This window comes from Hypanus sabinus (genome assembly GCF_030144855.1).
Source record: "Hypanus sabinus isolate sHypSab1 chromosome X2 unlocalized genomic scaffold, sHypSab1.hap1 SUPER_X2_unloc_22, whole genome shotgun sequence".
NCBI lineage: Eukaryota > Metazoa > Chordata > Chondrichthyes > Myliobatiformes > Dasyatidae > Hypanus > Hypanus sabinus.
Window position 1 is genome coordinate 139,621 of NW_026778993.1, and position 122,181 is coordinate 261,801.

Below are 122,181 nucleotides of genomic sequence, written 5' to 3' on the forward strand. Positions count from 1 at the left end.
TACTTTGACAAAACACAAGATTGTTCCATTTTTGAATAATTTAATGATAAATGCACCTTGAACTTTGTTCTTGCTGTTAGTTTAAGGTGGAGGCCGCTAGTAACTGAACAGTTTGACATGATTATTGGTCTGAGATAATATTCCATGTATGTGGGGTGCTACTGGGTTGAGGAGTGCGCTCAGATTTGGAGATAAGCGCAGATTCGTGGTGTGTCAGCAAATATGGGAAATTTGGGGGTCTAGGTCGGTTCGGGGTGTGACGAATATCAAGGTTGTTTCATTCAAAGTTACTTTACTGATAAATACAGTCTGAATTCTGAACTTTGTTCTTGCTGTTTTTGTAAGGTGGAGGCAGGTATTTTGTAAACGGTTTGACATTGTTCTTGCTGGGGGTGTAATCTAATGTGCAGGTGGGCTGTCAGCGTGTTGGGGCTGCACACTGATTTGGGGGTGCAGATATATTTTGTTCACACAAGTTTAGGGGTGTACCTAAACAGGGGCTGCATACTGTATTGTGGGTGTCGGTGGATTTCGCTCTGCACAGTGACGTGTGGGGTGCATATGGATTTTGGTATGCACACATATGCAGGAGTGTGTCGGCCGGTTTGAGGGCACACACTGATATGGGATGTGTTATCAAATATGAGGTTGCACACGAATGTGGGAGAGCGCACAGATTTGGGTGCCTCGTTATATCTGCAGTGTACACACGGATTTGAGGGTGCAGGTCGATTTCGGATGTGATGACTCTCAATGTACTTTATGAATAAATAAATCTTGAAGTTGTACTTTGTTCTTTTTTTTGATATTTTTGTGAGGCGGAGGCAACTATTTTGTGAACTGTGTGAAATGATACCTGCTCTGGGATAATCTCATGTGCATTCGGGGCGTCACACTTCGCTATCAGGTGCGGGGAGAGAACCCGACGAGGTCACCTGTTGAAAGACAAACCGACGGACGGCAAGCCGCAACAGCAAAGAGTTTTATTTAGTGCCAGAGGGAAAAGTACAAAAGCCGCCGAAAAAGTTGTGTCGAGAAAAAAATATATTTATAAAGAAACAAATGAAAACAAACGCCCATGCACAAGAAGTACAAATATGCAGACGCTTTCTCAACGACAAACACTGTCTTTTAATTTTCCCTTATAAATATTTACCAACCGTCAAATCCAACCTCGCCACCTCTCCAGAACGAAAGACTGGGGGTTTAAATCTGCCTCCGCCTGGCTGAGATTCTAACATGCTAGCGTCTTATTTCACAATATATGCCACAGTTAAATCCATAGATCAGTGTACATATGCACAGATGAATATAAAGTAATAATGCCCTCCCCACCAGCGGTGTTACCAGTGCAGGGTGTGGGGCACGTGACACCACAAACCCAGGTGTTATTTCAGGACCCCGCAAACGGTTCTTCTGGTCTTTTGGAGTCGTTCTGCTGTCTACAAGCCCCTGTAACGGAGTGAGTGAAAATAAATGAAAGTGTTTGGAATTACTGTTTCTAGAATCCTTATTTTTATGAGTTTTAGACCAGCAGTGCAAGTTAAATGAAAGGATCGTTTTGATTGTCCAAGCCAGCCATTGTTTCACTGTGAGGTGTGCAAACGGTGAACTCGTAAGAGCTGTGGAACTTGAGGGGAAAGGGGCTGAAACACTGTGGAAAGTAGATCATGGACAGAACGAGGGGAAGATACTAACCGGGCAAAGGGTCATGGTTAGCGGAGAATTAGCATTATCAACCTGTTCAGGCACGTTCTGTTTCGTTGCTGTACTGTGTCTGTGTCTGATTCTACCGTGAAAGGAACAACAGGAAGATGGGCCGGAGAGTTTGTTTCCATGCCGTAGTGTCCGTGACTGACTCGAATGGAGGAGATGCAGCAGCAGGATGGGCCGAAATGTTTCTCTCTCTGCAATAGTTTCTTCTGATAATGGGATAGGATGGGTATCTTGATGGGCTGAAGCGTGTATGCCAGTGTTGCAGTGTCTGTGGACAAAGGGATAGAACGAGCAGGAAGATGGGCTGAAAGAGTGCTTCTGTGCTGTCGTGTCTGTGATTCACTGTAATGGGACAGAATCAGTAGGATGATGAGCCGAATGGCCTTTCATATCTCTCTCTCTCTCTCTCTCTCTCTCTCTCTCTCTCTCTCTCTCTCTCTCTCTCTCTCTCTCTCTCTCTCTCTCTCTTCTATATCGGACTCGAATGTGACATGAACAACAGGATAATGGGCCTAACGGTCTATGTGGTGTTGTGTCTGTAATTGACTCTCACAGCCAGGATGATGTACGAAGTGTCTGTTTCTGAGTACAGAGTCCGCACCTGTTAACAATATTCCTTATCACACACACACTCTGATAAGGGACACTGTGCAGTTTCTCATGCAACAAACACTTCCTTCTTCATACTTTATTCTCACAGCACGACTTGTCAGGCTGCCAATAACTCAGTTAGGTTTTAACCCTTTTAATTGTGCATATAATTTCCCAACGTTAGAGTCAGTCACAAACACGACAGTACAAGGCTACCCTCCGGCCCTTCACCCTGTTGTTCCTCTCACGCGAGAGACAGTCAAAGAAACCGCAGTGCAGAAACAAACGCTTTGACCCAACAGCGTGTCGTTCTTGTCCTGTGAGAGTAAGATATTACATTTATAGATACTTTAATAATAAATACACTTAGAAGTTTGAACATTGTTCTTGATATTTTTTCAGGTCGGTTAGGTATTTGGGAAATGTTTGAAATGATTCTTGCTCTGGTATAATCGAACGTGCATTTGGAAGGTGTCAGTGGGTTTGGGGAGCGTACGAATTTGGGAATGTACACAGATTTGGGGGATGCGCATAGTTAAGTGCGTGCACACCGATTCGGGGGTGCTCGCAGATTTGGGGTCGTGATTAAATAGAACGCTTTTCATTTTTCATTCCTTAATAACAAATGCACTTTGAACTTTGTTGTTGATGTTAGTTGAAGGCGGAGGCAGCTAATCACTGAGCAGTTTGAAATGATTCTTGCTGTGGGATAATCTAATGTGTATGTGGGATGTCAGTGGGTTTAGGAGTGCGCACAGGTTTGGGGAAGTCTACAGACATAGGGGTGTGGCAGCGCATGTAGGAGATTACGGGGTGCAGGTCGATTTGAGGTGTGATGAACCTCAGCGTTATTTCATTCATAGATACTTTACTGATAAATTCATTTTGGGCTGCACACGGATTTGAGTGTGCAGGTAAATTTGTGTTTGTATAGCCTCATAATTCTGTACACCTTTATCACATTTACACTCAATCTTGCACTTTGCAAGGATAAAGTTTTAAGCTATACAGTCAGATAATCCAGAGCTAGAAACAACCTTGTAAATTTTACCTGTACCCTTTCAACCTTATTTACAGTTTTCCTGTAGCTGGGTAGCGATAACTGGACACAGATCTCGTAGCAAGGCCTCATCAGTATCTCGCACTTTACATTCCATCTCCGACAATCGATACATTGATTTATGAAGGCCAATGTTCCAAACAATCTGTATCCTTTTGAAGCCTCTTTGAATGAATTATAGACCTTTATTGCCAGATCCCTTTGATCTTCTACACTCCTCAGTGCCCTTCCGTTCACTTGGTCAGACCGACCCGGTTTGGTTCTATGGAATAGCAACACCTCTCTCCCGTCTGCACTGAATTCGATCTGATATTTGTCAGCCCATTTTTCCAGCTTCTAGTGAAAACCTTCTTCACTGTCCACTACACCCACAATCCTGGTGGCATTCACAAATTTGCTGATGTACTGTATCATATTATCATCCAGATCGTTGATATAAATGGTAAACAACAACGGACCCAGCACCGATCGCTGCGGCACTCCACTGGTCACAGGCCTTTATTCAGAGAGGAGACCATCTAATACCAGACTCTGGCTTCTCACACAAAGCAAATTTGGCTGAGTCGGCGGATCTGAGGGTATGACGAATCTCAGGTTGTTACATTTATAGATACGTTAATAATGAATACACTTCGAAGTTTGAACTTTGTTCTTGCTATCTTTTAGGGTGGGGCAGCTACTTGTGAACTGTTTGAAATCATTCTTGCTCTGGGATAATCTAATGGGCATGTGGAGAGTGTCAGCGGGTTTGGGATGCACAAGTTTGGCAGTGCACATAGATTTGGAGGTGCACGCTGATATGTGGGTGCACACGGATTTGGCGTGTGCGGAATTGATACTTTGCCAAAACACAAGATTGTTTCATTTTTGAATAATTTAATGATAAATGCATCTTGAACTTTGTTCTTGCAGTTAGTTTGAGGTGTAGGCCGCTATTAACTGAACAGTTTGGCATGATTATTGCTCTGAGATAATATTCCATGTAGGAGGGGTGCTACTGGGCTGAGGAATGCGCTGAGATTTGGGGATAAGCGCAGGTTCAGAAGTGTGTCAGCAAACTTGGGGAATTGGGGGGTGTAAGTCCATTATGGGTGTGACGAATCTCAAGGTTGTTTCATTCAAAGATAGTTTACTGATTCAAACACACAGTTTGAATTCTGAACTTTTTTTCTTGCTGTTTTTGTAAGGTGGAGGCTCTGGGGTGTCAGCGTGATGGGGCTGCACACTGATTTAGGGGAACAGACCGCTTTTGTGCACACAGGTTTAGGGGTGTCCCTAAACAGGGGCTGCAAACTGTTTTGGGGGTGTCTGTGGATTTCACTCTGCACAGTGATGTGTGGTGCATTCGGATTTAAGGGTGCATATGCATTTTGGGATGCACGCAGATCTAGGAATGTGTCGGCCAGTTTGTGGGCACACACTGATATGGGGTGTGTTCTCAAAAGTGAGGGTGCACACGGATTTGGGAGAGCGCACAGATTTGAGTGCCTTGTTATATTTGGAGTGTACACACGGATTTGGGGATGTAGGTCGATTTCGGATGTGATGCCTCTCAAGGTACTTTATGAATAAATACAGTTTGAACTTGAGCTTTGCTTTTTTTGCTACTTTTGTAAGGCGGAGTCAGCTATTTTGTGAACTGTGTGAAATGACACCTGCTCTGGGATAATCTGATGTGCATTCGGGGCGTCACACTTCGCTATCAGGTGCGGGGAGAGAACCCGACGAGGTCACCTGTTGAAAGACAAACCGACGGACGGCAAGCCGCAACAGCAAGGAGTTTTATTTAGTGCCGGAGGGAAAAGTACTAAAGCTGCCGAGAAAAAAAAATATGGAGAAACAAATGAAAACAAACCCCTATGCACAAAAATTACAAATATACAGACGCTTTCTCAACGACAAACTTTGTCTTTTAACTTTCACCAACCGTCAAATCCAACCTCGCCACGAAAGACAGGGGGTTTAAATCTGCTTCCGCCTGGCTGAGATTCTAACATGCTAGCGTTTTATTTCACAATATATGCCACAGTTAAATCCATAGATCAGTGTACATATGCTCAGATGAATATAAAGTAATAATGCCCTCCCCACCAGTGGTGTTACCTGTGCAGGGTGTGGGGCACCTGACACCACTAACCCGGGTGTTATTTCAGGACTCCTCAAACAGTCCTTCTGGTCTTTTGGGGCCGTTCTGCTGTCTACAAGCCCCTGTAACGGTATGAGTGAAAACAAATAAAAGTGTTTGCAATGACTGTGTCTAGAATCCTTTTTTTATGAGTTATAGACCAGCAGTACAAGTTAAATGAAAGGATCTTTACGATTAGCCAAGCTAGCCATTGTTTCACTGTGGGCTGTGTAAACGGTGAACTCCCAAGAGCTGCGGACCGGGAAGGAAAAGGGCCTGAACCACTGGGGAAACTAAACCATGGACAGAACGAGGGAGAGTGACTAACCGGGCAAAGAGTCAAGGTTAGGGGAGAATTGTCATTACCAACCTGTTCCGTCATAGTCTGTGTCTTTGCTGTACTGTGTCTGTGACTGACACAAACTTGACAGGAACAACAGGAAGATGGGCCGGAGAGTTTGTTTCGATGCCGTTGTGTCCGTGACTGACTCGAATGGAGGAGTTGCGGCAGGAGGATGGGTCAAAATGCCTCTCCCTGTGCTATAGTTTCTACTGATAATGGGATAGAATGGGTACCTTGATGGGCTGAAGCATCTCTCCAAGTGCTACAGTGTCTGCAGACAGTGGTATAGAACGAGCAGGAAGATGGGCTGAAAGAGTGATTCTGTGCTGTCGTGTCTGTGATTCGCTGTAATGGGACAGAATCTGCATGATGATCGGCAGAATGGCATTTGCTTCGCTCTCTCACGTCTATGTCGGACTCTAATGTGACACGCACAGCAGGATAATGGGCCTAACGGTCTATGTGGTGCTGTGTCTGTAATTGACTCTCACAGCCAGGATGATGTACGAAGGGTCTGTTTCTGAGTACAGAGTCCGCAGCTGTTAAAAATATCCCTTATCACACACACACTCTGATAAGGGACACTGTGCAGCTTCTTATGCAACAAACACTTCTTTGTTCACACTTTATACTCACAGCACGGCTTGTCAGGCCACCAATAACTCAGTTAGGCTTTAACCCTTTTAATTCTGCGTCTAATTTCCCAACGTTAGAGTCAGTCACAAACACGACAGCACATAGACTACCCTTCGGCCCGTCACACTGTTGTTCCTCTCACGCGAGAGACAAAGAAACCGCAGTGCAGAAACAAACGCTTTGACCCATCAGCGTGTCGTTCCTGTCCCGTTAGAGTGAGGTTGTTATTCATAGATACTTATTTATAAATACTTTAATAATAAATACATTTCGAAGTTTGAACTTTGTTCTTGATTTTTTTTGAGGTGGGGAAGGTATTTGGGAAATGTTTGAAATGATTCTTGCTCTGGTATAATCTAACCTGCATTTGGAAGTTGTCGGTGTGTTTGGGGTGCGCACGGATTTGGGAATGTACACTGATTTCGGGGATTTGCATAGTTAAGTGGGTGCACACCGATTCGAGGGTGCTCACAGATTTGGGGTAGTGATGAAAAAGAACGCTTTTCATTTTTCATACTTTAATAACAAATCCACTTTGAACTTTGTTCTTAATGTTAGTTTAAGGCGGAGGCAGCTAATTACTGAACAGTTTCAATTGATTCTTGCTGTGGGATAATCTAATGTGTCTGTGGGCTGTTAGTGGGTTTAGGAGTGCGCACAGTTTTGGGGAAGTCTACAGGACTTAAGGGTGTGGCAGCGTATGTGGGGGATTACGGGGTGCAGGTCGATTTGAGGTGTGATGAATCTCAGCGTTGTTTCATTCACAGATACTTAACTGATAAATAAATTTTGAGCGTTGAACTTTGTTCTTGCTACTTTTGTAAGGTGTAGCCAGCTACTTTGTGAACTGTTTGATACTGTTCTTGCTCTGGGTAATCTAATTTTCAAGTGGGGGTGTCAGCGGGGTTGGGCTGCACACGGATTTGAGGGTGCAGATAGATTTGTGTTTGTGTTTGTGTTTGTGTTTGCACACAGATTTCGGGATGTCAGTGGATTTGACGGTGCACACTGATATGTGGGATGCATTGGGATTTCAAGCTGCACATGGATTTTGTGATGGGCACAGATCTAGGGATCTGTTGGCTGATATGGGGATATACACTGATATGGGGATGTGTGTAAATTTATGAGTGTATTATCGAATAAGCGCGTACACTCGAATTTAATTGTCCGGACAGATATGGTGTGTGGGTAGATTTAGGTGTGTGCCTGTAGATTTGGGTGAGTGGGTAGATTTGGGGTGTGTCTGTAGATTTGGGGTACACACTGATTGGGGTGTGATGAATCTCACGGTACTTTTCTAATAAATTCAGTTTGAATTTTGAATTTTGGTTTTGCTATTCTGTAAGGTGGAGACAGCTAATTTGTGAACTGTTTGAAATGGGTTTTGCTCTAGGAAAATCTAATGTGTATTTAGGGGTGTCACACCCTGCTATCAGGTGAGGGTAGTGTACACGACGAGGGTCACCAGTTGAAAATCAAACCGATGGCAGTCCGCACCAGCACGTTAGTGCAAGGGGTTTTATATAATGCAAGATGGAAAAAGTACAAAAGCTGCCAAAAGGTTGTACTGAAGAAAAGTAGTTTACAAAGAAACGAATGAAAACATTCTTATGTGGGAAAAATACAAATATACAGTGGCTTGCACCACAACAAAAGCTTGTTTTTTAACTTTCCGATACAACTTTCTCTAGGCAACAAAGGTGGTCACAGCCGAAGGGTGGTAGTGGGTACGAGTTCTTCATGGCGTGCATTTCATACAGCTTCTGACAACCAAATCCGACTCCTGGCCTTCACATGGCGGAGCTGCTCTCACTGACAGGAGAAGAGCCAAAGGTTGCTCATCTGGGAGAGGGAAATCTCCGATTTCGAAACTCTGCTTCCACTAGCGGTGTTACCTGTGCAAGGTGTGGGTCACCTGACCCACTAACCCAGGTATTATTTCAGGACACCCCAATCATTCTACTGTCTACAAACTGCGGTAACCGTGTGAGTGAAAATAAATGAAAGCATTAGAAATGACTGTGTCTGGAATCATATTTTTATCATTTATAGACCAGTAGAGCGGATTAACTGAAGGTCTGTATCTCTCATGTCCCTGCTGCGGTGTTTATACCGGGTCATGTCGCCTTCGGACCAGCCTCGGGCTTCTCAGCCGATTCAGCCTGAGAAGTATCGGAGGACAGTGTTGAAGTCACTTCCTGATGATTCTGGCCATTTGGTGGCTGAAAAGACCAATCGATTGCTCAGAGATTTGTTCTACTGGCCGCTAATGTAGCTGGAGGGCGAAGAATACAACAAGACGTGCATTCGATGCATACGGCGCAAGAGACTGTCTACACGGGCAGCTCCCTTGTCACATTTGTAGAGTGCGGGGCCTCTGGACCTGGTGTGCATGTATTTCCTGTTGATCGACCCCGACGCAGCAACGCGGCCAATGTCTCAAGTCATCACGGACCACGACACCAGATATGCACAGGCTTTCCCTACCAAGGATCAGAGGGCGTCCACGGTGGCCAAATTTTCATGGGAGCTGTATTTCATTTATTATGGCCTCCCCAGGCTGATCCACTGTGATCAGGTTGGAATTTTGAGAGAAGGTTTACGAGCATACACTGCTACAACTGTACAAGTAAAGAAGCTACCGGGACTCGCCATGTTATCTGATGTCGGGCATGACCAGGAACAGTCAACTTGGATTTGTGCGTGGAAGGTCATTTTTGACAAACCTTATTGAACTTTTTGAAGAGGTTACTAGGAAACTTGAAGATGGTAAAACAGTGGATGTTGGCTATCTGGACTTCAGTAAGACCTTTGACAAAGTTCCACATGGAAGGCCAGTTAGGAAGGTTCAATCTTTAGGTGTTAATATTGAAGTAGTAAAATGGATGGGAAGTGCCAGAGAGTAGCGGTGGATACTGTTTGTCATGTTGCAGGCCGGTGACTAGTGGTTTGCCTCAGGGATCTGTACTAGCTCAAATGTTGTTTGTCATATACGTTAATGATCTGGATGATGGGGTGGTAAATTGGATTAGTAAGCATACAGATGATGCCAAGATAGGCGGCGTTGTGGATAATGAAGTAGGTTTTCAAAGCTTGCAGAGAGATTTAGGCCAGTCGGCAAAGAGATCTGAAAGATGGCTGGTCATCTTTCTGAAATCTGAAATGTCATCTGAAAGATGTCATTGGAGAGAGTCCAGAGGAGGTTCACAAGGATGATTTTGGGAATGAAGGGGATAAAATATGAGGAGCATATAGCTGATGTGCTGGAAGTCAGCTGTAGCAATGATAGTATCACTGATGGAGAGATTTCTTTGTATGAATTTAAGAAGTCTATTAATAATGCAGCTCATGTGTCCCCAGGAAAGACTGATGTTTGAAATTGTAATTGTATATAATTCTCTTTTGTGAAAATATTAAATGTTTGAATTGAGCATCTAATTTCCTCACGGAAAATGGCAGCAGTTGTACCTATTCTAAAACCTGGCAGATCCCCATTTGATCCTTCCAGTTAAGGGCCTATATCGTGAATGTGCCATTTATGTAAACTTCTGGAATGTATGGTAATCAAGCACTTGAGTTATATTTTGAAAAGAGTGGAGATAAAGTGTTTTTTTTAGACTAGATTTTGGAAGGGTGAAATGACATTAGATTCAGTTTTAGGTTTGGAAGATGATATTCGGAAAGTACAATTAAATAAAGATGTTGTAATAGCAGTATTTCCTGATGCTGAAAAGGGAAATGATATGGAAGAAAGGACTTTTGATTAAATTAGGAGTGAGGGGAACATTGTATAATTTTTCTGTGTTTTTTATTTTGGATGGACTGTCCAAGAACTCGTCGGCATGTTATGTTTGTGTTTCTATGAGATAGAGAGCGGGATCCCACAAGGCAGTACTCGTAGCCCTTCATTATTTAATATTATGATTAATGATATTTTCTCTGAGATGGGAAAAAGGGATACCCTGGGTAAATCACAATATACACATGACGTAGCTTTATGGATTAATGAATGCTTTATGGATTAATTGCAATTTACAATTAATAGGTCAAACAGTGGACAGATCGTTGAGAATCTTAAGCTTTCAGCCGTTAAAACACATTACGTGGTTTATAAGCAGCATGAATAGACCTGCACTTGATTATAAGTTATATGATTAATATCTTGGAAAAACTGTCAGTGGTAAGATTTCTCAGCATGTGGATGGATAATAAGCTGAACGTGGAAGCACCTATCAGTAAAATAATTCATATATATGTAAAGGAGCTTTAAATTCCTCAGACATCGATGTGGGTATTCTTGGGTGCAACATGAAAATCTTTGTAGAGCAATTATATTTGTTTAATTTGATCTGTTCTTGAATATGTCTGTGTGGCTTATAGATCAGCTTCATCTTCAATTTAAAAATGTTTGTATATGATACAATTACAGACTGTAAGATTGTGTTCTGGTGCGGTAATATCGTCTCCTGTTTCGGCTTTGCGGTTTGCAATGGGACAATTGCCCTCAAAGTAACAGAGGTTCAAGTTGATGTCAACATACTGGATTAATTTGCGGGGGCAAGGAAATGATCATCCTGTTAAAGGTGTGCTGGAGAACGGTTGGGAACATCATAAGAAGAGTGTTTTTTTTTTGTTTTGGGTGGCTGGGTTCTTATCACTCTGGGAATATGGGTGTATTTGATGATACAATATGTCCCACTGTAGCTTTCTTGGTAACCCCACCTTGTTTTTTTCCAATGACTTCAGTTGATTTTAGGTTACACGATCGGATCCGGTTCTGCCTGAGAGTCTGTTGGTTCATCAGTATATTATTGAAAGTTATTATCATACAGTAACCATTTTTACAGATACATCAAAAGATAAGTTAACCGGGGATGTTGGTGTGGCTGTTTTTCTGTGCTTGAATTGCAGGTAATGATAAAGAAATGACTTATAGCCATTTATCAGCATAGGAAGCAGAATTCTTTCCCAACAGTATAGGCTGACAGTGGGTGGAGGAAATTGGTCCTTATAATTTGCTCAGAATACAGTTCGGTTTTGATGAGTCTTAAATAGGTCATTCTGTCAGTAGGTCAGATTGACTGTTGGAAACTTGTCAAACGGTATTTCATATATAAAGTTTAATTTATGTGTCTGCACATTATGGGCCGTGCACATCACACTGTTGAGGGAAATGATGATTTTGACTGTTTAGCACCAAAAGCTGTTAAATGTTAAGCTGTGGATATAGACCTTCCACTTAGCAAATTAGAAACTAAAGGGTTGGTGGTGTTAAGAATTAGGGGCTTATGGCAAGACGCAGGATAATGGACATAAGGACAGACACCTTTACAGAATACATAAACTTGTTGGGTTTCTCGAAGAAGGGCTTAAAACAAGGAATGGAATGATATTCACATGACATAGAAATGTCCACACTATGCTTACGTGTACAAGGCTGAAGAAAAATCAAATGCAGTCTTCAGTACAATCTATGCGAGGGTAGATAGTTTTGAGATAAAAACTATAAAATTATGGGACTGATTTTAAATCAATTCACAGCTTGAGCTGGAAAAGGCATGTAATAATTTTGTTAGAAATATGAAAATGGCATATAAGGTAGCAAAGGTGAGTGGGATTTTGGGTTATTGGGATGCTCTTAAAATCCAACAAAAGGCAACGAAAAAAGCCATAAGAATGGTCAAGAGGAAATATGAGGGCAAACTGGCCTATAATATAAATCAGGATACTAAAAGTTTAGTTTTCAGTCACATGAAGAGTGAAACAGAGATGGGAGTTGATACTGGACCACTGGAAAATGATGCTGGTGAACTAGTAATGGGGGACAAAGAAATGGCAGATGAACTTAATGAACAATCTTCACTGTCTTTTCCAGTCAGCACCGCCCGCACTTGTCCCATTTAACCTGTCTCATTATGGGTGGACTTTAGGACCCGGGGGAGCTCAGGACCCGCCGCCCGCAACTGCGGCTGAATCCCCGTTGTTTCTGTTCGGTTGACGGAAACTTTATTCCGCTCGTCCCAGTGACCTGAACCCAGTCCGTAACTCTCCAAACATCTCCCATCCATGTCCATTTTATTCTTAGAACTTAAGATGGCAGCTCGTTCCACACTCCCACCACTCTCTGAGTGAAGAAGTTCCTCCTAATGTTCCCCCTAAAGCTTTCCCCTTTCACCCTAAAACCATGTCCTCTCGTATTTATCATTCCCAATCTAAATGGAAAGAAACGACTCGCATTTTCTGTCTGTATACCCCATAATTTTGTAAACCTCTATCAAATCTCCCCTCATTCTTTCACCTTGTCAAAGGGCTTACTGAAGTTCATGTAGACAACATCCGCAGCCTTTCCTTCACCTACTTTGTTGGTAACCTCCTCGAAAAACTCTTCAACATTCATTAAACACGATCTACCATACACGAAGCCATACTGACTATCCTTAATCAGTCCTTGGCTGTCCAAATACTTGTATATCCGATCTCTCTGAACACCTTACAATAATTTACATACTACTGATGTCAGGCTCACCGGCCTGTAATTACCTAGTTTACTATTGGAGCCTTTTTTAAACAATGGAATAACAAGAGCTACCCTACAATCCTCCGGCACTGCACCCGTGGCTGAGGACATTTTAAATATTTCTGTCAGGGCCCCTGCAATTTCTACACTAGTCTCTCTCAAGGTGCTAGAAAATATCACGTCAGGCCCGGGGGATTTATCTACCTTTATTCGCTGTAAGGCAGAAATCACCTCCTCCTCTTTAAACTACAGATGTTCCATGACACTACTGCTTGTTTCCCTTCCTTCCGTATACACTATGGCAGTTTCCTGAGTAAATACTGATGCAATAAACTGTTTAAGATCTCCCTCATCTCGTAAGCCTCCACACATAGACGACCACTCTGATCTTCTTGGGGACCAACTTTGTCCCTTACTATCCGTTTACTCTTAATATACATGTAGAAACCCTTCAGGTTTTCCTTCACATTATCTGCCAATCCACCTCATGTCTTTTTTTCCTTCCTGATTTCCTTCTTTAGTATTTTATTATGTTTTCTATACTCTTTAAGTAACTCATTTTCTCTTTGTTGCTTCTTCCTACTATACACTTCTCTCCTTTTCTTAACCAGATCGCCAATATCCCTTGAAAACCAAGGTTCCTTCTGCCTGTTAACTTTGTCTTTAATCCTGGCAGGAAAATACAAACTCTGCACCCTCAAAATTTCGCATGTGGAGGCCTTCCACTTACTGAACACATCCTTGTCAGGAAAAAAAAACTTATCCCAATCCACTCTTTCTATATCTTTTCTCATTTCCACAAAATTAGCCCTTCTGCTATTGAGAACGTAAACTCGAGGACCAGACCCATCCTTATCCATAATTAACCTGAAACTGATGACATTATGGTCACTGGACCCAAAAAGTTCACCTACACATACTTCTGTCACCTGACTGTCTGGTTTCCTAACAGGAGATCAAGTATTTCATCCTCTCCCGTAGGTACCTCTATATATTGCTTTAGAAAACTTTCCTGAAAACATTTCACAAACTCCAAGCCATCTCGCCCTATTACAGTTTCGGAGTGCCAGTCAATATGTGGAAAGTTAGAATCCCCTACTATTACAACTTTCTGTTTTTTACAGCGGTCAACTATCTTTATACAGATTTGCTCCTCCAATTCTCTCTGAGTTTTGGGCGGTCTATAATACACCCCTGTTAGTGTGGTCACACCTTTCCCGTTCCTCAGCTCCACCCATATGGCCTCTGTAGACAAGCCCTCCGGGCTGTCCTGTCTACGGACAGCTGTGCTGTTTTCCCTGACTAGTAATGCCACTCCACCCCCTTTCCATCCCTCCCTCTCTATCATATCTGAAACAAGAAATATTTCTATCATGTATAAACCTTAGGTGGAATTGAGATATATATCTGACAGTACCACTATATATACCTGAAATATAATCACTATGTATTAGCTATTTACTATACTATGTAATCACTTCTAGGTACTGAATATTAGTACGTATTATTTTACTAGACACATTTTGTTATGTGTTGTTTTCACTGGAGACTTTGTACTCTCTTAGCTGCATATTATGGCATTTACTTACAGAACACCTGTTTGTTTTGCAGCACTATTAGCTGCGATGTATCCCATGTATTACAGTCAGCCTTTGTTTAGTACGAGATAACGGCGGCGGACAGGGTGGTGCGAGCAGGAATGTAATGTGAGGGAGGTTGTCTGGAAAACATAATCTTGGCCACGATTAAGGTCCCAATGCGAATGGGTGAAAAATAATGGTGACGCACCGAGAGCTCGGCAAGAGCGATTGCTTAGTTAATATATAGATGATATGCTATTATAAATTGATGGGTATGCTAATGAAACCGGAATGTAACTGAGATAAGAAATTACTATGAAGAATGCTGTACACCGGTGGGCTGTCGGTGACAAGTTCATTGATTGCCTCAGCCTTTGTTTGCAAATAAAGGTTTAAACTTCTCGATGAATTGTCTGTGTTTCCTGATCATTTCAAGTAACCACGACAGTGGGAGGTTATCTTCTTATATTAATGTATTAATAATAAATTATAAATTCTACCAATGGAACCTCACTAAAGAATTCATATTCAAAATAGTATCCAACAAATCAGATTCTTGCATATATGGAAACTTAGATAACTATTTTTGTAAAAAATGTCTAACCTGAAGATATTTCAGTAAGTGTGTATGAGGGAGAGAATATTTGCTAATTAACTCTTCAAAAGTCATCAATCGACCATTACTAAATAAATTATAATAAAAATAAATAAATCTGCAAAACAAAAAGATCCCCTTAATCACTAAAGATTAAACAAGTTTGGGAGAGATAACTTAATTTGACCTTTGTTATTGAAGATGGTCAATTCTTCTTTGATATGTGCCAATCAGTGTTTAATTCAATTTAAAATTGTTCACTGTTACTATTTAACAAAGGAGAGACGATCCAAAATATTTCCTAACATAGACAATTATTGCGATAGGTGTAAAACTGAAGTAGCCACTTTTTCACATATGTTCTTGTCATGTGCTTCATTATTTTCTTTTGGAAATCTTTGTTTTCTGCAATTTCTAAAGTTCTGAAAATCAATTTACAATCTAATGTATAAAGCTTTGATTTCTGTCTACACATGCAGTCCTCGCATGACATTAATCCTCCTCCACCTCACTATCTGCTCTAACACTCTGGTTCCCCTCCCTCTCCAAATTTAGGTTAAATTCCCTGGAGCAGCTGTAGTAAATCTACCCGCAAGAATGTTAGTCCCCGTCCAGTTTCGGCGCAATCCGTTCCGTCGGAACAGGCCCCATCTTCCCGGGAACAAAGCCCAAATGTCCAGAAACATGAAGCCCTCCCTCCTGCACCATTTCCATAGCCACGTATTTAGCTGCACTCCCCGCACATTTATATTTACAGGGATTTCACTCCTGCCGCCAGTCCCGGGACCCGATCTGTTTCCAGACCGGAGCGGAACCGGAGCAGATTCTCAGCCATTGGTTTTCATCCCCAGTCCGAAAGACAGGATAAAGTTTCCCCGTGAATTTATTCCCAGTGAAGGTGTGGAGATGGGACTTGGTCTCCGCGTTGTAAAATGAAACTGTCGCGGACTCGTAACTGAGATAAACTCCCATCCTTCCGGGGATGGGACCGGCAGCGAGACGGGACCAGGGGGAGGGGAGACCACGGAACACGTCATAATACCGATATAACACGTCATAATCCCGATGTAACACGTCACCAACCCGCCCGATGATCCAGAATCCAGTCTCCGGTCTCAGTATGGCCCGTCTCTTCCTCTCCACAGACTCTGCGGCGACTCCCAGCCACCAGCTCCGAATCCCCGTCACCTCCACCTCCCAGTAATGTCTCCCCGATGTGAATCCCTCCGACCCCAGCACACATTCCCAGTATGTGAATCTCTTCCCGGTGTCAGGGAGATTCCACCGGGTCCGGGTCCGTCTCACACTCTTCCGATCCTCAGACACCTCGAGATACGGATGCGCCGTTTCCACATCCAGGGTGACAGAGACTGGGGGGAGAAGCAGAGAGTTAGAGAGTCCCCGGGGATCGGGGGGTTTGGGGGACACGGGCAGCGCGGTCCCGGGGTTCGGGGGGAGACTCGGGCAGCGCGACCCCGGGGATCGGGGGGTGACGGGCTGAGCGGCCCCGCGGATCGGGGTGGGGGTAGACTCGGGCTGCGCAGCCCCGCGGATCGGGGGTGGGGGGAGTCCCGGGCGGCGCGGCCCCGGGAATCTGGGGGAGGCTCGGGCAGCGCGGCCCCGGGAAAAAGGGAAAGGCCCCAAGTGTTTTCCGCTGGACGGAGAGCAGAGAGACCCCTGGCCCTTGACTCTTCAGACAGGGGAAACATCCTGCCTCACTCCTGCCTGTTGACCCCTGAAAGAATTTTGCGTTTCCATGAGATCTCCTCTCATTCTTCGAAACTGGGAACAGAGAATATAGAGCAGTACAGCACAGGAACAGGCCCGCCATACAATGTTCACTGTTATTTGTGAGTGGGAAGTGGGGCAGTGTGATGGTTTGAAACAGTAAAGGAGGTGATAATGGGAACCTTTAGGCCAGAATTGAATGTCAGATTGAACCAGGTGTGGATAGCATGTGGGTGAACTGTGTGTGTAGACGTAATGAGAAGCTAGTGGGGGCAAAAATTGCAGATGAGAATGACTTTGTCCCCTTTACCACAACCCCATCCCCCGCAGCCCTTAGGACAGGGGATGAATTTGCAGGGACCCTTAAGCAACACAGGTCCTGATGAAGTGTTTCAGTCTGAACCGTCGACTGTTTGCTCTTTTCCATAGAAACTTCCCGGCCTGCTGTTCCCCCAACAATTTGTGTGTGTTACAATTTTCAAATACAGAAAGAAATAAAAACCCTTCCCCCCCCCCCGCCCAACATCCCAATAGAGAAAAAAAGAAGAGGAAATAAATAAATGAACAAATAATGCCTGGATTTCGGAAGATCCCTGAATGCTCCATGGAGTTCATATTAGTTTTAATATGTATGTTTATTTCTTTCCGCAGATAACCAATAATTTTATCTTTGGAGCACGTATATATTTAATCATATTTTTTGTAAATAACGGCGCCAAATTTTCAGAAATATTCCATATTTATCTCTTAAATTATATGTGATTTTTCCAAGTGGAATACAGCTAAAATTTTCATTCTTCTGACGATCTATACTCAAGTATGAATCCGATTTCCAAGTAACTGCAATAGCCTTTTTGGCTACTGCTAATGCAATTTTTATGATTTGTTCTAATGTTTATTCAATTTGGATTTTGATTTTATCCCTTCAATATCGCCAAGTAAAAACAATATTGGATTGTGTGGAAGTTGTATTCCAATAATTTGTTCAAGTAAAACTCTTAAATTTGTCCAGAAAGGTTGAATTTTAGAACAAGAACAAGTACAGTGTAAAAATTAACAATTTCTTGATTACATCGAAAACATTGATCAGATAAATTTGAGTTTAATCTATTTATTTTTGTGGTGTAATATCAATTTGATGTAAAATGTTATATTTTACTAATCTTAGTCGAACATTTATTGTATTTGTCATACTGTCAAGACATAATCTTGACCAACTTGTTTCATCAATTTTAATATTCAAATCAGTTTCCCTTTTGTCTTGACTTATGAATTCCTTGTTTAATTGCCTGTTTTTGAATCAAATTATACATACCAGAAATAATGCTGTAAATGTTTCCTTTATGAATTAAATTTACTATTTCATTAGGTTTCAGCAATAACATTGTTTGACCCAGTTTACCTCTTAAATAAGTCCTTAATTGGAAATAACAGAACAGAGTGTTATTTGATATTTTATATTTATTCTTTAATTGGTCAAATGACCTTAATATACCTCCTTCAAAACAGTCTCTTATATATCTAATCCCTTTGTGTAACCAGTTATATAAAAGCTGATTATCCATTGTAAAAGGGATAAGTTTATTTTGAATTAAAGCTGTCTTTGATAATAAAGATGTATTTATCTCATCATCAACATTTATCTAATTCCATAAATCAATCAAGTGTTTCAGTATAGGAGATTCTTTCTTTTCCCGTATCCATTTAGATTCCCATTTATATATAAAATCTTCTGCTCTATTTTCTCCTATTATGTCTAATTATATTCTAATCCATGCTGGTTTATCTTCATCAAGAAAGGGTGCAATAAATGTAAGTTGATTTGCTTTGTAATAATTCTTAACATTTGGTAATTGTAACCCTCCTAGGTCAAATTTCCATGTGAATTTTTCCAACGATATTCTTGACATCTTACCTTTGCAAAGGAAATTCCTCACACATTTAGGAGCTAGATAGATATATGATGGGTAGGGGAATCAAGGGATATGGGAACAAGGCAGGGACTAGGTATTGATAGTGAATGATCAGCCATGATCTCAGAATGGCTGTGCAGACTCGAGGGGCCGAATGGTCTACTTCTGCACCTATTGTCTATTGTTTATTGCCTATTTATTTAACTCCAGAAAAAAATTCTGTGATAATTGTATTGGTAATGTTTGGAATAAATATTGTAATCTAGGGAATATATTTATTTTTACAGCATTGACTCTACCTACTAATTTCATTGGTAGCATCAACCATTTATCAAGATCCTCTTGAATTTGTTTTCAATAATGGCAAATAATTTAATTTATATAAATTCTTTATATTATTATCAACATTTATACCTAAATATTTTATACCATTTATTGGCCATCTAAATAGAGTTATTAATCAACATTGACTATAATCTCCTTTAGTATGTGGTAGAATTTCACTTTTATCCCAATTTATTTTGTACCCTGATATTTTCCCATATTCTTCCAATCTAGAAGATAATTTACGGAACGAATGTAATTGGTTAGTTAGATAATTCAGAACATCATCAGCAAATAAGCTAATCTTATATTCCTCCAGATTAACTCTGAAACACATAATATCTGAGTCAGTTTTAATTAATTCAGCAATGGCTCTATCGCCAACACAAATAAAGCAGATGATAATGGACAACCTTGTCTATGTTGAAATTTGTCTGAAATTATGTTGAAATTTGGTCATTTGTCACCACTTTAGCTTTGGGGTTAGTATTTGTTTTAATCCATTTTATAAAAGATACCCCGAATCCATATTTTTCCAATACCTTAGATAAAAAAAATCCCATTCCAATCTATCAAATGCTTTTTCTGCATCCAAAGCAACTGCTACACTCATTTCTTCCGTCTTTTGTGCCAAATGAATTATGCTAATTAACCGAGTTATATTATCTGTCGATTGTCTATTTTTAATAAATCCTGTTTGGTCCATATGTATTAATTTTGATAAGTATTTAGATAATCTGTTAGATAAAATTTTTGCTATTATTTTATAATCCATGTTCAACAAAGAAATAGGTCTATATGATGTTGGTTTTAAAGGATCTCTGTCTTTTTTTGGCAATACTATTAAAATAGCTGTCGAAATAGGTTCTGGAAGCTTATGCGTTCTTTCCGCTTAGTGTATTAGCTCCATAAAAGGAGGAATTAATAAATCTTTAAACCTTTTGTAAAATTCAGGCCGAAAACCATCTTCTCCTGGAGACGTATTACTCTGAAGTGATCCGAGAGCTTCTTCGACCTCTTTTAATGTAAAAGGCACATCGAATCCGTTCTGTTCTTCCAAATTCAATTTTGGGAGAGTTATTTGTGATAAAAAGCTTTCTATCTCAACAATATCATTTTGTGATTGTGATTGATACGATTCAGAATGAAAAGTTTTAAAAGTTTATAAAGGTTTATAAATAATTTTATTTACACTTGTTCTAATTGCATTTATCGTTTGGGAAGCCTGGTCTGTTTTTAACTACCAAGCAAGAATCCTGTGTGATCTTCTACCTAGTTCATAAGATCTTTGTTTAGATCTCATAATTGCTTTTTTCTGTTCGGTATGTCTGAAGTGTATTATATTGCAGTTTCTTATTAACAAGTGGTCTTTGTTTTTCTTCTGTCATATATCTTTGAGATTCTTTTTCTAATTTTGTAATCTCTTTTAACAATTGATCTATTTCTACCATATATTCCTTCTTAATTTTAGAAGTATAACATTATCTGGCCTCTCAAATATGCCTTCATCGCTTCCCATAATATAAATTCATCATCAACTGAATGTGAGTTTGTATCTAAAAAAACTTGAATCTGTTTTTTCGTAAAATCACAAAAATCTTGACGTTTTAATAATATTGAATTAAATCTACATCTGTAAATCGATTTCTCTTTATCTATCATTATCATTGTCATTATCAAGAGGGAATGATCTGACAATATTCTTGCTTTATATTCCATATTTTTCACTCTGTCCTGACTATGCGCTGATAGTAAGAAAAAACTATCCTTGAATAAGTTTTATGTCTATTTGAATAAAATGAATAATCTCTTTCTCTTGGGTTAATTCTTCTGCATTTATCCATCTAATTTAAGTCTTTCATCAATGATAAAGTTAATTTTGCTTCTTTTGGTTTTGTAAAACGTACCTAAACCTATCTAAAACTGGGTCTAGACAAAAGTTGAATTCTCCACCTATTAATAATTATCGTGTGCTCCAGCCAAATTCAAAAAAGACTCCGGTATAAACTTTACGACGTTTTCATTTGGTGGATAAATATTCACAAGAGTCCATAGTTCTGAAAATATTTGACAATGTAAAATTACATATCCACCCACAGAATCAATTAATACATTTTGTATTTTAATTGGTAAAGTTTTGTAGACCAAAATTGCAACTCCCCTCGCTTTTGAATTAAATGAAGCTGCTATAACATTTCGGACCCAATCTCTCTTTAATTTCTGATGTTCTATCTCTGTTAAAGGCGTTTCTTGTATAAAAGCTTTATCTATTTTCATTTTCTTAATGTATGTTAACATTCTTTATCTTTTCACCGGTCCATTAAGCAATTAACATTAAAACTTTCAAAAGTCAGTAAATTAGTCATTATGTTTAACGTGGTTACTCCAGTCTATAATAATACATAATAATTCAACTCTCATAGTAGCTTGGGGAATTATTTTAAAATTCTCCATGTTGCTATGTGTCTCCCCTCCGATCATCCAGGCAAAGAAAGAAAGATAAAAGAAAAATAAATCCCCTGCTGATTTTGTGAATAAAAAAAACACCACATAACCCCCTCCGTTGTGCAAACGCCATGATTACATACGTGAATCCCGTAGCGATCGATCCGAAGTTCCCCCAGCACCCCGTAACGTGAAAAAAGTATATATGAGAAAAAATATTATCGCGACTTTCGATTAATATTTCTCAATTTTTTACCTGTATCATATAATTAAAAGTATATTTAAACATTCTTTTGACCTTAATGCCCATCAGCTCACTTCAGTGTCCCTGTCTTCATCTTTAATCTGTTTCACTTTTAATTCTTTACTGTGACTAGTGAATATTTGGGAGTTCTTGTGCAAACTCCTCTGCGTCCCGATGATCAGTAAAAAATCTTCTTTTTCCGTCATCGAAAAAAAATTATCAGTGTTGCTGGGTGGCGCAATATAAATTTATAATCCTTTTCCCATAAAACATTTTTCACTAGCTTAAATTTCTTCTTTCTCTTCAAAGGCCATAAATTATATCAGAATAGAAAAGAACTGCTTTCCCTTCTATCGTCAATGGCTCAATTTTCTTTCTGGCATATTGAGCAGCCGCCTTCAGGATCTTTTCTTTATCTTTATATCTTCAGCATTTTATTAAGATTGGTCGTGGGTTTTGACGTTAAAGCTCTGTGGACCCTTTCGAATTCAATCAACTGGGTTCCCTCTTCCATTTCCAAATTTTCCGGGATCGATTTCTCAAAAAAAAAATATTGGATCCTCTCCCTCTATCCCTTCTTTTAAGACCAAAAATTTTAATATTATTTTGTCCACTAAAATTTTCAAGCATGTCCATTTTTTCCAACTGTCTTTTTCTTTCTGATGTCCAAGCAAGAGTATTATCTCCCATTTTCTTCACACTCTCAATAGTCTTTCCCGTTATTTCTTCCAGGTTTTTAATTTTCTTCTCCATTTTCTACTGATTTTTCACCATTTTATCAAACATAGCCTTCATATTTTTAATATCTTCTTGTATTATTTTTTAATTTTATTAATTCTTTTAATTCATGCAATATTTGCCCCAAAGAAGGAACTCTTATGAGTCCAGAATATCTTCCAGCTGCAATCTCTTCCTGTTGTTCTTCTTTTACCTCCCCATCTTCATCTGTATGTTCCAGAGAATCCGATTCCACCGCGGGTTCATCGTCACTTCCGCTTCCAATGCTAGCTGGGATTTGTAGTTCAAAAGTTCATGTTGCGCACGGCCTTTCCTGCGCGCACGCGCAGTACCTGTTGTTCCTTCTTGGAGATTATTGACGCTGCGGACGATTTCTGTTCTGTATCGCCAGACTGAGATGCACTTGAGGTTTCTTTGTGGTGGCCGGCTCAACTTGTACTATCCTCAAAGTAATAGTTTTCTTCCTTGTCTGTTTAGGAGGCATCTCTAAGGAAATTCCTGAGCAGTTTAGACGTAGTTTTTAGGAAATATTTACTAAATTTTCTTCACTTAACCATTAATTAGTTAGTGTTTTTTTAGGGGAGAGCTGGATATCCGCGTCTCGATCCCACGTCATCACGTGACGTTCCCCCTCAAAACAATTTGTGTGTGTTACTCCGCTTTAAATATACTCAATTATTTGGCCTCCACAGTTGCCTGTGGCAGATTCACTGTCCCGTGGATAAAGGAATTCCTCATCTCTGTCCTGAATGGACATCCCTATAGTCAGACGTTGTGCTTACCGTTCTCGACCCACCCACATTCTCCCAACATCAGATCTTTCCAGACAGGTGTCAGAGAGATCTGGCGAGAGCCTTCATCAGGACCTGTGTAGCTTGAATTACCAGCATCTGTAGATTTTCTCCTGTTTGATTTTTAAAGCAGATGTTAATAAGTAAACATCTTGATTAGTAAGATTCTCAAAAGTTATGGGGAGGAGGCGGGAACATAGGGTTGAGGTGGATAATAATTTAGCTGTTCTTCTGAACTCCTGTGAGTACAGGCCCAGAACCATCAAACACTCCTCATATGTTAACTCTTTCATTCTCAGAATCATTCTTGTGAATCTTCTGGAACCCCTCCAATGCCAGTACTTGTTTTCAGATAGAAGGGACCCAAAACTGCTCACAATGCTCCAAGTGTGGTCTGACCAATGCCTTATAAAGCCTTAGAATTACATCCTTGCTCTTGTATTATAATCCTCTCGAAATTAAAGCAAACATTGAGTTTGCCAATCTTACCACTGAGAAAAACTGCATGTTGACCTTCAGGGAATCCTGCACAAGGACACCCATGTCCTTTTGCACCTCTGATGTTTGAATTTTGCCCTGTTTACAGAATTGTCTATGCTTATATTCCTTCAGCTAACGTCGTAACTGCCTATGTTTGTACCTGCCAAACTCTACCTGTGCTACAAGATCCTTATTCCGTATACTGGTGCTTTCAAATAAGACCATAAGACAAAGCAGCATAAGCTGGCCATTCGGTGTTTCGAATCTGCTTCACCATTTTATCATGAGCTGATCCGCTCTCCCATTTATTCCCACTCTCCCACCTTCTCACCGTGCCCTCTGATGCCCTGGCTACTCAGATACTGATCAATCTCTGTCTTAAATTCACCCAATGACCTGGACTCCACTGCCGCAAGAAATTCACAGATTCACCACCCTCTAGCTAAAAAAATTTCTTTGCATCTCCGTTCTGAATGGGCGCCCTTCAATCCTTAAGTCATGCTCTCTCGTTCTAGACACCCGCACCATGGGAAACAACTTTGCCACATCCATTGTGTCCATGCCTTTTAACATCCGACCATGTTTCTGGGAGGTTCCCTCTCATTCTTCTAAACTCCACGGAGTACAATTCAAGACAGGTCAACTGTTACTCATATGTTAACCCTCTCGTTCCCGGAATTATTCTAGTGAATTTGCTCTGAAACCTCTCCAATGTCAGAACATCCTTTATTAAATAAGTAGCACAAAACTGCACACAGTATTCCCAGTGAGGCCTTATAGAGCCTAAACATCACATCCCTGCTCCTATATTCTATTTCTCTAGAAATGAATGCCAACATTGCATTCACCTTCTTCACCACCGACTCAACCTGGAGGTTAACCTTAAGGGTATCCTGCACGAGCACTCCCAAGTCCCATTGCATCTCAGAACTTTGAGTTCTCTCTCCACTTAAATAATAGTCAGTCCGTTTATTTCCTCTAGCAACGTGCATGACCATACACTTTTCAACATTGTATTTCATTTGCCACTTCTTTGACCAGTCTCCCAATCTATCCAAGTCCCTCTGCAGACTCTCTGTTTCCTCAGCACTACCGTTCCCTCCGCTTATCTTTGAATCATCAGCAAACTTAGCCGCAAAGCCATTTATTGCATAATCAAAATCGTTCATATACAACGTAAAAAGTAGTGCTCCCAACACGGACCCCTGTGGAATACCACCGGTAACAGGCAGCCAACCAGAATGGGATCCTTTATTCCCACTCTCTGTTTCCTGCCAATCAGCCAACGCTCTATCCACATATGTAAATTTCAGTAATTGCATGGGCTTTTATCTTTTTTAGCTGCCTCATGTGAGGCATCTTGTCAAAGGCCTTCTGAAAATCCAAATACACAACATCCACTGCATCTCCCTTGTCTAGCCTACTTGTAATTTCCTCAAAAAATTTCAATGGGTTTGTCAGGCAGGATTTTCCTTTAAGGAAACCATGCTGAGTTTGGCCTATCTTGTCATATGCCTCCAGGTACTCCGTAACCTCATCCTTGACAATTGACTCAAACAACTTCACAACCACCGATGTCAAGCTAACAGGTCTATAATTTACTTTTTGCTTCCTTGCCCCCTTCTTAAATACCAGAGTGGCATTTAGACTTTTCTACTCCTCCGGAACCATACCAGAGTCTATTGACTTTTGAAAGATCATTGCTAATGCCTCCGCGATCTCCACAGTTACTTCCTTCAAAACACATGGGTGCATTCCATCTGGTCCTGGAGATTTCTCTACCCTTAGACTATTCAGCTTCCTGAGTACTTTCTCTGTCGTAATTGTGACTGCGCACTTCTCTTCCCTAACACCCTTGAGTGAGGACTGATGAAAATACTCGTTCAGTTCCTAGGCTATCTCCTTTTCTCCCATTACAATTTCTGTAGCATTATATTCTACCAGTCCTATATCCACTGTCACCTGTTTTGTACACAGTATATACTTGAAAAAGCTATTAGTATTTTCTTTGATATTATTTGCAAGCTTCCTTTCATATTTCATCTTTTCCCTCTTAATGGCCTTCTTAGTTTCCCTTTGTAAGCTTTTAAAAACTTCCCAATCCTCTGTCTACCCACTAATTTTTGTTTCCTTGGATGTCCTCTCCTTTGCTTTTACTTTGGCTTTCTCTTCTCTTGTCAGCCACGGTCGCATACTTTTTCCATTTGAAAATTTCTTCTTTTTTGGAATATATCTGCCTTGCACCTTCCTCACTTCTCGCATAAACTCCAGCCACTGTTGCTCTGCCGTCCTTTTCGCTAGTGTCCCCTACCAGTCAAATTTGGCCAGTTCCTCTCTCGTGCCACTGTAATTTCCTTTACTCCACTGCAATACCGACACATCGGATTTCAGCTTCTCTTTCTCAGATTTCACAGTGAACTCAATCATGTTACGATCACTGCCTCCTAACGGTTCCTTCACTTCAATCTCTCTAATCACCTCTGGTTCATTAGACAATATCCAATCCAGTACGTCTGATCTCCCTAGTTAGCTCAGCAACAAGCTGTTCTGAAAAGCCATCTCGCAGACACTCTACAAATTCTCTCTCTTGAGATCCAGTGTCGACCTGATTTTCCCAAACCACTCGCATGTTAAAATCCCCACAATTATCATAACACTGCCATTCTGGCAAGCCTTTTCTATTTCCTGTTGTAATCTGTTGTCCACATTACTACAGCTGTTAGGAGTCCTGTAGATAACTGCAATCAGGGTCCTTTTACCCCTGCGATTTCACAGCTCAACCCAGAAAGGTTCTGCACCTTCCAGTCCTATGTCACCTCTTTCTAATGATTTAATATTATTTCTTACCAATAAAGCCACGCCACCAACTCTGCCTACCTGCCTGTCTTTCCGCTACACCGTGTATCCTTGGACGTTCAGCTCTCGGAGACATGTATCCTTTAGCCACGACTCAGTGATGGCCACAAAATTATACCTGCCAATCAGTAGCTGTACGACAAGATCATCCACCTTATTCTTTATGTTGTGTATATTTAAGCATAACACCTTGAATACAGTATTTGATACTTTTTGTTTTGATTGCACTGCAACTTATCCCATTGGCTACAAATTTGCTCCATCACCTGTCTGTCCTTCCTGACATCTTTACTGTTCACTATCTTAGGTTTATTTCTGTTTTGCTCCTCCTCCGCTCTATCATTCAGGTTTCCCATTCCCCTGCCAAATTAGCTTAAACACTCCCTAACAGCTCTATTAAACATTCCGGCTATGATATTGATCCCCTTCCGGTTCCGGTGTAACGCGTCCTTTTCGAACAGGTAATACTTGCCCCTGAAGAGATGCCAATGATCCAAGAATCTGAAGCCCTGCCCTTGCAAAAGTCTGTCAGCCACACATTCATCTGCCTGATCCTACTATTCTTCCCCTCGCTAGCACGTGGAGCTTAAATAAAGTTTCTTTTTCCAAGAAATGGGAGTACAGAACCAGAGGCCTCTGATTGAAAGTGAGACAGGACTTTATTCTGAGTCGTCTATCGGGTAGCATTGTCATAGTTAGGGAGGTTGGTAAATGGAACTTGACCTGAAACGTTGCAGATCCCTTTACTCTCATTCGCTGTTTCCTACCAATCAGCCAATATTCTAACCATGTCTGTAACTTTTCTGTAATACATGGCCTCTGAATCTGGTTACCAACTTCATGAGTGGCACCTTGTCAAAGGCCTTCCGAGATTCCAAATGTACAACATTCACTGCATCCCCTTTATCTATCCTGCTTGTAATTTCCTCAAAGAATCCCAACAGGTTTGTCAGGCAGGATATTCCATTAACGAAGCCATGCTGACTTGTCCTATCTTGTCCAGTGTCACCAAGTATTCCATAGCCTCACATTTAACAATTGACTCCAATTTCTTCCCAACCACAGATATGAGGCGAACTGTTGTATAATTTCCTTTCTGTTGCCTTCCTCTTTACTTAAAGAGTTGTGATGTTTGCAATCTTCCAGTCCTCTGGCACCATGCCAGGGTCCAACGTTTCTTGAAAGATCATTTGAAACACCACCAAAATGTCTACCTCAACCTCTTTCAGAACACTAGGGTGCAGTTCATCTGGTCCGGGTGACTTGTGTACCTTGAGACCTTTCAGCTTTTTGAGCACCTTCTCCCTTGTAACAGTAACTGCACTCACTTCTCCTCCCTCGAACCCTTCAACACCGGGCACAGTGCTTGTGTCTTCCACGGTGAAGATGGGTGCAAAATATTTGGTATATCTGCCATCTCTTAATCCCGCGTTATTATACATCCGGCCTCATTTTCTAGTTGTCCTATATCCACTCTCATCTCTGCTTTAATTTTTTTACACTAGTTGAAAAACAATTTGATATTGTTTGTTAACTTGTTTTACAAAGACAGGTGTGTAAAAAGGGCCTGAAGGTTCATTGGATACCAGAGTCACCACAACCACAACCTGTACCAGTTGCTACCATCCGGGATACGGTACCGCAGCATAAAAGCCGGGAGCAACAGGCTCCGGGACAGCTTCTTCAACCAGGCCAGGAGACTGCTGAACTCATGCTGACACAACTGTATTTCTATGTTATATTGACCAGCATGTAATACATATAATTCATTATAAATTACTATAAATTTCACATTGCACATTTAGGTGGAAACACAACGTAAAGATTTTTAGTCCTCATGTATCTGAAGGATGTAAGTAATAAAGTCAATTCAATTCAAATAAGTCAATTTATTGTTTATTTTTTTCTTCCAATCATTCTTTTAGCTCCGCTCTGCAGATATTTAAAAACTTCCCAATCCTCTGTCTTCCTACTAATTTTTGATTAGTTGTATGCCCTCTCTTTTGCCGTTACAATAACCTGCCTTCCCTTGTCAGCCACGGTTTTACTATTTTGCCATTTGAGTATTTATTTATTTTTGGAATACATCTTTCCTTCACCTCTCTCATTCTCCCAGAAACTGACACCATTTCTGTTCTTCCCTATCCCTGCCAGCTTCTCCTTCCAATTTGCTTTGGCCAACTCCTCTCTCAGAGCACTGTAATTTCGTTTACTCCTCTGAAATACTACAATGTCAGACTTTACTGTCTCCTTATCAAATTTCAAGATGAACTCTGTCATGTTGTGAGCACTGCTTCCTAAGGTTTCTTTTAACTACTCACTTCTGGTTCAATACATAACACCCAATCCAGTAGAGCTGTTCCCCGAGTAGGCTCAACGACAAACTGCTCTAGAAAGCCATTACAATGCATTCAACAAACTCACTCTCTTGAGATCCTTTACCAAACTGATTTTCCCAAATGACCTGCATGTTGAAATCTCCCATGATTATCCTAACATTGTCCTTTTCATCAGCCTTTTCTATTTCCAGTTGTAATCAGTGGGCATCAGCCCACTGACTGTTGGGAGGCCTGTATATGACTGGTGTCATTTTTACTTTTGCAGTTCCTTACCTCACCCACAAGGATTCAACATCGTCCAATCCTATGTCACATCTTGCTGCTGATTTACCAGCAGAGCCACACCACTCCATCGGCCTTCCTTCCTTCCTCCAATACATTGTGTAACCTTGAACATTCAGCTCTCTGCTACAACCATCCTTCAGCCACAACATCATACCTGACAATCGGTAATAGTGCAACAAGATCATCCACCGCATTTCTCATACTCCATGTGTTGGGATAAAACACTTGGTGTACTGTATCTGCTCCCCTTTTTAATTCTGCATCCTCAATGCACTGATACTCATCCTGCTGGCTGCCATTTTGTCCTGGTATCTGTCCGCCCTATCTGACAGTCTGACTGCACGCTATCTTTGCATTTCACCATCAGTTCAGACCCTCCCCAACAGCTCCGTCAAACCTCGCTCACCGAGAATTTTGTTCTCCCTCGGGTCGAGGTGCGACCCATCCCTTTTGAGCAGGTCATTCCTCAACCAGAACAGATCCCAATGATCCAGGAATCTGAATCCCTGTCCCCAGCACCATCTTCTCAACCACGCTTTATTTGCCAAATTATCCTGTTTCTACCATCACCAGCAATCAAGAAATTACAACCCTGGAGGCTCTGCTTCTGAGATTTCTACCAAACTCTCCCAATTCTATATTCAGGACCTCTTTGCTTTTACTTCCAATGTCATTGTCACAAATTTACCAAGATATCTGGCTCTTTTCCCTCCCTCTCTAAAATGCTGCGGACACGATTCGAGGCATCCCTGACCCTGGCACCCAGGAGGCAACAAACCATTCGGGTGTCCCGTTCACATCAATAGATCCTCATGTCTGTTCCCCTGATGACACAGTCCCCGATCACGACCACTCCCCTCTTCTGCCTCTAACAACAGTGAGAGATGCTGATCCGGAAGGGGGAAGACCTGCGTCAATCAGAGTCTGCACTCACAGCGCACATGAAGGACTTGTGTATTTTCCTGACAATCCCTGTCACCACACTGATACCTGCTTTTATTCCCTACAATATTATCATCAGTATTAAATTCCCAGTTCTTCTGGTAGATCCAGACTCATGTCCTGGTGTGTTAGTGCATTTGCCTGGGATCAGGACACAGTGGTTCATCTGCCAGTCCCGTGTATTGGTTGTATTGTGACCCTGTGCTGGTGTGTTCAGGGGTCTGACATCTCCAGCTGACCATGTGACAGTGATGCCTACCAGTCGGTGGGGTTGATGTAAAATAAACTTCAGTTCCCCTTCAGCCCAGTATTACAATCTTTGCCTCAAATTGGAACTAAATTGAACTTCATAAACAAGGAAAAATTAATCTTTATAAGTTTTACCTCGATTAATAGCATCAAGCGTTTCTCTCAGCACTGTTTTCAACAAATAGAGGTGATCGAATTTTTCAACCGATAGGGTCTCATCAGTCACTGACAATTCCTGGAGATCGTCATTAATCCTGTAAATATTAAACTGCTGGTTATAAATTGCTATTCTGAACTATTTTGCAAATTCATTCAAGGTTTCAGTGAAGAGTCTGTTCTACCTCCTGTTCCGACGAGATTCCTCCTGAAATAAATAAAACACAGATCCGATTAGAATTGGACTTACTGTCCACATCCTGAATTTCATCCAAATTATTACAAGGTGTTGAAAATTCCCACTCCCACAGTCACTCATACACACGGACAATACAGAACCACGGGGTAAATGACAGGGAAACTTTCTGAATGTCAGACCATTACTGAGAAGATGGAACTTACAGGGAAGACAGGACAGGCTGTGCATTATCATCTGGATATGACGTCAGTGTGATAGGATTGAGGAATTTAAGTTCAGTGATGTATGTGATTGTGTGTGGGTAGAGGAAGTACCTCTATTTATGCGGAGACTTGTGGGGAGATGTAATTCCAGATGGATTTTAACCAATTCCACAAGAAATTTAGTGAAGAGGATGTGTAACTCAGTGCCACAGGAGTGGGTGAAATGGAACAGCAGAGATTGAATGTAATGGGGAGGCTGGATAAACACATGAGGGACCAGAGATTTCGGGGAACTGTTGCTGGGTGTGGTGAGTAGGTGGGTGGAGGATTGTGAAGCAGGGAAATTGAGAGGAGAAAATGGACCGAATGACCTGGTTATGTTTTGCTGATTGAATGTTATCTGTAAAAGTAAAGAGACAATAATAGTTTTCCTAATCTGATGGAAACCGGATACAGAAGATAAGTCTGATGTGTGGGTCAAATTCTTTGTTCTCACTGATTGACAGAGAGACCCTCACACCCACTCCACCAAACACATTCACAGCCTATGACTGGAAATGGGAGTTAATTGGAGTTTTAGAGGATATTTAATGTAGAATTAAGGACACTGTCAGCAGCTCTGTGTTGTGATCAGACTACATAATTTCAGAGAAATTTGCATTATGTCCTGGGATGTACAGAAGTTGTGCAAGTCCAGTTTTGGGACAATAGACAATAGGTGCAGGAGTAGGCCATTCGGGCCTTCTAGCCATCACCGCCACTCACTGTGATCATGGCTGACATACATAATCTGTATCCCGATCCTGTCCTCTCCCCATCTCGCTTGACCCTGCTATCTATAAGAACTCTATCTAACCCTGTCTTGAAGCACCCAGGGTCTTAGCCTTCACTGCCTTCTGGGGCAGAGCATTCCACATATCCACCACTCTCTGGGTGAAAAAGTTTCTCCGCATCACTGTTCTAAATGGCCTACCCTTTATTCTTAAACTGTGGCCTCTAGTTCTGGACTCACCCATCAGCGGAAACATGCTTCCTGCCTCCAGCGTGTCCAATCCCTTAATAATCTTATTATTATGGGACAACAACTACCCTGAATAGTTGTATAAGTTGTCTGGTGAGAAACAGTTTACTGCCATTTGTAAATACTGTGTGTAGGAGCAACACGTCTGTTTTCTGTCTGCATTGTATTCTGTGTTACGTGTTTATTATGGTAACTCGTCACGTGATTGGGGACGTGGTAAAAGCGAAGGGAAAAAGTTACGTATCTGTACTTTGTTCTGGGCAGTTTTGAGCTGGGGACGGGCGGATGTCATTCTGTTCTTGACCGCTGTGTTGCAGCTTACTTTACAATGAATTACCCTGAAGTTTCATCGCTTCAAGATTGTATTTTACTAATGAAGGACTGAAAGCGTATCTTGGACATTTTCAAATGTCATTATTGGAGTGATTGGAGGGCGCATCATGCAATTTTAACATCTGTGTGAGGTCGCCAGCAGCGGGAATTGATTTGTTAGAATAGGCCGCTGTGCTGTGTTTATTTCAAATATACCACTGTTTATTTAGTGCCCTTTGACAGAAACAAATTGAAATATAATCCCTCACCTTGAGAAATATCACGTTGTCTTTTTGATCCATTTGTTCCTTTAACTTAGTGATTTCCTCCTGAATAATCCTTATATTCTCTTGAAGAGCGAGATGATTTTTCTCCATTGGGTTGAGAATCCTCTTCTCTTCTTCCCTGAGATCCCTGAGTAAGATTTGCTCCTTCTCAGTGATAATCTGGCGCAGTTCAGCAAACTGTGCTGTGACGTGGGACAGAAGGCTGTGTGACTGTTCCTGTCCAATGAAAGTGAAGATTAATATACTGCATTGCTGTGCTCTGTTTCCTTTTGTCGTTCAGTTCGGTCTATTGGAGTTCATGCTACTTCTGAGTGCATTCCCAGCAACACAATTCCCTCATGTTTTCCTGAAACCTGTTCTCACTTATTGACCCATAAACTCCCATCTGATTCACACACACCCTCCCCACCTTTACAGGGTCAACGGTAATTAGCCATTCATCCGGCATGTCCTTGAGATGTGTCGGAATCTCTCGTGGTAATAGGGAGAGCATGCAAACTCCACACAGACAGCAGCAGAGGTTAGGATCGAACCCAGGTCACGGGAGCTGCGATACTCGGCTATTCTGCATTAAATGGAGCAAAACTCGACAATAATATCAGAAATTCCACTCAGGAAGCCTCACCTGAACTCCGGAAATTTTCTCTTTCTGTTGCTGCTCCTTTTCCTGGAAGTCTGATTTCTTTTTTGTGAGAGAGTCTAAGGAAGATTTTAGCTGATCCTAGAAGTCAGAGAGTGAAGGAAATAGAAACAAAGATGCATCAAAATAACAGGGATCAACCCCAATTATCACACAAAATGCCGGAGGAACTCAGTGAGTCAAGCAGAACAGAAAATAACATAAGAACATAAGAGATAGGAGCAGGAGATAGGAGATAGGAGCCAATGGGCCCCTCAAGCCTGCTCCACCATTCAGCAAGATCATGGCTGATCCAATCTTTACTCTAGTTATCACCGAATCCCACAAGGCAACAGTGGCAACCAACAGGGCACCATGCCGCCCATGTTATATTATTATTCAACCCGCCCAAGACATGAGATCACCCGGGGAAAAAAGATTTGCCAATTGAGGAGAAAAAATCTTGAAAATTCCTCTCCGACCCATCCAGGCTATCGAAAACTGGTCCAGGAGATCATTGGCTAATCTAAACCTAGCCTCATGTCCACTTACATGCTCACTCACCGTATCCCCTAATGCCAGATTTATCCAGGAAAATGTCTATCTCCGTTTTGAATTTATTGAGTGTAGTTGCTTCCACAGCTCTCTGGGGCAGTTAAATTCCACAGCCCCACTACCCTCTGAGTGAAGAAATTTCTCATCTCAGTCCTGGAACGGCATCCCCTTACTTTAAGATTATGCACCCTAATCCTATTTTCACCCATCATTGGGAACATTCTCCCCGCATCCACCCGATCAAGCCTCTTCACAATCTTATATGTTTCAATAAGATCGCCTCTCATTCTTCGGAACTCCAATGAGTAGAGTCCCAATCTACTCAACCTCTCATCATACATCAATCCACCCATCCCCGGAATTAACCTAGTGAACCTTCTCTGCACTGCCTCGAGAGCCAGTATGTTCTTTCCTAAATATGGACACCAGAACTGCATGCAGTACTCCAGGTGTGGTCTCACCAATACCCGGTACAACTGCAGTAAGACCTCCCTGTTCTTATACTCCATCCCCCTAGCAATAAACTGCTGCACTTGCATACTAACTTTTTGTGTTACCTGCAACAGGACCCCCAGATCCCTTTGCACAGAAGCACTTTCCAATTTCTCTCTATTTAGATAATAACTTGCTGCATTATTACCTCACAATTGCCAGCATCATATTTCATCTGCCAAATGTCTGCCCAATCACTCAGCCTATCTATGTCCCCCTGCAGGGTTTCAATGTCCTCCACACTCCCTCCCATCTTTGTGTCACCAGCAAACTTCGATACGTTGCACTTAGTCCCTTTCTCCAAATCATTAATATAGATTGTAAAGAGTTGGGGTCACAACACCAGGACCCCAACATCATGGGCAGCATTTATCCAGGGGAAATAAACAGTCGGTGTTTCTGGATGAGACCCTTCATTACGACTGCGAAAGAATGGGACAGAAGCCAGAATAAAAAGGTTGGTATGAGAACCAGCTGACAGGTGACGGGTGAGACAACGTGAGGGGGAACGTGGGGCAGGGGGATGAGGTGAGAAGCTGAGAGTGGATAGTTGGAAGAGGTAAAGGGCAGGGGAAGAAGGAATCTAATACGAGCGGACAATGGACCATGGAAGAAACGGGAGGAACTGGGCTGTTTGCGGCCCTGAATGGTAACGAGGGACGAGGTTAGGAGTCAGGTGTAGCACTTGTCCCGCCTGGAGGTGTCAGTGACAGGAGGGGGATTAGTGGGGAGGAGTGAATGAACAAGGGCGATACAGTACGTACAGCGCGATCCGAATTGAGAGCGGAGAGTTGTGGGGAGGGGAGGGTCTGGGCTGTTGGAGGGAGAGATGTATTTGGTGGTAGAATCCCGTTGGAGATGGTGAAAGTTGCGGGGCATGATGTGTTCGATGTGAAGGCTCCTGTGGTCCCCGGCAGAAGAATGGAGGATAGAGTGAAAATCAAATTCGGGTTAGTTTTACCTTGTAAATTTTAACAGCTTCTTTAATCGTCTTGAAGCGGTGCTCTCTGTGTTCCTGCGCAGCTGCACAGATCACACAGATCAGTGTCTTGTCCGTTTCACAAAACAGCTTCAGTTCTTCCTCATGTTCCTCACACTGACGTTTACTTTCCTTCCCTTTCTGGTTCAGGTTTAAATTCCGAAATTTTTGTGTCAGATTTGCTAAGGCCCGATTCACCCTAAGGGTGTCGTCAGCAATCATTTCTCCACATTCCGGGCAGGGGTTTCTTTGCTCCCTTTCCCAACATCGTGTGATACAAGAGCGACAGAAGTTGTGTTCGCACTCCAGTGATACCGGATCGGTGAAGAAATCCAGGCAGACGGGACAAATTACCTCCTCGCTCAAACTCTCGGTCTCTCCTTTGGTAGCCATGTTAACTCCGGGCACTTCCTGATTCAGAATGCTTTCACCTTCGGGGAGCTGCTGATCCCCTGCAGTACCGCGATTGTCCACTACGCGCACTGCAGTCTCAGGGAGTGAACATTATGTTGCTGTCTGGGGGAGGAATTGTATCTATATCAGGGAGGGATCAGAAACAGATTAAGCATGTCGGAACAGTCTCAGGGAATGAACATTCTGCTGCTGGATGTGTTCAATGGGAAGTAATAGTGGTAATTTCCATCGCAGAGTGAGATCAGCAACGCATTAAACAGATCAGAACAGAAATGAGTACTCGGCCGTGGACTGCCTGAACCCGGCTCCGAAAGGAGCGGCGTTGGGCCTGGGGTTTGCAACCTGGTCCCGAAAAGTGGCAGTGCACAGAAATGTCAAATTAATCTCCAAAGGCCTCATCCCTGAGATCGGACGGTCCATCCCCTGGAAGACGATTGAATCTGAGACGAGGGGAATCTGAGGAGCTGCTGTTGACGGCCTGTGTCCCGGTAGGCGTGATGGGCTAAAGAAGAAGCAGAACAGAAATGAGGCCGGAGAGAAGAGCCTGGTTCAGTCTGAGGCAGGACTGAAAGGGACAAGTTCTGAAAAGAGAGGCACAAGAGACTGCAGATGCTGGAATCTCGAGTAACAAACTCGAGGGACTGAGCGGGTCAGGCAGCATCTGTGGACAGAAATGTAAAATCGACTTTCAGGTCGAGATCCTTCAGCTAGACTGTCTCAACCCGAAATCTCGATTGCTATTTCCCTCATTCTAGGGGTAGATAAATCTCCCAGACCAGATGGAATGCACCCTCGTGTTCTGAAGGAAGTCGCTGTGGAGATCGCGGAGACATTAGCAATTTCCCTCTCCCCAGGTAAGTTTTGGCACAATGATCAAAGAAGTTCATCGCCCTCTTGATGAACAGACACAAGGTATTGGATTCGGCCCGGTACATCCCGGATGGATCCTCCCAACCACTGAGCACATCGACATGAAACGCTGTTGAAGTAGAGCAGTGTCCATCATCAGAGATGCTCACCACCCAGCCCAGGCACTTTTCTCGCAGCTGAAATCAGGGAGAAGGTACAAAAGTCTCAGGACTCGCAGCACCAGGTTCAGGAACAGTTACTACTCCTCAACCATCAGTTTCGGGAACAACACAGGATAACTACACTCACTTATCGTCCATTGAGATGCTCCCACAACCAATCATCGTAACAAAATGAGTGAAATCGGAGGTGGTCTGACTGAAACTGAGCGCATTGTGCCCGTCTCAGAATTAGATAAGTAAAAGGGACAGGCTCAATCTCACAGGATATTGACAGGATTGGGGCAGGAACAGCAGGACTTGTTCAAGTATATAAAAATACAGGTGAGTACAGATACAGGACAGATAGAAGATGATGCTAAAGAAATTGTAATGGGAGGAAAGGAGATGGCTGAGGAACTGAATGAGTATTTGCATCAGTCCTCACTGAGGAAGATATCAGCAGTATACCGGACACTCAAAGGTGTCAGGGAAGCGAAGTGTGCGCAGTCACAATTACGACAGAGAAAGTACTCAGGAAGCTGAGTAGTCTAAGGGTTGATAAATCTCCAGGACCAGATGGAATGCACCATTGTGTTTTGAATGAAGAAGCTGTGGAGATTGCGGAGGCATTAGCAAAGATCTTTTAAAAGTCACTAGATTCTGACCTGGTTTCGGAGGACTGGAAGATTGCAAATGTCACTCCGCTATTTAAGAAGGGGGCAAGGAAGCAAAAAGAAAATCATAGACTTGTTAGGTTGACATCGGTGGTTGGGAAGTTGTTGGAATCGATTGTCAAGGATGAGGTTACGGAGTATCTGGAGTGATAAGACAAGGTAGGCCTAACTCAGCATGGTTTCCTTGAAGGAAAATCCTGCCTGACAATCCTAGTGCAGTTTTTTGAGGAAATTACAAGTAGGCTAGACAAGGGATATGCAGTGGATGTTGTGTATTTGGATTTTCAGAAGGACTTTAACAAGGTGCCGCATATGAGGCTGCTAAACAAGATAAGAGCCCATGGCACTGCGGATACATCTGTCGATAGAGCGTTGGCTGATTGGCAGGAAACAAAGAGAGGGAATAAACGGATCCCATTCTGGTTGTCTGCCAGTTACCAGTGGTGTTCTACATGGGTCCGTGTTGGGGCTGCTTCTTTTTACGTTATATATCATCGATTTGGATTATGGAATAGATGGCTTTGTGGCTAAGTTTGCTGATGATACAAAGATAAGTGGAGGGGACGGTAGTACTGAGGAAACAGAGAGTCTGCAGAGAGACTTGGATAGATTAGTAGAATGGTCAAAGAAGTGGCAAATGGAATACAATGTTGAAAAGTGTATGGTCATGCACTTTGGTAGAAGAAATAAACGGGCAGATTATTATTTAAATGGAGAGAGAATTCAAAGTTCTGAGATGCAACGGGACTTGGGAGTTCTCGTGCAGGATACCTTTAAGGTTACCCTCCAGGTTGAGTCGGTGGTGAAGAAGGCGAATGCAATGTTGGCATTCATTTCTAGAGGAATGGAGTATAGGAGCAGGGATGTGATGTTGAGACTCGATGTTACTGGTAAGACCTCACTTGGAATAATGTGTTCAGTTTTGGGCTCCTTATTTCAGAAAGGATGTGCTGACGTTGAAGAAGTTTCAGAGAAGGGTCACTAGAATGATTCCGGGAATGAGAGTGTTAACATATGAGGAATATTTGACCGCTCTTGGACTGTACTCCTTGGAGTTTAGAAGAATGAGGGGGATCCTCACAGAAACATTTCGAATATTAAAAGGCATGGACAGAGTGGATGTGGCAAAGTTGTATCCCGTGGTGGGGGAGTCTAGTACGAGAGGACATGACTTGATGATTGAAGGGCGCCCATTCAGAATTGAGATGTGAAGAACTTTTATTAGCCTGAGGGTGGTGAATCTGTGGAATCTGTTGCACACCCTCAGGGTAGGGGGTCGCCCTTTCAAAACAGAGATGCGGAGAAATATCTATATAAGGCGTGGTGAATTTGTGGAATTCGTAGCCACACACAGCTCCGGAGGCTAGGTCGTTGGGTGTCATTAAGCCGGAGATGACATGTTCTTGATTGGACATGACAGCAGAGGCTACGGGGAGAAAGTGAGGAGGGAAAAAGAATCATCCATGATTGAATGGCGGAGCAGACTCGATGGACCAGGCGGCTTAATTCTGCTCCTGCGTCTTATGGTTTTATGTTCTGAGTGAAGGGCAGACCAGGCGCAATGGGCCGAATAACCACGCCTCCTCCTGTTTCTTATTTTATAAAACAGTAGTTCCGCTTAGCGCCTTGTCCTCCCTTGGCCTTCAGCCGGTGGATTGCACAGGGGAGCGGTGTGAGCTCCGGAGATCAGTCGGCAGCCGCTGCGGTTATTTCATGTTCCTGTTATTTATTGCTATTTATTTTTATTTTTATGTGCACAGTTTATTGTCTTCCGCACTCTGGCTGATCTTTCACTGATCCAGTTATAGTTACTATTCTGTCGATCTTCTCTGTGTCCGCAGCAAAATGCTTCTCGGGGTTGTATGTGGTGAGTTATCCGTACTCTGATCATAAAATTTACTCTGAAGTTTAAGTTTCGGGGAAATTCCTTCGATTCCGAGAACAAACTGTGACTGACATCTCCAGCTCCCGGTAGCAGCCCGTCAGTCACACTTACAGCCAATCAGCGACACCGCTGGGAGAGTGTTGCTCCCATTGGCTAACTACCAGTGGGCGGGAAGGTGAATGTTTGGAAGTGAGAGCGAGTGGACACTGGGAGAGGCCGGAGATTGGGAGCTAAATGTCGGGGAACGGATGCAACACCGGCCGGGTGAATCCTTCCCATGGCAGAGATTCCGTGAGATGATTCATCTGAACGGAGGGTGGCCGGTCTTTTCCTGCCGAGAATCAGGGGCCTTTTGTCGGGAGTTTCCTCCCAGACCTGTCTCCGGCTGCTGGGAGCCCGGATCTGACCCGCAACGGCAGCCGATGGATCTCCGGTGCTCTCAACCGGACGGGCTGAAACCCAAGGGAAAACAAGGCGCAATTTCATCCTTTAGAAAATAAGAAACTGCAGCAGGCGTGTCCATTCGGCCCCTTGCCCCTGTTCTGCCTTTCACTCCGATCATGGCTGATCTTTGACCTCAGCGAAAATTTCTTGCAACGTTCCCATCATCGCTGAGTCCTTCAATATTTCTTGTGCATTTAGAAACCTTGTGGGGAAAAATCCAAAGATTTGACGCACTCCTCATTTGAGTCCTGTCAGCTGACATCGGATTCTAAGTCTGTGACCTTATTCAACACTCATTGAAGAAAAACGCCATTTCTGCCCCACCCTTTCAATACCCGGTGAGACTGTGTCTGTCTCAGTTAGACCACCTCTTATTTCTCTAATTTTGAGACAGGCCCAGTCAGTGTAATCTCTCTGAGGACGCTACCGCACCCCCCAAATCAATCTCTGAAACCTTCACTTCATTCCCTTCATCCCACAAGCTGACTCCGGGAGGGAGACCAGACCTGTGCACAGTGTTCCATGTACGCTCTCTGAAGGACCCCATATACCTCCAGAGGAGATCTTTATTCTTCTATTCAAACCTTCCTTCCCATTCAATGCTCTTCATTTAATATCCAACTCAAACAGTGAACAGACACGACACAGCCTCAGCCATGAATTTAAAGGGCAGGTGTTGCAACAGTTTGAGCTTCATACCGGGGGCCACGGAGCAAGCAGGAGCAACAAAAGGAGGAATGTGGGAGTGTTCTATGTCTGAGCCCAGCTGAGTGTGCTTGTGTATCAGAATCGGAATCAGGTTTAATATCACCGGCATATGTGCTGAAATGTGTTGTTTTGTGACAGCCGTACATTGCAATACATAGTAATAAAAATTTTAAATCACAATAATTATTTATAAAAGTAAATTCAAAACGTAGTGCAAAACCGGAGGGAAAATACTGAGGAAATGTTCTTGAGTTCATTGTCCATTCAGAAATCTGATTGTGGGGAAGAAGCTGTTCCTGAACCGGTGAGTGTGAGTTCAGGGTCCTGTACATCCTCCTTGATGGTAGAAATGAGAAGAGGTCATGTCCTGGGTGATGGGGGTCCTTAATGATGGATGTCACCTTTTTGTGGCATCATCTTTTGAATGTGTCCTGGATGCTGTGGATTCCAGTGCCCATGAAGGAGCTGGCTGAGTTTACAACTTTCTGCAGCATTTTCCGATCCTGAGCAGATGTCCTTCGAGATGTTGACAGGCAGGAAATGGAAACTGCTCACCCTTTTCACTTCTGATCCCACGATGAGGACTGGTGTGTGTTCCCTCGACTTCCCTTTCCTGAATCCACAATCAATTCCTTTGTCTTCGTGATGTTGAGTGCAAGGTTGTTGCTGTGACACCACTGAACTTGCTGATCTATCTCACTCCTGTGCTCTTCCTCATCACCATCTGAAATTCCAGCAACAATAGTTGTGTCATCAGCAAGTTTATAGATGAGCCTAGACACAAAGACGTGGTGTAGAGAGAGTGGAGCAGTGGGCTGAGCACGCATCGTTGAGATGTGCCAGTGTTGATTGTCAGCAAGGAGGAGATGTTATTTCTGATCCACACAGACTGGGGTCTCCTGGTGAGGATCCAGTTGCAGAAGGAGGTACAGAGGCCCAGGTTTGGAGCTTGTTGATTACAACTGAGGGTCTGATTGTGTTGAACGCTGAGCTGTAATCATCAGCCTGACTTGTGTATTGCTATTGTCCAGGTGATCTAAGGCTGAGTGGAGAGTCAGTGAGATTGCATCTGCTGTAGACAGATTGTGGCGATCGGCAAATTGCAGTGGGTCCAGGTCCATGCACCGACAGGAGTTGATTCTAGTCGTGACCAACCCCTCAAAGCTCTTCAACACAGTAGATGTGAGCACCACCGGGGGTGATAGTCATGGAGGCAGTTCACCCTGTTCTTTTTTTTTTTGTGTGTGTGTGGGTGTGTGTGTGTGTGTGTGTGTGTGTGTGTGTGTGTGTGTGTGTGTGTGTGTGTGTGTGTGTGTGTGTGTGTGTGTGTGTGTGTGTGTGTGTTTCTGTCTCCCTTTAACTGTACAATTTAAAATCTACAAAGTAAATTTATTATCAAAGTTTCAGCATGTCATCATGCACAATCCTAGTTCCATTTTTTTGGGGAAAATTCAGGAAATCCAAGAGCCATAATAGAATCACTGACAGACCGACCCCAACAGGACGGACTAAATGCAAAAGACAATAAGCTGTGAATAGAAAGGAAATAGTAATAACAAATAAATGAGAAATAAAGATGAAGAACATGAGATGAATGTGAGTCCAGAGGTTGTGGGAACAGTTCAGTGAAGGGGTTACTGAATTTCGGTGAAGTTATGCCCTCTGATTTGAGAGCCTAATGATTCAGGGGTAGTCACTGTCTCTGACCTGTTTGTGTGGGCCTGAGGATCCTTCACCCTCTTCCAGATGGCAGCAGTGAGAACAGAGCATGTCCTTGTTGGTGGGGGTCCTTCGTAATGGATGCTGCTTTCCTGTGACAGCACTCCATAGAGATGTGCTCGGTGGAGGGGAGGGTTTTACCCGTGATGTACTGGGCCATATCCACCACTTTGTGTAGGATTTTCCTTTCAAAGGCTTTGGTGTTTCCATACCAGGCCACGATGCAGCTACTCTCCACCGCACATCTGTAGATGTTTGTCATAGTTTTTGATGTCATACTGAAGCTTTGCAAACTTCATAGGAAGTAGAGGCACTGCCATGCTTTCTTCGTAATTGCACTTAGATTAGATTATGAGGACACTCAGTCCTCGTTTATTGTCACCTTGGAAGTTTTCATCTTCTATTGTTTTACAACATTGAGACAGAGTGGATTCAGATTTGTTTTATTCACACTGATCAATATCCCTTCCTGCCCTGACTAATCAAGAATCCATCACCCTCTTCCATAAAATATACCCAATTACTTGGCCTCCAGAGCAACTCATAGAAACAAATTCCACAGATTCACCACACTCCAGTTAAAGAAATTCATCCTCATCTCCATTCTGAAAGAACAAAACTCGATTTTGAGGCTGTGTCCTCTGGTCTTAGACTCCCCCACTCTAGTAAACATACTCTCCACATTCACTCTATCGAGACTCTTTGATGTTCGATAGATTTCAATGAGGGCCCCTTCATTATTCTGAACTCCAGTGAATCGAGGCCCCAAACCATCAAATGTTCTTCATCTGACAAACCTTATGAATCCTGAAATATTTTTGTAAACTTCCTTTGAACGCTCTCCAATATAAGTATCTCTGTTCCAGATGAGGGCCCTGAATCTGCTCTCAACAGTCCAAGTGAGGCCACACTTTATAAATACTCAACAACACATCCTTCTTTTTATATTCTCCTACTCTTCAACATAATTTCCTCTCTATTGAGAAAACAGTCTGCACTCTCATTGCTTCTAACAAAGTAGATGATCATACACTTCTCTGAATGATGACTTTCATTCATTGATGTCTTTTGTAAATCTTTTGTACAGGTTAGAAAAGGCAACAAAATTGTGTACGGGAATTTTAAACAGAATATGTCAGTTTGCTATCTCTGCCCAGCTACTTAAGGATTTGCCAGATATTTAACAATATATCAGTGTTGATCCTTGGAGATTAAGAATTATGTCATCACAGCTGGAAACATTCTTTGTGTCTGAGATGAAGTTTTCTGTTGTAACTCAGTGAAATCCACTGGATCCAGGGAGCTCTGAACACACCAGCATTTTGTTCACTGGAGATCAGTTCTTCAACTCAGTGATTGTGCAAGGGATATACTACATCTGACACTTGCCTTATGAATTGACAAAGAAGTGTGCGAAGGGACACTTCACTCACTCATCTAACCTGCATGCACACCGGCGAGTTCACACTGATGAGATGTTGTTCACCTGCGCTGATTGTGGGAAGGGATTCACTCGGTCATCCAGCCTACTGACACACCGACGAGTCCACACAGGGGAGAGGCCATTCTCCTGCTCCCAATGTGGGAAGAGATTCTCTCATCATCCCACCTTGAGTCGCACAACCGAATTCGCACTGGGGAAACTGTTCAAACAGGCGACAGGCTATAGGCTGGATATTTCACCATCGCAGTTGCTGAATCAAGTTCAAAAGTGACTGTTGGTGCCAAACTCGGCAATCATTGCTGCTGTTTATCAAACCCAGTTCCGCACTCTGGTCACTGGGCGTGGGAGGTATTCCTCAGCTAATGTTCACGTTTAATGGGACTGGAATTTAATGGTTTGGATCTGTGACACAGAAATCAGTTCTAATTTAAATCCTGTCCACATCAACAGAATCTCCTTTCTCTCCCTTGACTATCATCTCCTATAACTGCCACAAACCCTAAATTTACACTTCCTTGTTAAGCTTCAGAGCGGACAGTGCTGCCGGCCTTTCTGTTGCTTCCAAGCCCCAATGGATTAACTCCCAACCCACCGAGCAGTATCCAACAAGGTGTTCTGCTGAGGAGAATGCCCACAGGACAGCCCTGCACTGTCTTCCTAATGACCCTTACCTCTGCTGGTGGTCACGCTTCTCCTGTCCGAAGTTGTACTCTGGGTGTGGCCATCTCTTCAGATGTTTCATTGATAGTATCTTCAGGCTTCCGAATGATCCTGAGTATATCCAACTCTCTGAACCAGTCAGTCCGGCGCTGTGATTGGGTGCACTTCCTGTAAATAGTCATCTGAAAACTGTCGGATGTCCAGAGTTCCCACATCTGACTGGAGGAGCATCCCACCCTGACTGCCCTGCACCTAAATACACCACTGTCTGAATGAATTAACATATGCAAGAAAACATCGAACGTGAATGGGTCAATGACAGTGGAAGTAGAGTGATCAATTGTCTGTGTTTTTGCCATGAGGTCAAAGGAATAGAGGCTGCCATTTTATGAAGCTGCTCTGTAACCCCCATTTTGTGAACTGATTGCTATGGGATAACCTGATCAGATCAACTGAACACAAGAAGTTACTGGTATTCCCATTGTAAGCCTGAAATCACTCTCACATAATCTGTCTATTATGTACACTGTCAGGTTTTCAGAAGTAATCTCGTTATCTCTGAACCTGAAGCCACTCTGAGATAAGGTGTGGATTACGTACACTGTCAGGTTTGCAGAAGTAATCTCGTTATCTCTGAACCTGAAGTCACTCTGAGATAAGGTGTGTATTACGTACAGTGGCAGTTCTGCAGAAGGAATCTCGATATTTCTGCTGAGAGTCTGCGCGACACAGTTTGTCTGTTTGGAACCATAGTGGAGGAGAACAAAATAAATTACCTTTGGCATGATGTTGTGTAGCCCTTGGACTACATCCAATGGAAATCTGTTAGTCATCAGCCTGATGGACCTCAGCCAACAAGAATGAGATGCGTCCTCTGAACTGATAAGAGTTGTTTCAAATGTTTCAAATCATGCTTGTTTCAAAACAAGTGAAGAGTTTCAAATACAAAGGTGTGATAACTCCTGAGACGAACTATCACAAGGAAGATCCCCCAAGGAAGGGATAGGAGAAGAAATGATCGATCATTTGGATACAGTGGGATCCCCTGTTTCAGTGTTGTGAATTTGAGAAGTGGTCAGGGTGTTTATTAATACAGAGGGAGCAGTGGAATTCATGTTTCAGTTGTTAGCCTGGGGTTTTCATTGTTACTTTGTTGTTTGTGCAAGAAAATTAGAGAGAGAGCTGTAACATTTACGAGTTTCCTGCTGAGGTACCAAACTGATCTCAGTTGATGAACGGTGAACATATTTTCGCGCCCTGGGTGCACTCGAAAAGAAGGAAAAGTGGTCTGGGACCCTGGTGTCGAGTTGACCCACACAGTAGGTTAGGATATTAAACTGTGAAAGGGAAAGGACAGGAGGAAGAAACCAGGGATTCAGAGGATTTCAGAGATTACTTTCATCGTTAATTATTAAGGAAATGGTCAAATTATGAGGCGTGGTTAGAAAAGTTTGACAGCCAAGGTTCCGGGACTGTGGAGGAAGAATTATGGAAAATAGTTAGTGAAAATAAGTTAAAGAAATTACCAGGGATTAAAAATGTTGTAATGTGATGTTTGTTGGATGATCTAATTGAAGTGAAGAGAGAAAAAACTGAAATTGGCAGAGGAATTGTGTAAGTGTAGGGAAGAGTTAGAAATTGTGACGGAGCAGGATCAGGTGAATTTGATCCACATGAGTCAGTTTCAGGCTCAGTGTGAAAGCGTTAACAAGAGAAAATGAGAAAACAGAAGAGGAGGATAAACAGGCAGATACAGAATTAGAGAAAGGAAAAGTCAGGGTCGAGATTTACGGCTGTTACGAATGTCATGAAGAAATTGGCAGCTGAGAAGAAAGGCTGCGCTGATCGCAAGTGTTTAAAACAGATGGAAAATCTGCAAATTGAACTCTCAGCTCGGAGAGGAGTGATATGTGCGAGGACGGACGATGATGGTGATGCAGATTGGGGTGATTTAACGTATGAAGAGACGCTTGTATCACACACCGGTCACCAGTCACCTGATGAGGTAATCGTAGCCTTTGTCCGGGGTCAGATATGGTCAGGTAGTGTCCAAATTTCATAGAGTGTTTCAACCGTTAACCACTACTCTTTCCAGTTGGTGGATCAGGAGTGAGGGCCAAGTCACTGCCCAACTGTTCCTGACCTCGAACTCAACCACTCTCTCCAGCTCCATACCCAGTCAGGGGCTCTTTCTGCTCCCTCCCCCATCCTGCCAGCTGCTTGCTTCTTGCTCTTTTCATCAAGGCCCAGCACAGACAGCTACCTCCATGCTGGCCGTGCCGGGAACCCACTACAGTCGATCTCCATGAGGTACAGCCACGTCTGCCATCCTTTGCCCCTGCACTCCGGGACTAACAGTGTCAGAGCCAGGATTATTGGGGAATTGGCCCGCCTCCCAGCAGGTTTTTCCGAGAGTGGGTGGAAGCTTCAACACCCAGTGCCCCAGTGGCGCCTGTAGTAATGGAGGGACTGCAGGACACACCAGAGTCGGGGGTGTAGGGCGTTTGTGACACGTTATTCTGTCCCCTTTGACGTGGCCCAATTGAGTGCTTGAGCTGTGAATGAGAGATGATTCTCGGAAATTTTCCCGGTGCATTCAGCAGATAGGATAACTCACGGTCTATATGAAACGGAGGAGGGGAAGCTAACCCTTCACTGTCTAACTTCAGCTTTCCCTTTAGCCCTGCCTGAGGAACAGGCACCCTCCCAGGGGACACGGGGTGATTTTCAGAAGGCACCATTAGAAGCTGCTGGACTAATAGAGGTGACAGTGGAGGTTTTGCATAACTGCAGACCGTGGAAAGGGAGGAACCTTCTTTATTTGTTACGAGGTTGTGGCCGGTTCTCTCGAGTATTTTGGGTCCTACTTTGGATACGCAGAATTTGACTCCGTGACAGAGTAGGAACTGGCCGAGGAACTTGGTATCGCACAGTACCGAGGAGAGCAGAAGGGTGTGTGAAATGATTGCTCCATTCAAACCCCACACATGCTGAAGCATGGGCTCTCAGAAGGATGATGCGAATGAGGGAAAGGGAGTGAGGGAGAAAGGTACTGAGGAGGATAAGGGGAAACAGGGTTCTAAAACGACCCTATCACAGAACAAAGTTTGCAGTGGCAGAATGAAGGGAGATGGGGGTGGGTGCGGCCGATCAGTACAAACTCCACAACGCCACCTAATGGCTGGGTAGTCAACGACGTGGTTGGAATATCTATGTTCCCCCTGTTATGAATACTGGATCCACAAAGAAATGATGCAATACTGGACACGAAGTTTATTTTGGCATTGATTGCCCACAACCCAGGTGGGTTGGGACTTGTCAGCATGTAACGATGGCCTATTGCCCCAAGAAGGTCAACTGTGTTACCTATAATATAATGCCCATGGTGCTGATGATAAGCCACGACTTGAATCCAGAGTTACCCAGGGGGTCTCCAAGATACATGTGCGTTCACCACATGGTCGGATGGTGCAGCTGGACCCCTTGTTGAAACTAAAGTAGGAATCCGCCCCATAAAATTTCTTGCAGATGATAATAAGGTAGATGGCGTCGTGGAAAGCTTGTTTCAAAGTTTGCAGAAAGTTAGATGAGTGGGCTGAACGATGGCAGATGGAGTTTAATGCTGATAAGTGTGAGGTCCTACATTTTGGTAGGAATAATCCAAATAGGACATAAATGATAAATGGCAGGACATTGAGGAATGCAGTAGAACCAGTAGAACCAAGGAATAATGGTGCATAGTTCGCTGAAGGTGGAGTCTCAAGTGGATAGGGTGGTGAAGAAAGCTTTTGGTATGCTAGCCTTTATAAATCAGAGCATTGAGTAATGTTAAAATTGTGCAATGCATTAGTAAGGCCGAATTTGGAGTATTGTGTACAGTTCTGGTCACCGAATTATAGGAAAGATATCAACAAAATAGACAGAGACAGAGAATATTTACTAGAATGTTACCTGGGTTTCAGCACCTAATTTACACGGAAAGGTTGAACAAATTACGTCTTTATTCTTTGGAGCATAAAGGTTTGAGTGGGGACTTGATAGAGGTATTTAAAATTATGAGGGGGATAGATAGAGGTGACGAGGATAGGCTTTATCCACTTAGAGTAGGGGAGATTAAAACAAGAGGACATGATTTGAGAGTTAGGGGACAAATGTTTAAGGGTAACACTAGGGGGTATTTCTTTACTCAGAGAGTGGTAACTGTGTGGAATGAGCTTCCAGTAGAAGTAGAAATAGTAGTGTATATATATATATGGTTCATAATGCAGGAGAGTCTCGAACCACCCTAAACATGGCTACATTCAATGTGTTGCTACATGGCAACACATTGGGAAACAGAAGATGCAGTTATTATGAATGAATTTACGTGACACTCACGTGTGGGAGTACCGTTGATATACATTCGAAACTTTGAGATTTTTTAATGTACTTAATCTTGTAATGTGCTCAATAGACCCTACATTATCCCAGATTGCTTTGCTGTATGCTAGCTGAGGACGTGGAAGGAGGCGTGTGACTTTGGCTTCGAAGGACAAAAAATAAGATGATCAAAGTAAATATGTTATTATGACCTGAATTCACTTTTGTGTTGAAAATGCATTTTTGTGTCAGTGTCCCACGCAGCTGTATCCACCCCCACCCCCACGTTTCTTTGTAACGTGTGAAAGTGCACTGTTTATTTTAAGTTTTGCAATTATTTTGTGGCACGAAACAGCTGTGGGATTGGGGACAATGTTTCTGTTGCGTTTTTATTTGTTTTTGTGCATTTCGTGCGGAAGAGGAGTTGTTGATGTTTTTTTCTTGGTTTCGAGGCTATATGGTGAAGAAGAATCACAGGATTGTGTACTGCATACATATTCTGATAATAAATATAATGAAATGAAGGAATGAAAGAATGATACAAACATGGATTTCTGTACTGTCTTGTGTGTGTGTGTGTGTGTGTGAGAGAGAGAGTGTGTGTGCGCGCGCGCGTGCGTGTGTGCTTCGTTGTGTTTCCTTATTTGTTTTCCATGTAATTGATATTAAGGACACCCGAATTCCACACTGGCAATGTGAAATCCTGGTTGAGCAGATGGAAATCCGTGCATCTGTATTCGGAGATAGATGCCTACATTTCAGGAGAAAGTTACTCATTGGTGTACCGTTACGTTTGGGAATTTGAAATTAACAATTTTGTTAAGACTGGAATAATTTGAGAGCAATCCTAAAAATTGCTTAACTAACAAGATATTTTTCTTTTCTAGAACAGAAAAGATGTTCAAGACTTTTGACAACTTGGTTAGAGTCCCCCAAACACAAACTAATCCAAAAGTTCATACTCTCGAGGAGAATGATAACAGTAGGTGATTCAATACAATTTGACAAGCTACAATGACATAATTTACTTCAGTATTATGTTTCTCAAATGGCTCCATTGAAGTACATATTTAGAGTGGGAGAATCTTGAATTGATAAGAAACCACTGAAGGTTCAGTCACCTTTGTTGGGACAAACTAATTCACACAAACAGTCCACACATTGCACTAGTTAATTATTCAATCGCAATCTGTCACCACGGAGATTGCATCTGCCTGACTTAATTGGTTTGTAAATAATTTTAAAACAGCTATTTTTAAATCTGTTAAAATGTGTCCCTGTGGAGTCACTAAATGGTATTAAAAACCGTAGGCATGGGCTCCCTTTACATTTCATTCCAAGAGATCGCCTGTAGCACAGTGGGGACAGGTTACTGGACAGAGAAAATGCCTGCAATGTTGGATAGGTACAGAAGTGTGGAGAAAATACTGTACGTGTTCATCGCCGTCATTGGAGTTCCTGGTGAGTGAGCAGAGCAATTCATGTTTGGTATTTCTGTGTGTTAACCATGTGAATCTGACAAGCTTCTAACTTGATGATCATTGTAGAAATATCCGTTAGAGATATTGATCCTGTCAGTTCAACACTCTGATTTTTCATATTTAAGGACAAGCGGAGCTAAACTCCTGTCTCTCATCAAACTCACGGGATCGACTCGAACGTTGTTCTTGCCTTCAATGACACCTTGTCCGGAGTTGTCCCATTGTGGGGACAGGCAGCTCTCCCGCAAGCTGTGACTGGGAGGGGATTACATTGTAAAGTTCACTGTTTCAGAGTTATTGATCAGAGAGAAACCCGGGTCCCGTGTCTCACGTCTCCCTGTGGAGTCTGTCACAGTCGGATCTCACTGCCTGTCGGTCAATAATTGGGTCTGATCATCTGAACCAGTGTCCACGGATCTGCTGACGAGAGTTATCGAATTGAACTGCGCTGTGGAATTAATCCATTAACGGAGCCGCTCAGCCTCAGGTTGCTCAGTTGTTCCTGCTTTCCCTCTGAGACGCGTCGTAACTTTTCTCCAGGACACCTCTTCGTCCTGGAGAAAAGTCTCGGCCCAATACCAAAGTTTGTTCAATTCCATGTACAGAATGCTGCCTGACCTGCTGAGTCCCTCCAGTGTTTTGTGTGTGTTCCTGTCCTCTGTATGCCTTATCGGCCCCATCAATTTCGAGTTTCCAGGGGCCAGGTCAGTCACGGTTAAATCAATGAAACCCGCCACGACAGGGACTGGAATCGGGTTCAGCACCGACCGATGTTGTTCATGAAGATCGCTTTTATCGACGACAATTGTCCACACATTGTCTAACCTCCACACTGAAGAAGGCAGGTCAGAGACAGTGTGACCAGTGTCCCATGTTAGGTTAGCAGCCGTGGACTGACTCCACAACGCCTGGTCTTCAGCTGAAACCCGATCCCTTGAGGAATGCGTTCAGTAATGCCTTCTGTGTGTTATCTCTCTCTCCCTCACTCTCTCTGCTCCCTCGCCCTCCCACCTCCCCTCTCCCTGTCTCCCTCCCCCTCTCCCTCCTCTTCTCCACCTTTCCCACACGCAGTGAATTTATTGGCAATTGTGATCCTGTCTCGGGGAAAGTGCGGCCTCTCTACCTGCACCACTCGCTACCTGGTGGCCATGGCAGCGGCGGATCTACTGACCATTGTCACCGCGGTCATTCTGTGGCGAATCAAATCCTATTACTTCCTGTGGAGTTTTCTGGACATCACCCCTGTGTGCCGGGTTATCGATGTACTGAGCTTCACAGCCACAAACTGTTCTGTCTGGTTCACCGTCACTTTCACCTTTGACCGGTTTGTCGCCATTTGCTGTCAGAAGCTGAAAACAAGATATTGCACCGGGAAAACTGCAGCTGTGGTTCTAACTACAATCGGCGCACTGTTCTGTCTGAAAAATGTTCCCCGATACTTCACACGGCAACCCAGGGTGATCATCGACAATGTACCGTGGTTCTGTGATCTCAGGGACAATTATTTCACTGACCCCGGGTGGGTAGGGTATGACTGGCTCGATACGGTTTTAACTCCGTTCCTCCCTTTCGCTGGGATCCTGCTGCTCAACGCTCTGACAGTCAGACACATTTTAGTGGCCAGTCGGGTCCGTAAGGGGCTGAAGGGTCAGGGCAAGGGGGAGAACTGCAGTGACCCGGAGATGGAGAGCAGGAGGAGGTCTGTGATTTTACTCTTCACCATCTCCGGCAGCTTCATCCTCCTGTGGATGACAATCGTTGTAAATTTCATATACTATCAGGTCTCAGGGAAAGGATTCAGTTTCAATGATTCTGAATGGATCTTTATCTACGTCGGGGTTTTGCTGAGTGATTTCAGCTGCTGCACCAACACGTTTATTTACGCGGTGACTCAGTCAAAATTCAGGGGACAGATAATTAGGTCGGTGAAATATTCTGTCCCCTTGGTGCTTCATTTTATTAATAAAGCTGCGTCCTGAGCACAAGCCGGACGCGGCCACAATTTCTCCAATCCGGAGGCCAACTCCTCACATTCACCGCCTGATCTCGCAGTTGTTATTCCGGGGCCGACTGTCCCATTGACCAGCAGGTCTTGGACATTAGGATAGTGTGTTTCTGGGGAGGGGCAAAGCGCTGTCCTGGACTCGCCAGATGTCAGTCAACGAACTACTCTGAAATGCCAGCTATCCATTGGTCTGGGAATATGTCCATCTACTCCTATTCCCACCCACCAACCTCACAGACCGACTTTCCCACAAGACAGCTGGTGTTCTAGTCTGATGCTGGTAGGATAATCAAATGTCAAACACACCAGTTTCCGCCTTCCGCTTGAATGATTGGCTAACGTGCATATAAATAGGGTGGGTTTTGGATACATGGTGGTTGGTATTCCAAATTAATGCACGTTCCCGCCACTAACTGGACTGGAATATGGTGTAGAGGATTGGGAAATAAAACCCTTGCTGCTTCTTTGTTTTAATGAAAACTGAATTACACTCCAAAAATCCTACAGATTGTATCACGTGAAGCCCAATAGAGTGAATCAAATTAAACTCATTCCCACGACTGAAATGAAAGATATCCGCCCCCAACGATTGGAATGAAATCTGTATTTCATTTCTGTCTACCTGATCACCTTCACCCTGAAATAGTGTGTGTTCAAGTGCTTCATAATGACAAAAACTACATGACCCAGTATGAAGTTTTCCAACACGACATAAGGAATAATTCAATATAATCGGGCTAATTCAGCTCGTATCAATATAATTCCTTCCCTTCTTGTTTTTACCCGGTTCTCCCATGAACCGAACACAGGGGTTCTCTAAAGGTGCCTCCCCTTGTGCCCAGTATCCCACGAAATGTATAATAAGCCCCTAATTCTTAACCTTGCAAAACCTGAAACTGCTTCTGATTTGCAAAGTTTAAGGTTTGAATCTACAGTTGAATTTTCAACAGCTTTTGCAGCTAAATAGTCAACCCGTTCATTCACACCCAATTCTGAATGGACCGGAGTCAATGACCGGAGTGACCCGGAGATGGAGAGCCGGAGGAGGTCTGTGGTTTTACTCTTCACGCTCTCCGGCAGCTTCATCCTCGTGTTGATGACGGCGGTTGTAAATTTCATATATTATCAGGTCTCAGGAAAAGGATTCGATTTCAATGTTTCCGAATGGATCTTTATGTACGTCGGGGTTTTGCTGAAGAATTTCAGCTGCTGCACGAACACATTTATTTACGCGGTGACTCAGTTGAAATTCAGGGAGCAGGTGATCAGCGCGGTGAAATATCCGGTCACCTCGGTGCTTCAGTTCATTAATAAAGCCGCGACCTGAGCACAAGCCGCAGGCGGCCGCAGTAGTCCGTGTCCAGCCCCTCACGTTCACCACCTGATTTCCCAGGTGTTATTCCCAGGCCGATTATCCCATCGTCCGGCAGCTGTGGGATATTAGCATAGTTTGTGTGTGGGGTGGGGCAAAGCACCGTCCCGGAGCGTCAGTATCTCATTGGACCGGGAAGATGTCAGTCGGAGAACTGCTCCGGAAGGCGCAAACCCATTGGTCAGTGGATATTTGCATCTATTTCCATTCCCTTCTACCATCCTCACTGTCCGACGTTCCACCATGTCGGCGGCGTATAGTACGATGCTAGTTGGCTATTCCAATATTATCAGAGCAGTCTACACTGTCCCTTGAATGATTGGCTAACGTGAAGGAATAGGGTGGGAGTTGCATAAACGACGGTCGACACTCCCACTTCAAGGCGCTGATGCCGCCGCCATCTGGACTGGAGTGTGGTGCGGAGAATTGGGAAATAAAACCCTGGCTGCTTTCATTGTTTTTCCATTTGAAAGGTAAATTACCCCAAAGTCCCAGAGATCGTATGCAATGAAACACAATATTATGAATTAAATTAAAGTCACTCCCATTACGTCAGAGAGCTTTTAAATAAAGTCTAACAACCCCCGAAGATTGTAATGAAGCCTCCATCTGATTTTTTTTCTTTCTGATACGCTTCGCACTGAATTAAAATGTGTTCAACTGTTTCATAATGACAAAACGTACACGAGCCAGAATGATGTTTACCAACACGACATGAGGAATAGTATTGTCAATTGGAAGACGATTCGTGTTTTAAGCCCTTTTCCCATAAATCCAACACTTCTATGTATTCTGTAATGGTATCTCCCATTGTGACCATTATCCCACCAGTATTACCATAAGCCCACAATTATTAGCACTAAAAAACCCTTACTTGCTGATTTCCTAGGTGGAAGCTCTTTACCGACAGTTAAACTTTTAACAGCTTTGGTAAGTATACAATCAACCCGCTCATTCCCCTAAACCCCTCTAATACCCCTCTAAACTGAAAGGCTAACTTCACATTCAGTTAGGCTTAACGAAGGTCTCGGCCTGAAATGTCGACAGTGCTTCTCCCTATAGATGCTGGCTTGCCTGCTGCGTTCCACCAGCATTTTGTCTGTGTTGCTTGAATTTCCAGCATCTGCAGATTTCCTCGTGTTTGACTTTGAATAGGAAATAATGTTTGATGAATTTCCAACAGTAAATCTGATCTATTACTGAAGTCACCTGTTTTAAGATTCATCAAAACCGAAAAGGAATCTGAACAAATTACAAATTTATCTGGGCAAATTTCTTTCACCCACTCTCAGTCGAAAACAGATGGCAACCAATTTTGCCGTATGTACTGATAAATGGTAGGTAAGTCATTTCTTTATCCTTTTCTGCAATTCAGTCAGAAAAAAAAGTGCTCCACCAACATTCCCAGTTAAATTATCTTTCGATCCGTCTGCAAAAAACGGTTAAAATGATTAACCTAGTTAATGATGACTGGTTCACATATCGTCATAATTTTCCTTAATATACTGATGAGCTAACAGATTCTCAAACATGACAGCATCCTTAAACATTATTAAACTGTCCAATCCAAAATGTATGTGCTGGTGGCGAAGGCTGTTGGGGTGGTGAAACCTATCCCGGGTAGGGTGGCGGGAGGATGGGGTCAGAGCAGACGTGCACGATATGTATGAGATGCGGTTGAGGGCAGCGTTGATGGTAGACGAAGGGAAGCCTCTTTCTTGAAAAAGGAAGACATCTCCTTCGCTCCAGAATGGAAAGCCTCATCCTGAGATCAGATGTGTTGGAGACGGGGGAACTGAGAGAAATGCATCGCGATTTTACAGATAACAGAATGGGAATATTTATAATCCTGGCAGCTTTGAGAGTCCGTGGGTTTGCAGTAGTCATCAGTGGATAAGCCGTCTCCTGAGACAGTGTCAGTAAAAACAAGGAAAGTACTGAAAGGTTGCGCCTCAATTTTGAGACTGCGCCCTCTAGTGCTGGATGCGCTCACCAGAGGAAACATCCCCTCCACATCAACCCGATCTCGTCCATTCAACACTCGGTAGGTTTCAATGAGATCGCCCCGCGTTCTTCTGAATTCCAGTCAGTACAGGCGCAATGCCGCCAAATGCTTCTCGTATGTTAACCCGTTAATTCCCGGAATCATCCTGGTGAAATTCCTCTGAAATCTCTCCGAGGACAACACTTCCTTTCTGAGATACGGGGCACAAAAATGTTGACGATACTCCACGTACAGCATGACTAGCACCTGATAAAGGCTCAACGCTATCCCTTTGCTTCTGTATTCATGGGCTAATCTACAGAGGGAATCCGAGTTCATATCTCCCAGATAGTGGTTCCAGTGTCAGGCAGTTATGTTGCATTTTAATACTGGAATAATGCAGAAGATTTGGATGGTAATTAGAAGACCCTTAACAAGATGCTGCCTGGATAAAACAAGACTGGACAATCCAGGGGAATTTGCTCTGTTCGGGAGAGGCTGTGGGAAGCCCTACAGAAGTTTATAGGTACCTGAGAAGCACAGACACACTGGCCGCCCGGTATTGTGTTTCGAAGTAGGAAATGTCTACTCGCAGACGAAACGCACTTCAGCAGAAACGGGGAACAGTACTTCACGGGTCCTTTTTGCGATGTTTGTGTATTTTGTAATTTAGTGCATTTTTCTCTCTTTTCATGACACTGCTGCTGTAATACAAACATCTTATATTAGACTGCAATGTTAAACTTGCCTCTGAATGTTTAAAGTAGATGTGTGTTGCAACTTTTGTTTTTTTTTGGACTCATAGTGATGGTGTCTGGAAGGAATTCCAGGGGTGGTGTTGGAGGCAGATGTGATAAAGGCTTTTAGATATCACGTGAATGGTTGGAGAATGGAGGGATGTGGACCTTGTGTAGGCAGAGGGGACTGGTTTACTGAGACATAAAGTGACCGGTTCAATTGGTTCAGAACAACACAGTGAGCAGAAGCGCCTGTTCCCCTACTGTCATTGTTTTATGTCGGTGAGACCACGGCTGGAGAACTGTGCATCTCTGGCCGGCCGCCTCGGAAAGGACGTGATTAATCTGGAATTCGCAGTGAAGATTCACGACTTTTGTTGCCGGCCGTGGAGAACGGGAGTCAAAAGGAGACTCGATTGTGACTGTGCACTGACCCCAAAACTGAGCGTGATGCACCACCGATTCTCCCCTCCGCCACCACAGGCCCCATTGTCACGATGTAATTGTCGGGTTACGTAAAGAGTGACAAATGACACAAATTGTTCAATGAAGAATAGTCACAAACGCTCTCTTTTCATAGGAACTTCAGCTTCAGCTGCCGAACATACGGGGCCGCGGAGCCTACTGGGTGTTGTAGTCCTAATGTCTCAGCTTCTCACTCGCTCCCTGCGTCAACACTATTCCTCAGCCATCACAAACATCTGTTGGAACAGATTCACCGTGATGTCGGAGGAGAACCACGCCTGTCGTTCTGGACGCAGAGGCCGGCATCTACCGACAGCAGGAATTAGGGCAATTAATGCCTCACATTCACCACCCCACTCTGAATAAATTCCTCCTCATCTCTGTTCTGAGGGAAATTTGGAACAAGTGGTGTACCGCAGGGTCGGAAGCTGGGACATTGGTTATTTGTATATTTCTCAGTGTGAGTTTGTGAGGCCTCCGTCGGAGAGCGTCGACCATGGATGTTGCGTCCGAACTGTCCAGATATGCACCACAGAAGCCTCAGATAAATACTCCGGACATGGTTTGACCAGAGTGTTATAAATTACAATATAACCTCCTGGATTTTGAACTCAGCGCTTCACGAATAAAAGCCGGTATTCTATAAGCCTCCTTCACCACCTAATCGACCTGTTTCGCCACATCCAACGAGCTGTGAACTTGCATCCCAAGAACTGTCTCTCTGCAACACTGTTCGGCATCTCGCCGTTGGCAGTGAACAAAATTTCTACACCACATTACAGGCCTTTCGGCCCACAATGATGTGCTGACCATGTCACATACTCTAGAAACTGTCAAGAACTTCCCTACCGCATAGCCCTCTATTTTTCTAAGCTCCATGTACCTAACTAAGAGTCTCTTAAAAGGCCCTGTTCTATCCACCTCTGCCACCTTCGCAATGCATTCCATGCACCACCACTTTCTGTGTGAAACACTTACCTCTGACACCCCCTCTGTACCTACTTCCAAGCACCTTAAAACTGTGCCCCCACGTGTTAGCCATTTCATCCCTGGGAAATAGCCTCTGGCAATCCACACGATCAGTGCCTCTTATCATTTGATACACGTGTATCAGGTCATCCCTCACCCTCCGGCGCTCCAAGGAGTAAAGGCCAAGTTCACTCTGCCTGTTTTCATAAGGCATGCTCTTCAATCCAGGCAACACCCTTGTAAATCTCCTCTGCACTCGCTGTATAGTATCCACATCCTTCCCGTAGTGAGGTAACCAGAATTGGACACAGTAATCCAGGTGTGGTCTAACTAAGGCGTTGTTCCTCTGTAACATCACCTCACAGCTCTTGAAATCAATCCCACAGTTGATGAAGCCCAGTACGCCATACGGCTTCTTAACAACACTCTCAACCGACGCAGCAGCTTCGAGTGTCCTGTGGACACAGACGCCACTATCTGGCTGATCTGGGTCATCGGACAGGGGTTATCGGACTTGAATTATGATTTGTTCAGTGTTGCCACCTCCCCTGAACCCCGACTCGCTGCCTGTCCCAACCCCGGGAGGGTGGGAGTTTATCTCAGTTACGAGTCCGGGACAGATTCATTTTACAACGCGGAGACCAACTCCCATCTCCACAACTTCACTCAGAATAAATTCACGAAAAAACGTTAAACTGTCTTCTGGATTTGCGATGAAAACAAGTGTCTAAGAATCTGCTCCAGTTCCGCTCCGGTTCTGTAAACAGGCTGGGTCTTGGGACCAATGTCAGGAGTAATGTCCCTGTAAATATAAATGTGCGGAGAGTGAAATAAACACGAGATGAGAATTATCGATCTATTAATGTTAACTCGCTCACCACGTCCATCAACAGAACAGAAACACGGCGGATTCGGTCCTGAGCTGCCCCGGGTCCTAAAGTCCACCCGCACTGAGTCAGTTTAACGGGGACAAGCCGGGGCGGTGCTGACTGGAAAAGGGAGGTCAAGTTGAATCTTGGAAAGACCGTAAGACATAAGAGCAGAATGTGGCCGTTCCGCCCATCGATTCTGCTCCGCCATTCTATCATTGCAGATCCCGGATCCCACTCAACCCCATACACCTGCCTTCTCGCCATGTCCTTTGATGGCCTGATCGATCAGGAAATGACCATTTCCGCCATAAATATACCCACAGACAGCTTCCACCGCAGCCCGTGGCAGTGTATTCGACCGGTTCACTACTCTCTGGCTAAAAATATTCCTGCTTACCTCTGTTCAAAAACATCTCCCCTCAATGTTGAGGCTGTGCCGTCTACTCTGGATGCCCCATCATATGAAACACATGCACCCTGTCTCGTCCCTTCAACACTCGGTAGGTTTCGATGAGATCCTGCTTCCTTTCTGAGATATGGGACCAAAAACATTGACAAAACTCCAAGTACGGCCTAACCTGTGTATTATAAAGGATCAGGATTATATACTTAATTAAATATTCCATTCCTCTTCAAAAAAGCCAACAATGTATTTTCTTTCTTTAAGACTTAACCTGTGAAATACCTTTCTGGGTCTCTTGCACGAGTCCCCCCGCAGCTCTGATATTTGAATTTTCTCCCCATTTAAACACTAGTCTGCACTATTATTCCTTTGACCAAAATGTATTATCATACATTTCCCAACACCGTATTCAATCTGCCACTTTTTTAACCAATCCTTCTGTTGTCTAAGTCCTGTTGCAATCACATTGTTTCCTCAGCACTACTTTCCCCTCCACCTATCATTGTATCATCCGCAAACTTTGCCACAAAGTCATCAATTCCATTATCTGAATCGTTGATACACAATGTGAAGAGTAGCGGTCCCAATACTGACCCCTGAGGAACACTGGTCACTGGCAGCCAGCCTGAAAAGGCCCATTTTATTCCCACCTGATGCCTCCTGCCTGTCAGACATTCCTCTGTCCATGCCAGTATCTTTCCTGTAACAACATGGGATTTTATCTTTCTCGGCAACCTCATGTGTGGTACCTTATCAAAGGCCTTCTGAAAATCGAAGTAAATGATATCAACTGCCTCTCATTTGTCCATCCTCCTTTTCACTTCCTCACTGACCTCTAACAGGTTTGTCAGGCACGATTTCCTTTTACAGAAACCATGCTGACATTGACTTGTTTTATCATCAGTCTCCAAGTACCTCGGAAACTCATCCTCCTTAAATGATTACAATACTTTCCCAACCACGGAACTCAGGCTGACTGGCCTAGAAATTCCTTTCTTTTGCCTTCTTCCCTTCGTAAAGAGTGCAATTTTCTACTTTCCGATCCGACGGGACCATGCCAGAATCAAGTGATCCTTGAAAGACCGTGACCAATGCATCTGTATCTCTTCAATAGCTTTTCTCAGGACTCTGGGTTGTTGTCCATCTGTTCCAGGGGACTTGTCCACCTTCAGACCTTTGAGTTAGTCACGCGCTTTTTCCTTTGTAATAGCAAAGGCACTCGCTCCTTCTGTGTCTGCCACAGTGAAGAATGATGCAAAGTATTCACTAAGTTTCTCTGCCATTTTTTGTTTCCCATTACTACCTCACCAGCATCATTTTCCAGTGCTCCAATATCAGCTCTCATCTCCCTTTCGCTCCTTATGTAGCTAAAATATAATAGCCTGTTTTATATTATTGGCGAGTTTGCTCTCGTGTTTCTCCTTTACCATTCTTATGGCTTCTTAGTTGCCTTTTGTTGAACTTTAAAAGCATCCCGATGATCCAACATCCCACTCAATTTTGCTACTTACATGCCATTTCCTCAGCTTTAACACAGGCCTTTTGATTAATTTTTGGAAGTTCGACTGTAAAGTTTTATGAGATTTTTTTATTTAGATTTCTTGTGCAAGTTATACGCAAGTTTCTGAGATACAAGAAAGCACAAGGCAGTATTTATCAATTCTTATTATAATTAAGAATATTTTCTTTGAGATAGGTGCAGGGGTGGGTAAATTACTATTTACAGATGATGGAGGTTTATGAATTTGAGATAGAAATGTCAATTTAACTGTATATAGGATGCCATTAGCAATTAATCAGTTGGCAAATAGATGGGACTTAAGCTTTCAGCGGCAAAAAACACAAGTCAAATGTTTTATAAACAGGATTAATAGACCTGTGCTTGATTTGAAATCATCTGATCAAACTCTTGAAGACGTGTAAGTGGTGAGATTTCCAGACAGGTGGATGCACAATGAGCTGACAGGGAAGCACCGTATCAGTAAAATAATTGATAAATATAAAGGAGCAATAAATATTCTCGGTGTCTCTGTGGATATTCTTCAGGTGCAACATGAAAATCTCTGCTGACCATTTACATTTGTTTCATTAGATCTTGTCTTGATTCTGTGGCTGATGGATCAGCTTCATCTCCAACTTTCAAATGTTTGGCTGTGAGACAAGATTCTGTTATGGTGCAGTAAAGTCGTCTGCTGTTTCAGGTTTACTGATTGATTTTTCGGAGGTTGAATTTAATGTTAACGTACTGGTTTAATTTGAAGTAGCAAAGAAATTATCATCCTGTTAGAGGTGTGTCGGAGGACTGTTGGGAACATCACAAGAAGAGTGTTATAGTTTAGGGTGCTTGGGTTCTTATTACGCTGGGAATGTGGGTTCGTTGAATTATGCAATATGTCCCACTGTGGCATTCCCGGCAACCCCAACTTGTTTTTGTAAATGCCTTTATTGATTTTGGGATACACGGTTTAATAAAGTCTCGGGACTTGTTACGCCTTGAAATCTGTTAGTTCATTGGTACATTAAGGAAATTTATTGTGATATGTTAATACAGAAGGATCAAAATATAATTTAACTGGGGTTGTTAGTGTGGCTGTTATTGTGCCCACATTATAGGTAACGATAAAGAAACGACATTGACCGATTTCTGGAGAACAACATTCTCGATACACTTTCAGATGAAGCACGTGACCCCATCGTGAACTTGGTCACATCCTCATCATGGAAGACAATCCAATTGATGTCATCCAAGCGGTCCTGCAGCATGAAGTCCGATTGGTCGGACCAACAGTGGACGGATCATCTATGGCCGCTTCTCGTTTGAGTTTTTGCCTGTACATCGGCAGAAGCCGGATCAGAGAGTGATCTGATTGTTGAAGTGAGGTCGGAGGAGCACTTTGTAAGCGTTATGGAGAGGTTGAGTGTGCCAGCTCCTCGAGAGCTCACCTGGATGTGCTGACAACACTTCGGAGGGATTCAGTCAGCGATGCTGGACTAAAGTCACGGCGACAATGAAGGCAGCCTCTGGGTGGGCAGTCTTCAGCGTGTTGAGGGTTTCGTACAGTTCCTTGAGAGCCAGGTCAGTATCAGCCTGGGGCAGAATGTACACTGCTGTGATGAAAACACCGTGAACTCCCTGGGCAGCCAGCAGGGTCTAAACAGCTGCTCCACATCTGGGCAACAAAGGATTGGAGCACATGCATATTCTGTGGGTTGCACCAAGCATTGTTGACCATGAAGCATACCCCACCTCCTTTACTCTTCCCCGTGAGTGGTTTCCACCTGTCCACAGGGAACAGGGAGAACCCAAAGGGTTCGATGGCATGGTCCGGTGTCTCCTCCGTCAACCAGGTCTCTGCAAAGCACAAAACATTACGTTCTTTTGTTTCCCGCTGGTGAGAGATTTCACTTATCAGTTCACACAGCTTGTTGTCCACGGACTGGGTTCTCATCATGCTGTGAATATGGGTTCGCTGGATTATGCAATATGTCCCACTGAAGCGTTCTTGGTAACCCCACATTGTTTTTCTCAATCCCTTTAGTTGATTTTAGCATACACAATTTAATGTCTCAGGATTCTGTTATGCTTGACAATCTTGATTTGTCAGTATATTGTGGAAAATTATAATGATGTGTTAAACATTGCTGCAGAAGAATCAAAAGATAACTTAACCGGGATGACAGTGTGGCTGTTTTTTGTTCATGAATTACAAGTAACAATAAAGAAACGATTTACCAACCATTTATCAGTATATACAGTAGAATGTGTTTCCATCATTTTAGGCTTACGGTGGGTGGTGGAAATTTGTTCATGTAAAGTTGTCATTTGTTCAGATGCCTGTTCGGTTTTGATGAGTCTTAAAACAGGTAGTTCTTGCAGTAGGACAGATTTACTGTTGGAAACTCATCAAACATTATTTCATAAGCAGAGTATTGGTTTATATTTCCACTTCTTATGGGTCCCTGCACACAGCGGATCAGTTACAAAAGCTGTTAAAATTTCAACTAGCACATCCAAAGCGAAGGGGTTGTTGGATTGATAATTAAATCAAGATTGATGAGATAAAGGGCATCAATGGAGACAACTTTACAGAATGTTGTATTTCCATGTGAACCCGCAAACCCGCTGATATCCCCACAAGCACATTAGATTATCCCAGAGAAAGAATCATTTCAAACAGTTCACAGAATAGTTGCCTCCATCTTAAAACATTGAAAAAGCAAACTGCATTCATTTTTAAAGAATTTCTGTCTGTTTGCATCTCTATGTGTTCCTTTGCGTCCTTGTATGTGTCTGTCCGTCTCTTTGTGTGTCTGTGTGTGTTTGTGTCAGAGACCAGGTCACAGACAGCGCTCGGTCTTTGTCGTGACGGCGTAGCTGCTGAGAACACATGGCTATCCCGTCTACTCCACACTCCGTGCCCCCACCTATTCTGTAGTGCACAGAAAGGGAACAGACCGGCCTCTCCCGGAAACCACAAGCCTTCATCTCTGAGAGAACATTGCTGCTTTCCAAACTATGAAGAATTACACAACATCTATAATTCACTGTGCGTGTCAACCGTCATCAAAGTGCGGGATGTGGGGACGGGTGGGTGGCGGGGAAAAAGGCGACAGAAAAGGGGGAAGATTAGGGAGGAATGTGTGGAGGAAAGAGTTGGGCAGTGTGGATGAGAACGGATGAAGAGAGGAGGACAGGGGTAAGAAATTGAGGCTGTAGGTATTTAGTCTCTCTCTCTCTCTCTCTCTCTCTCTCTCTCTCTCTCTCTCTCTCTCTCTCTCTCTCTCTCTCTCTCTCTCTCTCTCTCTCTCTCCTCTCTCCTCTCTCCTCTCTCCTCTCTCCTCCACACTCCCTAACCCGGCCTATTCTGTAGCACATAAAAAGGGAACAAACTGGCCTCTCCTGGAAACTACAAGCCTTCATCTTCCGAGAAAACATTGTCACTGTCCAAACAACGAAGAATTGTACAACATCAGACAATTCACTGTGCGAGTCAACCGTCATCACAGTACGGGTGGGGGATGTAGGGACGGGAGGGTGGCCCAGAAAACGAGCTGCAGTAAAGGAGGAATTGTGGTGAGGGTGAGAGGCAGGGGAAGCATTGAGTAGAAAGGGAGAAAGAGACAATAAGGGAGAGAAGAAGGGGATTGAGTGAGTGGGTAGAGTAGGGAGGAATGTGCGGAGAACAAGGGTGTGTCAGTGGGGAAGTGAACGGATGAAGAGAGGAGAGAGAGTGTGTGAAAAAGAGGGAAATAGGTGAGGCGAGAGGAGGAAGAGAAAGGATGAGGGATTGGGAGACATGAGATGGAGAGAAAGTGACGGTGAGGGAACGGGGAAGCAGAGGTGGCAAGAGAGGGAAGGGGTGAAAATGGGGGCAGGAGAGTTTGAGGTAAAGAGGAGAAACGGGCAATTTTTTGGAAGCGGGGTGAATGGCAATGGGGGGAGGGAGGGAGGGAGAGAGAGGGAGAGAGAGGGAGAGGGGAGAGAGAGGGGGGAGAGGGGGGGGAGAGAGAGGGGGGAGAGAGAGAGGGGGGAGAGAGGGGGAGAGAGAGAGGGGGAGAGAGAGAGGGGGAGAGAGAGAGAGAGGGAGAGAGGGAGAGAGGGAGAGAGAGAGAGAGAGAGAGAGAGAGAGAGAGAGAGAGAGAGAGAGAGAGAGAGAGAGCGCGCGCCACACCTTGACCATGGATATCTAGTATCAATTCACATCTGTCCCCAGCAGGAAATCCTGAAAGCTTCCCGACAACAGCCCCAACCAATTCCCCTTCATCGACACTTTATTTGGAGTCAGAGAGCACTATAACAAACAAACCCTTTTTCCCATTTAGTCCATACCGAATTGTTATTCTGCGGAGTCCCATAACCGCAGCTGGACCATGGTCCTCAATACCCCTCCCGTCCCTGTACTGATCCAAACTTTTCTACAATGAAATCCATAACTTCCACTGGCAGCTCTTCCCCGACGCTCACCACCTTCAGAGTGAAGGAAATCCCACTCAGATTCCTTATAATTATTTTACATTTCACCCTTAAACTGCGACCTCCAGTTCCCATCTCACCCAACCTCAGATGAAAAATCCTGCCTGCATTTTCCAACACTAAAGGGAATAAAGTCCTTAACTTTTTCTAAAGCTCGAGTCCTCAAGTCCCAGCAAACGTAAATTTCTCTGCACTCTCTCTATTTTGTTGATAATTTTCCTTTAGGCAGGTAACAAAAACTACACACAATACTCCAGATTAGGCTTGACCAACGACTTATACAACTTCAACATAACATCCCATCTGCTGTACTCAATACTTTGATTTATGAAGTCCAATGTGCCAAAAGCACTCATTTTGATGCTGTCTACCTGTGACGCCACTTTCAAGTCATTATGAACCTGTGTTCACAGATCCCTCTGATCTACCAACTCCTCAGGACCCGTGTCTTCATGCACCCCAAATCAGTGCACACCCCGAATTCAAACCTTTGAATATGAAACAATGTTGGATGAGTTTCCAGCAGTAAATCTGACCTGCTGCAAGAATGACCTTTTTAAGACTCTTGAAAACCGAAAGGGAATCTGAAAGAATTACAACTTTGCAGCAAAAAAATTCCTCACCCACTGTAAGCGTGAAATGATGACAAGCGATTCTGTTGCACCTGATAAATAGCTGGTAGGTCATTTTTTATTGTTACCAATAATTCACGCAGAACGCAGCAACATCAACAATCCCAGTTAAATTATATTTTGATCCTCTGGAAAATGGTTCAACTTTCTCAATAATTTCCTTAATATACACTGAACCAACAAATTCTCAGGCAGAACAGAATTGTTAGACTTCATTAAATTGAGTATCTTATAATCAAATAAAGGCATTGACAGAAACAAGGTGGGGTTACCGAGAACACAACTGTGGGACGATTTGCATAACCCAACAAACACATATTTCCAATGTGATCAGAACCCAGGCAACGAAAACTAAAAACACTCTTCTTGTGAAGTTCCCAAAAGTCCTCCAGCACACCTTTAACAGCATACTCATGTTTCCCCCTTAAATTAATCCAATATGTTAAGATTAAATTCAAACTCCATAATTTCAATCAGTAAAGCCGAAACAGGGGACGACCTGACTGCACCACAACACAGTCTCAAAGCCTGTGCTTGTATCACACACAAACATAATAAAGTTGAAGCTGATCTATAAACCACAACTATAATCAAGAATAGATCCAAATAAACAAATGAGATTGGTCATCAAATATTTTCATGTCACACCCAAGAATACTCACAGGGATAACGAAGAGTATTTAATGTTTCTTTATATTTATCAATTATTTTTGTCCGGTGCTTCCATGTCAGCTTATTATCCATCCACATGCCTGGAAATCTCACCACTGACACCTTTTAAGGAGTTTGACCATATCATTTCCAATCAAGTGCAGGTCCATTAATCCTGTCTGAAAAACACATAACTTGTCCCACCCATACCTGACACAAAATGTTCAATTAAAACAACTCAAAGTTAGATAATAGCCCCTCCATCCTCATTTCCACAATTTCATAAAAATTCTTTCCTTCCATAAATACTATTTCCCTTTTGAATAGTAAAAATACTACTGTTACAACATCTATATTTAACTGGCTTTACTAATACCATCTTCCAAATATAAAAATGAATTTAATGTCATACTTGCCCACCCATACCTTTACAAGACGTACAAATAGAAACAATCAGAAAAATTGTACAATAGCCCTCTCAATTGCATTTCCAAAAATTAATCAAAAGTCCGTCCTTCAATAAATATTATTTGCCTCTTCAATATCAAAAATATTGCTATTACAACATGTTTATTTAACTGTACTTTTCTAATATGATCTTCCAAACCCAAACTGATTCCAATGTTATTTAAGGCAGAGATTGCTAGGTATCTGAGTAGCCAGGGTATCAACGGTTATGGTGAGAAGGCGGGGGAGTGGGACTAAATGGGAGAATGGATCAGCTCATGATGAATTGGCAGAGCAGAGTCGATGGGCTGAATGACCGACTTCTGCTCCTTTGTCTTATGGTCTTATTCTACCGTTCCAAATTCCCCTCTGATAAAACGTGAATTTACCTCTTTTATCGAAAATATAATTCAAACACTCGATTATCATACATTCCACAAGTTTACATAAATGAGACTTTAATGATATTGGCCTACAAGAAGGAGGATCAGACGGGGAGATCCAGGTTTTAGAATGGGAACTACTACAACCATTTTCCATGAGAAAAGTAGATGGCCAAACCTCCAAATGTGATTCAGAAAGTTAAAATCAAGATTTTCTACAAGTTCATGATGCAGTCTATTCCCATTCACAACACTATACTCTGCCCCTTTTCCTTATAAAACTGACATCACCCCTCTACCAACTAACCTGTCAAGCCAAACGACAATATAATCCTGCACAGGAATAAAACTTAAAATGTGCAGGTTTCCTGAACAGATATAACATCGGAAGAATCTGACCAATCAGAAATAAACTGCTGAAAGTGTTGGCCATGTAAAATCAGGCTTCTTGCATTTCACTTCAATATTTCAATCCCATTACATATCTTCACAAGTAGACTGGGATGCAGAAACCCCCACAACTCAGAGCTTCATTTACAGCTTCCCACAAAACACCAGTTACACCAAGATACCTTTCTGCAGCTTTCACAATAATTTTAATTTCCTCAGTAGGATGAGATGTCTGATCAGTACAATTCACCCGATTGGTTATAAACATCACAAACTTCATTTTATCCAGCAGTGAAGTATCTTTGGTGAGAGAACTGTGATGCCGGCATATATCCACTGACGTCACAGTCTGTTCTCTGAGTGGGATCACTTTATCCAGTTTACCTGCTCTGCTTGCTGTACTTGTCCTTGAACAGGCCCTTCTGCTCACTGTGTTGTTCTGAACCAATTGTCACTTCATGCCTTACAAAACCAATCCCTTCTGACTACACAAGGAACACATCCCTCCATTCTCCTCACATCCACGTGGTACCTAATAGCCTCGTTTGCACCTGCCTCCACCACCACCCGAAATTCACTCCAGACACCCACCACTATGAGAATGAAAAGCAAAACTCGAAACGCAAATCTCCTTTAAACATTCGGAGTCAGGTTTTTAACATCATTGCCTTTTCAATTTGTTTTTCAACAGCAGCTATGCAGAGAAAAGAGACAAAATGCACTAAATTACAAAATACTTCAATAGTGAAAAAAGGTCCAATGAGGATGTGTTCCCCCTTTCTCCTGAAGTTCATGCCCTCTGGCATTGGACATTTCCTCCTTAGAGAAAAAATCCCGTCTCTCCACTCTGTCTGTGTCTCTCACATTCCTGTAAACGTCTGTCAGACCTCCCTCAGCCTCTGCCACTCCGGAGAAAATTCCCCGAGATTGTCCGGTCTCACTTTATCCAGGCAACATCCTGTAAAGCCTCTTCGGCTCACCATTCAAAACCTCCACATTATTCTTGCATTCGAATGCAATTCTCCAGATGTGGTTAAACAAGAGATTTATACAGCTGCAACATAACTGCCTGACAATGGAACCACTGTCTGGGAGTTATGAACTTGCATTCCAAGATCCCCCTGTAGACACAGTCCAATCTCGCCCCATGAATATAACAGCAACGAGATAATGCTGAGGCTTTATAAGACATGAGTCAGGCCACACTTGGAGAAGTGTCAACAGTGTTGGGCCCCACATCTCAGACAGGATGTGTTGTCATTGGAGAGAGTCCAGAGGAGGTTCAGAAGGATTATTTTGGGAATGAAGGGGTTAAAATGTGAGGAGGACTTTGCAGCTTTGACCCTGTGCTCACTGGAACTCAGAAAAATGCGGGGAATCTCAATGAAATCTACCGAATGTTGAAAGGACTGGATAAGGTGGATGTGGAGAAGGTATTTCCTGTGGTGGGGCACAGCCACAAAGTTGAGGGGCCACCTTTTCAAACAGAGGTAAGCAGCTTATTTTTTTTATTAGCCAAGGTGTATTGGATCTGTGGAATTCTCTGCCACAGACTGCGGTGGAGGCCGTGTGTGTGGGTATATTCAAGGTGGAAGTTGATCGTTTCCTGATCGGTCAGGGCATCAAAGGATATGGCGGGAGGTCAGATATCTGGAATTGAGTGCGATCTGGGATCAGCCATGATGGAAAGGTGGCTGACTCAATGGGCTGAATGGCCTAATTCTGTTCCTATGCCTTATGGACTTATGAACAGAAGCCCCCTCAATCATGATGAATCTCCTCTGCACTCTTCCAGCACAAAACATCCTTTGTACAGAATGCTAAGCGGAACTGAATGCAACGTTTCAAGAACGTTATCATGTCAGGCAGCATCTGTTGAGGGGATTAGAGTCGATGGTTGGGACAGAACCCGTCACTTACGGCACTAACACAGGCCTTTCGGCCCAACCTTTTCATGCTGTCCTCCTGTCCATTTAAACTAATCCCTCTGCCTGTCTTTGACACAGAACACAGAAATCTACAGCACATTACAGGCTCTTCAGCCCACAATGTTGTACCGACCATGTAACCTACTCTAGAGACTGCCTCGGATTTCCCAATCATATAGCCCTCTGTGTTTCTAACCTCCATGACGCTATCTAAGAGTCTATTAAAATATACTGTTGTATCCACCTCCACCATCGCTGCCGGCAGTGCATTCCACGCACCCAGCACTCTGTGTGTAAGAAACTTACCCCTGACATTCCCTCAGTACCGACTTCTAAGCAGCTAAAACTACGTCCCCACGTGTTAGGCACTTCAAGCCTTGGAAAATGCCTCTGGCTATCCACATGGTCAAAGCCTCTCACCATCTTATACACCTCTATCAGGTCACCTCTCATCCTCCGTCGCTCCAAGAAGGAAAGGCCAAGTTCACTCAATCTATTCTCATAAGGCATGCTCTCCAATCCAAGAGCAACATCCTTGTAAATCTACTCTACACTCTCTGTAGTATCCACATCCTTCCTGTAGTGAGGACACCAGAACTGAACACAGGACTCCCAAGTGGGGTCCAACTAAGCCCACAGCCCTGCCGCGTTGGGGTACAATTACTTTTGTACAGGTTAGGAGAAATATAGCTTCAACATCACCTCACAGCTCTTGAACTCAATCCCACGGTTGATGAAGCCCATCACACCAGACACCTTCCTAACAACACTGCCAACCTCCACAGCAGCTTTGAGTGTCGAATGGACATGGACCCCAAGATCTCTCTGACCGTCCACAATGCCAATAGTCTTACCATTAATATTATATTCTGTGTTCAAATTTGACCTGCAGAAATGAACCTCTTCATCTGTGTTGAACTCCATCTGCGCTTCCCAGTTCTGCATACGAGGCAAGGAAATAGATTGCTGAGCCTCTGGCGAAGATCATTATGTCCCCATTGTCCACGGGAATTGTACCGGAGTATTGGAGGGAGGCGAATGTTGTCCCCTTGTTCAAAAAGGGTAGTAGGGATAGTCCAGATAATTATAGACCATTGAGCCTTACATCTGTGGTGGGAAAGCTGTTGGAAAAGATTCAGAAAGATAGGATTTATTGGCATTTAAAGAATCATGGTCTGATCAGTGACAGTCAGCACGGCTTTCTGAAGGACAGATCATGTCTAAAAAGCCTGAAGGAGTTCTTTTAAGAGGTGACCAGACATATAGATGAGGGTAGTGCAGTGGATGTGATCTACATGGATTTTAGTAATGCATTTGATTAAGTTACACGCGGTGGGCTTATTCATAAAGTCAGAAGGCTTGGGAACCAGGGATGTTTGACCAGGTGGATTCAGAATTGGCTTGCCTGCAGAAAGCAGAGAGTTCTGGTGGAGGGAGTACATTTGGATTGGAGGGTTGTGACTAGTGGTATCCCACAAGAGTCAGTTCTGGGACCCCTACTTTTTGTGATTTTTATTAACGACCTGGACGTGGGGGTAGGAGAATGGGTTGGCAAGTTTGCATAAGACACAAAGATTGGTGGTGTTGTGGATAATGAAGAGGATTGTCTAAGATTGCAGAGAGACATTGAAAGGATGCAGGAGTGGGCTGAGAATTGGCAGATGGAGTTCAACCCAAAGAAGTGTGAGGTGGTACACTTTGGAAGGACAAACTCCAAGGCAGAGTACAAAGTAAATGGCAGGATACTTCGCAGTGCAGCGGAGCAGAGGGATCTGGGGCTACATGTACACAGATCCCTGAAAGTTGCCTCACAGGTAGACAAAGTAGTTACGAAAGCTTATGCGGTGTCAGCTTTCATAACTTGAGGGACAGAGTTTAAGAGTCGCGATGTAATGATGTAGCTCTATAAAACTCTGGTTGGGCCACAGGGAGTACTCTGTCCAGTTCCGGTCATCTCGCTATAAGAAGAATGTGGAAGCACTGGAAAGGGTACAGAGCAGATTTACCAGAATGCTGCTTGGTTTAGAGAGTATGGATTATGATCAGAGATCAAGGGAGCTAAGGCTTTACTCTCTGGAGAGAAGGAGGATGAGAGGAGAAATGATAGAGGTATAGTTGATATTAAGGGGAATAGATAGAGTGGACAGGCAGCGCCTCTTCCCCAGGGCACCACTGCTCAATACAAGAGGACATGGCTTTAAGGTAAGGGGAGGGAAGTTCAAGGGGGATATTAGAGGAAGATTTTATACTCAGAGAGTGGTTGGTGCGTGGAATGCACTGCTCGAGTCAGTGGTGGAGGCAGATACACTAGTGAAGACTACTAGACAGATGTATGGAGGAATTTAAGCTAAGGGAGGCAGAGTTTAAGGGTCAGCACAACATTGTGGGCCGAAGGGCCTGTACTGTGCTGTATAGTTCTGTGTTCTATCTATTTCTCGCTGGAATCTCTCTTTTAGTTTAATTGTTTATTGAAGGCACGACACAGTCCAGAAAACTTAATGCATTACATTTTCCTCCATTTTGCTTTGATACCTTACCCCGAAACAACACCACAACGTCATCAGTGGGGCCTTCTGGGAGTTGTAGTCATTGATCCTCGCTCGCTCCCTGTCAAAGCATGTTTCGTCAGCCACCACAGACGTCCCCGAAACAGACCCACCGAGGCGCGAAGGGGAATCACAACCGTCCTTGTGGGCGCCGAGGCCGGCGACACCGACAGAAGCGACTCGCTGATCTCCGCCATGGCGATGGAGCGGAAGAGGAGGGGCTGGTCATGGGCCGATTTCCTCCAGCCTATCGTAGCTCAGACGTAACACTGACCCCTGCTGTCATTGGCTGCAGTGCCTGTCGCTCAAATGGGAACTCGGAAGGTGATTAGTTTATGTGAACGTCAGTCAGTCTTCCAGTCTTTATGAGTTTGGATTTGGATTTATAACGGGACAGGAAGCAAATTGGGAGAAATGTGAGTTTTTATGTGATGGTGCATCAGTCTCCGAGTTACATTATTAACAATAAAAGGGCAAAGGCCGTGGTGAGGAAGTAGGTGATTTATTGGAGGTTATATGAAGGGATATCAAACTTGGAATTGTTTGGGATATGATTTAGAAAATGGGATTTGTGGGGATCATAATATTCCAGTGTTGATTATTGAGGGCAAAATGATTGTTACTGAAACAGGGAAGGTTGTGTTACTGGCTGGGTCATTTGATGAGATTAATTTAAGTGAAGAAGTTAAACAATAGAGGGATATGTTTTTCAGTGAATACCCTGATGTGCTGGAAGTCAGCTACAGCAATGATAGTATCACTGATGGAGAGATTTCTTTGTATGAATTTAAGAAGTCTATTAATAATGCAGGTCAGGTGTCTCCAGGAAAGAGTGATATTTGAAATTGTAATTGTATATAATTCGCATTTGTAAAATATTAAATATTTGAATTGTGCATCTACTTTCCTCATGGAAAATGGAAATAGTAGTGCCTGAAAACCTGGCAGATCCCCACTTGATCCTTCTAGTTAAGGGCCTATATCGTGAAAGTCTCATTTATGTAAACTTATGGAATGTATAGTAATCAAGCGCTTGAGTTATATTTTGGAAAGAGTGGTGATAAAGTGTTTTATTAGAGTGGATTTTGGAAGTGTGAAATGACATTAGATTCAGTTTTAGGTTTGGAAGATGATATTCGGAAAGCACAATTAAATAAAGATGTTGTAATAGCAATATTTCTTGAGACTGAAAAGGGAAATGATATGGAAGAAAGGACTTTTGATTAAATTAGGAGTAAGGGGGACATTGTATAATTTTTCTGAGTTTTTTTTTGTATGGACTGTCCAAGTAAAGGTCGGCATGTCTGTGTCTATGAGATAGAGAATGAGATCCCACAAGGCAGTATTTGTAGCCCTTCATTATTTAATATTATGATTAATGATATTTTCTCTGAGATGGGAAAACCACAATATACAGATGACTTAGCTTTATGGATTTGAGGTATTAACTGCAATTTACAATTAATGGATCAAACAGTGGGCAGATTGATGAGGATTGTAAGCTTTCAGTCGTTAAAACACATTACGTGGTTTACAAACAGCATTAATAGACTTGCAGTTGATTTTAATTTATAGGATTAATGTCTTGAGGAAGTGTCAGTGGTAAGATTTCTCATTATGTGGATGGATAATAAGCTGACGGGGAAGCAACTATCAGTAAAATAATTGATAAATGTAAAGGAGCTTTAAATCTCCTCAGACATCTATGTGGGTATTCTTGGGTGCAACATGAAAATCTTTGACCAATTATATTTGTTTAATTTGATCTGTTCTTGATTATGTCTGTGTGGCTTGTGGATCACCTTCATCTTCAAATTAAAAGTGTTTGTATGTGATACAATTACAGACTTTTAGATTGTGTTCTGGTGCGGTAATGTTGTCTCCTGTTTTGGCTTTACTGATTGCAATGGGACAATTGCCCTCAAAGATTCAAGTTGATGTCAACATACTGGATTAATTTGCGGGTCAAGGAAATGATCATCCTGTTAAAGGTGCGCTGGAGGACGGTTGGGGACATCACTAGAAGAGTGTTTTTTGTTTTGGGTGGCTGGGTTCTTACCACGCTGCGAATATGGGTGTGTTTGATGATACAGTATGTCCCACTGTAGCTTTCTCTGTAACCCCACATTGTTTTTTCCAATGACTTCAGGTGATTTTAGTTTTTACACGATCGGATTCAGTTCTGCCTGAGAGTCTGTTGGTCATCAGTATATTAATGAAAGTTATTATCATACAGTAACCATTTTTACAGATGAATCAAAAGATAATTTAATTGGGGATGTTGGTGTGGCTGTTTTTGTGTGCCTGAATTGCAGGTAATGATAAAGAAATGACTTATAGCCATTTATCAGCACAGAAGGCAGAATTCTTTGCCAACAGTTTAGGCTTACAGTGGATGGAAGAAATTGGTCCTTATAATTTGCTCAGAATACATTTCGGTTTTGATGAGTCTTAAACAGGTCATTCTGGCAGTAGGTCAGATTGACTGTTGGAAACTTGTCAAACGGTATTTCATATATAAAGTTTGATTTATATGTCTGCACATTATGGGGCCCTGCACATCACGCTGTTGAGGTAAATGATGATTTTGATTGTTTAGCTCCAAAAGCTGTTAAATGTTAAGCTGTGGATATAGACCCACTTAGCAAATTAGAAGCTAAAAGGTTGGTAGTGTTAAGAATTAGGGGCTTATGGCAAGACGTAGGATAATGGACGTAAAGACAGACACCTTTCCAGAATACATAAACCTGTTGGGTTTATAGAAGAAGGGCTTAAAACAAGTGAAGGAATGATATTCACATGACAGAAATATCCACACTATGCTTAATTACGCCTTGTAACTAATTGGAAAACTTCATTCTGTGTCGTGTACATTTTGTCATTATGAAACCGTCGAAACACATACTACTTCAATGTGAAGCGTACAAGGCTGAAGAAAAATCAAATGCAGTCTTAAGTACAATCTTTGCGAGGGTAGATAGTTTTCAAATAAAAGCTATTAAATTATGGGACTGACTATAAATCAATTCACAGTTTGAGCTGGAAAAGGCACGTAATAATTGTGTTAAACGTAAGGAAATGACATAAAGGGTAGCAAAGGTGAGTGGGCTGTTGGATTACTGGGATGCTCTTTTTATTTATTTATTAAATTTTTAGAAAATTACAAAGAATAAATGTAATGAAAAATTAGTAAGAAAAAGAAAAATAATATTAATCCTCCTCCCCCTCCCCACCTTAACCCTTATCTAAAGAAAGAAATAAGGAAGAAAAAGATTGCCTCGATATTGGAGGATACCCACATGCTCCATGGAGTTCAAAATAATATTTATATGTATTCTTACTTTCCCCAATTACATTATAATTTTATCTTCAAAGGACCTCTATATTTAATCCCATCTTTTGTAGGTATGGGAGCCAAATTTTGAAAAATATATGATATTCATTTCTCAGATTATATGTAATTTTTTCAAGTGGAATACAACAATATATTTCATTATTCCAATGATCCATAGTTAAATATAACTCAGATTTCCAAGTAATTGCGATAACTTTTTTAGCTACTTCCAATGCAATATTTTTAAATTTTTTCTGATACTTATTCAATTTAATTTTCGGTATTGTCCTTTCAATATCTCCTAATAAAAATAATATTGGACTATTTGGGAGTTGAACTCCAGTACTTTGTTCCAATAAAAGTCAGATATATCGAAAATGGTTGAATTTTAAAACAAGACCAAGTAGAATGTAAAAAAGTACCAATTTCTTGATTACATCGAAAGCATTGGTCAGACATATTTGAATTTAATCTCTTTATTTTCTGTGGTGTTATATATAATTGATGTAAGAATTATATTGTATTAATCTAATTTGAACATTTATTGTATTTATCATACTATCAGAACATAATCTTGACCAACTTTTTCCAACAATTTTAAAATTCAAATCAGTTTCCCATTTTTGTCTTGATTTATGAATTCCAGATTCAGTCTGTTTTTGAATCAAATTGTACATACAAGATGTATTTTTTTAAATTTTTCCTTTTTGAATTAATATTTCTATTTCACTAAGTTTTGGCATCAACATTGTTTGACCCAGCTTTTTTCGTAAATTGTCCTTTAATTGAAAATAAGAGAAAAGAGTGTTGTTTGATATTTTATATTTATTTTTTCATTGATCAAACGACATCAATATACCTCCTTCAAAACAATTACGTATATATTTAATCCCCTTTCGGAACCAATTATGTAAAAGTTTATTATCCATTGTAAAAGGAATAAGCCTATTTTGAATTAAAGTTTGCTAATAAAGATTTCTTTATCTTATCGTCCATATTTACCTTATTCCATAAATCAATCAAGAGTCTTAATATAGGAGATTCTTTTTTTTCCCGTATCAATTTGGATTCCCATTTGTATGTAAAATCTTCTGGTATGTTTTCTCCTATCTTATCTAATTTTATTCTAATCCATGCCGGGTTTTTTTTTCATCAAAAAAAGATGCAATAAATCTAAGTTGATTTCCTTTATCATAATTCTTAAAATTTGGAAGTTGTAACCCTCCTAAATCAAATTTACATCTCAATTTTTCCAATGATATTCTTGACATCTTTCCTTTCCAAAGAAATTTCCTTACATATTTATTTAGTTCTTGAAAAAACTTCTGCGGTAATTGTATTGGTAAAGTTTGGAATAAATATTGCAATCTATGGAATATATTCATTTTTACAGCATTAACTCTACCTATTAATGTTATTGGTAACATCATCCATTTATCAAGATCCTCTTTTATTTTTTTTAATAATGGCAAATAATTTTGTTTATATAAATTTTTACATCATTGTCAACTCTGATACCTAAATATTTTATCCCATTTATTGACCATCGAAATTGAGTTACTAATCGACATTGATTATAATTTCGTTTGGTAAGGGGTAAAATTTCACTTTTATCCCAATTTAATTTATACCCTGATACTTTCCCGTATTCTTCCAATTTAAAAGATAATCTTTGCAAAGATTGTAATGTGTTTGTTAAATAAATCAAAACATCATCAGCAAATAAATTAATCTTATATTCTTCTTGATTAACTCTAAAACCACCAAAATCTGAATCTGTTCTAATTAATTCAGCTAATGGTTCTTTTGCCAATACGAATAAAGCAGGTGATAACGGGCAGCCTTGTCCAGTTGACCTCGTTAAGCAAAATGGTGTTGAAATCTGAGCATTTGTAACTACTTTAGCTTGAGGATTAGTATTTAAGGTTTTAATCCATTGTATAAAAGATCTTCCTAGCTCATATTTTTCCAATACCTTAAACAAAAAATCCCATTCCAATCTATCAAATGCTTTTTCTGCATCCAAAGCAAATGCCACACTCATTTCCTCTCTTTTTTGTGCCAGATGAATTATACTAAGTAACCAGGTTAGATTATCCATTGATTGTCTGTTTTTAATAAAATCTGTTTGATCCATATGTATTAATTTTGGTAAATATTTAGATATTCTATTAGATAAAATTATTGCTATTATCTTATAATCTGTATTCAACAAAGAAATAGGCCTATATGATGTTGGTTTTAGAGGATCTCTTTTTTTGGCAATACCGTTATGATCGCTGTTAAAAAAGATTGTGGGAGTTTATGCATTCTTTCCACTTGGTATATTAATTCCATAAAGGGAGGAATTAATATATCTTTAAATTTTTTTATAAAATTCAGGAGGAAAACCATTTTCTTCTGGGGATTTATTACTCTGAAGTGATCCTAAAGCTTCTTCAACCTCTTTTAATGTAAAGGGCATATCTAATCCTTTCTGTTCTTCCAAATTAAATTTTGGAAGGGTTATTTGTGATAAAAAATTTATCTATCTCAGTAATCTTATTTTGTGATTCTGATTGATATAGTTCAGTATAAAAAAAAATAAAGTTTCATTAATTTCTAAAGGTTTATCAGCAACCTTATTTACACTTGTTCTAATTGCATTTATTGTTTTAAAAGCCTGTTCTGTTTTCAACTGCCAAGCAAGAATTTTATGTGATCTTTCAACTAATTCATAATATTTCTGTTTAGTTCTCATAATTACTTTTTCTGTACGATATGTCTGGAGTGTATTATATTGTAGTTTTTTTATTAACAAGTTGTCTTTATTTTTCTTCTGTCATATATCATTGAGATTCTTTTTCTAACTTTATGATATCTTTTCCCAATTTTCCTTCTTAATTTTAGATGTATAACTTACAATCTGACCCCTTAAAATATGCTTTCATCGCTTCCTATAATACAATTTTATCCTCAATTGAATGTAAATTTGTATCCAAAAAAAATTGAATCTGTTTTTTCATAAAATCACAAAAATCTTGACGTTTTAATAAAATTGTATTAAATCTCCATCTAAGTTTTATGTCTATTTGAATAAAATGAATAATCTCTTTCTCTTGGATTAATTTTTCTCCATATATCAATCAGGTTTAAATCTTCCATTAATGATAAAGTTAGTTTTATTACTTTTAATTTTGTAACAACTTTAGTTGACCTATCCAAAACTGGATCTAAACAAAAATTAAAATCTCTACTTATTAATATTTTATAATTTGCGTCAGCCAAGTTCAAAAAATCTTCTTGTATGAATTTTGCATCATTTTCATTTGGTGCATAAATGTTCATAAAAGTCCATAATTCTGAAAAAATTTGACAATGTATAATCACATATCTCTCCACAGAATCAATTATTACATTTTGTATTTTAATTGGTAAAGATTTATTAACCGAAATTGCAACTCCTCTCGATTTTGAATTAAATGAAGTTGCTATAACATTTCCAACCCAATCTCTATTTAATTTCTTATGCCTGTGACCTTACTGAACACATCCTTGCCAGAAAAAAAACTTATCCCAATCCACTCTTCCTGGATCCTTTTTCATTTCCACAAAATTGGCCGTTCTCCAATTTTACCAGAACATTGAGCTGCCAGTTCTGCCCCTCACTAATAGCAGTAATGACGTTATCCCACGTGTCAACCCAAGCCCTGAACTCATCTGTTTTACCGACAATACTCCGTGCATTGAAATAGATGTACCTGAGAATATGTATATCATCCGCTTTTTTTTCATTTCCGTTTATACATGCAGTCCTCTCATGTTCCTTATCCTCCTGCACCTCACTATCTGCTCTAACACTCTGGTTCCCCTCCCTCTGCAAATCTAGATTAAATTCCCCGGAGCAGCACTGGCAAATCTACCCGCAAGAATTTTATTCCCCCCCCCCCCCGCCCAGTTTAGGGGCAAACCGTCCCGTCTGAACAGGCCCCAACTTCCCGGGAACAAAGCCCAATTGTCCAGAAACATGAAGCCCTCCCTCCTGCACCATCCCCTTAGCCACGTATTTAGCTGCACTCTCCGCACATTTATATTTACAGGGACTTTACTCCTGACGCCGGTCCCGGGACCCGACCCGTTTACAGACCCGGAGCGGAACCGGAGCAGATTCTCAGCCACTGGTTTCCACCCAAGGTCCGGAAGAGAGGATAAAGTTTCCCCGTGAATTTATTCCCAGTGAAGGTGTGGAGATGGGACTTGGTCTCCGCTTTGTAAAATGAAACTGTCCCGGACTCGTAACTGAGATAAACTCCCACCCTCCCGGGGATGGGACCGGCAGCGAGACGGGTCTCGGGGGAGGGGAGATAACGGTCCACGTCACAATCCCGATGTAACACGTCACCATCCCGCCCGATGACCCAGAATCCGGTCTCCGGACTCAGTCTGACCCGTCTCTTCCTCTCCACAGATTCTGCGGCGACTCCCAGAAACCAGCCCCGATTCCCCGTCACCTCCACCTCCCAGTAATGTCTCCCCGATGTGAATCCCTCAGATCCCAGCACACAAATCCAGTCTGTGAATCTCTTCCCGGTGTCAGGGAGATCCCTCCAGGTCCAGGTCCGTCTCACACTCTTCAGATCCTCAGACATCTCGAGATCCGGATGCGCCGTTTCCACATCCAGAGTGACAGAGACTGGGGGGAGAAGCAGAGAATTAGAGAGTCCCCGGGGATCGGGGGGAGACTCGGGCAGCGCGGCCCCGGGGATCGGGGGGAGACTCGGACAGCGCGGCCCCGGGGATCGGGGGGAGACTCGGACAGCGCGGCCCCGGGGATCGGGGGGGAGAAGCAGAGAATTAGAGAGACCCCGGGGATCGGGGGGAGACTCGGACAGCGCGGCCCCGGGGATCGGGGGGAGACTCGGACAGCGCGGCCCCGGGGAACGGGGGGAGAAGCAGAGAATTAGAGAGACCCCGGGGATCGGGGGAGACTCGGACAGCGGGGCCCCGGGGATCGGGGGGAGACTCGGACAGCGCGGCCCCGGGGATCGGGGGGCGGACTCGGACAGCGCGGCCCCGGGGATCGGGGGGGAGACTCGGACAGCGCGGCCCCGGTGATCGGGGGGGAGACTCGGACGGCGCGGCCCCGGGGATCGGGGGGAGACTCGGACGGCGCGGCCCCGGGGATCGGGGGGGAGAAGCAGAGAATTAGAGAGACCCCGGGGATCGGGGGAGACTCGGACAGCGGGGCCCCGGGGATCGGGGGGAGACTCGGACAGCGCGGCCCCGGGGATCGGGGGGAGACTCGGACAGCGCGGCCCCGGGGATCGGGGGGGGGGGGAGACTCGGACAGCGCGGCCCCGGGGATCGGGGGGAGACTCGGACAGCGCGGCCCCGGGGAACGGGGGGAGAAGCAGAGAATTAGAGAGACCCCGGGGATCGGGGGAGACTCGGACAGCGGGGCCCCGGGGATCGGGGGGAGACTCGGACAGCGCGGCCCCGGGGATCGGGGGGCGGACTCGGACAGCGCGGCCCCGGGGATCGGGGGGGAGACTCGGACAGCGCGGCCCCGGTGATCGGGGGGGAGACTCGGACGGCGCGGCCCCGGGGATCGGGGGGAGACTCGGACGGCGCGGCCCCGGGGATCGGGGGGGACACTCGGACAGCGGGGCCCCGGGGATCGGGGGGGGGGGGGGGGAGACGCGGACAGCGCGGCCCCGGGGATCGGGGGGAGACTCGGACAGCGGGGTCCCGGGGATCGGGGGGGACACTCGGACAGCGGGGCCCCGGGGATCCGGGGGAGACTCGGACAGCGCGGCCCCGGGGATCGGGGGGGACACTCGGACAGCGGGGCCCCGGGGATCCGGGGGAGACTCGGACAGCGCGGCCCCGGGGATCGGGGCGGAGACTCGGACAGCGCGACCCCGGGGATCGGGGGGAGACTCGGACTGCGCGGCCCCGGGGATCGGGGGGCGGACTCGGACAGCGCGGCCCCGGGGATCGGGGGGAGACTCGGGCAGCGCGGCCCCGGGGATCGGGGGGAGACTCGGACAGCGCGGCCCCGGGGATCGGGGGGAGACTCGGACAGCGCGGCCCCGGGGATCGGGGGGAAACTCGGACAGCACGGCCCCGGGGATTGGGGGGAGACTCGGACAGCGCGGCCCCGGGGATTGGGGGGAGACTCGGACAGCGCGGCCCCGGGGATCGGGGGGAGACTCGGACAGCACGGCCCTGGGGATCGGGGGGAGACTCGGACAGCGCGGCCCCGGGGATCGGGGGGAGACTCGGACAGCGCGGCCCCGGGGATCGGGGGGAGACTCGGACAGCGCGGCCCCGGGGATCGGGGGGGAGAATCGGACAGCGCGGCCCCGGGGATCGGGGGGGGTAGACTCGGTCAGCGGGGCCCCGGTGATCGGGGGGAGACTCGGACAGCACGGCCCCGGGGATCGGGGGGAGACTCGGACAGCGCGGCCCCGGAGATCGGGGGGAGACTCGGACAGCGGGGACCGGGGATCGGGGGGAGACTCGGACGGCGCGGCCCCGGGGATCGGGGGGAGACTCGGACAGCGCGGCCCCGGGGATCGGGGGGAGACTCGGACGGCGCGGCCCCGGGGATCGGGGGGAGACTCGGACAGCGCGGCCCCGGGGATCGGGGGGAGACTCGGACAGCGGGGTCCCGGGGATCGGGGGGAGACTCGGACAGCGCGGCCCCGGGGATCGGGGGGAGACTCGGACGGCGCGGCCCCGGGGATCGGGGGGAGACTCGGGCAGCGGGGCCCCGGGGATCGCGGGGAGACTCGGACAGCGCGGCCCCGGGGATCGGGGGGAGACTCGGACAGCGCGGCCCCGGGGATCGGGGGGAGACTCGGACAGCGGGGCCACGGGGATCGGGGGGAGACTCGGACGGCGCGGCCCCGGGGATCGGGGGGAGACTCGGGCAGCGGGGCCCCGGGGATCGGGGGGAGACTCGGGCAGCGGGGCCCCTGGGATCGGGGGGAGACTCGGACAGCGCGGTCCCGGGGATCGGGGGGAGACTCGGACAGCGCGGCCCCGGGGATCGGGGGGAGACTCGGTCAGCGCGGCCCCGGGGATCGGGGGGGAGACTCGGACAGCGCGGCCCCGTGATGGGGGGGAGACTCGGACAGAGCGGCCCCGGGGATCGGGGGGAGACTCGGACAGCGCGGCCCCGGGGATCGGGGGAGACTCGGTCAGCGCGGCCCCGGGGATCGGGGGAGACTCGGTCAGCGCGGCCCCGGGGATCGGGGGGGAGACTCGGACAGCGCGGCCCCGGGGATCGGGGGGAGACTCGGTCAGCGCGGCCCCGGGGATCGGGGGGGAGACTCGGACAGCGCGGCCCCGTGATGGGGGGGAGACTCGGACAGAGCGGCCCCGGGTATCGGGGGGAGACTCGGACAGCGGGGTCCCGGGGATCGGGGGGAGACTCGGACAGCGGGGCCCCGGGTATCGGGGGGAGACTCGGACAGCGGGGTCCCGGGGATCGGGGGGAGACTCGGACAGCGGGGTCCCGGGGATCGGGGGGGAGACTCGGACAGCGGGGTCCCGGGGATCGGGGGGAGACTCGGACAGCGGGGCCCCGGGGATCGGGGGAGACTCGGACAGCGGGGCCCCGGGTATCTGGGTGAGACTCGGACAGCGGGGTCCCGGGGATCGGGGGGAGACTCGGGCAGTGGGACCCGGGGATCGGGGGGTGGTGGAGATCTCAGGCGCGGTCGGGTGGCCGACACGAACCTTTGATTCGACAAAAGCAGATGTCTCCACAAGGGTTTTCCGCTGAACAGGGGAAACATCCTCGCTCACTCCTGCCTGTTGACCCCTGAAAGAATTTTGTGTTTCCATGAGATCTCCTCTCATTCTCCGAAACTGGGAAAAGAGAACATAGAACAGTACAGCACAGGAACAGGCCCGTCATACAATGTTCACTTTCATTTGTGAGTGGGAAGTGGGGCAGTGTGATGGTTTGAAACAGTAAAGGAGGTGATGATGGGAACCGGTAGGGGAGAGATGAATGGCAGATTGAACCAGGAGGGGGTGGGGTGGAAACCCTGTGGGTGATCTGTGTGTGTAGACGTAATGAGAAGCTAGAGGGGGCAAAGATGGCAGATCAGGATGACTTTGTCCCCTTTCCCAGAGCCCCATCCCCCGCAGCCCCTCATTAGGACAGGGGATGAATTTACAGGAACCCTTAAGCAACACAGGTCTGGATGAAGTGTTTCAGTCTGAACCGTCGACTGTTTACTCTTTTCCATAGAAACTACCCGGCCTGCTGTTCCCCCAACAATTTGTTTGTGTTACTCTGCTTTAAATATATTCAATTATTTGGCCCCCACCGCTGCCTGTGGCAGATTCCCTATCCTGTGGATAAAGGAATTCCTCCGCATCTCTGTCCTAAATGGACATCCCTATAGTCGGAGGCTGTGCTCACCGTTCCCGACCCACCCACATCCTCCCAACATCAACTCTCTCCAGACAGGTGTCAGAGAGATCTGGCGAGACCCTTCATCAGGACCTGTGTAGCCTGAATTACCAGCATCTGCAGATTTTCTCCTGTTTGATTTTTAATGCAGGAGTTAATAAGTAAACTTCTTGATTGGCCAGAGTCTCAAAAGTTATGGGGAGGAGACTGGAGAATAGGGTTGAGAGGGATGATAAATCAGCCATTCTTCTAAACTCCGGTACAGGCCCAGAACCATCAAACACTCCTCATATGTTAACTCTTTCATTCCCGGAATTATTCTGGTGAATCATCTGCACCCCCTCCAATGCCAGCACATGATTTCCGATGGAAGGGACCCAAAACTGCTCACAGTACTCCAAGTGTGGTCTGACCAATGCCTTATAAATCCTCAGAATTACATCCTTGCTCTTGTACTCTAATCCTCTCGAAATGAAAGCAAACATTGAGTTTGCCAATCTTACCACTGACACAAACTGCAAGTTAACCTTCAGGGAATCCTGCACAAGGACACCCATGTCCGTTTGCACCTCTGATTTTTGAATTTCGCCCTGTTTACAGAATTGTCTATGCCTTTATTCCTTCGATCAAAGTCGTACCTGCCTAAGTTTGTACCTGTCAAACTCTACCTGTACTACAAGATCCCTATTCCGTATACTGGTGCATTCAAATAAGACCATAAGACAAAGCAGCAGAAGCCGGCCCTTCGGCCCTTCGAATCTGCTCCGCCATTTTATCATAAGCTGATCCATTCTCCCATTTAGTGCCACTCCCCCACCCTCTCACCATGACCTTTGATGCCCTGGCTACTCAGATACTTATCAATCTCTGCCTTAAATACACCCAATGACCTGGACTCCACTGCCGCAACAAATTTACAGATTCACCACCCTCTAGCTAAAAAAATTTCTTTGCATCTCCGTTCTGAGTGGGCGCCCTTCAATCCTTAAGTCATGCTCTCTCGTACTAGACTCCCCCACCATGGGAAACAACTTTGCCACATCCACTCTGTCCATGCCTTTTAACATTCGACATGTTTCTGTGAGGTTCCTCCTCATTCTTCTAAACTGCACGGAGTTCAGTCCAAGAGTGATCAAATGTTCCTCAGATGTTAACCCTCTCATTCCCGGAATCATTCTGGTGAATCTGCTCTGAACCCTCTCCAATGTCAGAACATCCTTTCTTAAATAAGGAGCCCAAAACTGCACACAGTATTCCAAGTGAGGTCTTACCACTGCCTTATAGAGCCTCAACATCACATCCCTGCTCTTATATTTTATTCCTCTAGAAATGAATGTCAACCTTCTTCACCACCGACTCAACCTGGAGACTAACCTTAAGGGTATCCTGCACGAGCACCCTCAAGTCCCGTTGCATCTCAGAACTTTGAATTCTCTCTCCACTTAAATAATAACCATACACTTTTCAACATTGTATTTCATTTGCCACTTCTTTGACCATTCTCCAAATCTATCCAAGTCTCTCTGCAGACTCTCTGTTTCCTCAGGTGGGGGAGTTTCCACCTACCTTTGTATCATCAGCAAACTTAGCCACAAAGCCATCTTTTCCATAATCCAAATCGTTGATATACAACGTAAAAAGAAGTGGCCCCAACACGGACCCCTCTGGAACACCACTTTTAACCGGCAGACAACCAGAATGGGATCCTTTATTCCCACTCTCTGTTTCCTCCCAATCAGCCAACGCTCTATCGACAGATGTAACTTTCCCGTAATTCCATGGGCTCTTATCTTGTTGAGCAACCTCATGTGTGGCACCTTGTCAAAGGCCTTCTGAAAATCCAAATACACAACATCCACTGCATCTCCCTTGTCCAGCCTACTTGTAATCTCCTCAAGAGATTTCAATGGGTTTGTCAGGCAGGATTTTCCTTTAAGGCAACCATGCTGAGTTTGGCCTATCTTGTCATATGCCTCCAGGTACTCCGTAACCTCATTCTTGACAATTGACTCCCACCGATGTCAAGCTAACAGGTCTATAATTCACTTTTTGCTTCCTTGCCCCTTTCTTAAATACCAGAGTGGCATTTACAATCTTCCACTCCTCCGGAACCATGTCAGAATCTATTGACTTTTGAAAGATCATTGCTAATGCCTCCGCGATCTCCACAGCTACTTCCTTCAAAACACAAGGGTGAATTCCATCTGGTCCTGGAGATTTATCTACCCTGAGACTATCCAGCTTCCTGAGTACTTTCTCTGTCGTAATTGTGACTGCGCACACTTCTCTTCCCTGACACCCTTGAGTGTCCGGTATACTGCTGATATCTTCCTCAGTGAGGACTGATGAAAATACTCGTTCAGTTCCTCAGCCATCTCCTTATCTCCCATTACAATTTCTCCAGCATCATTTTCTATCAGTCCTATATCCACTCTCACCGGTTTTTTACTCTTTATATACTTGAAAAAGCTTTTGGTATCTTCTTTGATATTATTTGCTAGCTTTCTTTCATAGTTCATCTTTTCCCTCTTAATGGCCTTCTTAGTTTCCTTTTGTAAGCTTTTAAAAACTTTCCAATACTCTGTCTTCCCAGTAATTTTTGCTTCCTTGAATTCCCTCTCCTTTGCTTTTACTTTGGCTTTCACTTCTCTTGTCAGCCACGGTTGCATCTTTTTCCATTCGAAAATTTCTTCTTTTTTGGAATATATCTGTCTTGCATATTCCTCACTTCTCGCATAAACTCCAGCCACTGCTGCTCTGCTGTCCTCCCGCTAGTGTCCCTTCCCAGTCAAATTTGGCCAGTTCCTCTCTCGGCCACTGGAATTTCCTTTACTCCACTGAAATACTGACACATCAGATTTCTGCTTCTCTTTCTCAAATTTCACAGTGAAGTCAATCATGTTAAGATCACTGTCACCTAACAGTTCCTTCACCTCAATCTCTCTAATCACCTCTGGGTCATTACACAATATCCAATCCAGTACCTCTGATCCCCTAGTGGGCTCAACAACAAGCTGTTCTGAAATAGCATCTCGTAGACATTCTACAAATTCTCTCTCTTGAGATCCAGTGTCGACCTGATTTTCCCAATCCACTCGCATGTTAAAATCCTCTCAATTATCATAACACTGCCCCTCTGGCAAGCCTTTTCTATTTCCTGTTGTAATTTGTAGTCCACATCGCTGCAGCTGTTAGGAGGCCGGTAGATAACTGCCATCAGGGTCCTTTTACCCCTGCGATTTCTTAGCTCAACCCATAAAGATTCTGCACCTTCCAATCCTATGTCACCTCTTTCCCATCCCCCTGCCAAATTAGTTTAAACCCTCCCTAACAGCTCTATTAAACATTTCTGCTATGATATATATCCCCTTCGGGTTCAGGTGTAACCCATCCTTTTTGAACAGTTAATACTTCCCCCAAAAGAGATCCCAATGATCCAAGAATCTGAAGCCCTGCCCCCTGCACCAGTCTCTCAGCCACACATTCATCAGCCTGATCCTACTATTCTTGCCCTCGCTAGCACATGGCACAGGTAGCAATCCTGAGATTACTACCCTGGAGGTCCTGCTTCTCAGCTTCATTCTTAACTCCCAGAAATCTCTCTTCAGGACCTCCTCCCTTTTCCTCTCTATGTCATTGTTACCATCATGTACCAAGACAGCTGGCTGCTCGCCCTCTCCCTTCAGGATATTCTGGACCCAATCCGAGACATCCCGTACCCTGGCACCTGGGAGGCAGCCCACCATGCGGGTATCTCTATCAGGCTCACAGAATCTCCTGTCTGTTACCCTGACTATGGAATCCCCTATGACTACCGCATTCCTCTTCTCCCTCCTTCCCTCCTGCACAACAGCGCCAGGCTCAGTGCCAGAGACCCGCTCACCGTGGCCGTCCCCTGTCAGGTCATCCACCTCAACAGCATCCAAAACGATATACTTGTTGCTGAGGGGGGCAGACACAGTGGTGCTCTCCACTACCCTGGCATTTCCCTTCCCTCTCCTGACAGTCACCCAGTTTTCTGACCCCTGTAGGCTAGGGATGACTACCTCCCTGTAGCTCCTGTCTATCACCTCTTTGTTTTCTCTAATAAGCAGTAGGTCATCAAGCTGCTGCTCCAGATCCCTAACACGGTCTCCGAGGAGCTGAATCTCGGTTCACCTGGTGCAGATGTGGCTATCAGGGAGGCTGGAGGTCTCCCAGGATTCCCACATCTGACACCCTGAACAAAGCACTAACCCTGCAGACATGCTACCTAATTCTACAGGAATGAAACAAAGAAAGATAGGTCTACTCACCCACTTACTTCACCAAGCACATGAACTTTTTAAACCGTTAGCTAATGTGCCCTGCTGTTCCCCCGTCCGTCCAGGCCGATTTGCCAAGGGGAGAAAAAGAGTCGGTTCCTCGCTCTCGGCTCTTCCCGTTACCGCCTGAGCCCGTTGAGCCAAAGCCCTACACTCTGCTGCCACCCACTCCGCTGCCCGCTGTATAGGGTGGTCATCTTTTTAAACTCTCCGTGCTGTCCTGCGCAGTCTCGCCGTTCTAGTACGCAAAGTTTTTTTTTTACACTGCCTTCCTTCAGAATTTAGCTCCCACGCCGCCCTTCTTGTCCCAATCTAAAAAACCACCTTCAGTCGTGTATTCATCAGCCTATTCCACACTGTCCACATGAAATTCAGCAAGGCCTTTGATGTCGATGATAGACCACACTTGGAGCATTGTCTGCATTTCCGGTTCCCGAATATGGGGACGATGTCATTACACTGGACAGGAGGCTTCAGGAGGATGTTACCAGGACTGGGGGCTTGGGTTAAAAGCAAAGAGTGAGTAAGCGTGGGCTATTCAGCTGTAGTGTAGGATGTTCAGGTGTGACCCCTTATCAAGGTAAATAATTCTAAGGAGCTTAAATAACGTTCTTTTTCCAAGAAATGGGAGTACAGAACCAAAGGCCTCCGATTGAAAGTGAGATGGGAAATTGGGTAACATTCTCAGAGAGAGGGAGGTTGGTGAACGGAATTTGCCCTCAGACGCTGTCGAAACAGGTAAAAAATAACATATTTTAAAATAAATACACAGATGGGAAATGGTTAGAGGGATGGGGGGGGGGGCAAACACACACAAATGGGACAGGCTCAAGAAGACATCTTAGTCTTGCAGATTGATGAAGTGGGCTGTGAGTTCAACATCCATCAAACCCTCCCAGATCATCCTCCTGAGGAATCTCACCCCGGAGTCTGTCTGTGAAGTGTTGATGTGACGTCACGTCAGATGGCAGCTCAGTGCCACAGAACAGACAGACTGGGTAAGGACGGCAGATTTCAATCCTAAATGGGAATTTATGCCTATTTCTGTGGCTGTGTGTCACACTCTGATAGTATATCGCGCGCGCGCGTGTGTGTGTGTGTTGATTATGGTAAATATCCGTGTGGAGTGTATACACATTGAAGGAGAGTATGCACATTGAAGAAGTTTTTATGTTACAGTGTGTCATCACAAGTCTGGTGTGTGTTGACAATGTGTCACACGTGATTGAGTTGTTTAAATCAATAAATGACTGTCTCTGAAGAGTCTGGTTTCCAGGTTACTGAGGGAAATAACAACGTACATTGCTGAGGCTCTGACTACAATCTGCCAATCCTTCCTGTGTGTGTGTGTGAGGGAGCTTTGCCAGGCCGGTTATGCTGTGTGTGCTTCTCCCGAGATGAAATCTTGACCCATGTCAATGCTTGTTGGTGTGTCCGAGCTCATTCTCACAATGCTTCAATGTAGTGGTCTGATCACCATGAGACATAGGAGCAGAATTAGGCCATTTTCCTATCGAGTCTGCTCCGCCATTCAATAATTGCTGATCATTTTTTCCCTCCTCAGCCCCACTACCTGGTCTTCTCCCCGTAACCTTTGATGCTGTGTCCAATCTAGAACCTATCAAGCTCTGCCTTAAATACACCCAACAGGTTCCACAAATTCAACAGCTGCTGGCACAAATTTCTCCACATGTTTTAAATAGATTCCCCCTCTGTCTTGAGGCTGTGCCCTCTTGTCCTAAACTCCACCACCATGGGAAACATCCTTTCCACATCTACTCTGTCTAGGACTTTCAACATTCGAAAGGTTTCTAGGACTTTCAACATTTGAAAGGTTCCAATGAGATTCCCCCTCATCTTTCTAAATTCCAGCGAGTACAGACACAGAGCTATCAAACTTTCCTCGTATGATAACCCTTTCATTCCTGGAATCATCCTTATGAAATGAACCTTCTGCAATGCCAGCACATCTTTTCTTAGACGAGGAGCCCAAAATTGTTCACAATACTCAAGGTGAGTCTTCACCAGTGCCTTATAAATCCTCAGCATCACATCCCTGCTCTTGAACTGAATGCTATTTGAACCGATTGAATTCAATGCTAACATTGGATTTGCCTTCCTCACCAGTGACTCTACCTTCAAGTTAACCTTTAGAGAGTTCTGCAGAATGACTGCTAAGTCCAATTTCGTCTCAGATTTTTTGATTTTCTCCCCATTTGAAAAAAAAATCTGCACATTATTTCTACGACCAAAGTGCAGGACCATGTATTTTCCAACATTGTATATAATTTGCCAATTTCTTTCCCATTCTCCTCATCCATGTCCTTGTCCAGCCTAACTGTTTCCTCAACACTACCGGCCCCTCCGCCAATCTTCGTATCATCTGCAAAACCTGGAAACAAAGCCATCTACTCTAGGACAAGAGGGTGTGACTTCATGATTGAAGGACGTCCTTTTAGAACTGAGATGTGGAGAAATTACTTTAGTCAGTGTGTGTGGAGAATCTGTGGAATTTGTTGCGACATGTGGCTGTGGAGGCCAAGGCATATTTAAGGCAGAGATGTACCGGTTCTCATTTAGCCAGGGCATCAAATGGTATGGGGTGAAAGCAGGGGAGTGGGGATGTCTGGAAGAATTGGGTCTTCCCATGACTGAATATTGGAGCAAACTCAATGGGCCGAATGGCCTATTTCTGCTCCTACATCTTATTGTCTATTCCATCAGCTAAATCTTGATATACAGCATAAAATGAAGGTGTCCTAACACTGACCCCTGTGGAACACGACTCACTGGCAGCCAACCAGAAAAGGATCCCTTTACTTTCATTCACTGCTTCCTACCAATCAGCCAATGTTCCAACCATGCCTGTAACTTTTCTGTAATACCATGGCCTCTTAACCTGGTTACCACCTTCATGCGTGGCACTTTGTCAAAGGCCTTCCGAGATTCCAAATATACAACATCCACTGCTTCCCCTTTATCGATCCTGCTTGTAATCTCCTCAAAGAATCCCAACAGGTTTGTCAGGCAGGATATTCCCTAACGAAGCCATGCTGACTTGTCCTATCTTGTCCAGGGTCACCAAGTATTCCATAGCCTCAGACTTAACAACTGACTCCAATTTCTTCCCAACCACAGAGGTGAGGCAAACTGGTCAATAATTTCCTTTCTGCTGCCTTCCTCCTTACTTAAAGAGTCAAGTGACATTTGCCATTTTCCAGTCCTCTGGCACCATGCCAGGGTCCAATGATTTTGAAAGATCATTTGGAATGCCTCCATAATTTCTACTGCAACCTCTTTCAGAACACTGGGGTGCAGTTCATCTGGTCTGGGTGACTTATGTACCTTTAGGGCTTTCAGCTTTTTGAGCAGCTTCTCCCTTGTAACAGTAACTGCACTCACTTCTCTTCCCTCGCACTCTTCAACACCGGGCACAGTGCTGGTGTCTTCCATGGTGAATACTGGTGCAAAATATTTGGCTTATCTGCCATCTCTTTATCCTCTGTTATTATGCATCCAGCCTCATTTTCTAGCTGTCCTATATCCACTCTCATCTCTGTTTTATTTTTTTTACAATACTTGAAAAACAATTTGATATTGTTTGCTATCTTGTTTTCCAAAGATAGGTGTGTAAAAAGGGCCTGAAGGATCATTGGATACCAGAGTCACCCCAACCACAACCTGTACCAGTTGCTACCATCCGGGATACGGTACCGCAGCATAAAAGCCGGGAGCAACAGGCTCCGGGACAGCTTCTTCAACCAGGCCAGTTCAATTCAAATCAATTTCTTGTTTATTTTTTCCCACCCAATCATCCTTTTAGTTCCCCTCTGTAGATATTTAAAAGCTTCCCAATCCTCTCCCTTCCGAATAATTTTTGTTTAGTTGTATGCCCTCTCCTTTGCCTTTACATTAACTTTTCTTCCCTTGTCAGCCATGGTTGTACTATTTCGCCATTTGAGTATTTATTTATTTTTGGAGTACATCTATCCTCATTTTCCCAGAAACTGACACCATTTCTGCTCTGCTCTCATCCCTGGCAGCATCTCCTTCCAATTTGCTTTGGCCAACTCCTCTCTCAGACCACTGTAATTTCTTTTACTCCTCTGAAATACTACAATGTCAGGCTTTACTGTCTCCTTATCAGATTTCAAGTTGAACTCGGTCATGTTGTGAGCTCTGCCTCCTAAGGTTTCTTTTCACTACTCACCTCTGGTTCGATACATAACACCCAATCCAGTAGAGCTGTTCCCCGAGTAGGCTCAACGACAAACTGCTCTAGAAAGCCATCACATTGCATTCAACAAACTCACTCTCTTGAGATCCTTTACCAACCTGATTTTCCCAATTGCCCTGCATGTTTAAATTTCCCATGATTATCATAACAATGTCCTTTTCATCAGCCTTTTCTATTTCCAGTTGTAATCTGTGGGTGCCAACCCACTGACTGTTGGGAGGCCTGTATATGACTGGTGTCAGTGTCATTTTTACTTTTGCAGTTCCTTACCTCAACCCACAAGATTCAACATCTTCCAATCCTATTTCACATCTTGCTACTGATTTACCAGCAGAGCCACACCACCCCCTCACCCGACCTTCCTATACCACCAATACATTGTGTAACCTTGGACATTCAGATCCCAACTACAACCATGATTCCGTGATGGTCACAACAACATCACAACACCAGTTCCTCTGGTTGGATCCAAACTTATGCACTGGTGTGTTAGTGCATTCGCCTGGGATTGGAACACAGTGGTTCATCCGCCAGTCCCGTGTATTGATTGTATTGTGACCCTGTGCTGGTGTGTCCAGGGGTCGGACATCTCCAGCTGACCATGTGACAGTGATGCCTCCCAGTCAGTGGGGTTGATGTGGAATAAACTTCAGTTCCCCTTCAGCCCAGTATTACAGACAATCTTTGCCTCAAATTGGAACTAAATTGATCTTCATAAACAAGGAGAAATGAATCTTTGTAAGTTTTACCTCGATTAATAGCATCAAGCGTTTCTCTCAGCACTGTGTTCAACAAATAGAGGTGATCGAATTTTTCAACCGGTAGGGTCTCATCTGTCACTGACAATTCCTGGACATCGTCATTAATCCTGTAAATATTAAACTGCTGGTTATAAATTGCTATTCTGAACTATTTTCAAATCCATTCAGTGTTTCAGTAAAGAGCCTGTCCTACCTTCTGTTCCGACGAGCTTCCTCCTGAAATAAATAAAACACAAATCTGATTAGACTTGGACTTACTGTCCACATCCTGAATTTCATCCAAATCATTACAAAGTGTTGAAAATTCCCACTCCCACAATCACTCAGACACACGGACAATACAGAACCATGGGGTAAATGACAGGGAAAGTTTCTGAATGTCAGACCATTACTGAGAGGAAGAAACTTACAGGGAAGACAGGACAGGCTGTGCATTATCATCTGGATATGACGTCAGTGTGATAGGATGGAGGAATTTAAGATCAGTGATGTATGTGATTGTGTGGGGGTGGAGGAAGTACCTCTATTTATGGGGAGACTCGTGGGGAGATGTAATTCCAGATGGATTTTAACAAATTCCAAAAGAAATTTAGAGAGGAGGATGTGAAACTTGCTGCCACAGGAGTGGATGAAATGGAACAGCAGAGTGACTGTAATGGGGAGGCTGGATAAACACGTGAGGGACCAGGGAGTTCGGGGCACTGTTGCTGGGTGTGGTGAGTAGGTGGCAGGGGGCTTGTGAAGCAGGGAAACTGATAGAAGATGGACCTAATGGCCTGTTTATGATAGAGAATGGGATATAATCCCATGCGAAATATATCCAAAAAATAAAGAGACAGTGAAAGTTTCTATAATCTGATGGAAACCGGATATGGAGGATAAGTCTAACGTGTGGGTCAAATTCTTTGTTCTCAGTGATTGACAGAGAGACCCTCACACCCTCCGCACCAGACACACTCACAGCCTGTGACTGGAACCGGGTGTTAATGGGAGTTTCAGAGGATATTTAATGCGGTAATTAAGGAAACAGTCAGCAGCTCTGTGTTATGACCGGAGTAAATAATTTCAGAGAGTTTGCATTCTGTCCTGGGATGTACAGAAGTTGTGGAAGCTGAGTTTTGGGACAATAGACAATTGGTGCAGGAGTAGGCCATTCGGCCCTTCTAGCCAGCACAGCCATTCACTGTGATCATGGCTGATCATACACAATCAGTACCCTGTTCCTGCCCTCTCCCCAAATCCCTTGACCCCACGATCTATATGAGCTCTATCTAACTCTCCCTTGAATGCATCCAGAGACTTAGCCTCCACTGCCTTCTGGGGCAGAGCATTCCACATATCCACCACTCTCTGGGTGAAAAAGTTTTCTGCATCTCTGTTCTAAATGGCCTACCCCTTATTCTTAAACTGTGGCCTCTAGTTCTGGACTCACCCATCAGCGGGAACATGCTTCCTGCCTTCAGCGTGTCCAAACCCTTAATAATCTTATTATTATAAGACAATAACAACCCTGAATAGATGCATCAATGGTCTGGTGAGAAACAGTTTGCTGCCATTTGTAAATGCTGTGTGTAGGAGCAACACGTCTGTTTTCTGTCTGCATTGTATTCTGTGTTACGTGTTTATTATGGTAACTCGTCACCTGAGTGGGGACGTGGTAAAACTGAAGGAAAAAAGTTACGTATCTGTACTTTGTTCTGGGCAGTTTTGAGCTGGGGACGTGCGGATGTCATTCTGTTCTTGACCGCTGTGTTGCAGCTTACTTTACAATGAATTACCCTGAAGCTTCATTGCTTCAAGATTGTGTTTTTTTAATGAAGGACTGAAAGCGTATCTTGGACATTTTGAAATGTCATTATTGGAGTGATGGGAGGGCGCATCATGCAGGTATAACAACTTGTGTAAGGTCGCCAGCAGCGGCAATTGATTTGTTAGAATTGGCCGCTGTGCTGTGTTTATTTCAAATATACCACTGTTCATTCAGTGCCCTTTGACAGAAACAAATTGAAATATAATTCCTCACCTTGAGAAATATCACACTGTCTTTTTGATCCATCTGTTCCTTTAACTTTGTGATTTCCTCCTGAATAATCCTTATATTCTCTTGAAGAGCCAGAAGATTTTTCTCCATTGGGTTGAGAATCCTCTTCTCCTCTTCCCTGAGATCCCTGAGTAAGCTCTGCTCTTTCTCAGTGATAATCTGGCGCAGTTCAGCAAACTGGGATGTGATGTGGGACTGAAGGCTGTGTGACTGTTCCTGTTGAATGAAAGGTGAAGATTAATATACTGCATTGCTGTGCTCTGTTTCCTTTTGTCGTTCAGTTCGGTCTATTGGAGTCCATGCTAATTCTGAGAGCATTCCTGTCAACACCACTCCCTCACGTTTTCCTGAAACCTACTCTCACTTATTGACACATAAACTCCCATCTGATTCACACACACCTTCCCCACCTTTTCAGGGTTAACGGTAATAAGCCATTCATCCGGCATGTCCTTGGGATGTGTCGGAATCTCTCGTGGTCACAGGGAGAGCATGCAAACTCCACACAGACAGCACCAGAGGTCAGGATCGAACCCAGGTCACTGGAGCTGCGATACTCGGCTGTTCTGCATTAAATGGAGCAAAACTCGACAGTAATATCAGAAATTCCGCTCAGGAAGCCTCACCTGAACTCCGGAAATCTTCTCTTTCTGTTGCTGCTCCTTTTCCTGGAAGTCTGATTCCTTTTTTGTGAGAGAGTCTAAGGAAAATTTTAGCTGATCCTGGAAGTCAGAGAGTGAAGGAAATTGAGACAAAGATGCTTCAAAAGAAACAGGTGATCAAACCCGATTATCACACAAAATGCCGGAGGAACTCAGTGAGTCAGGCAGCATCTATTCAGGGGAAATAAACAGCCGGTGTTTCGGGATGAGACCGTTCATTAGCACTGGGAAGGAATGGACAGAAGCCAGAATAAAAAGGTTGGGGACAAGAACCAGCTGACAGGTGACGGGTGAGACAACGTGAGGGGGAACGTGGGGGAGGCTGATGAAGTGAGAAGCTGAGAGGGGACAGGTGGAAGAGGTAAAGAGCTGGAGAAGAAGGAATCTAATACGAGAAGACAATCGACCATGGAAGAAACGGGAGGAACTGAGCTGTTTGCGGCCCTCAATGGTGACGAGGGAGGAGGTTAGGAGTCAGGTGTAGCACTTGTCCCGCTTGCAGGTGTCGGTGAAAGTTGCAAAGATTGATGTGTTGGTTATGGAGTCTCGTGTGATGCTATGTAGGACAAAGGAAATGTGTGAAGTATTGAACTAACGTTAGTTTTTACCATGTATTTTTTAACAGCTTCTTTAATCGGCCGGAAGCGGTGCTCTCGGTGTTCCTCCGCCACTGCACAGATCATACAGATCAGTGTCTTGTCTGTTTCACAAAACAGCTTCAGTTCTTCCTCATGTTCCTCGCAGTGACGTTTACTTTCCTTCCCTTTCAGATTCAGGCTTAGATTCCGAACTTTCTGTGTCAGATTTGCTAAGGCCCGATTCACCCTGAGGGTGCGGTCAGCAAACTCCTCTCTACATTCCGGGCAGGAGTTTCTCTCCTCCCTTTCCCAATACTGTGTGATACAAGAGCGACAGAAGTTGTGTCCACACTCCAGTATAATCGGATCGGTGAAGAAATCCAGGCAGACGGGACAAATTACCTCCTCGGTCCAACTTTCGGTCTCTCCTTTCGAAGCCATGTTAACTCCAGCACTTCCTGATTCAGAATGCTTTCACTTTCGGGGAGCTGCTGATCCCCTGCAGTACCGCGATTGTCCACTACGCGCGCTGCAGACTCGGGGAATCACACAACACACACACAATGCTGGTGGAACACAGCAGGCCAGGCAGCATCTGTAGGGAGAAGCACTGTCGACGTTTCGGGCCGAGACCCTTCGTCAGGACAGCTGGTGTGGTATACTGTGTCCGGTCTTCCCGGTGTGGCCTTTTATATATTGCTGAGACCCGACGCAGACTGGGAGACCGTTTCGCTGAACACCTACGCTCTGCCCACCAGAGAAAGCAGATCTCCCAGTGGCCACACATTTTAATTCCACGTCCCATTCCCATTCTGATATGTCTATCCATGGACTCCTCTACTGTCAAGATGAAGCCGCATTCAGGTTGGAGGAACAACACATGGGTAGCCTCCAACCTGATGGCATGACCATTGACTTCTCTCATTTCTGTTAATGCCCCTTCTCCCCTTCTTACCCCATCCCTGACATATTTAGTTGTTCGTCTTTTTTTTTCTCTCTCCCTCTCCCCATCACTGCCTGTTCTCCATCTCTTTCCGGTGCTCCCTTCCCCTTTCGTTCTGCCGAAGCCTCCCGTCCCATGATCCTTTCCCTTCCCCAGCTCTGTATCCCTGTGGCCAATCACCTTTCCAGCTCTTAGCTTCATCCCACCCCCTCCGGTCTTCTCCTATCATTTCGCATTTCCGCCTCCCCCTCCTACTTTCAAATCTCTTAATATCTTTCCTTTCGGTTAGTCTTGACGAAATGTCTCGGCCCGAAACGTCGACAGTTCTTCTTCCTATAGATGCTGCCTGGCCTGCTGTGTTCCACCAGGATTTTGTGTGTGTTGCTTGAATTTCAGCATCTGCAGATTTCCTCGTGTTTGCTCAGGGAATCAAAGTGGTTTTGCTGGATGTGTTCAGTGGAAATTCTGGCCTTTTCTATGTTGAGTGTGGGATCAAACACACATTAAAGAGACAACAGATACGAAAACGCATCCATGGACTGTCTAAGCCCGGCTACGAGCGGAGGACGGTTGGCCGTATGGCTGGCAACCCCATCTTGTAAAATTCCAGTGCGACAAAAACGTCAGCTGAATCTCCAAAGGCCTCATCCATGCGGTCGGAAGGACATTCCCCTGGAAGACGATTGAAGTCCTGAGATGAAAGGAGAAGCCATGTGCCCCCTGGGGTGGTTCACTACTACCATAACTGTGAGGCTTCCTCAGCCAACCCGGCCTCTCCCTGTCCAGTGTAGAGGACCCCTGTAGTTCCAATGGTGTCCCTGTCGTCTGGAATGTGTCAGTAGGCAGCATTCCTGTACGACTGGGCTTCGCAAACTTTTTTTAATGCCAAGGACCAATACCAGTAACCGTGGATCTCAGGTTGGGAACCGCTGCTCTCCAGACATCTCGATGTGATGGCAGGCCAACAAGTTTCGGGCGTCTTTCCCCGAGTTGATGATCTTCCAGCAGCAATCGCTGTCTATTTCCAGAGCATCCTGGGAACAGCCCGAGGATCAGTGAGCCTTCTGTCACACACAAACACACACAGCTGGGCTCAGACATACATCACTCTCACATTCCTCCCTTTGTGACACACTACTTGCTCCGTAGCCCCCGGTATGAAGCTCAAACTGTTGCAAACCTGCCCTTTAAATTCATGGCTGAGGCTGTGTTGTGTCTGTTCACTGTTTGAGTTTGATATTAAATGAAGAGCATTGAATGGGAAGGAAGGTTTGAATAGAAGAATAAAGATCTCCTCTGAAGGTATATGGGGTCCTGGTGAGAGCGTACATGGAACACTGTACACAGGTCTGGTCTCCCTCCTGGAGTCAGCCTGTGGGATGAAGGGAATGAGGAGAAGTTTCAGAGATTGATTTGGGGGGTGCGGTAGTGTCCTCAGAGAGATTACATTGACTGGGCCTGTCTCAAAATTGGAGAAATAAGAGGTGGTCTGACTGAGACAGACACAGTCTCACAGGGTATTGACAGGGTGGGGCAGCAATGGCGTTTTTCTTCACTGGGTGTTGAATAAGGTCACAGACTCAGAATCCGATGTCGTCTGACAGGTCGCAGATGAGGAGTGCAGCGAATCTTTGGATTTTTTCCCCACAAGGTTTCTAAATTCACAAGGAATATTGAAGGGCGGAGCGAAGATGGGAACATTGCAAGAAAGTGTCCCTGAGGTCAAAGATCAGCCATTATCGGAGTGAAAGGCCGAACTGGCGCAACGGGCCGAAAGGCAACCCCTGCTACTGTTTCTTATTTCCTAAATCACGAGTTTACCTTTGCCCCTTGTTCTCCCTTGGCCTTCCGCCTGTCGGATTGCACAGGGGAGCGGTGAGAGCTCCGGAGATCCACCAGCAGCCGCTGCGGTTATTTCATGCTCTCGTTATTTTATCGGTGTTTCTCTGTTTTTGCACAGTTTGTTACCTTAAGCACTCTGGCTGATCTTTCACTGCCTGCTTCTGTTATGGTTACTATTCTATACTTTTTCTAAGTATGTCCGCAGGAAAATGCTTCTCGGGGTTGAATGTGGTGACTTATCTGGACTCTGATAATAAAATTTATTTTTGAAATTTGAGTTTCGGGGATTTTCCTTTAATTCTGGGAACAAACTGTGACTGACATCTCCAGCTCCCAGTAGCAGCCCGTTCTCACACACATACAGCCAATCAGCGATCACCGCTGGGAGAGGGATGCTGCCATTGGCTGAGGGGTGTCAGTGGGCGGGACGCTGTTTGGACCGGGACCGAGTGGGCCGGAGACCGGGAGCTGCGCCTCGGGTTTCGGCTGCACCACCGGCGGGTCGTGAATCCTTTCGAAGGCAGAGCTGAAGCGACCGGCGGAGATTCCGTGAGATGTTTCAGCTGCACGGAGGGCGCCCGGCCTTTCCCCGCCGAGGATCGGGGCCTGTTGTCTGGAGTTGTCTCCCAGACCCGTCCCTTCCTGCTGGGAGACGGGAGCTGCCCCGCAGCGGCTGCCGGTGGATCTCCGGAGCTCTCACCGCTCCCCTGTGCAATCCGAACGGCTGAAAACCAAGGGAGATCAAGGCGCAAAGGTAAACTCGTGCTTCAGAAAATAACCAACAGGAGCATGTCTGGCCATTCGGCCCTTTGCGCCTATTCCACCCTTTCCTCAGAATAGTCCTTTTTAAATCTTTTTATTGATTTTAAACAAACATAAATGAAACATGAATACAAAGAGCTTGAGAGTACATAATTAATAGGTTAAGGTAAAAATACAAATAGATGATAATAACCTCCGAAACTGATGGTGGTTACAAAAAATGGAGAAAATAAGAAACACCCCCCCCCCCAAAAAAAATGGAAAAAATCCTAACCGACATGGGCCATTGCATTATATCAATTATACACAGTAGCGTCAATAACTCCGCACCTCCACCCAAACAATTAAGGACAATAAAAGTCAGGTTCAGGAAAATTCAGTTTAGCTCATATGAAAATGTTGAATAAATGGTCTTCAAGTTTCTTCATATTTAACTGATGGGTCAAAGACAACACTTGTAATTTTTTTCTAAACTCGAACAAGAAATAGTTTGAGAAAACCACTGAAATATAGTTGGAGGACTAATTTCTTTCCAATTCAATAGGATAGATCTTCTAGTCATTAATGTAACAAATGCAATCGTCCGCCAGGCTGAGGGGGGATAAATGACTATTATCCACCATTGTTAAATGGAAAATTGCAGTAATAGGATGCGGTTGCAATTTCCTATTCAGAACTGTTGAAATAATACCAAAAATATCTTTCCAATAATTTTGCAAACAGGGGCAAGACCAGAACATGTGGGTCAATGAAGCAACTTCAGAATGACATCTGTCACTGGTTGGATTAACATAAGAATAAAATCGAGCGAGTTTATCCTTGGACATGTGAGCCCTATGAACAACCTTAAATTGTATTAGGCATGTTTAGCACAAATAGAAGAAGAATTGATTAATTGTAAAATATTCTCCCACTGCCCTGTGGGTATAAGACAATGAAGTTCTTTTTCCCATTCCTTCTTAATTTTTTCTGATACTCCTGGCTGTATTTTCATGATCATATTATAAATGATGGCAACTAAACCCTTCTGGCAAGGATTCAGAGCCAGAATTTTTTTCTGTAATGTCCATTGGACATAATTTCAGAAAAGGCTAACATTCAAGAAATTTCAAACGTGCAAGTATCTTAAAAAAAAATGAGTTTTAGGCTGGATAGCTGTTCAAAGGACATAAAACTGTTATCTAAAAATAGATCACAAAAACATGTTATACCTTTTGCTTTCCATAACACAAAGGCTTAGTCCATAAAAGAGGGCTGGACAAAAAGTTAGATATAATAGGGGTTGATAAGATAAACTTATTCAAGCTGAAGAATTTACGAAATTGAAACCATATTCTTAGGGTATGTTTAACTAGGGTTAGTTATTTGTTTATTTGATTTAGATAAAGCAAAAGGAGGCAAAGATCCTAAAATAGAAAACAATGAGAAGTCTTGTACAGATTTACACTCCAAGTTTTGTGGGCAAGGTACTACGACCAATGCTCGTGTCCATGATATTAACTATCGGATGTTAACTGCCCAGTAGTAAAATCTTGGGTTTGGCAAAGCCAAACCACCTTCCTACTTAATCTTCTGTAAATATTTCTTACTTAATCTAGGATTTTTATTCTGCCACATGTATGAAGATATTTTGCAATGAATAATATCAAAAAAAGATTTAGGAATAAAAATTGGTAATGCTTCGATTAAATATAAAAATATGGGTAATACTATCATCTTGATAGTATTAATTCGACCAACCAATGACAGAGATAATGGGGAACACCTGGTAACAAGTTGCTTGATTTGTTCAATTAAAGGTAAAAAATTAACTTTAAATAAACCCTTATGTTTCTTGCTAATTTTAATACCCAAATAAGTAAAATGATCTGTGACAACTTTAAATGGTAAGTGTTTATAAATTGGAACTTGCATATTTAATGGAAATAATTCACTCTTATTAAAATTCAGCTTGTAGCCAGAAAAGCTAACAAAACTGAGCAAGCAAGGATGAAATAGCAGGAATAGATCTCTCAGTGTCAGATATGTATAGTAACAAATCATCAGCATATAATGATATCTTATAAGTCCCTTACCCAAGGGTAATACCAAAAATATTAGGTGATTCACGAATGGCAACGGCTAAAGGTTCCAAAGCAATGTCAAATAATAGAGGACTTAAAGGGCAACCTTGCCTGGTCCCACGGGACAACTGAAAAAAAGGAGATCTTTGATTATCGGGAAGAAGTGAAGCCAAAGGTTTATAATACATTAATTTAATCCATGATATAAATTTCAAGCTAAAATTAAAATTCTGCAATATATTAAATAAATATAGCCATTCAACTCTATCAAACGCTTTTTCAGCACCTGAAGAAATGGCATTCTAGTATTTTAGATGAAGAAGTATAAATTATATTAATTTATTTTCTAATGTTAAAAGATGTATAACAGATTTTAATAAATCCGGTCTGATCTTCAGAGATAATTTGAGGTAATACATTTTCTCATGTAGTGGCCAAAATTTTGGTAAAAATCTTAGAATCCGTATTCAGCAAGGATATTGGCCGATAGGATGCAAATTCAGTGGGGTGTTTATCTTTTTTAACAATTGGATTAATGGAGGCACCATAAAAAGATTGTGGTTATTTACCTACAGTTAACGCATCTTTAAAAATTTTACAAAGCTAAGGAGCGAGTATAGAAGAAAAGGACTTTAAACATTCAGCAGTTTAACCGTCCGGACCAGGGGCTTTACCTGAATTCATTGAAAAAGGGAGTGGGTTCCCCTTTCCAGACCCTGCCCGGGGACTTGTGCCACTTCTCAGGGTTAAATATGGAACCTCTCGGACAGGGACAGGGAGTGGGTTCCCCTTTCCAGACCCTGCCCGGGGACTTGTACCACTCCTCAGGGTTGTATATGGAACCTCTCGGACAGGGACAGGGAGTGGGTTCCCCTTTCTAGACCCTGCCCGGGGACTTGTGCCACTCCTCAGGGTTATATATGGAACCTCTCGGGCAGGGACAGGGAGTGGGCTCCCCTTTCCAGACCCTGTCCCGGGACTTGTGCCACTCCTCAGGGTTCTATATGGAACCCCTCGGGCAGGGACAGGGAGTGGGATCCCCTTTCCCAGGCAGATGCCCGAAGGAGCCACCAGAGGGGCTGATGTAATACAAGCCATGGCACGGTGGGTCGCTGAGGTAAGGGAACCCATTTGAATGACAGCCCGACTGCACGCGGATTTTGGTGAATTTACCCGATAACTACAGAAAAAAGGAGAATCCCTTGCGTACATTATAGCTCGTTTTAAGGATACGTGAGAGTCCAATGCCGGCAAACCGCTGGATCGATCAGTATGTCCAGCTGGCAGTGTAGACTTTTCTAAACTGTCTCAGGCCCAAGCCTGCCCACTCCTTTAAGTTAACTAATCTCAATTCACTGTGTCAGACCTGGCCCCAGAGTGACATAAATTCTGATGAACATGGAGCACAATAGACTCTTTAAAGGGACTGTGGAAAAGCGAGAGTGAGCACAGAGATCCGGTACTGAAGAGATGGAGTTCGGGTCCCGACGAAGAACCCAGAACGGGTGACAGGATCGTGCGGACGGTGCAGATGAAGAGGACACTTGGCTAAGGACAGAAATTGGATTTGTAGAAAGAGGGGACATTGGGCCAGAGATTGTCGCACTGCAATCACAGACAATAATAATAAGAGGCCGGAAGAGAGACCGGATGACAGTGATACTCGACAGAGTACCACATTTACTTTCCACAATCCCTTTGGTCCCGGATAGGGCAGGCCAGATGGGACGGATCACAGTGATACTCGACAGAGTAGCACATTTACTCTCCACAATCCCTTTTGTCCCGGATAGGACAGGCCAGAGGGGACGGATCACAGTGATACTCGACAGAGTACCACATTAATTCTCCACAATCACTTTGTTTCCAGATAGGGCAGGCCAGAGGGGATGGATCACAGTAATAATCGACAGAGTAACATATTTACTCTGCAGAATCCGTTTGGTCCCGGTTAGGACAGACCAGATTGGACGGATCACGGTGATAATTGATAGTGTGCCACATTTACTCTCCACAATCCCTTTGGTCCCGGATAGGGCAGACCAGAGGGGACGGTGATACAGGCGGCTGTGATCAGGCTCACCACACAGGCAGGCTCTTTTCTCACTGCTGTAATCGGGTAGAAGGTACAAGAGCCTCAGGACTCGCCCCACCAGGATCAGGAACAGTTACTACCCCTCAATCATCAGGGTGTGGAACAACACAGGATAACTGCACTCATCTGCTGTCCATAGAGATGCTCCCACAACAAATCATCGTACTGGGACTGTCTCAAAATGAGTGAAATAAGAGGTTGTTTCACTGAGACAGATCACATTCCTGTCTCAGAATTAGAGAAATACAATCTCACAGGATATTTACAGCGGAAGGGCTGGAATGATGTTTCCCATAAGGTGTGGAACCAGCGCTCACAGACTCAAAATCCGAGGAGAACTCAGCAGGACTGAGATGAGGAGAAATTTCCTCACCCAGAGTGCAGTGAATCATTGCAATTATCTCCACAAGGTTTCTAAATTGAATAGACATATCCTGGGGCTCAGCGGTGATGGAAAGTTGCAGGAAAGTGGTGCTGAGGTCAAAAGACAAGCTTGTTCTGAGTTGAAGGGCAGTAGAGGCGCAAGGGGCCGAATGGCCACGCCTTCTCGATTTCTTATTTTCTGAAACACGAGTTTACCTTTGTGCTTCATTGTTTCTTGTCCTGTCAGATTGAACAGGGAGAGCTGAGAGCACCGGACATCTATCGGCAGCCGCTGCCGTTATTTCATGTTCTCGTTGTTTATTTGCATTGACGAAGTCTGTTGTCTTCTGCACTCTGGTTGATCTTTCAGTGATCCAGATATTGTTACCGTTCTGTAGCTTTGCTCTGTGTGTTTGTAGGTGTTGTATGTGGCGACTTATATGTACTCTGTTAGTTTTTGGAATAGTCGCTTGGGGAATCTGAGGTGGAGGAGTATTTGGGGCTTATTTAAAACTATGCATAGATATTATCCAAATAGTGTTTATTTGACGGGTTAATTCTGATATTGAAACTAAGTGTTATTTTTGTGGTTTATAACCAGAGGATTTATTTCATCTGTTTTGGGATTGTGAATATGTTGAAACATTTTAGGTTGATGTTTGTCAATTTAAAGATCAATATATTAATGTGGATTTTACTTTTAGTTTTGAAAATGTCTTATCTGGGTTTACTAATAACACCAAATCTCATGGGGATCATTTCTCTGTCATAAATATTTAGAGCGGCTTTCCTTGTTTATTTGTATATTTAAAGGTAATAGTAATATATTCGTTGCTGCTTTTGGGTGATTCCCTGGCTTTGTTAGCATATGTTCAGTGATTGTTTTTGTTTGTGTTCAATAAAAGTTAACGTATTGAAAAATAATATTAAAATTTACTTTGAACTTTGAGCCTCGGGGAACTTGCTTTGATTCTGAGAACAAACTGTGACTGACATCTCCAGCTCCCGGCAGCAGCCCGCCCTCGGACACACTCACAGCCAATCAGAGAACACCACTGGGAGACTCTGGCCTCCATTGGCTGAGGAGTGTCAGTGGGCGGGACGCTGGGCGGACCGAAGTTTGGAACCGGGAACGAGTGGACCCGGTCAGAGACCCGAGATTGGGAGCAGCTCCCCGGGTAAAGGCTGCAACAGCGGCCGGAGTTTTGAATCCTTCCGATGGCGGAGGTGAAGTTTCGGGCGGAGATTCCGTGAGATGTTTCTGCCACACAGGGGGAGCCCGGTCTTTCCCCGCCGTGGATCGGGGCCTGTTGTCCGGAGTTTCCTCCCGGTCCTGTCTCCTGCTGCTGGGATCCGGGAGCTGGCCCGCAGCGGCTGCCGATGGAGCTCCGGTGTGTGAGCGCTCCCCTGTGCAAAAGGTCAGGCTGAAGGTCAAGGGAGAACCAGGCGCAAAGGTAAACTCGGACTTTAGTAAATAAGTAACAGGAGCAGGCCAGGCACTCGGCCCGTTGCGCCTATTCCAGCCTTTCCTCAGAGTAGTCCTTTCTTTTTAAATCTTTTTATTGATTTTAAACAAACATAAATGAAACATGAATACAAAGAGCTGGAGAGTACATAATTAATAGGTTCCGGTATAAATACAAATAGATGATATTAACCTCCCAAACTCATAGTGGTTACAAAAAATGGAGAAAATAAGAAACACCCCCCCCCCCCCAAATAAAAAGAAAAAAATCCTAACCGACATGGGCCATTGCATTATATCAACTATACACAGTAGTGTCAATAATTCCACACCTCCATCCAAATAATTAAGGACAATAAAAGTCAGGTTTAGGAAAAGTCAGTTTAGCTCATATGAAAATGTTGAATAAATGGTCTTCAAGTTTCTTCATATTTAACTGAAGGGTCAAAGACAACACTTGTAATTTTTTCTAAACTTGAACAAGAAATAATTTGAGAAAACCACTGAAATATCGTTGGAGGATTAATTTCTTTCCAATTCAATAGGATAGATCCTCTAGTAGCCGTTAATGTAACAAATGCAATTATCCGCCAAGCTGGTGGGGGGGGGGGGGATAAACGACTATTATCCACCATTGGTAAACTGAAAATTGCAGTAAAAGCATGTGGTTGCAATTTGATATTCAGAACTTTTGAAATAATACCAAAAATATCTTTCCAATAATTTTGCAAACATGGGCATGACCAGAACATGTGAGTCAATGAAGTGACTTCAGAATGACATCTGTCACTGGTTGGATTAACATAAGAATAAAATCGAGCGAGTTTATCCTTGGACATGTCAGCCCTATGAATATCCTTAAATTGTATTAGGCATGTTTAGCACAAATAGAAGAAGAGTTGACTAATTGTAAAATTTTCTCCCACTGCTCTGTGGGAATAAGACAGTGAATAGACAATAGACAATAGGTGCAGAAGTAGACCATTCGGCCCCCCGAGTCTGCACCACCATTCTGAGATCATTGCTGATCATTCACTATCAATACCCAGTCCCTGCCTTGTCCCCATATCCCTTGATTCCCCTATCCATCAGATATCTATCTAGCTCCTTCTTGAAAGCATCCAGAGAATTGGCCTCCACCGTCTTCCGAGGCAGTGGCATTCCACACCTCCACAACTCTCTGGGAGAGGAAGCTCTTCCTCAACTCTGTTTTAAATAACTGACCTCTTATTCTCAATCCATGCCCTCTGGTACTGGACTCTCCCAACATCTGGAACATATTTCCTGCCTCAATCCTATCAAATCCATTAATTATCTTAAACGTTTCAATCAGATCCCCTCTCAATCTCCTCAATTCCAGCGTGTACAAGCCCAATCTCTCCAATCTCCCTGCGTAAGACAGCCCTGCCATCCCAGGAATCAACCTAGTGAATCTACGCTGCACTTCCTCAATTGGCAGAATGTCCTTCCTTAAACCTGGAGACCAAAACTGTACACAATATTCCAGGTGTGGTCTCACTAGGGCCCTGTACAAATGCAAAAGGACATCCTTGCTCTTGTACTCAATTCCCCTTGTAACAAGGGCCAACATTCCATTTGCCCTCTTCACTGCCTGCTGCACTTGCTTATTCACCTTCATTGACTGGTGAACTAGGACTCCTAGGTCTCTTTGCATTTCTCCCTTACCTAACTCTACAACGTTCAGACAATACTCTGCCCTCTTGTTCCTGCTTCCAAAGTGGATAACTTCACATTTACTCACATTGAATGACATCTGCCAAGTATCTGCCCACTCACCCAGCCTATCCAAGTCTCCCTGTATTCTCCTAACGTCCTCTTCGCATGTCACACTGCCACCCAGTTTAGTATCGTCAGCAAACTTGCTGATATAGTTTTCAATGCCCTCATCTAAATCATTGACATAAATCGTAAAGAGCTGTGGTCCCAATACAGAGCCCTGTGGTACCCCACTAGTCACCTCCAGCCAGTCCGAGAAACACCCATTCACTGCGACCCTTTGCTTTCTATCTGCCAACCAGTTTTCTATCCATGTTGAAACCCTGCCCCCAATGCCATGAGCTCTGATTTTACTCACCAATCTCCTATGTGGCACCTTATAGAATGCGTTCTGAAAATCTAGGTGCACAACATCCACTGGCTTACCCTCGTCTAACATCCTTGTTACACCCTCAAAAAACTCCAACAGATTAGTCAAGCATGATTTACCCTAGGTAAATCCATGCTGGCTCGGCCTAATCCTATTTCTGCCATCAAGATGTGCCACTATTTTGTCCTTAATAATGGACTCAAGCATCTTCCCCACGACTGACGTTAGGCTAACAGGGCGATAGTTCTCCGTTTTCTCCTTCCCTCCCTTCTTGAAAAGTGGGATAACATTAGCCACTCTCCAATCTTCAGGAACTGATCCTGAATCTAAGGAACATTGAAAAATGATTACCAATGCATCCGCAATTTCCTGAGCTACCTCTTTTAGAACCCTCGGATGCAGACCATCTGGACCAGGGGATTTATTAGCCTTCAGTCCTACCAGTCTACTCATCACAGTTTCTTTCCTAATGTCAATCTGTCTCAATTCCTCTGATATCTTATGACCCTGGCCCATCCATACATCTGGGAGATTGCTTGTGTCCTCCCTGGTGAAGACAGATCTAAAGTACGCATTAAATTCTGTTGCCATTTCCCTGTTTCCCATAACAATTTCTCCCAATTCATTGTTCAAGGGGCCAACATCGTTCTTAACTATCTTCTTTCTCTTCACATAGCTAAAAAAGCTTTTGCTATCCCCTTTTATGTTCCTGGCTAGACTGAGCTCATACCTGATTTTTTCTCTCCGTATTGCTTTTTTAGTTAAGATCTGCTGTTCCTTAAATCTTTCCCAATTTTCTGTATTCCCACTCATCTTAGCCCTGTCATACTTCTTTTTCTTTAATGCTGTACAATCTCTGACTTCCTTTGTCAACCACTGTAGCCCCTTCCCCCTCTTTGAATCCTTCCTTCTCATTGGAATGAACTGCTTTTGCATCTTTTGTGTTATCTTTTTCCCATTCCAACTTAATTATTTCTGATAATCCTGGTTGTATTTTCATGATCATATGATAAATGATGGCTACTTAACCCTTCTGGCAAGGATTCAGAGCTAGAATTTTTTCTACAATATCCATTGGACATAATTGCAGAAAATACTCACATTCAAGAAATTTCTAACTTGCAAGTATCTGAAAAAAAAAGTTTCAGGCTGGATAGCTGTTCAAAGGACATAAAACTGTTATCTAAAAATAGATCATGAAAACATGTTATACCTTTTGTTTTGCATAACACAAAGGCTTGGTCCATAAAAGAGGGCTGGATAAAAAGTTAGATATAATAGGGGTTGATAAGATAAACTTATTCAAGCTGAAGAATTTACGAAATTGAAACCATATTCTTAGTGTATGTTTAACTGTAGGATTAGCTATTTGTTTATTCAGTTTAGATAAAGCAAAAGGAAGTGAAGACCCTAAAATAGAAAACAATGAGAAGTCTTGTACAGATTTACACTCCAAATTTACCCATTGTGGGCAAGGTACTATGACCTATTTTTGTGTCCAAAATATTAAATATTGAATATTAACTGCCCAACAGTAAAATCACAGGTTTGGCAAAGCAAAACCACCTTCCTTCTTAGGCTTCTGTAAATATTTTTTACTTAATCTAGGATTTTTATTCTGCCACACATACGAGGATATTTTGGAGTCAATAATATCAAATAAAGATTTAGGAATAGCAATTGGTAATGCTTGGAATAAATATAAACATTTGGGTAATACAATCATCTTGTTAGTATTAATTTGACCAACCAATGACAGAGATGATGGGGACCACCTGGTTGCTTGATTTGGTCAATTAAAGGTAAAAAATTAACTTTAAATAAACCCTTATGTTTCTTGCTACTTTTAATACCCAAATAAGTAAAATGATCTGTGACAACTTTAAACGGTGTTTATAAATTGGAAATTGCATATTTAATGAAAAATAATTCACTCTTCTTAAAATTCAGTTTGTAGCCAGAAAAGCTACTAAACTGAGCAAGCAAGGATGAAATAGCAGGAATAGATCTCGCAGGGTCAGATATGTATAGTAACAAATCATCAGCATATAATGATAACTTATAAGTCCCTTACCCTCCTAATATAAAAATTCTGCAATGTATTAAATAAATATAGCCATGCAACTCTATTGAACGGTTTTTCAGCAGCTAAGGAAATGATATTCTGGTACTTTAGATGAAGAAGTATAAATTATATTAATTAATTTTCTAATGATAAAAGATGAATAACAGTTTGTAATAAATCCGGTCTGATCTTCAGAGATAATTTGAAGTAAACGTTTTCTAATCTAGTGGCCAAAATTTTGGTAAAAATCTTAGAATCCGTATTCAGCAAGGATATTGGCCGATAGGATGCACATTCAGTGGGGTCTTTATCTTTTTTAAGAATTGGAGAAATGGAGCCATCATAAAAAGATTGTGGTTATTTACCTACAGTTAACGCATCTTTAAAAATTTTACAAAGCCAAGGAGCGAGTATAGAATAAAAGGATTTTAAAAATTCGGCAGTATAACCGTCCGGACCAGGGGCTTTACCTGAATTCATTGAAAAAGGGAGTGGGTTCCCCTTTCCAGACCCTGCCCGGGGACTTGTGCCACTCCTCAGGGTGATTTATGGAACCTCTCGGACAGGGACAGGGAGTGGGTTCCCCTTTCCGGACCCTGCCTGGGGATTTGTGCCACTCCTCAGGGTTATATATAGAACCTCTCGGTCAGGGACAGGGAGTGGATTCCCCTTTCCCAGGTAGACACCTGAAGGTGACCGGGAGCCACCGGAGGGGCTGGTGGAATACAAGCCATGGCACGGTGGGTCACTGAGGTAAGGGAACCCATTTGAATGACAGCCCGACTGCATGCGGATTTTGGTGAATTTACCCGATAACTACAGAAAAAAGGAGAATCCCTTGCGTACTTTATAGCTCGTTTTAAGGATACGTGAGATTCCAATGCCGGCAAACACCTGGACAGATCCGTGTGTCCAGCTGGCAGTGCAGACTTTTCTAAACTGTCTCAGGCCCAAGCCTGCCCACTCCTTTAAGTGAACTAATCTTAATTCGTTGTGTCAGACCTGGCCCCGAGTGACATAAATTCTGATGAATACGGAGCGCATTTGAAAAGCGACTGGGGAAAAGCGAGAGTGTGCACAGAGAATCGGTAGTGAGGAGATGGAGTTCGGGTCCCGACGAAGAACCCAGAACGGGTGGCAGGATCGTGCGGACGGTGCAGATGAAGAGGACACTTGACTAAGGACAGAAACGGGGTTTGTAGAAAGAGGGGACATTGGGCCAGAGATTGTCACACTGCAATCACAGACAAGAGTTATAAGGGGCAGGAAGAGAGCCTGGATGACAGTGATACTTGACAGAGTACCACATTTACTCTCCACAACCCCTTTGGTCCCGGATAGGTCAGGCCAGAGGGGACAGATCACAGTGATACTCGACAGAGTATCACATTTACTCTCCACAATCCCTTTGGTCCCGGATAGGACAGGCCAGAGGGGACAGATCAGAGTGATACTCGACAGAGTACCACATTTACTCTCCACAATCCCTTTGGTCCCGGATAGGACAGGCCAGAGGGGACGGATCACAGTGATACTCGACAGAGTACCACATTTACTCTCCAAAATCCCTTTGGTCCCGGATAGGGCAGGCCAGAGGGGACGGTGATACAGGTGGCTGTGATCAGGCTCACCACACAGGCAGGCTCTTTTCACACTGCTGTAATCAGGTAGAAGGTACAAGAGCCTCAGGACTCGCCCCACCAGGGTCAGGAACCGTTACTACCCTTCAACCATCAGGCTGTGGAACAACACAGGATAACTGCACCGGACATCTATCGGCAGCAGCTGCGGTTATTTCATGTTCCCGTTGTTTATTTGCATTGGCGAAGTTTGTTGTCTTCTCCACTCTGGTTGATCTTTAAGTGATCCAGATATAGTTACCATTCTGTAGTTTTGCTCTGTATGTTTGTAGGAGTTGTATCTGGCGACTTATATGTACTCTGATAATAAAACTTACTTTGAACTTTGAGCCTCGGGGAACTTGCTTTGTTTCTGAGATCCAACTGTGACTGACAGCTCCAGCTTCCAGTAGCAGCCCGTCCTCAGACACACTCTCAGCCATTCAGAGAACACCCCTGGGAGAATCTTGCCTCCATTGGCTGAGAGGTGTCTGTGGGCGGGACGCTGAGCGGACCGAAGTTTGGAACCGGGAACGAGTGGACCCGGTCAGAGACCCGAGATTGGGAGCAGCTCCCCGGGTAAAGGCTGCAACAGCGGCCGGAGTTTTGAACCCTTCCGATGGCGGAGGTGAAGATTCGGGCGGAGATTCCGTGAGATGTTTCAGCCACACAGGGGGAGCCCGGTCTTTCCCCGCCGTGGATCGGGGCCTATTGTCCGGAGTTTCCTCCCAGTCCTGTCTCCTGCTGCTGGGATACGGGAGCTGGCCCGCAGCGGCTGCCGATGGAGCTCCGGTGTGTGAGCGCTCCCCTGTGCAAAAGGACAGGCTGAAGGCCCAGGGAGAACCAGGCACAAAGGTAATCTCGTACTTTAGAAACAAATAAACAGACGTCCCTTGTGTCTTTTCCGCGTTTCACACAGAACATGCCTGATCTTTGACCTCAGCGCCACTTTCGCGCAACGTTCCCAGCATCGCAGAGCCCTAAAATTTGTCCTTCAAATTGAGAAACCTTGTGGAGGAAATTCCAAAGTTTCACTGCCCTCTGGATGAGGAAATTCCTCCTCATTTCAGTCGTGTTGCGGTGAACTCGGATTCTGTGACCCCCATTCCTCACCACAGCCAAAGGAAACATCATTGCTCCCTCTACCCTGTCAATACCCTGTGAGGCTGTGACTGTCTCAGCCAGACGGCCTTTTATTTCTCTAATTCTGAGACAGGCCCAGTCAGTATAATCTCTCCAAGGACACTACCTCACCACCTAAATCAATCTGGGAAATCTCTTCATTCCTTTCATCCCACAGGCTGACTCCGGGAGGGAGACCAGACCTGTGCACAGTGTTCCATGTACGCTCTCACCAGGACCCCATATACCTTCAGAGGAGATCTTTATTCTTCTATTCAAACGTTCCTTCCCATTCAATCCTCTTCATTTAATATCGAACTCAAACAGTGAACAGACACAACACAGCCTCAGCCATGAATTTAAAGGGCAGGTGTTGCAACAGTTTGAGCTTCATACCGGGGGCCACGGAGCAAGCAGCGTGTCACAAAGGGAGGAATGTGGGAGTGTTGTATGTCTGAGCCCAGCTGTGTGTGTTTGTGTATCAGAATCAGGTTTAATATCATCCGCATATGTGGTGAAATTTGTTCCTTTGTGTCTGCAGTACATTGCAATACATAGTAATAAAAACTATAAATTACAACAAGTATTTATAAAATTAAATTTGAATTGTAGTGCAAAACGTGATGGAAAATACTGAAGAAATATTCTTGAGTTCATTGTCCATTCAGAAATCTGACAGTGGGGAAGAAGCTGTTCCTGAACCAGTGAGAGTGTCTCCAGGGTCCTGTACATCCTCCTTGATGGTAGCAATGAGCCGAAGGCATGTCCTGGGTGATGGGGGTCCGTAATGATGGATGCCACCTTTTTGTGGCATCATCTTTTGAATGTGTCCTGGATGCTGTGGAGTCCAGTGCCCATGAAGGAGCTGGCTGAGTTTACAACTTTCTGCAGCATTTTCTGATCCTGTGCAGTGGCCTCTCCACACCAGGCAGTGATGCAACCAGTTAGAATGCTCTCCACAGTACATCTGTAGAAATTTGCAAGAGTCTTTAGTGACAGACTGATTCCCCTCAATCTCCGAATGAAATATAGCCGATGTTGTGCCTTCATTGTAACTGCATCAACATGTTGGGCCCAGGATAGTTCCTCAGAGATGTTGACAGGCAGGAAATGGAAACTGCTCACCCTTTTCACTTCTGATCCCACGATGAGGACTGGTGTGTGTTCCCTCGACTTCCCCTTCCTGAATCCACAATCAATTCCTTTGTCTTCATGATGTTGAGTGCAAGGTTGTTGCTGCGACACCACTCAACTTGCTGATCTATCTCACTCCTGTACTCCTCCTCATCACCATCTGAAATTCCACCAACAATAGTTGTGTCATCGGCAAGTTTATAGATGAGCCTGGACACACAGACGTGGTGTAGAGAGAGTGGAGCAGTGGGCTGAGCACATATCGTTGAGGTGTGCCGGTGTTGATTGTCAGCAAGGAGGAGATGTTATTTCTGATCCACACAGACTGGGGTCTCCTGGTGAGGATCCAGTTGCAGAAGGAGGTACAGAGGCCCAGGTTTTGGAGCTTGTTGATTACAATTGAGGGTCTGATTGTGTTGAACGCTGAGCAGTAATCAGCAGCTTGACTTGTGTATTGCTATTGTCCAGGTGATATAAGCCTGAGTGGAGAGTCAGTGAGATTGCATCTGCTGTAGGTATATTGTGGCGATCGGCAGATTGCATTGGGTCCAGGTCCATGCACAGACAGGAGTTGATTCTAGACATGACCAAACCGTCAAAGCTCTTCATCACAGTAGATGTGAGCACCACTGAGGGATAGTCATGGAGGCAGTTCACCCTGTTCTTTTTGTGTGTGTGTGTGTGTGTGTGTGTGTGTGTGTGTGTGTGTGTGTGTGAGAGAGTGTGGGTGTGTGTGTGGTGTGAGTGTGTGTGCGTGTGGGGTGTGTGTGTGTGTGTGTGTGTGTGTGAGTGTGTGTGTGTGAGTGTGTGTGTGTGTGTGATGCTGCAGCTTTGCAAACTTCAAAGGAAGGAGAGGCACTGCCGTGCTTTCTTCGTAATTGCACTTGCAGTGCTTATAAAAAGTATGCGGACACCTTGGAAGTTTTCATCTTTTATTGTTTTACAACATTGAGACACAGTGGATTCAGATTTGTTTTATTCACACTGATCAGCAGAAATAAAAACTTTTTGTGTTAATGTGAAAATAGATCACCAAAAACTGGAAAAAAGTAATTACAAATACAAAATAGAAAATCTTTGAGTGCATCAGTATTCACCCCTCATACGTCAGTATTCTAAATCGTGCAATCCCATTTCACCAGGTAGAAGATTTGATTTCATTTTGACATACAGACCCTCCCCACACCTCTGCCTACCTGTCTGTCCATTCAGTACAATCTGTATCCTTGCACATGAAGCTATAATCTATAATCTTCCTTCAGCCACCATTCCGTGATGCCCACAATGCCAATCTGTAACTGTGACACAAGTTCATCTCCCTTACTCCATGTATTGCACGCATTCAAATATAAAACCTTCAGTTCCGTATTCATCACATTTTTCATTTTGTCACCCTTTTGCATTGCAACTCATCCCGCCCACTGAAATTTTGCCCTATCGTCAGCCTCTCAATGGTGGCAGTCTCACTACACACTGCCGCTGTTTGAAAACTTAGAACATTCGCCTCAGCCCTATCACTCCAGTTCAGATCTGCTGCCAAATTAGTTTAAAACCTCTTAGACAACTCTAGCAATCCTACCCGCATGGACATCAGCAGACATTGACCACTTCCCCCCCCCCCCCACCACCACCCACCGAGTTCATGTGTAAACTGTCCGTGTTGTGCAGGTCCTGTGTTCACTAATTGGCTCACACAGACTTGCCAAACTCTCCAGACCCTGCCCAGGGACTTGTGCCACTCCCCAGGGTTATATATGGAACCAGTTGGACAACGACAGGGAGTGGGTTCCCCTTTTCAGACCCTGCCAGAGTACTTGTGCCACTCCTCAGGGTTATATATGGAACCTCTCGGACAGGGACAGGGAGTGGGATCCTCTTTCCAGACCGTGCCCTTGAACTCGCCCCACTAGGGTCAGGAACAGTTACAACCCCTCAGCCATCAGGCTGTGGAACAACACAGGATAACTGCACTCACCCGCTGTCCATAGTGATGCTCCCACAACAAATCATCGCACTGGGACTGTCTCAAAATGAGTGAAATAAGAGGTGGTTTGACTGAGACAGATCACATTCCATATAACCATATAACAATCACAGCACAGAAACAGGCCATCTTGGCCCTCCTAGTCCATGCCGAACCCTTAATCTCACCTAGTCCCACCTACCCGCACTCAGCCTATAATCCTCCACTCCTTTCCTGTCCATATACCTATCCAATTTTACCTTAAATGACACAACTGAACTGGCCTCTACTTCTACTACAGGAAGCTCATTCCACACAGCTATCACTCTTTGAGTAAAGAAATACCCCCTCGTGTTTCCCTTAAACTTCTGCCCCCTAACTCTCAAATCATGTCCTCTAGTTTGAATCTCCCCTACTCTCAATGGAAACAGCCTGTTCACGTCAACTCTATCTATCCCTCTCAAAATTTTAAATACCTCGATCAAATCCCCCCTCAACCTTCTACGCTCCAATGAATAGAGACCTAACTTGTTCAACCTTTCTCTGTAACTTATTTGCTGAAACCCAGGTAACATCCTCGTAAATCGTCTCTGCACTCTCTCTAATTTATTGATATCTTTCCTATAATTCGGTGACCAGAACTGCACACAATATTCCAAATTTGGCCTTACCAATGCCTTGTACAACTTTAGCATTACTCAATGCTTTGATATATAAAGGCCAGCGTTCCAAAAGCCCTCTTCACCACCCTATCTACATGAGACTCCACTTTTAGGGAACTATGCACAGTTATTCCTAGATCTCTCTGTTCCTCTGCATTCCTCAATGCCCTACCATTTACTCTGTATGTTCTATTTGGATTATTCCTGCCAAAATGTAGAACCTCACACTTCTCAGCATTAAACTCCATCTGCCAACGTTCAGCCGATTCTTCTAACCGGCATAAATCTCCCTGCAAGCTTTGAAAATCCACCTCATTATCCACAACACCTCCTACCTTAGTATCATCGGCATACCTACTAATCCAATTTACCACCCCATCATCCAGATCATTTATGTATATTACAAACAACATTGGGCCCAAAACAGATCACTGAGGCACCCCGTTAGTCACCGGCCTCCATCCCGATAAACAATTATCCACCACTACTCTCTGGCATCTCCCATCTAGCCACTGTTGAATCCATTTTATTACTCCAGCATTAATACCTAACGACTGAACCTTCTTAACTAACCTTCCATGTGGAACTTTGTCAAAGGCTTTGCTGAAGTCCATATAGACTACATCCACTGCCTTACCCTCGTCAACATTCCTCGTAACTTCTTCAAAAAATTCAATAAGGTTTCTCAAACATGACCTTCCACGCACAAATCCATGCTGGCTACTTCTAATCAGATCCCGTCTATCCAGATAATTATACATACTATCTCTAAGAATACTTTCCAGGAATACATTCCTGTCACAGAATTAGAGAAATACAATCTCACAGGATATTTACAGCGGAAGGGCTGGAATGATGTTTCCCATAAGGTGTGGAAACAGCACTCACAGACTCAAAATCCGAGGACAACTCAGCAGGACTGAGATGAGGAGAAATTTCCTCACCCAGAGTGCAGTGAATCATTGCAATAATCTCCACAAGATTTCTAAATTGAATAGACATATCCAGGGGCTCAGCGGTGATGGAAAGTTGCAGGAAAGTGGTGCTGAGGTCAAAAGTCAAGCATGTTCTGAGTGAAGGGCAGAAGAGGAGCAAGGGGCCGAATGTCCACACCTTCTCTATTTCTTATTTTCTGAAACACGAGTTTACCTTTGCGCCCTACTGCTTCTTGTCCTGTCAGATTGAACAGGGAGCGCTGAGAGCAGCGGACATCTATCGGCAGCCGCTGCGGTTATTTCATGTTCTCATTATTTATTTGCATTGGAGAATTTTGCTGTCTTCTGCACTCTGACTGATGTTTCAGTGATCCAGATATAGTTACCATTCTGTAGCTTTGCTCTGGATGTTTGTAGGAGTTGTATGTGGCGACTTATATGTACTCTGACAATAAATTTTACTTTGACCTTTGAGCCTCGGGTAACTTGCTTTGTTTCTGAGATCAAACCTTGACTGACAGCTCCAGATCCCAGTAGCAGCCCGTCCTCAGACACACTCACAGTCAATCAGAGAACACCACTGGGAGGATCTTGCCTCCATTGGCTGAGGAGTGTCAGTGGGCTGGACGCTGGGCGGACGGAGTTACGAATCGGGAACGAGTGGACCCGGTGAGAGACCCGAGATTGGGAGCAGCTCCCCGGGTAAAGGCTGCAACAGCGGCCGGAGTTTTGAACCCTTCCGATGGCGGAGGTGAAGATTCCGGCGGAGATTCCGTGAGCTGTTTCAGCCACACAGGGGGTGCCCGGTCTTTCCCCGCCGTGGATCGGGACCTGTTGTCCGGAGTTTCCTCCCGGTCCTGTCTCCTGCTGCTGGGATACGGGAGCTGGCCCGCAGCGGCTGCCGATGGAAATCCGGTGCTGTGAGCGCTCCCCTGTGTTAAAGGACAGGCTGAAGGCCCAGGGAGAACCAGGCGCAAAGGTAAACTCGTACTTTAGAAACAAATACACAGACTTTCCGTCTTTAACGCCTTTCACACAGAACATGCCTGATCTTTGACCTCAGCTCCACTTTCGCGCAACGTTCCCAGCATCGCAGAGCCCTAAAATTTGTCCTTCAAATTTAGAAACCTTGTGGAGAAAATTCCAAAGTTTCACTGCCCTCTGGATGAGGAAATTCCTCCTCATTTCGGTCCTGTTGAGGTGACCTCGGATTCTGTGACCCCCCATTCCTCACCACAGCCAAAGGAAACATCATTCCTGCCTCTACCCTGTCAATACCCTGTGAGACTGTGTCTGTCTCAGTCAGACGGCCTTTTATTTCTCTAATTTTGAGACAGGCCCGGTCAGTATAATCTCTCCGAGGACACTACCTCACCTCCTAAATCAATCTGGGAAATCTCTTCATTCCCTTCATCCCACAGGCTGACTCCGGGAGGGAGACCAGACCTGTGCACGGTGTTCCATGTACGCTCTCACCAGGACACCATATACCTTCAGAGGAGATCTTTATTCTTCTATTCAAACCTTCCTTCCCATTCAATGCTCTTCACTTAATATCGAACTCAAACAGTGAACAGACACAACGCAGCCTCAGCCATGATTTTAAAGGGCAGGTGTTGCAACAGTTTGAGCTTCATACCGGGGGCCAGGAGCAAGCAGGGTGTCATGAAGGGAGGAATGTGGGGGTGTTGTATGTCTGAGCCCAGCTGTGTGTGTTTGTTTATCAGAATCAGGTTTAATATCATCTGCATATGTGGTGAAATTTGTTCCTTTGTGTCTGCAGTACATTGCAATACATAGCAATAAAAACTATAAATTAGAACAAGTATTTATAAAATTAAATTTGAAATGTAGTGGCAAACGTGCGGGAAAATACTGAGGAAGTATTCTAGAGTTCATTGTCCTTTTAGAAATCTGACGGTGGAGGGAAGAAGCTGTTCCTGAGACATTGTGTGTCTCTTCACGGTCCTGTACATCCTCCTTGATGGTAGCAATGAGCTGAAGGCATGTCCTGGGTGATGAGGGTCCGTAATGGTGGATGCCACCTTTTTATGGCATCATCTTTTGAATTTGTCCTGGATGCTGTGGAGTCCAGTGCCCATGAAGGAGCTGGCTGAGTTTACAACTTTCTGCAGCATTTTCCGATCCTGTGCAGTGGCCTCTCCACACCAGGCAGTGATGCAACCAGTTAGAATGCTCTCCACAGTACATCTGTAGAAATTTGCAAGTGTCTTTCATGACAGACCGATTTTCCTCAATCTCCGAATGAAATATAGCCGATGTTGTGCCTTCATTGTAACTGCATCAACATGTTGGGCCCAGGATAGTTCCTCAGAGATGTTGACAGGCAGGAAATGGAAACTGCTCACCCTGTTCACTTCTGATCCCACTATGCGGACTGGTGTGTGTTCCCTCGACTTCCCCTTCCTGAATCCACAATCAATTCCTTTGTCTTCATGATGTTGAGTGCAAGGTTGTTGCTGCGACACCACTCAACTTGCTGATCTATCTCACTCCCGTACTCCTCCTTGTCACCGTCTGAAATTCCACCAACAATAGTTGGGTTGTCAGCAAGTTTGTAGATGAGTCTAGACACACAGACGTGGTGTAGAGAGAGTAGAGCAGTGGGCTGAGCACGCATCGTTGAGGTGTGCCAGTGTTGATTGTCAGCAAGGAGGAGATGTTATTTCTGATCCACACAGGCTGGGGTCTCCTGGTGAGGATCCAGTTGCAGAAGGAGGTACAGAGGCCCAGGTTTTGGAGCTTGTTGATTACAATTGAGGGTCTAATTGTTTGAACGCTGAGCTGTAATCAACAGCCTGACTTGTGTATTGCAGTTGTCCAGGTGATCTAAGGCTGAGTGGAGAGTCAGTGAGATTGCATTTGCTGTAGACAGATTGCGTTGATCGGCAAATTGCAGTGGGTCCAGGTCCATGCACAGACAGGAGTTGATTCTAGTCAGGACCAACCCCCTCAAAGCTGTTCATCACAGCTGTGTGTCTGTGTGTGTGCGTACACGCTTCAAACAGTGATCCCAGTTTGATTCAGGAATCTTTCCTGTAGCTGGGGTACCTCAGAAGAGGGGTCATTGTGATGGGATGATCATTCTGATCCGAGCCAAATCATTTAGCCAGTCGATGCTGAACCTTTAGAAATTACAAAGCACATGTGTGTTTGACAGAGTAATTTAAATGTAGAATTCAAAATTTACAAAGTAAGTTTATTATCGAAGTTTACGCTTGTCACCATGTTCAATCCTGAGATATTTTTTTTTTCGGACAAACTCAGTAAATCAAAGAATCATGATTGAATCAATGAAAGCCCGAACCCAACATTGGAGACAAAATACAATGTGCAAAAGACAACAAACTGTGCAAATACAAAAGAAAAAAAAAGTAATAAATAATTACCATGAACAGGTGATGAAGAATCCGTGAATGTGTCCATGGGTTATAGGAACAGTTCAGTGATGGAGCAATTGAATTTGAGTAAGATTATCTCCTCTGTTTGAAGAACTTGATGTTTGAAGGGTGATAACAGTTCCTGAACCTGGTGGTGTGGGTCCTGAGAATCCTGCACTTTCTTCCTGATGGCATCAGTGAGAAGAGATCATGTTTCACTTGGTGGGTTCCTTGATGATAGTTGTAGCTTTCCTATGACAGCACACCAGAGAAATGTGCGCAGTGGGGGGAGGGTATTACCCGTGATGTACTGGGCCATATCCACTACTTTCTGCAGGATTTTCCTTTGAGGGGCTTTGGTGTTTCCATACCAGGCCATGATGTAACCACTGAACATATTCTCCACACACACCTGCAGAAGTTAGTCAAGGTTGTAGATGTCATGCTGAATCTTTGCAAGCTTCTAAGGAAATGGAGATGTTGCTGTGCTTTCTTCGTAATTACACTTCCATGCTGGGCTCAAGACACATCCTGGAAAGTGATGACATTGAGGAATTTAAGGTTGCTGACCTTCTCCGCCTTTGATCTCTGATGAGGACAGGCTCACAGATCTCCTGGTTCCTCCTCCTGAAGTCAATAATTAGCTCCTGGCTCTTGCTGATGTTTAATGAGAGGTTGCCATAAAACCATCAGATATAGGAGCAGAATTAGGCCATTTGGCCCATCGAGTCTTCTCCGCCATTTCATTTTAGCGGATCCAATTTCCCTCTTGGCCCCGATCTCCTGCCTTCTTCTGGTAGCCCATCATGCCCTGACCAATCAAGAAACTATCAACCTCTGCCTTAAATGTACATGAAGATTTGGCCTCCACAGCTGCCTATGATTCACTATCCATAGAATCCATAGATTCATTACTCTCTGGCTAAAGAAATTCCCCCTCATCTCCATTCTAAAGACACCCCTCTATTCTGAGGCTGTGTCCTTTGGTCTTAGACTGTCCCAAAATAGGAAACATCCTGTCCATATTCACTCTATTAATCCTTTCACTATTTGATATATTTCAATTAGGTCTGCTCTCATTCTTTTGAATTCCACTCAACACAGGCCCAGAGCCATCAAATACTCCTCATATGACAACATATTTAATTTGGGAATCATTTACGTGAACCTCTTTTGGATACTCTCCTGTTTCAGCACATCTTTTTCTCAGATAAGGAGTCCAAAACTGCTCACAGTACTCCCAGTGAGGCCTCACCAGTGCTTACAAAAATTTCAACATTACATCCCTGCGTTTATATTCAATTCCTCTTGAAATGAATTATGACATTACATTTGCCTTCTTCACCACAGACTCAATCTGCAAATTGACCTTTAGGAAGTATTTGGAAAATAGTCAGCCCTTTCATTTCTTCTACCAAAGTGCATGCTGATACC

General features: G+C 44.1%; 2 protein-coding genes across 4 annotated transcripts; both read right to left on the bottom strand.

Moving 5' to 3' along the window:
* Positions 1-15,131: 15,131 nt before the first annotated feature.
* On the bottom strand, positions 15,132-72,195 carry LOC132385796 (zinc-binding protein A33-like). Of its 3 annotated transcripts, XM_059958017.1 has the most exons (8): positions 71,871-72,195; positions 70,188-70,454; positions 35,306-36,239; positions 33,304-33,399; positions 32,661-32,894; positions 30,842-30,864; positions 30,636-30,754; positions 15,132-16,536 (listed from the first exon to the last, which is right to left on the bottom strand). In XM_059958017.1, exons 3-8 carry the CDS (start codon positions 35,714-35,716, stop codon positions 15,929-15,931), a joined length of 1,491 nt encoding a protein of 496 aa, XP_059814000.1. In that variant the 5' UTR covers positions 35,717-36,239; positions 70,188-70,454; positions 71,871-72,195; the 3' UTR covers positions 15,132-15,928. The 3 variants fall into 3 exon arrangements, 1 of the variants encoding a protein (XP_059814000.1); XR_009509290.1 differs by lacking the exons at positions 15,132-16,536; positions 30,636-30,754; positions 30,842-30,864; ... (1 more) ...; positions 33,304-33,399; positions 35,306-36,239 and adding an exon at positions 57,973-58,455 and having other exon boundaries at positions 71,871-72,192; XR_009509291.1 differs by lacking the exons at positions 15,132-16,536; positions 30,636-30,754; positions 30,842-30,864; ... (1 more) ...; positions 33,304-33,399; positions 35,306-36,239 and adding an exon at positions 59,573-62,280 and having other exon boundaries at positions 71,871-72,192.
* Positions 72,196-79,278: 7,083 nt separating this feature from the next.
* On the bottom strand, positions 79,279-97,400 carry LOC132385795 (zinc-binding protein A33-like). The gene is made up of 7 exons (XM_059958016.1): positions 96,237-97,400; positions 95,593-95,688; positions 94,949-95,182; positions 93,119-93,141; positions 92,914-93,032; positions 82,939-83,070; positions 79,279-79,885 (listed from the first exon to the last, which is right to left on the bottom strand). The coding sequence occupies exons 1-7, from the start codon at positions 96,645-96,647 to the stop codon at positions 79,332-79,334; spliced, it is 1,569 nt and encodes a 522-aa protein (XP_059813999.1). The 5' UTR covers positions 96,648-97,400; the 3' UTR covers positions 79,279-79,331.
* Positions 97,401-122,181: the final 24,781 nt, after the last annotated feature.

Bases quoted from the DNA above. Each gene is read 5' to 3' on its own strand.
- LOC132385796 (XM_059958017.1), bottom strand. From the start codon at position 35,716: ATGGCTACCAAAGGAGAGACCGAGAGTTTGAGCGAGGAGGTAATTTGT. The intron at 33,400-35,305 runs GTAAAACTAACC...TCTGACTTCTAG, and splicing joins AAGCTGTTAAAATTTACAAG to GATCAGCTAAAATCTTCCTT. The intron at 32,895-33,303 runs GTGAGGCTTCCT...TTCATTGGACAG, and splicing joins AGAAAATTTCCGGAGTTCAG to GAACAGTCACACAGCCTTCT.
- LOC132385795 (XM_059958016.1), bottom strand. From the start codon at position 96,647: ATGGCTTCGAAAGGAGAGACCGAAAGTTGGACCGAGGAGGTAATTTGT. The intron at 95,689-96,236 runs GTAAAAACTAAC...TCTGACTTCCAG, and splicing joins AAGCTGTTAAAAAATACATG to GATCAGCTAAAATTTTCCTT. The intron at 83,071-92,913 runs GTAAAACTTACA...CTCTTTTCCCAG, and splicing joins GCTTGATGCTATTAATCGAG to TTTCGGAGAATGAGAGGAGA.